Below are 140,810 nucleotides of genomic sequence, written 5' to 3'. Positions count from 1 at the left end.
CTCCTTCTAACATTATTTCATTTTTGCTCATAATTTGCCTTAACACACTTGGAAGCACCTTTAAGTATGCTTCATTGAGCTTTTCGAGTCGTTCCGAGTCGTTGTCTGACAAACATGCAAATGCTCTTTGGTACAGGTTGGTCAACCAAACTAAGAGTGCATTTGCTATCCTTTGGCCAGCCAAGTCGAGGCATCTTCAGGATTCATCTAGTTGGGGTTGTATAGGGTTTAAACGAAAGGGTACGGTGTGTTCTAGCGCAAAAGGTACCCTCAAAACTCTCCAACCGTATTTTTATCCATCATTTACCGGTCCCAAACCATTCATCATAGAAATGCCTCACACCGTTGGTAAGCACGATGGTTTAAGAGCCGGTAATAATTATCCTTTTTTTTTTGCACTCGAACTCGTAAATTACGCTTCCATTTTTTATTCAGGCAAATGTCATTTTATATTTAAGCATGAACCTAATGGATAGTAAAGTATGGATTAAACAGTTTTGGTGCCATTGTTGGCAAAAAGGGAATGGAGTTTGTGGTATCTTCTTTACTATGTGCTATGGGGAAGTTTTTTTGTTTTGTTTTAGTGAATATGAAGGTTGGTGTGAAGGTTTTTTGGTACATAATTAATTTTAAATCCGTTTGTGCTGGGTTCGGTTGATTTAAAGTTGTAAGAGTTATGATAGCACCAGTCTTATATCTTAGCTTGTAACAAGATATATGAAGCAAATATATCATCCGTAAGGACCGTTGGAGATCTGCTGAAGCCAATGAAGAGTTCTATGAGTTGTTGTGGATGATCTCAATACCGTGAAACGTGTTAGCCTCGTCAGGTTCTGCAAGGTCTGGCCATGCGAATAAAATACTACCAGTCCATAATAGTTTTTTAGGTCTTGCACATGTACCGAGGCGGTATAATAGCTCGTATTAGTGCTGACTTGAATGAGTTCTCGAATGAAAATAGAAAATTACATCACATTTTACAAAAATAAATTTTAAATAAGGTGAGTGAAGAAATATGTGTTTTAGTATAAGAGAAGGAAAATTTTGGAAATATTACAACGTGAATAGTACATGTACTGCCCCGAAAGGAAGAAGGCGTACCCGGTTACGAGTTCCATAGTTTTTAGTTTCCTTTTACACTCCATCTACAGCCTATCGTAAAAATGCGCTACTTGCATCCTCACGGGACAAAGTGCCGGGATATGAGCTGCTGGGGCCACCATTCCCTAGTGCGGTCGTTCACGTGCGTCCTATACGTATTTTCCCCCTTAAGGCTAACAGAAACTCTTTGCCTTCTCGTCCTCGCCAATAGTTTCGTGCTGGTTCGCTCTCTCTTTTCCTCTATCAGTTCGCTTTCCGTGCGTGAATGTCTGTTTTACGCCCGATACTATCGCCAACCGTCGACAAACGGAATCCGGATCCCTGTGTGTTCCCTAGCGTGTCCCATCCAGGAATGCTATTGCACCGCAAAAGGGGTGGAAAATGGTCACAAAAAACTCTAGAAAGACCAGCCCCTTTTACTGTGCACGCGCACGGTGCAAAACGGATCCGGCAAACCCTTCCCGGTTTCGGGAACGGTTTTACCCCCTTGCGCGTATATATGGCGGCACCGGGACGTCATTGGACCTGGCAGGCTTTCGCAGGGTGCGTCGGACTTTTTTCTCTCTCCTGAGTGATACATATAAAAAAAAAAGACAAAACAAAACACTAAAACTATAACACACCTCAATCAGGCACAAGTTTGGGTTTGGGCAACGCTCAGCTCGATAGAGGATGCGCCAACATTGCCCACGACGATGCGAAGTATGTGAGTGTAACAAAAACTATTGGCGGGTCCAACGCACCAAAAAAAAAAAAACCCCCAACAAAAAAACACTGCAACCACACGAGCACATACACACACACACACCGTTTCTGTGTGGTGCCGTTCCAATCCAAGCGAGAATTTCCAGTCGGCGTAGCGAAAAAAGCAGCTCCTCCAGCGGTGGCAAATCATTCGCCAGGCCGTTCGCAAAGTGCGTATCGTTAGAGTGAGTGAAATAAAAAGCAAGGCGAGAAATGGAGGCTGCTGAAGGCCCCGGCCTCCGGTTCGAAGCCTTTTTCCCGGGTGCATTTTCTAGTTCGCACGCACGCACTAACACAATAGAACCGCACGCCGAACATAATCCAGCCGGCCGGGCGTGTGCATGCGTATGCGTGTGGCAAATAAAAACAAAACAAAAAATACGCACACACACACACGCACACAGTGGCTCGCAGAATGACTTAGCGGGTTGCATCTGCATCTGCACACTCATGTGCAATTGTAGCCACCCCCGACGAAACCCACCGCGAGGCTTGCGGACGGGGTTTTTGCATCCATCCCCCCCCCCCCCCCCCCCCCCCCCCCCCCCCGGATGCTGGTTTCATGGGGCAACGGTCCACAGAGGCCATATCCCCCTCCTTCCCTCCCATCCCGCAGCACATCCAATCAATGCATCGAAAAAAGATGGCTGATGGAAAAATCGACAGCCTTCCGCAGCAAGACCGTCGGGCGCATCGGGCTTTTCCTTCGGGCATTGCCCACACTCCAGCAGCAGTGCCCATTAACGGTGCGCTCGGGAAAAACATGTCTACATTTTTCCCGTCACGCCGTGTGCGCCAGCGCGCAGTCAACGAGCGACTCTTCCGATGGCATCGGCGTACATTTTTCCTCCTTTTTTTTCCTCCGGCTGCTGCCCTTAGAGCTCCCAAGTGGTTTTCACCAATCATGTGTATGCGGCACCGGGCACGCAGCGATGCATTTGCAGTCCCCCCCCTGTGTGCAGGACGCTATGTTTAGAAACGCATATATGTTGCACTTGCCTTGCCACGGATGCTGCGTACCGCGGTATGGAAAGGGAATTCCCGCGCGCGTTTTGCACCGCGCGCCACCACTTGTCGCGAATATAAAAGAGAAGAAAAATCAATTATTGTGTACAGTTTTGGCTGGGCCCTACAAACGATCGATCGGTTGGTCGGACGGTCAACAGGGAATGCTTCCATTTCATAACTGGTGGTGGTGGTGTGGTGGTTGTTTAGAAATTATGGTACTAACTACTTCATAATAAAGGCTGCCCCAAGCACATACATCAATGGCCCTGGCACACTCGAATGGACAATCGAATCATAAGATTATTGGAACGCTTGTCGAAACGTCGAATATTGCGGCACAACTGATTAAATATGTTTACCACCATATTCAAATGCCACCAATTGAATTCCCAATCGTCCCAGTTTCATTGGTGCATTACATTCTGTTTCGGCCAGCCTAGACGGAATAATTACTTGGGCCTCAAAAACTCCACATGTTTTTGTAAAATATTTAAAATATATGCCACATTCCAAATCCTTTTATTTCATATCAATCTTCTTTATCGGCTCTTACTTTATCCAAACGAAATTAGTTAAAAAGGATTCTAATGATTCTAACCTTAAATTTTAGCTCTTTGATCAAATTTCTATGAAATTGCATGATTATAAAATGTAATATAAATTATGTGTTGTTTCAATTCAAATGTTAATTCCCTTACGTTTAATTGCACATTTGTGCTTAATAAATCTTTTTGAGGTACTGATCCTTGTATATATATTTCGTAAAGAATTCTTCAAATCATAACTCTCCGAATATTCATAAATCTCCGAAAGTATTTAATCGTAGATTATTTAAGTATTATTTATCTTAGGAAAACATGAAAACTCTTTATTGACTGTAAAATACTCACATAGGACCACACAGGACACAGGATATAAATGTTTCCAACAAACACAGAGAATATGCTCTTCGAGCTGATTTTATATTAGACATTATTCATAGCAGTTCAAAATAGTTCAGACAATGACGATAAGAATTGATGTGACATAAGTATTCTCTCCATTCCAGTCTAAGCAAAGTTTAAATATACTATTTCACCATACCTGTATCCTGCTAAAGCACCACCTAACCTAACAGTTTAAGCTGACTTTATCTGCTTTATCTACAGAAAAATTGATTGAGGAAACCAATTTAATTGTAAGTGGTGGCGCTTTATTCTATTTTAAATCCTTCATCGACAAACAACAAAACCACCGATTTTCGTTCGAAAGATTTGGGACGCCACTCCACGATGCGACGCTCACGAACCTATCCCATACTAATGGAAACATTGAGAACGTGGTGATGCAGGTTTAATTCAAACGAATAGAGGAAAAAACTACCTCCCAAACCAGTCCCTTTTCCACTGGCTGCCCGTCTTCTGATTTTTAAATTTTCTCCTCCTCTGTGGATTGCACTCCAACGGCATAGCCACCTATGATTTTGGTAAGGTTGCAGAAACAGATGGATGGTGTCTGATTTTAATTTCACCTTCATCTCATACTTCATGGCTCATTCTCTTAAATGTTGAATAGTGGTTTCAAGCAGACAATGCTAATGTTGCGCCGTAAGGCACACACACACACACATACTAGTGAGAAATTTTGGGTGCTGGTGGACCGGTGCTGGTAGACCGGATTTTCCGGTGTTACGGGATAGCTGTACGAAGGGAGTAAGAAAGCGCTAGCGGTTTACTGTGGAAGAATCGGCAAGAATCGGCTTCTGCCCGGTGCTTGCTGGCAATCACACACCCGATCTGACACTGGGCACCGCTAGGGTTACGAAGGGTTACCGTCTCGTTATTTTAATTTCAACAGAAACTAGTTTCCCTAGCTGCCATTTTCTACACGCGATACCCAGAAACTCTATGCCCAAAACATTCCTCGGATCCGTTGCAGTGTTCCGCACGGACAGCAGATTCCTCGGACCGGACATAAGGGATGTGGAGGACAAAAAACAAACACACACATACACACAGCCGTTGCTGCAAAGGATGGGATCGAAACGGGAGAGTTTTTCACAAACAAAACTAACCCCGCGCCCGCCGAGTTGTTTCGGAAAGTCTTCCTGGCGCAACAATTCCAATACGAAATGTTGTAATGAAAAACTGGTCACGGACAGCCGGACATCGGCAAAGTTGACCGATCGTCCAAAAAACTGGTTTACTGATGGGTTGGGTTTTAGGAAGAAAAAAAACAATACAGTACAAATTCATTATTCGTCCCTTTTGCATTACTTTTTTGAGCGTTCTGTAAACTGGTTGAGTTCCCTGAATTGGTTGGTTGGTCCGATTTTATATGAAATACCATTTTCGAAATGATACTGCGATGATATAAAATTACACTACTGATTTATAAGTCTTGCCGTTTACGATATTCAATCACGATGAAATTGTTTTCCATTATAACGTTTATTATATTGAGGTAAAATGAATGGTAGGAAGATATACCTATTTTACAACAAACTTATTCAAAATGTCCGCAGTGCCTAAACTTTCTTGCACCCTTTTTAACTTTGCGTTTCGCGTAAATTATCCACGCAAAAGGACCACAACTGGTCCGAGATGGAAAGCTTTTCTCTGGCGACCAATTTCTTCGAATTTTAGGAAACTTATAACTTTTCCTCGCATTTCCACTGCGCCACGGTTAAACTAAGCGCAGCGAGGTATAGCAGCGTGCGAAAAATTCATCAAAGTTTTCGACGAGTTTTAATTATGTTTCAGCGCACAGTGAAAGGAGCTCGGCTGCGAAAGCTCTCAGCGGGTTAGGTAGCGAAATAGAGTGCACGGTGCTTCCGAAGCCATCCAACGGTAGAAGAGGTGATCCGTGTGATGTGTCGCTGTCGAGAAGGGAGCCACCAGGTGTAATTAGCTTCTTGGGCATCCTTCGGGCATACGCTTCACTCAAAAACTCTCCCATAATTAACGTTACAGATGATAGTGGAATTGGATAGTGACGTAGTATCTAGTGCAGATATATACTACAGCATATGGCAATACGAGAAAAACTAGTAAGTAATAAGAACGGATTGTTCAAGAATTAGAATATCGCAGACATAAACTTGTCAGTTATTTTCCATTTGAATGTGTATACGCTAAGAAAACACATTTGTTTCTTGGAAAGTGTTTTCGTGTCAAAATATACACGTTCTAAAGTACGTACAATAATTATTCTTTAACAAAAGCTAATAAATTGACGATTTTACAGAACTTGCTTTTGAAAACTGTTAAAGAAAAATATGGGAGTTAGGAAATATCCTCTAGCACTTTGTCATTAAATGAAAATCTTTAATCTCGAATTCGAACCTTCGAATGATTAAAGATTAGAAAGAGAGATTTGACTGAAGTTTTGTTAATATCTTTTATAAAAAAAACCGAAAAAAAACATTCCCTTGTAAAGCTGCGGAAGATAGGGAAACACCAAATTAAAAGTTAAATTATATCAAAAACAGAAGTTTTTAGAAGTTTTCAGAAGTTCTTTGGATCGAAAATTGAACCTCTGCATTTTCGGGGATAAGTTTACTATTTGGGCTGAATCTTCGTTATTTGTTTTGTTTTTGACTTTCTACTTCTGAAACTTTGAAGAAAACAACATATTTACCGGTGACAGTACATCTTCCTGTTTAATTTGATTTCCTATACTATTGTTCCAGCTGCATTACATTATCAGTAACATTTTTGAATGTTCTTTTGTTTCATCCGACTCACTTAATTAGTTCGTTAAGTAAACACCATTTCAATTACCGAATCAGGTGGCGAAAAAATCCCCACTTCCCCCCCCCAGACGCGTTTCAATTAGTGCCGCAAAACGTCATCGAATTAATCGCTCTTCACACTTCATAATCACTTTAGCTCGAAATTTTGTGTGTGCGTTTTTTGTGTGCCATTCCGCGATTCGTTTTCCGGTATCATCAGCGCGGATAAAAAACAAAAAAACGCTGACTTTTCACAGTGCCAGTTCAATGAATGGACAGTGAGAGAGAGGGAGCGAAAAAAAAGCAACACAAATGAGAAAGGAAAACAAATAATAAAAACGTGCAAACAGTTAAATACCATCGCTAAAGCCATCAAACCGCCCCGCGACGGTCGTTTGGGCGAAACCCTTTTCCCCCCCAAAAAAAAAGCGACCTGCTGTATTTCGTTTTTTTAAGTGGCCCAAATTGAGAGGAAATCACCAACAAAAAAAAAAAAACAAACTAAAAACAACCAGAGCACACGGTCAAATGCGAAAAATCCATCCAACCCGGTCCAATCCGATGGTACCGGCACCGGGTTGCCACCAATCGGCAGGATCGCATGGTGGTTGTGATTTCAATGCTAATTGAATATCTGCGCCGTGTGCGGACAGTAGTGTACTTCTTGTGCTTTTTTTCTTTATTTGTCGGTCGGACTTTTTTCAGTTTAGCACCTCGCACGGTCAAATCCGGAAATCGGTCAAATTAAAACACCTCGCAAAGTGGGCATCCCGTGTGTGCTGACCGCGGGGGTTGATCCGAGGGAAAGAGAAAGAGTGTGAGAGAAAGAACCCTCGCCGTGTATTAACAAAAAGACACAAACGCTTTGGCGAGAGCATTGTGTTCTACTTTGGACAAAAACAAACGGCCGTTGTAAAATGGCAGCAAAAGAAAGGGCCACGGTCCCGGTTCATTCGTCACCTCGCGTCCATTAGCTACTGGAATGTATGAAATACCAAACCGAACCAAACCGAAAAAAAAGATCATCAAAAGGACACACAGTGATTGCGCACCGTACACCGGCCATGAAACGCACGGTTCAGTTGTGCATGAAACAGAAAAAAAAGGAAAAGGAATAGAACGGAACCAGCAGAATGTAACAGCATTGCCGGCTGTGTTTTTGCCAATCTCCCCAAAGGGACTCCCCTTCCTCGCGTTGGCCACGTGCCATTTTTGTGGCAAAAAAGAAACAACAACAGGAAAATGGGAACAAAAAATGAAGTCCGCTGAATTGAGCATATTTGATGGTTACGTGTTTTCGTCCAACAACATCGTCCAAACGTCCTTACCGTAGCGGCCGTAGAGATCGCATTCAACAAGTGCGAGCGTTTTGCTTTCCTGAAGTTCGGCTGTTTTTTTTTTTTTTGTTGTTGCCGCCGTCCGAGTCGGTGTTAAACTGCACTGCAATACACACTTTTAGCAGATGCTAATTTTGGCAAGTCCGTTTTCTGGGCCATGGTGTATACGCTTGTTTGGATGGCCCCGCACGCCGCTCGCCTCGAGCCGTGGCCAGTGGTGGTAATGACCAATCAACCTACCCCAAAACAACTGACCAAATTTGGGGAGCGCTCCGGCTTTACAACAGTTTCCCATGATGATGCTGTTGTTGCTGTGGCCAAAGCAAAAAAAAAAGAGGCGAATACGCAAATGCCCAAATAAAAATACATCCCAGCACACCGCAAAAGGGTGGCCACCCCAGTGGAGCGGGATAATTGTTTAACTCTACCGTATTTTTTATTTTTTGTTATCCAACACTGTGAATTGCCGCCGATTTTTTTTTTCGTTAGCCACCAACACGGTGGCAATATAAATCGGTCGCTTTTAAAAACGTGAAACCCGAACGCGAACCGTTCAGGGATGACCGATCCATCGAAATCCGCCAGACTCCATATGGGTGGACGGTGGACCTCCCATGTGTACCCACCACCAGGCGATGATTGCTTTTTTTGGGGGAGAAAAGGTGTTTTTTGTGTTGTTGGGAGATGCTTGCTTTGCTTTTTTATATCGTTTCGTCACCTTTGAAAGTGGGTCCTGGGTGGGCAGGCCGGTGGGACTCGGTTCGGTCAGTCGCCTAGCCGATGCTTCATGACAAACCCCTGCAGGGCGTTAATCCAGCAAGAAGAGGATATATCGCTCGCCCGGTAGATTTTGCTTTACGGTGACTTTCGCTTCCCATCTCCGCCGTTCGTTCATCGTAGTTGCCGTTGGAATCGGTAAGGACAAACAACCGCCACTAAATGCCCGTCACAGTCAACCGTGCAGCAATATAATGGGAAGTTGATTATTCGTTCTTTTTTGTCCGTTCTGCACTCGTTCAGTCCACAAGCGGCCGACGACTGGCCGGAAGCTGACTCAACTTGGCTTGCTTGTTGCCGTTCCCTGTTGATTCGCTTTGCTTCTTTTTTGTGGCTGGCAAACGCGACTGAACAACCTGTTAACGGTCGGTGTGGTGTATGGTGTTGTAATGGAAGAGGACACCAACCAGAAAAAAAAACAAAACAAGGAAACACGTAAAACGTTTTCCATTCATTTTCACACATTGATGTTTCACTTCATTTGACCTCCATCGGTGGAAATTCGATGCCGTGTTCTACTCGCTATTATCTTTTGTGTTTTTTTACTGTTGCACAGGATAAACAGTCACAGGCACATCAAATGGGAAACATGACCAGACACGAGGATCAGCCAGCACTGTCGTTCCGTTTGTGCTGTCCTTCGTTAGTGATTGATTAACTAGCCATAAATGGTGTGTTTGTTTCGTTTGTTGTTGTTCGATTAATTTTAAGATTAACAAAACCATTTAATGCTGATTATAAGGGTTTTGTCACATAACTCACAAAGGGAGAGATGAACTAGGGAAGGATTTGGTGTAGGTAACGGTCAAGGCTTCAAAGGTTAGAGATTTGGTTTTATACGACACGGTCTGTACACCTTTAAATCATCAAATTGTTGTTTATTTATAATTAAATTTCGAATGAATCTCAGACAACTCCTCTCTTTCCATACCGTTTAAGTCTCCGACGGATGCGTCATAAATCTTAATAAATCACCAATTTTCGTAATTTACCAAGAGAGCATTCATAACACTCTAGTACTTTAGCAACTGTTACAATATATCATGAATTATAGCCACGATTATCTTCCAGTGTACCAGCTAGACCTACTACAGTTCGTTGTCCAATAGAAATTCTTTAATCTTTATCTCCATGCGAGCGTAATGTAGATCGAACAACATTGTCCGCTGAGATTTCCAAAAGATTATGCTTCTATTAACAAAAAATTAAGCTGAAGAATTTCGTCATCGTTGCCTAGATGCCTAGACCGTCGTTCAATTGGTTGCCTTTGATAACAATACAGTGCCGATCGTAAATAGTATTAAATCAGCAGCAAGAGCAAGTCACAACAACCAGTGTTTCCACAGTCGAACTCCATATGCGACGGCTCAACTGCATGTGAAAAAACTCCTCTCTCTCTTCTTAACGACGTACCAGGCCCAGGCCTGCCATTTCTGCCGGATAGTCACAGTCCTTGCTAAGGGGAATTGGTCCCGGGTGAGATTTTCCCGGACCGCGCCCATATTTGAAGATTAAACTTCACCCACGTATGTTAAGGCGTCTGGCACGGTCAGCGAAGTTGTGAACTCTTAAACAACTCGAACTGTTTAAAAAAATATTAGCCTCTTTCTATTAATCCATTATGTGACGAATTAATTCTCTAATGAGTTACTTCATTTTTAGTTAATAGCTCCTACTCCTCTGCTACTTTAAAAGCGCTAAACAGCTGAGCTAGCGCAGTGCCTTATATCAGTAATTGTGATTGTTTTACGAGAGTAATAATAGTTTGTTTACCACTCAATTGATCTTGCTCGATATCAAAGTAACCACACTGTGTTTCAGCTTAATTCATTGTCGAAAGGTCGAACTCCACGATCGCTGTTGTTGAGAATTTTCCCTTTCCAAATCGCTTTCACCCGCAAATTGGAAGTTCGTTTGTCACGTTTTGGTACGCCAGACTGTGAACAATGTCAAGTTGGAATCGATTCACAACACATACACTTTTTTCCTTTCCCCCCTTTTAAGCCTCTCCGCGCTGGCGCATGCATGCGAATCAACCGATCGAACGATCTGTCGGCACGATCCGTTACACTTGAATATTTCCACCTTTTCCATCTCAACCGTTTCAAGTCATGCCCAATTGCAATTGACGGCTCTCATCTGCTTTCCTTCTCGTTCCGCCACAGAAACCCACCGACGAGATGCGCTACGACACATTCGGAAGCGATTATGCAAAGCCACAGCTGGTGCCGGCTGTGCCACTTCCGATGCCGATGGTGCAGCAACAAATTCAACAGCAGCAGCAGCAGCAGCAGCAACAAACGGCATCGGTGGCTTCTCAGCAGCAGCAACAACAACCGTGCAAATGTGAATTCTGCGAGTATCTTCAAGCGAACCGGATATCGCTTACCGGTGATCATTCGTTCCAGTGCGAGTTCTGCGGAGAAGGTTTCTCCAGCCAGACCAGCTTCAACCGGCATCGCTGTGGTAGCACGGACATACAGATATACCGGTGCGAAAACTGTCGACAGGAGTACGGTAGCTCTCGAGCCGTATCGAGCATTGGGAACTGTGAACCGAGAGATAAATGCGATATCTGCAATCGAAACATCGTACAGTCGTTGCCGGAGGAACAGGCGGCCTACGGTCCGGCGATGGTGGCAGGCAGTTCACAAACCACACCACCATCCATGTCGGATGTTACGATCGATGGATCGGTTTCCATGCTCGTTACTTCTCCCGAGGTGTCAAACGAAAGCATTAGCGATCTAAGCGGCAACGTCAACGTACGATCCATGGTGAGCAGTCCAATCGAGCAGCACGATTTAAGCAGCATCGATCCGTTCGGATCAGACAGTGAATGTTTGGGTCAGTTCTTCGCAACCGAGGCGTCCTCTACGTCACCCTGTGCGGCTAGTACTACCAGTAACAACATCCCGTGCACACCCATGCCAACGAGTGCCAACATCGGGAGTCTCCTTCCGACCACTGCGCTGAACCACCCAGAATCGGCCAAGACGTACTTTGTGCTGGGAAACGTGGAACAACTGCAACAATTTCACGCAGCAGCAGCCGCCGCAGCAGCAGCCGCAGCAACCACACAACAGCAGCATCTTCCAACGGTCACCAATAGCTTCCATCCGCTTCATCTGCCACCTCCAGGACCGGGACCTCATCAGCAGCAGCAGCAGCAACAGTTACCTCTCTCGCTGCAGAACGCGGTACCAGTTGCGGCTGGGACGCATCTGCCCAGTGAGCACGAGGTCACTAGTCTGCAGCAGTACGATCAGTACGATGATGAGGACTACTCGTCCATGTCCGAAGATGAAGCTATTGTTCCAATAGTAAATATATTGAGCCCGAGTTTGCGACAGTTGCTAATTGGTGTCTTTCAATTACAGGAACCCTATGCCAAATCACCGAACCAGGACCACGCCAAGACGGAGCTGCCGATACAGGAGACAATCGTTGACACTAGCACCGGCATCAGTACGGTGCTCCCGTTACAGCAGTTCGGTTCGGGCGGATTGCCCAGAGATGATGCTTCACTTGGCCGCGCACTGTTGGCCCATGGTGTTGCGCAACATCTGCAGGTTCAGCAGCAACAATCACAACAGCAGCAGCAACATCACCATCACCACTCGTCCAATGTAGCACAGCTCAAGCCACACCTGGACGACGACGAAGAGGGCAAATGTGATTCGTCATCGCCATCGCTCGGAATATTCGTCGGAGGTAGCTCCGGAGCAGCGAATGGTGGCGAAAAAGGCACACCAAAAACACAATCCTCCCTTGCCACCAACAGCACCAACGTAGACCGCCCCTACAAATGTCACATCTGCGAACGGTCGTACCGGAATCAGAAGAATCTCAAGTCGCATCTGAAGGTGCACGAGGGCATTCGGGCGTATCAGTGCGAGATTTGTGGTAAGAACTTCTCCGGCTCCAGCTACCTGGTGATACACCGGCGGCGCCATACCGGCGAGCGGCCGTTCAAATGCGTCACCTGCGGGAAAGCGTTTGTCGACTCGCGCGCCCTGGCCGTGCACGCCCGCTTGCACAGCGGCGAGCGGCTCAAGTGCGAAAAGTGTGAGAAAACTTTCTCCAGCGTGAGCGCACTGACCGTGCACAACCGGCTGCACACCGGCATCCATCCGTACAAATGTGAGCTGTGTGGCAAAACGTTTCCGCAGTACAACAATCTGAAGCACCACATGAAAAAACACGAGCCACCGAATGGTGCGGAGCATCAGGCACAGGCAGCGACGACGACTTCGCCAGCGTGTGGGCCGGCCCTGTCGAACGGCGTGAGCACAACGAGCGGTTCCGGCACCGTCGCGGGACGGTTGCGATCGACGCCGGAAACGACAGTGAACGGCGCCGCCGTACATATGGTCGCCAGCTCGACCACCGGTTCACCGTTCGAGTACAAGTGCCACATTTGCAGCAAGCTGTACAAATCCACCGACGACCTGCAGGAACACCTGACCCAGCACGGCAAAGATCGGCCGAATCAGTGCGAGTTTTGCTCGAAGGTGTTCCCGCGCTCGTCCCATCTCATCATCCACCGGCGCCGGCACACGGGCGAGCGACCCTTCAAATGCAAATACTGCGACAAAGCGTTCGTCGATTCGCGGGCCCTCTCCGTCCACACGCGGCTGCACACGGGCGAGCGGGTAAAGTGCGAGATCTGCGAGAAAACGTTCGCCAGCTCGAGCGGGCTCATAGTGCACCGGCGCATACACACCGGGGTGCACCCGTACAAGTGTGACTACTGCGAGAAGTCTTTCGCCCAATCGACCGCCCTCAAGTACCACCTGAAGAAGCACGATACGGCGCTGCTGCCGACCACGACCACACCGGAAAGTGCCGACTCGCGGCTATCGACGCGACCGCCGCACGGTGGCGCGTCGGATCTGGGCCAGTGCGCACCGTTCGGTGACGAAACGACAACGAATGGGAGCGATCGGTACAAGTGCACCGTGTGCAGCAAGGTGTTCCGATCGTCCGAGTACCTGGTGCGTCATCGACGGACGCACAGCGGCGAACGGCCGTACCAGTGTGAGATTTGTGGCAAAAACTTCTCCACCATGAGCTACCTTGTGATTCACCGGCGCCGCCATACGTCCGAGCGACCGTACAAGTGTACCGCGTGCGAGAAAGCGTTCGTCGATTCGCGCGCCCTCCAAGAACACGCCCGGCTACACACGGGCGATCGGGTGCGGTGCGAGATATGCCAAAAGACGTACTCGAGCGTCAGCAACCTGATCGTGCACCGGCGCATCCACAGCGGCATCCATCCGTTCGAGTGCGACAGCTGTGGGAAATCGTTTGCGCAAAAGAATGCCCTCAAGTATCACCTCAAGAAGCACAGCAAACAGCAGCAGGATCAAACGGAGCCAATGGGTTAGATTCGATGGGCTCCCTTTTTGCAGGGAGACCACCGTTAAGAACCACCCTTTGGCCAGAACACACTTCCTCCTCGGTTGATCCACTTACGTTCCGCGCGTAACGCGATGCTGGACAGCGGGAGAATGTCCATCTTCTAACTTATTTAACAATTATTTCTTTACCACGGCATCAGACATGATGGCCGTTTGCATGTCCACAGAGTGCATGAGTGAATTCGATGTACATCAAACCCATTTACACAGCAAACAAACAAACACACTCAAACAACCACATACACTACTTCTTCCACATTTAAATAATAGTCACTCAATTCCATTCAATCATTTCACTCAGCCGGTTCTGGTGACGTTTCAAGTCGAGTAGTAGGTTAGTATGGACCAGTGTCGCTCATATGAATCCGAAGTGAGGAGTCATTCAGTTCAAAAGATTCATGAATTCTCAGAGCATTGACGGATCAAGCCCCTTGAGGCCTTGATTGATAAATGGCACTTCACGGAGGTCATACATATTAGATGATTCATGAATCTTGAATCATTCAGAATCTTTGAGGAGTCATGAATCTTCGATGATTCTTGGACCTTTGAGGAATCATGAATCTTTGGAATAGGGATTCAAATTCATTCGTACAGCTAAAAGATTCATTCCGAGTCATGAATCTGAACCAGATTCACCCAACTCTTGTTTGGACAGAATTCTGTTTAACCACCGGCATCCAACGATTCGATTACAACGAAAAAGCTCTTATTTAGATTAACGATTAAGGAGTAGACGAAATTTACCATTTCGAAATGTTTGAAGGAAAGGTTCAAATCAACTCGGAATCGAACTCGGAACGGATTCGGAGGCAGACGACATCTAGCACACCTACACACACACTGCTCCCTTTTACAGCGTACACCATAAAACCACAACCACATAACAAAGCATCAATAGCCATAAGCCAACTACAACTTCAACTACAGAATATATAAATATAGAGCAGAATCATTGTAATGTAATAGTACCAGTGTGCAAATAATTCCAGTTTGTAACTTCAAAACCCCCCTCCACAACACAACAGCAGCAAGCCGCATCATCAAGCAGTTCCATCATAACAAACAAACCACATTTGACCGACCATACTATAATAGCTGTACCAATAGGCCGTACCATGCGCGCAGCATAAACCAGAACCTTCCACGCCACCCACTAAAAAAACCCAACAGCATCAGTGAAATAGATTTCAGCTTCCGTAATCGGGAAAGAAAAAAAAGCCAAAAACAACTCAACAAAACAGAAAAATACCCCGGATCGATCACGCCATGCGTCTCTGAGCAACATTGACAGAGCGAATGTTTCGTGGAAATTTTACTTTAAAGACTTTTTATGTTCGAAACGTTTCACCAAATGATTTCAATTCGGCACCAGAAAGTGATAGGAGAAAAGGATCTAGTAGCCAGGCAAAGAGAAAAAAAATCCAAATGTTTTGTACAGAAAGACGCCGCGAAAAAAGAAACGAAAGTCAGATAGAAAAATGGAAATAAAAATGTAGCGAGATAAACACGGAAGGGAACGACAAAAAGAGACAAGAAAAACAAATCATTTTTTAAGGAAACAAAACCAACAAAAATGCTGATGTGCTAAACGGTCGCGGATCAACGATCGATGAGTTTATGTCGAAATTTTCCCACGTGGAAACAGCACGTGCTACGAAGTTTCGGAGAGTTTCTTCAAGATGTGGTGGCATGTGTGCTGCCAAAAGAAAACAAACAAAACAAAACAAAACAAAAAAATGGGAATGTGTAGCAAAACAGGAAAGGTATGGCAATATATAATAAAACCCGAAACAAATGCAAGCAAAATCCCAATTCTCGCGTTGTGCAATAAACGGCCCAACAGTTGGGAAGTTCCATCTGGTGATAAATCAGTGATGACGGGTGATTCGGGTGAGTTTAGTGGAGACTTTGCTATTTTCGTTGTGCAAATGTGTAGGAATCGAAGCATCTGTCCAACACCTGTGGATATCGAGTGAAGGATTGTACGTACCTCAACAGTACGTTCATGGCGAGAGAGTGACCATAAATCAATCAATTACATCCTTGTTTATTTCCACCCTGTCTATATCTCCTTTGCGGCCTTTACAGCGAACTCTCCCTCGCTCGTACCGATTCGATCTTAATCTCCTCCGTTACTGCTTGCTGCATTTGTTTTAACAACACATCGCAACCTGACAGCAGAGAAAAAAAAGCGTACGTATGTTTTAGCCAGCGGCCAAAATCCACGATTGTACTGCGGCAAATAATTGAATGTTGAGGTTCCGGAGTTTTTTCCCTCCCCGATAGATCAGTGCGAGAGCCTTTTATCGCACTTGAATCGGGAATTATTTATACATGGTCTTCTGTTCTCGTTTTTCTTTTTTTTTTTGCAAATTCAATTGCGTTCGTTCAGCTGTTCGGAGTTCTGAATTTATAAAGATTGCAGATAGCGTGTATAAAAGTAGAAGTACTTTTTTTTAACAACTACTCCCTCCCGGAGTCTTTTTTGTTGTTGTTATTTGGCCGGTTTTGCAAGCACTTTTTCCACACAGCACATAATTGCTTCATTTCAACATCTTCAACGCTTTAGGCAACGAGAGTTGGTGGAGTTCCGCAGAGTTCCGCAGTACCAGCGTCTATAAATCATCCGATACACACTGTTACTTCCAGTTGCGATGCATGCATTCGCTGTACGCTCCAAAAATGTACAGCAGTATCAGGGGGGGGGCGAAACACGAAAGAATAATTCTAAAGTACTTGCGATGAGCTCACCCTCTCCGGCTGAAACATGCCCGCGTTGCCAACGGGATCATAATTGGTTTCCGTAACTGTTCTACGGAATTTCTGCCTAGAACTCGCGCTCGATTTGATTGCTACCGAAACTCACACACACGGAGCATCAATTTAGGTCAGTGATAGAAGAACGGATTTGGGCAAATTTAATTTCATACAGCTTCTAAACCGACCATCTTTCTTGGAGTTGCCTGCGCAACGTGAACCTGATAAGGTTTTTTTTTTTGTGTGTTCCCTCAACGTCAACGGTCAGGCGCACCGGAATAATGCGCAACGGTCAGCAAACGGTTCAGCAAGCGTGTGAACTTGTCCAGTTAGTTAGCCACACGGCGCTGGATTCCCCACTGTCCCCGGTATGCTAATTGGACGTCCTTTTGATGGACGCAACAACGAACGAACGAAGAAAAAAAAAACAAGGATTAATTTAGAACTCCGAAAAAATAGGATGACAAAAGTGCCTTTCTATTTTCGGACATCCGACTGACCTTCCCTTCCCGGGACAAGAGTTGCCCAATTGTTTGGACCACCGTTAATCACACACCGGGCGGGAAATTTGTTTTTCCCACGAATCCCCTAACGGTCAATGTTAGTCAAACTGACCAGCGGATCGCCCCGAAGGAAACTAGCCTAGGAGATCCTTTCGCCCGTTCGATGCGTCTTGCGTCCGCGAATGTCCAAAGAATTCCCGCAATGACCACATTCGGACGGTGAAAGGGTTGTGTACACCCTTTTTTCCCCGTGCCAACGAAGATGCAGTAAGGGAACGAAAAGGTACGCAAACCTTAAAGGGGCCGCTTCGTACGAGGAGGGGTTAGTAAGGAACTCAACCAAAAAAACAGGAAGGAAGAATAGCGCTGGAAAAGAAAAAGGTCCTCCGAAAGGATGACGACAGTTGTCATTTGTTTGCGCGGAAGAAATTGATTTACAAACACACGCGCTCCCTGAGGCTTCCTACAGGCCTTGTCCACAGCAGTTCTCAATGTTGGATCTTGTACCTTTCTATTAGATGTAGGCAATGGACAAAAGGGTTCTTTGCATATTGTGTGTCCGTTTGTATTTTTTATTTCGGTGTGTAAACCAAGTGAAGAGAACCAGTTTTGTTTCTTCGACGCTTTGTTTTTTTTGTACGCGTAAGGTTCACAGCAATCCTTCGAAAGGGATACTTTCGGGAAACTGGACAAATGCATATTGATATCCTATTTCCGATGTCCATCTATTGCATGACCTTCCGTGTACCGTGGCATCTGTGGCGTGTGGTGGACCTTTTTTTTCTCGGCTCGAAACATTATATCTACCACGTCCATTGAACTTTATACTTTGTACGGACATTAAATGCTTGCGTGCTTTCTGCGCGACATGTGCGTCTATGAGACACCACGCGTCACGTGGCAATGGGAGGGAATCTATCGAAACTGTTCGTGTGTTTTAAGTTGCCGCTGCAACGAAAGCGAAAAAAAGCCACCTTTTAATGGGCACGTTTTGTTGTCTAAATGGACAGAACCCCGAGACGTTACGGGATGTTTTTTTTGTGTGTGTTTTTGTACACAATCACATACACACAGGCGTGCATTTAATGATCCGTTTAATCGGTTCGGTAAGTTCCATTTCCAAACAGCGATTAAGCAGTGTGCAGTGGAAGAAGTCTTCAACAACAACCGCAACAATCCCCAAAAGATATTTAACGATACCAAACAAAGCGAAATGAAAAACAAAATCCCAACTGGACCGGGAAAAGGTTAACGTTTTTAGCGCTGGACTTGGAGCGCCTGCCTCGTCCCGCCCCCGTCATGGTTGGCAAGAATGAATTATTACCACTTTCTACCGGAATACGCCCCAAAAAGGGAAACGCGAAAAAAAAACACTAAAATAAAACTCCAATTACCACACTGCAACAACCGGTGGCCACCACCACCACCACAACATGCGCTCCCTTTCCCGGCAGGCCGAAAACCCGCGGCAAATCGTTGACGCAACCATACCATGTGTTTCGGCATCCGTCAGCCGTGGCTAACGTGTCCGTCAGCTTCGCTTCGCGGCGGGAAGGCGAAAAGGGAAACGAAGTTTGCGCGGTTTTATTAAGATATTATAGACCGCACGTTTAGGACGCACCGACACAAAAAAACGAGGTTTATTTGGCTGCCCCAAAACTGCGGCCCAACTTTGTGACCCCTTCGGATTGGCCTGCCGAACAGTGGCGGGAAAATTGCGACATTAAAACAGCGACATGCACATCAAAACGGGGAGGGGGGGGGAAACAAAACAACAACAACCGGTGTACCGGTGTGTTGGCCTTCCGTTGCCTTCCGCTCACGGATTGGAGCGAGATTGAATTGAGGCAACTGATCTCATTATTGCATTTGTTTATTCGATACTATTTTCGTCTTGTTTTTGGTTTGGAACAAGGCACGAGGAAAGAGATCGAGGGGTTTTTTTTTAAACATTTGCATGGAAAGCGTCTTCACTGTTGCAGCTGTTTCGCGGGCAAAATGGTTAAAGGTTTTGCGCGCTTGGCCGGGTAAGCCATTCTGTCTCCTTTCGCCATGGAAAATACTTGTCTTTCTGCGCTAGAAAACACCACCGGTGCACTTAATCATTTTTCGTAATAGATGTTTGCTATTGAGCACGCAATAGCTGCCTCTATAATTAGAGCAAACCACATTCAGGCTGATTGGTGAAAATCACTGCCATCAAACAATGCTGTGCAGAGTTTAATGGTATCGTAATAGTAAATATTTGAGACATAAATGTACGAAATTTAATACAGAATACAGAAGAAAAGTTATTTTAATATACACAAAAGAAAACGTTATAACAGATTGCATCAAACGTGTGACAAACACTGAGCTCGAAAGGACTGGTAACTCCAACGCTAGCGCAAGCGAGGAACACCGAAAGAATAATTCAATGGTTACTAATTATATTTACAATTAAAACTCATTATTGACAGAATAACTAGATGACAAAAAAGGCTACTTTTGACGTGTAAAACTAATACCAACCATTTCCACCAAACGTAAACGCAAGAACCGCAACGCAACGAGAGACGACATAGTACTTCGTTCTCGTACGCGCGGTTGCCCTGCTTCCTTTACTTGGCCGTGCTCAATTTAGCCGCTGCGCGTTTTCCCGGCCAGCCCCATCACCACTCAGCAGGGACCGAAACCCGTAAAAATCACGTCACGTACCCCCGGGGCAGGGGGAAGAAGGCGGGCCAGCAATAAGTTCCAAGATGCAACAAAGCGCAAACAGTATACCCCATACCCAAAACACGCCACCCCTGTTCGGCCGAATGGCCAAACTATGGATGGGGTAGATACATGCAGTGCCTTCACTCAATCGGCACTGCTCCATCTTTCTAATGCTCCACCGTTTGGGTGTATCTATTTCTCTCCAATTTTTGCCCATTTCCATTGTTGCCTTTCATTCGTTTTCGCGGGGTCTGCGCGAGCCACGAGGTTTGGTTTGCTTCGGCGACCCGAGTGCCCGCGAAGAGAAGCTTTCATTTCGTTTTCAGATTGCAAAGAATACAGACATTTAGCACCAGGTGCTCCGGCACTGGCTTCAACAAGCTTTCCTTCGTGTCGATCGATTGGTCAAAGTGTTGGTGAATAAGGGGCGATCGTCAGCCGAGAGTTAGTTACTGCGCCAATATCTTGAGTGTCCTTTAAAGGGAAATGCAGAGTGAAAAAAGTGTGAACATTTAAAGAATCGTCTAATATCACTGTGAAAATAAAATGAAACCACCGCAGACGAAGTTCGTGTGTTGTTTCTTTGTGGTTTTGCTGACCCTAGCGTCGTCACAGCATCCGGCACAGCAAGGATGTCCCGAGGTAACGCGTCCCCACACTGTACGTTGCGATCAGTACTTCCGCTGTGCGCTGCTACCATCGAAGCGAGCCGTCTGGATAACGACCCAGTGCAAGAAGGGTTTAGTTTATCGACACAATCTGAGTGGCTGCACGGTGCCAGGTGAGTTTACTGGATGTGAATCAAGTACAGTGTATGTAGTGATCTTCTTCCAAAAAAAGGCACAATAACTTCAAACTTTTCGTTGCAAAAAAAAAACAAAGTGTGCCATTGATCTGAGAACTAAAAATTGGTCAATCAGTAAGACAAACATTCACACGATAACGGTAAACTCGTGGGGGGTGAAGGGAAGAGGGCTCTCGAAACTGTCGAAAAAATCCCCATCGCCTCATTGACCCCCGCCAGTTGGTTATTGGTGAAGTTGTAAAATGATTGATTTTTATGGTTCACCCCGCAGCAGGGGTTCTCTCTCCTCACTCTAAACTGTACAAATAACACGTCGATAGGATAGTCTAGCGTATTCGCACATTTTTATAGCACCAAGACTTCCACAGCCACACGAATCACATTCACGGCTAGAATCGTTCATTCATTAACCATCTTTGCGTTTTCATTCCTCATCCCTTTTTCCCTACGGGTTACGGCACAGATAACGATTGGGAATGCGATTTATCGACGGAATTCGATCGCAACCACAGCGAAGAAAGCATTTATGGCATCGACAATCCTCATCAGCAAGCGTTCCCGCCCAGCCGAACGCCTCCCGGTATGCTGCCCAACTTTCCGCCGAAACCGATCGATGCCAAACGAACACAGTATCAGCTTCCATCGATTGCTGGAGACGATCGACGAGGGATTCTCATACGGGTGCAACAGGAGATAAACAATCGGACGCGGGTAAGGGCCACGGAAGCGGAGCAATCGGATGCCGAAGTAGCGGGTGATGACAGCTTGGAGCGGGTCACGGAAGACATCGGTACGAACGCGTTAACGGACAATGGCACGATCGTTAAGCCATATACGCCACAACCGTTTCAGCAAAGTTTGGAACGAGATTCGTTCGCAAACAATGAACAACCCCCTCCGAAACCCCTCGATGGCCATCATTCGGCCGCATCTGCAACGCTGAACCCATCCGCCATGGCCATGGAGTTCACCAAACAGGATGGTCAAAGCCATAAAACAAAGCTACCATTGCCACCGAACGGGAAAATTCATCCCGAGCATCTCACGCAAATTATTAATCAGCAGAAGCAATTAAATCGAATTGCCACGCAGATGAAGCAACGCATCGATCCGATCGGTGGCCCAGGTGGGTATACGGCATTCACCAATAATATGATCTTTTCGCGGCATCCACCAATGCTGCTGAACGACTACCTGCACAGTGTGGCGTCCCAAAAGCAGCAGCTGATCGGTACGGAGGGAGACAAAACGTTCAAAGGTAAGGAACCGTACGTATCGGAGGACATTATAAAGAGCATACTGCAAATTTCGCAGCAAATGATTGCTAATCAACAAAAAACATCACCTACAACTGTACCGCAAGTTCTTCCGAAACCCGCACACGAACAGGCGATGTTGAAACCGATATATCTGCCACTTTCGGTTGGGGTCGCCTCGAATGATGCAGCTTCCACGGCTGTTCCAACGGAATATGGTACACCGGTGAAGCCGAAAATCACTACCACCACCTTTAGCACGAAACCGATCGGCATTAGCTTTACCAATCCGTACACCTTGAGCCATTCGGCAGTCTACGATAACCTCCGGAATCAGCCGCTAAACGAATCGTCGTATTACAACTCCTACCTACCGACACTGTACGACATTTATGGGAATCGATTTGTTCCGAAGGATCAATACGTTCAAATGATGTCACAGAGCTTTCCACAGTACAATAACTACCTTGGAGCACGTCCATCCCAAACACTCATGAACCTGCAGCCCATTCCAACGTATCCTAGCGTTGTGTCCCCGTACGTTTCACCACCGCAGGGTCCCATGATTCGTGAGCCCTCGTTTATGTACTCCCACCATCATCCCAACCCTCCATCGTTAATTCCGCTACAACACGAAGGGCCGGATGATTACAGCGTTACAAGCAATGCGATTGATCGCTACGAAACCTTAGACTTTGCGGACTCAAATGAAAGTGGCGGCAACGATAGTTCGGATCCCGATCAAACATACGTATCTGGCGAGGCATCAAACGAATTGGATCAGTTGGACGGCGGCGAACAACTGAACGACCCAAATATGGCATTCAGACAGAAACTCTTTGCTCTCGGCGAAACCGGGTTAGATTACAGCCAGTATAAGGACAGTATAATCCCCCTTCTGGACGCGAATCCCAGCGATGTACGAATTTCGGTGTTAACCTGTACGCTCGGAAGTCGGGAACCGAATAAGACCGATTGTTTCAAGTACTTTGTGTGTAATCCACACAATGGAGCGTTCCAATCGTTCACCTGCCCGTCCTTTACGGCATTCAACAAGGATACCCGATTGTGTGACACGGCCTCATACCAGGCATGCAAGGCCCTGCAAACTCCCACCACAACGCCACCCACCGTGATCCGTTACAAAGGTCCTGCCGCACAGTCAAGCGTGCATCTTATGAAAAACGATTTACTGACCGCCCAGAAGTATGTGGAATTGATGCGCCAGGAAGCAAACAAATTACTGACCCGTAACAACATGCCACTGCCACCGGAACAGACCATCGTACTACCCGCACTGGATACCGTGAACACTACCGTCTTCCACACCGTCAAACCGTCCGTGAAAATGCGGCGAAAATCTGCCTCGAAGCAAACGACGAAGATTTCCACGACATCGACCACGACGACGACCACAACGATCGCGCCCAAAACGAAGCGATCGAAAACCACACGCAAAGGTCCTCGCTGCCGTGCCGAAGGCCGTATCGCAAATCCGGCCGACCAGCACAGCTACTACGTCTGTCACCGGAAGAGCCAGAAGAAGTTTGCCAAAATGAAAATGATTTGCCCATCCGGGTTGAAGTATTGCGCTGCATCGCAGTACTGCTCTGCACATTGTTGAGCAGTATGGATTCGAATGTTTTAATATATAAACTATTTATTTACTTTATTTACTACTTTACTTTAAAAAGGCGTTTGAGAAGGCGCTCCGTGTTTTACTTATTATGCGATAAGTGTTGTTGTGTCATGATCGCTTGTTCGATCGCTTAACTCACCGAGTTCTTGAAGCGAACAAGCTCAGGGGAGCAATTGATTATACTACGTGTGTTATTTATTCAGTAAAGACAAGAAGCGCTCTGTATCTGTATATAAGAAATGTTTTCTTTTGTGGTGAACTATCACATCTTGTTTCTCGCCATTGAAATCCCTGCCTGCTCGAGAAAGGACCAGTTTCATAAATTCCAAAACCAGACAATATTCTCAGAATTCGAACACAAAATCGACAACTCTAGAATATATGATAGCGATCCTTATTTTACGCAGAATGACACACAGTTTATTTACATTACCGTCCAACGATACATTTAAAAGTAATTATTGAATTCCACATTTCATCGTCGCTTGGAAAGTTTGAAGCGGTCGAGCTATCGTTATAAACACGATTGACTCCGTACAAACATTGTCAAAATTGTCTTGTTTACCATATGATTGTTGTTTTGGTTTTACTGTTCACCGCATATTGTCGATTTTTTCCGCTATAGTGCGATAATGCCGCTAGTTATTGATAGTTCCAGCAGTAGACGGGACACCTAATCATACACAGCGTTGCGCAAGTGCTCCGATTCTATTCCTGTGACTAATCCAGAACTTTGATGACGTCGGATTTTCAAGATTTTGATAAGTGTTGATGAATAATATGCTGGACGATGTGGAGTATGGATGTGTCATCTTCACATAATACAGTTGTGCATCACACGGTGCGTTCGGTGCATTATGAAGGTGGTTTGTGCCACAAGTACAAGTGTTTGTTTTTGCTTATCATCTTCAGCTATTCGATGCAGTGACAACCGGCACGTAAATCACCCGGTAAACGAAAACTGCGTACATCGTGGATGCTAATAGGAGCAACTAAGCTGAAGGAAGAAGAAAAATGATCATCTGGGACCAATTCTGGGCCGACATATGCCCAACCGGATTGCGGCCTTGGGTGCAGACAAACAATGACCTTGCACCATGCTTCCAGGAGCTCGTACTGCAGTTGCCGATACTCGCGCTATTTGCCGCATTTTCATCCTACTACTTTGGGACCCATTGGCGTACCGTGTCCCGCAATGAAACACAACTACGGGCTATACGGTGCCGGATTTGGGCATCGTTATTTTTGATAGTCGTTCCGGCCGTAAAAGTGTGCTACATTTTGCGCTTTCACAAGGAACTGTATCCAGTGGACATATTGCTCGCATGTGTGCAGCTCTTAGCCTGGTCAATGCATTGCTGCTTTTTACTGTCCTCAGTACGCAAAGGTTCCCTTAGTCATCGAGGTCCGCTAGCGCTGATCGTTTTGTGGACTTCACTATTTGCGCTACATGCCATATGGCTGCATACAAACCTTTACACAGATTATTGGTTGTGGTACGCGGCTCAACTTTTGCTGCATCTCTTTTATGGTGCTACACTTGTTGCGCCAGGAAATGCTCATTACGTGCGCCTACGAAGGACAGAGGATGAAGAACGACAAGCGCTATTATCCCAATCCTATACGCGTTTCTTCGAGGACCTGGAAGAAACGGCACTGGGCCCAATTGAGGACGATGCGAATCTATTTTCCCGAATTGTCTTCTACTGGGTACGACCACTGATCGCTAAAGGAGTCAGTGGGAAACTAAAACGCAGCGACGATCTGTTTGATTTGCCCGAAGCCCTCACACTGCATCGAGTTACGGAAAAACTTCAAATGGCACTGAACACAACGACCTCTTTGCTGAAAGCGCTGCACAAGTGTTTCGGGTGGGAATTTTATCTGATCGGACTGTTGCGGCTGTTGGGCGATCTTTCCGGATTTGCTGGTCCAATTTTACTCGGCGGACTGCTGCGTTCGGAGGATAATGGTAACGCTACTACACCAACCGACCCAACCGATCTCAACGTAGTAACCGACTTTCGGGCATATTACTACGCACTCGCGCTATTCATTTCGGCATTGGTGAGTGCTTTCGCAGCAGTTCATTTTAACTGGCGTATGACGTTCGTTAGCAGCAAAATGCGAATGTCCATCGTGACGGCCATCTACCAAAAATCGCTTACCGCGAAACAGCTGCAAACGGCACGCCCCGAAATACTGAACTTAATGTCTACCGATACGGATCGCATCGTAAACTCGTGTATCAGTTTCCATTCATTCTGGAGCATCCCGTTCCAGCTGTTTACCACGCTCTATCTACTCTACACACAGCTCGGTGTCGCTTTTGTTGCTGGCGTGCTGTTTGCGGTGTTACTGATTCCGATCAATCGCAAGATCGCTCAGAAAATTGGACAACTGTCGCAGGGCCTGATGACAGCGAAGGATGGTCGCGTCACAATCACCACGGAAGCCATCAGTGGAGCCAAAGACATCAAGCTAAATGCCTGGGAAGATGTTTTCATCGGTAAGATCCAAACCGAGCGCGCTGAGGAAATACAGTTCCTAGCCAAAAGGAAATATCTGGACGCTCTGTGTGTGTACTTTTGGGCCACAACTCCCGTGTTAATGTGTCTGTTCACCTTTGGTACCTCGATTCTGCTCGGCAAACCGTTAACCGCAGCCACAACCTACACGAGCGTAGCATTGCTGAACATGCTCATTGGCCCGCTGAATGCGTTCCCCTGGGTACTTAATGGTTTGACCGAGGCGTGGGTATCGCTTAAGCGCGTGCAGGAACTTTTTGATCTACCGGACGTTAATCTGCAGGAATGCTATCGCCCACTGAGCGCTTCGGATGCATCCTTTTCCAACGCCTCCAAGCGCCCCGTTGTGCTAGCAATCAAGGATGGCAACTTTGAGTTTGAAATCAAGCGCAGCCGAAAGGATTTGAAGTTGGTGCAGGAAGATATAATTGATTTCGCTTTCCGCGATCTAACGCTACAGGTGCGCCAAGGGGAGCTGGTTTGCCTGGAAGGCCCTGTTGGTGGTGGCAAATCCTCGCTACTGCAGGTGATAATGGGCTACTTTAAGTGCATCGCCGGGGCGGTAGCAATTTCGACGGATATCAGCGAAGGATTTGGGTATGTCGCACAGACCCCTTGGCTGCAGCAAGGCACCATCCGGGACAATATTCTTTGGGGCGAAATTTACGACGAAGCACGCTATAAGGCGGTCATTCATGCATGCGCATTGCAGTACGATTTGGATGCGTTGCGCGGCGATAGTACTGGCGTTGGTGAGCAAGGACGTACCCTGTCCGGTGGGCAAAAGGCGCGAGTAGCGTTGGCACGCGCAGTTTATCAGAACAAGAGCATCTACCTGCTGGATGATATTCTGTCGGCGTTGGATGCACACGTCGCATCGCACATCATTCGCCACTGTTTGTTTGGGCTGTTGAAAGACAAAACGCGCATCGTTGTTACGCAACACGCAATGGTGTTAAACCGGGCAACGCAAATCCTGCACGTGGAAGCGGGTCAAGTTTCGCAGAGCGACGCACCGAACGTTGGCTCCCTGCTGAGTGATTACGATGATTACGACGAAGACACAAGTACCACGCTATCCATAGCGAATGGCAGTTCGTCCTACGTAGCAGTACGCAACGAGGAGGATCAACGAAGCACCGACAGCGTGCTGATGGAGGAATCGCGCGAGTTCGGTCATCTGGATCGCAGAGTGCTCGGCGCTTACTGGCAGGCGACGGGACGCAGCCTTGGACTTTGGGTCGTGATTGCCGTGCTCACGATGCAAATATCTCGCAATCTCACTGATGCATGGCTAGCGTACTGGGTCGGGACAATCAATCAAACACCCGCGAACAGTACAGCGCTCGTGGATGGTCCTACCGTGCTCGAACAAAAAGCATCGGAAGGAGTGCTTGCAATGGTCGATCATCTTCTTGCATCGACGGTTAACAATGGAACTGCATCTTCCTTCTACTACCTGGGGGTTTACGCAACTTTAGCCATCAGTAACAGTATGCTTACGCTAGTGAGAGCATTCCTGTTTGCGTTTGCTGGTTTAAAAGCTGCCAAATGCATACACAATCGTTTACTGCACAGCGTTCTTTACGTAAGTATGGCCAATGACCAATGCGTATTCTTCAGATATTTAACCATTTGGTCTCCCTTCATTTCCAGACTAAACTACAGTTCTTCGATATAGTTCCGCTCGGAAGAATTCTCAACCGCTTCTCGTCGGACGTCTACACGGTAGACGACACACTTCCCTTTATAATGAACATTCTTTTGGCACAGTGCTTTGGATTGCTGGGAGCACTGTTGATAAGCCTATACGCCATGCCGTGGCTAGGGTTGCTGATCGTGCCTCTCGTGCCGATATATCTGTCACTTCAAAACAAATACCGCTTCGCTTCACGTGACATCAAGCGACTCTCGAGTAACGCACTTTCGCCGCTGTACGCCCACTTTACGGAAACACTGCAGGGACTGACCACAATTCGGGCACTACGCGGGGAGAAAAGGTTCCAGCGAGATTTCCTATACAAGCTTGGTGAAAGCATAAAAGCCCAACTGTCGGCTGCAGCCACACAGCAATGGTTGGGGCTGAGACTGCAGTTATTGGGCGCTTTTCTCGTAGGAGGATCCGGTTTACTGGCGGCAATTACATCTGCCCATATGACATCCCCCGAGCTAGTCGGGCTAGCCATCTCCTATGCGTTGTCCATCACCGGTCTACTATCGGGGTTGTTATATGCAGTTGCCGAAACGGAACAGGAACTAGTCGCAGTCGAACGTATCGATCAATACTGTCAGCTTGAACCGGAAGTAAATGCGGATGGATCGGCCGATCCACCATTTGGTTGGCCCTCGCAGGGAGTGGTTGTTTTCGATAATGTACATATGCGCTACCGAGAACACTTGCCATACTCCATTAGATCGATCAACATTAACGTGAAGCCGTGCGAACGCATCAGCATTGTCGGACGGACCGGATCGGGGAAAACCTCCGTAGTGGCTTCACTGCTACGAGTTGCACCCTTGGACAAAGGCACCATAGCAGTGGATTTTGTCAATATATCTACCTTGCCTTTGGACGTACTGAGAAGCCGTATCGCGCTAATATCGCAAGATCCGTTCCTGTTCAATGGTACGATCCGCGACAATCTTGATCCGCGCGCGGTACACGTTGATTCCGAAATTTGGGAAGCCATCACGTGCTGTTTGGCAAGCCCGCTTGTGCAAGCACTCGGCGGCTTGTATGCACAGCTGGACGTTAGTGGAGCAAACCTTTCGGCGGGACAAAAACAATTGCTCTGTCTCACCCGGGCGCTGCTGAAGAAATCAAAAATCGTACTGATTGACGAAGGCACATCCAACCTGGACTTTGAGTCAGAATCGGCCGTTCAGCTAGTGCTGAAAAATGCCTTCCGTGGTCGCACGGTCATCGTGGTGGCCCATCGTTTGCGAGGAATACTTGACACCGATCAAGTGTTCGTGATGCAGGATGGGACCATCATTGAGCAGGGTGTGCCACGCGATCTTGCCAATCAACCAAACTCCGTGTTATATTCTCTTCTGCAAGAGCAGCAGAACGCTTAGCTGTAACGTGTACCACAGAAGCGCATGATCGCGATAGTATTAGGAATTAGAAAGAAAGGAAAAATAGAATGCAACAATCATTGCAAATGTGTTTGTGCAATCTGTTTAGTTTTTAGTGTATTTTTAGAGACTTGTTAAATTGTAATTTCAGTTTAAATGGAATTTAACCTTTTACTACCTACAACTTATCGGTAATAAAACACCTGTGTTTCAGCGGTCAAGTTCCTTCGATGCGTGTTTTTAGCAGGTGTTTCTATCAGCGTTTTACTCACGACGCAACGCAACTATCTCTTATTCGCTGTCAGCATGACAATAAACCAAGGCGATTTCAATCTCTCACCTTCCGATCGACTTCACTCTTCGCTCATCATTCCGTCATTCCACTCGCGTACGGTGCGTGCGTTCCCGGTGTTTTGTCGCATTATCTTATCGAGCAAGTTCCATCTGCGTGTGCTATTAAGCTGTGCATTTCCACCTGACCACTTTTCGCTTACTGATAGGCACATTTACATACCAATTTTTGCAAACTAGCAGCGTCCGCATTAGTTCAACCAGCGCGTGCAAAAAGTGCAATTAAAAAGGGCGTTTCCTCTCATCAACCATTTGCGATGGAAAGCTTTGCTCAATTCAACCCAAACTTGCCCTTAGTGTTGTTTGTGAATGGAAAGAAGGTTATCGATGCGGCTCCCAATCCTGAGTGTACTCTGCTGATGTATTTGCGTGACAAATTGCGCCTCTGCGGCACGAAACTCGGATGCGCCGAGGGAGGATGCGGTGCCTGCACGGTGATGGTGTCGAAGGTTGATCGCGACACGGGCTCGTTGAAGCATCTCGCGATCAACGCTTGCCTTACGCCTGTGTGTTCCGTGCACGGAATGGCTGTGACAACGGTCGAGGGCATTGGAAGTACGCGGACGCGTCTCCATCCCGTCCAGGAGCGCATCGCCAAGGCTCACGGCTCGCAGTGTGGGTTCTGCACACCGGGAATCGTGATGTCGATGTACTCGTTGCTGCGTAGCTCTCCCGTTCCTTCAATGAAGGAGCTGGAGGTGGCCTTCCAAGGGAACCTGTGTCGCTGCACTGGCTATCGACCGATCCTCGAAGGATACAAAACATTCACCAAGGAGTTCGGCACCAACTGCGCCATGGGAGAGAAGTGTTGTCGGAATGGCAATGGTAACGGCTGTGGACAGAGTGGAGAGATCGACACTGAGCTGTTCCAGCCGAACGAGTTCATGCCCTACGATCCATCCCAAGAGCCCATCTTCCCTCCGGAATTGAAGCTCTCCGACAAACTCGACTCGGAATCGCTCGTTTTCCGTACACCCCGAACTGCATGGTATCGTCCCACGAAACTCGACGATCTGTTGGCTTTGAAAAAGGCCCATCCGGAGACGAAGATCGTTGTCGGTAACACGGAAGTAGGGGTGGAAGTGAAGTTCAAGCACTTTGAGTACCCCGTCCTTGCCAACCCTACCCAAGTAAAGGAATTGACGGCCATCGAGCGCCAAGAGCTGGGCATCAAGGTAGGATCTGCGGCCACGCTGATGGAAATGGAAAATGTGCTCCGGAAGGAGATTGAAACCGGTCCGGAGACCGAGACGCGCTTGTTTCAAGCTATCGTCGACATGCTGCACTGGTTCGCAGGCAAGCAAATCCGCAATGTTGCCTCCGTGGGCGGAAACATAATGACGGGAAGTCCAATTTCGGATCTGAACCCCATCTTCACTGCTGCCGCAATTGAGCTGGAAGTCGCCAGCTTGGACGGTGGCTTCCGCAAAGTGCGCATGGGCGATGGATTCTTCACTGGCTATCGAAGGAACGTGATTAAGCCCGAGGAAGTTCTCGTATCGCTGTTTATCCCCCGTACTACCAAAGACCAATTCTTCATTGCGCACAAGCAGGCAAAACGACGGGATGACGACATTGCCATCGTAAATGGCGCGTTCAATGTTCGCTTTCAGCCGGGCACAGATGTCGTGCAGCAGATCCATCTGGCATTCGGCGGAATGGCGCCTACGACGGTTCTTGCCAAGAAGACGGCCACCGCCCTGGTCGGAGCTCGATGGAATGCACAACTTGTGGAACGTTGCAACGATTTGCTCGTGGAGGAGCTTCCACTCAGTCCATCCGCTCCGGGCGGTATGATCGTTTATCGTCGATCGCTCACTTTGAGCCTCTTCTTCAAGGCTTACCTGGCGATCGCCCAATCGCTGGATAAACAAAACATCCCGAACAGGACACCTGTTGGAGATCGCGAAAAGAGTGGCGCCAATACTTTCCATACACTAACTCCAAAAAGTACGCAGCTCTTCGAGAAGGTTTCAGGCGATCAACCAATTACCGATCCGATCCGACGCCCGCAGGTGCATGCTTCGGCGTATAAGCAGGTCACCGGAGAAGCTATCTATTGTGACGACATCCCCAAGTTTGAAAACGAGTTGTATCTGGCCTTCGTATACAGCACGAAAGCGCACGCCAAAATCGTATCGGTCGATCCATCGGAAGCACTCAACCTGGAGGGCGTTCATCGATTCTTTTGCGCGAATGATCTAACCGACGATCAGAACCGCCTCGGTCCAATAGTGGAAGATGAGCGGGTATTTGCGAAAGATATTGTCACCAGTCAGGGCCAGATAATTGGAGCAATTGCAGCAGAGCAAGAGTCAATAGCCAAAAGAGCCGCCAAAAAGGTTCGAATCGTGTACGAAGACATCTCACCAGTTATCGTATCCTTGGAGGATGCGATCGCTAAAAAGTCTTTCTTTCCGGAAGGGTCTTTACGGTTAGAGTTCGGTGAGGTGGACGCAGCATTCCAATCAGCATACGCCATCGTGGAAGGGGAGTGTCGCACAGGAGCTCAGGAACACTTTTACCTTGAGCCCATCGCATGCATTGCCTTTCCGCGCGATTCGGATGAGCTGGAAATCGTCAGCTGTAGTCAACATCCGGCTGAAGCACAACGCAAGGTAGCCAACACATTGAATCTGCCTTGTCATAAGATAGTTTCCCGGGTGAGGCGTCTAGGTGGTGGGTTTGGCGGTAAAGAAACAAAGGTTGACCTCTTTGTCACACCCGTCGCACTGGCCGCTTATCGCCTGCAGCGCCCGGTTCGGTGTGTCTTGGATCGATGCGATGACATGGCTGCTACCGGAACTAGACATCCATTTTTGGTACAGTATCGCGTGGCTGTGTCGAAAGATGGATTGCTTCTAGCCGGTGAATATAAAGCATATTGCAACGCGGGATATTCCAGGGATCTGTCCTACTCAGTGAGTACAGCCAAAATAAACCATCTCAGATATATTAACTAATTTCGATGTATGATGTTGTCTTTTCAGGTAATGCAGCGAGCACTGTTGCATATTCAAAATGCTTACAAAATACCAAACATTCGCATTGAAGGCTGGGTTTGTAAGACCAATCTACCTTCCTGTACAGCATTCAGAGGGTTCGGGTCTCCACAGGCGATGATCGTAGCGGAAACTGTTGTACGCCATGTAGCACAACAGTTGGCACTCGATCATGTCGGTTTGATCGAGCGAAACTTGTATAATGATAGCGGTGATCGTACCCATTACAACAAGCTTATAGACAGTTGTACTGTGCGAAGGTGTTGGAAAGAGCTTCTCGACTCGTCCGAATTCCGCAATCGGCAAGCTCAGGTGCACAGCTTCAACCAGGCGAACCGATGGCGCAAACGGGGAATTGATGCAGTCCCAACGATGTACGGCATTGCTTTCAACGTACCCGGTCTCGATCAATCCGGAGCGTTGGTGCATGTCTATCAGGATGGAACCGTACTAATAGCACACGGTGGTGTTGAAATGGGACAAGGATTGCATACGAAAATGATTCAGGTTGCAGCCACCGCCCTGCAAATACCCTTCGATAGGATCCACTGCGCCGAAACAAGTACGGACAAGGTTCCGAATACCTCGGCGACGGCCGCAAGCGTTGCCTCCGACTTGAACGGTGCTGCGGTCTTGGAAGCCTGTAACAAACTTCTAACGCGTTTAGAACCGTACCGGAAGAAGGATGCCACAGCCGGTTGGAATGTGTGGATCAAACAAGCGTATCTTGATCGGGTTTCGCTTTCAGCAACCGGACACTACGCTACACCGGATATCAATTACAGCTTTAGCACAAATTCGGGCAATCCCTTTCATTACTACACATTCGGTGCGGCATGTTCGGAGGTGGAAATCGATTGTCTCACCGGAGATCATCAGGTATTGCGCACAGATATCGTGATGGATGTGGGTTCCAGCATAAACCCCGCCATTGACATTGGCCAAATCGAGGGAGGATTCATGCAGGGGTATGGCATGTTCATGCTCGAAGAAATGATCTACTCTCCGATGGGCGAAGTGTACACGCGAGGACCCGGCAGCTACAAACTGCCCGGTTTCGGCAACATTCCGGGAGAGCTGAACGTATCGCTGCTGACCGGAGCTCCAAACCCTCGGGCCGTATATTCATCGAAAGCCATCGGAGAGCCACCGCTGTTTTTAGCGTCGTCCGTATACTTTGCCGTCAAGGATGCAATTGCAGCTGCACGGAAGGAGGCGGGAATTTCAGATCATTTCCACTTGATTGCCCCTGCGAGTGCAGCTCGCATTAGAATGCTTTGTAGCGACAACATTACACGCAAGGTAATCCTCGTTTTCGTTGAATATGGTTCATACTTTAATATGCAATTGTTTCGTTACAGTTTAACGAGGGCAATGCCGGGGAATCGTGGAATGTTATGGCATAAAGCGAGTCGAAACATTTTTCGTAGGCATCATTCCTGAAGGTGACAAACAGCGCAGAACGCTGGAAACAGATATTTGTAGCGAAGCCATACAACATTAGAAATACACTTGGCCGTGCCACATTTAAGCAACAAAATGCTTCATTTCATCTAATACGGTCTGAAAAGAAAACACTATACGTGGGATTAAACTAATTTAAATGATTTAAATGATGACTACGGGGTCTTCTGAAGTGTCCGGAAGACTTTTCGGAAAAGCAACGCGAACCCAAGCTAGATAAACATGGCACTAAGTTTTAAACCTGTAAACAATCACATGCAACAACAATGAGGATTAATCAGCAACGCCTAGCAGAACATTGCATGCCGGTTTCTTATCGTTGAAATTATTATCGCGATAAACACGTGTAAACAGAGTAAACGCGAAATGCTTCCTCCAAACCCTTTGCAGGACTTCTCACTATCTCATATTATGCCAATTGGCATTAACGTCACGCTCTCCCGGGCACCAGGTTTACACACCGAGAGATTGTTGAAATTCTCTCCTAAAAACCCGTGACCTTTTCCCTTAAAAGGGATTTACATCGTTGTGTCTCCCCGCGTGGCGGGAGTCTTTTGCTCGCACTCCATTCGAAGCTCACGGCAGTGGACGTGGAAGACACACTTAAGTCACATCACAATCAGCTCTCCGTGCTCAGTTTTACGCAAACCGTCGCCCGCAGCGATAGTGTGAAATAAAAGACCGTTCCTGCTAGTGCGACACGTTGTCTAGTGGAGTTGGGCCTGTGCGTATAGCAAACGGCGCTAAAATTAAAACAATAAATCACAAACGCGTAACGTGCTTTGTGCAACGTCCAGTGCATTATTACCGAAAGTGTCTCACGCTGTGCGCTTATAAAAGTTTCATCAAATTGCGCACCAGCAACTGTTACCAACAGAGTAAAAGTGGCACAGCACAGCGATAAGCACCAGTGAAGTGCCAACAACCGTAGGCAACAACTGTCCCAAGGTGTTATTTTTTTTCTCTTAACATTGCCAAAAAATCAACAAATGGCCCCTACCCCATCGAGTGTCGGTGGTGAACCGGATGGGCTGTTGCAGCAATTCGATAGAAATCAACCGCTCGCGTTTTTCGTCAATGGAAAAAAGGTAAGTGAATGTTCCAGAGGCTGTCCCAGCCATCCACCGCATATGATGATAGTGAGAGATGAGGATGATAATTTAAATCTCGTCCGTCGGAGTGTGGCGATGTTTCCTGCCAACAACAACAAACCTGGCAACAAACTCGATGGCAACACACTGATAACGGTTATTTGTGACCATCATGTGCGATGTTCACATGTTGCTCTGCCGACTAATGAAAGCGAAATGTGACAAGCCGCTTCCATCGTTGAACCGTAAACATCTCATTTCACCAAGTCCCATCATCGTCAAACCCTCCCATTCGGTCAGTCTTGGTGCCTGTCTATCAGCCTCGTTTGTTTGAGAAATCACTCTCGCGGAGGTCGCCTAATATTCAGCGTCAATCTACACGGCTGCGAAAGACTTTGATTGAACGTTTCCACGCTATCGGATTCTTTTTTTAAAGCATTTGATTAACTCGACCATTGGGTTGGAGTCCGTACTCCTATTCATGTCTCTCTCTCTCTCTCGCTCGCTCGCAGGTTACCGAGGAATGTCCCGATCCCGAGTGTACCCTGCTGATGTATTTGCGTGACAAATTGCGCCTCTGCGGCACGAAACTCGGATGCGCCGAGGGAGGATGCGGTGCCTGCACGGTGATGGTGTCGAAGGTTGATCGCGACACGGGCTCGTTGAAGCATCTCGCGATCAACGCTTGCCTTACGCCCGTGTGCTCCGTGCACGGAATGGCTGTGACAACGGTCGAGGGCATTGGAAGTACGCGGACGCGTCTCCATCCCGTCCAGGAGCGCATCGCCAAGGCTCACGGCTCGCAGTGTGGGTTCTGCACACCGGGAATCGTGATGTCGATGTACTCGTTGCTGCGTAGCTCTCCCGTTCCTTCAATGAAGGAGCTGGAGGTGGCCTTCCAAGGGAACCTGTGTCGCTGCACTGGCTATCGACCGATCCTCGAAGGATACAAAACATTCACCAAGGAGTTCGGCACCAACTGCGCCATGGGAGAGAAGTGTTGTCGGAATGGCAATGGTAACGGCTGTGGACAGAGTGGTGAGATCGACACTGAGCTGTTCCAGCCGAACGAGTTCATGCCCTACGATCCATCCCAAGAGCCCATCTTCCCTCCGGAATTGAAGCTCTCCGACAAACTCGACTCGGAGTCGCTCGTTTTCCGTACACCCCGAACTGCATGGTATCGTCCCACGAAACTCGACGATCTGTTGGCTTTAAAGAAGGCCCATCCGGAGACGAAGATCGTTGTCGGTAACACGGAAGTAGGGGTGGAAGTGAAGTTCAAGCACTTTGAGTACCCCGTCCTTGCCAACCCTACTCAAGTAAAGGAATTGACGGCCATCGAGCGCCAAGAGCTGGGCATCAAGGTAGGATCTGCGGCCACGCTGATGGAAATGGAAAATGTGCTCCGGAAGGAGATTGAAACCGGTCCGGAGACCGAGACGCGCTTGTTTCAAGCTATCGTCGACATGCTGCACTGGTTCGCAGGCAAGCAAATCCGCAATGTTGCCTCCGTGGGCGGAAACATAATGACGGGAAGTCCAATTTCGGATCTGAACCCCATCTTCACTGCTGCCGCAATTGAGCTGGAAGTCGCCAGCTTGGACGGTGGCTTCCGCAAAGTGCGCATGGGCGATGGATTCTTCACTGGCTATCGAAGGAACGTGATTAAGCCCGAGGAAGTTCTCGTATCGCTGTTTATCCCCCGTACTACCAAAGACCAATTCTTCATTGCGCACAAGCAGGCAAAACGACGGGATGACGACATTGCCATCGTAAATGGCGCGTTCAATGTTCGCTTTCAGCCGGGCACAGATGTCGTGCAGCAGATCCATCTGGCATTCGGCGGAATGGCGCCTACGACGGTTCTTGCCAAGAAGACGGCCACCGCCCTGGTCGGAGCTCGATGGAATGCACAACTTGTGGAACGTTGCAACGATTTGCTCGTGGAGGAGCTTCCACTCAGTCCATCCGCTCCGGGCGGTATGATCGTTTACCGTCGATCGCTGACTTTGAGTCTCTTCTTCAAGGCTTACCTAGCGATCGCCCAATCGCTGGATAAACAAAACATCCCGAACAGGACACCTGTTGGGGATCGCGAAAAGAGTGGCGCCAATACTTTCCATACACTAACCCCAAAAAGTACGCAGCTCTTCGAGAAGGTTTCAGGCGATCAACCAATTACCGATCCGATCCGACGCCCGCAGGTGCATGCTTCGGCGTATAAGCAGGTCACCGGAGAAGCTATCTATTGTGACGACATCCCCAAGTTTGAAAACGAGTTGTATCTGGCCTTCGTATACAGCACGAAAGCGCACGCCAAAATCGTATCGGTCGATCCATCGGAAGCACTCAACCTGGAGGGAGTTCATCGATTCTTTTGCGCAGATGATCTAACCGACGAACAGAATAAAGCTGGGCCCGTGTTTCATGATGAATTTGTATTCGTCAAAGATGTTGTAACCACGCAGGGTCAAATCATAGGCGCAATCGTGGCTGATAATCAAACAATCGCACAACGCGCCGCTCGTAAAGTGAAAGTGATGTATGCAGAATTGGAACCGATAATCGTTACGCTGGAGGATGCAATCAGACTAGAGTCATTCTACCCCGGGTATCCCAATATCATCGCTAGAGGAGATGTGAAGGAAGCGATGTCCAAAGCTGATGTGATCGTCGAAGGTGATTGCCGTTTGGGTGGACAGGAGCACTTCTACCTAGAAACGCAGGCATGCCTCGCAGTTCCGAAGGATTCGGACGAGATCGAGGTCATCAGCAGTACCCAACATCCTACCGAGATTCAGCACCACGTGGCTCAGGCGTTGGGAATTCCCGCCGCTAAAGTAGTCTCTCGTGTAAAACGGCTCGGAGGAGGTTTTGGTGGTAAAGAATCACGTGCTGCCATGGTTGCCATACCGGTTGCGCTGGCGGCACACCGCCTGGGCAGGCCTGTACGTTGCATGCTGGACAGAGATGAAGATATGGCAGTGTCCGGCACACGGCATCCGTTCTATTTCCGTTACAAAGTTGGCGTCAGTAAGGAAGGTAAGCTAGTGGCCGGAGATTTTTGTTCGTATAACAACGGTGGCCACTCGATGGATCTGTCGTTCGCCGTGCTGGAGCGTTCAATGTTCCACATCCAGAATGCATATCGTATCCCGCATCTGCGCGTGCGTGGCTGGGTTTGTCGCACTAATCTACCTTCAAACACCGCATTCCGTGGATTCGGCGGTCCTCAAGGTATGATGGCGGCAGAGACGATGATGCGTCACGTTGCACGCACACTCAAGCGAGACTACGTTGAGTTAATAGAATTGAACATGTACAAAGAGGGCGACACAACGCATTACAACCAACAAATCGAGGGATGTAACGTTGGTAAATGCTGGAATGAGGTTTTACAATCTTCTGACTTTGCGAATCGTCGACTAGCGGTCGAAGCGTTCAATCAAGAGCACCGTTGGCGCAAGCGCGGCATACACGCCGTACCTACAATGTTTGGTATCGCGTTCACCGTGCAACATCTCAATCAAAGTGGCGCCTTAATACACATCTACCAGGACGGCACGGTGTTGCTCACCCACGGAGGCACCGAGATGGGACAGGGATTGCACACGAAGATGATTCAAGTTGCTGCGACGGCATTGGAAATTCCTTTCGATCGTATCCACATTTCCGAAACATCTACGGATAAAGTTCCCAACACTTCGGCCACCGCAGCAAGCGCTGGTTCGGATCTAAACGGCACGGCGGTACTGAATGCGTGCCTAACCATCCGCGAACGATTGGAACCGATCCGCAAAGAATTCCCGGACAAGGACTGGAATTTCTGGGTCACGAAAGCCTACTTAAGCCGGGTGTCCCTGTCGGCCACTGGGTTCTACGCAACGCCGGATCTCGGATACAATTTCCTCACCAACACGGGAAAAGCATTCAACTACTACACATACGGTGCGGCTTGTTCCGAGGTGGAAATCGATTGTTTGACTGGCGATCACCAAGTCATTCGGAGCGACATTGTAATGGACTTGGGTTCCAGCATTAATCCGGCGATTGATATCGGACAAATCGAAGGTGGATTCATGCAGGGTTACGGTTTGTTCACACTGGAGGAAATGGTCTACTCGCCGCAAGGGCAGGTATATTCACGCGGCCCCGGAATGTACAAACTGCCCGGTTTTGCCGACATACCGGGGGAGTTCAATGTTTCACTACTAACCGGTGCTCCCAATCCGCGCGCGGTTTACTCATCAAAGGCGGTTGGTGAGCCACCACTATTCCTAGCCTCCTCGGTTTTCTTTGCCATTCGAGATGCTGTAGCTGCTGCTCGGCAGGAGGAAAATCTTGGTGAAGAATTTGCCCTAGTTTCACCGGCAACATCAGCCAGAATTCGTACAGCTTGCCAGGATAAGTTTGTAGAACGCTTTACGAAGCAACAGAGCAATGATCATGAAAATACTCCCTGGAATGTAATGCCCTAAACGATATGAAATTTGACCCGCTACCGTGTTATTGGTTACGACATAGTCTGAAGATTATTTTCCTGCTCAATTTTAAATATATTTCGGCAGATATCTAATTTGGAAGTGAACAAAGGTGGCATAACAGGGAGATCATCTTCTAGCGCTTGCCACGTTTAAACCAGCCACCAATTTTGGCCATTCTGGTCTTTTTCTTTGTCACCAATTCTTGTTCGGAAGTTTTAAACGATGTGTTACCTTAGAAACAAATGATGAGAAAAACCCATAACCAGATAAATTGTTAGTAGTTAAGGTTGAGTAGAGTTAAATAAAGTTTTATAGCCACCACTTACCAGGGTCGTTTCTTGCCTCTGTAACGTCGTCCATTTCGAGAGATTGTATTTCCGAAACGTAGTACATCGAAGTCACTACATTCCTGGGGGGTTCTGGTGCACTATTAGTCCGAACTGGACGATGATCACCATCACCACCGGCTGAAACGACTGGTTGCTCAATCGCTCGCCGACTGCTGATTTCTGTATCGCTTAAAGCTCCAGGTTCACCACTTGTTCCAGCGTGCGGTTCAAAACTTGTCGAACGTGCAGAATTGCTCTTTCTTCTGCGAAAAGTATTGCTCAGGATTTTCTTGGAAACTGCATACGATCGGGAGTAGAACGAAAACTCTCCTTCATGTTTCATTTTCAGGAATATATCATCCGAATTCTGCAATCGCTGCACGGCGTCCGTTAGCGTTTCGCATGTAGATCTGTTACGAATAAAACAAAATACATGCAATTATTAATTTGTTAACATCCGTTTGCCACACATCCAGAACCGTACTTCACATCATCGATCTCTTTTTTAAAGAGCTCAATTATTTCACGAATACGTTGGCTATCCCTTTGTCCGTTCAGTGCGGCAAGAGCAATCTTTTCCCTTATTTCTTCCAACTGCTGTTCCATATCCATTTTCTTCTCCTGCAAACGCTCAGTTCGATAGATTTTGATGTGGTCTTGATGTTTTACTGGTGCTTTTGGAGGAATTGGGGGTTTTTTACGCATTTTTTCTCTCTCGACTGGAACATGCGACACTTTGGGACGTCCCGCTGGCGGACACATCAAAGGAATCATGCTACAACGACGATCATTCGATTGCTTCTCCTTTGCTCCGCAACTGTCATCCTCGGTGGGTTCCGATCCAATGGTGAATTCTGCTAATTTTGTCGGAACTATCGTTGCCATGCTTTCTTGTACTAGAGCCTTGCTATGCACTCGATTGGCAGACAGATTTTCGGCACTGCTCCAACGATTCCACGATTCATTCAGGTTCAGCCGGATACGCTCGCTACTGTCGCCCTTGGAAGCCTCCAGGCCAATAAACGTATTGTTACGCGTTAACTTTCTTGCTTCCCGAATAAAACGTCCCATTTCTGGTGATGTTTTAGGCTCGTATGGCGATTGGGATATGCGGAGCACGTCCCCAACTGAGGCGTTTTTAGTTGGTTGCATTTTACCAGATTCAGTGACGACACGATTGAGCGAACAATAAGACTGTGAACGCGACTTCATTGCCAATGGTTCCTCTGATTTTTTCAAAACCATCGAATATTCAATTATGGTTGCTTGCTTGTGGAATCTAAAAATTACTCTTGATGACGAATAATTTAGGAAAAAAATTATAAAAATTAAGAAACTACTCTGTCATCTCTAATTATGCTATCAATACATCAACTGAGTCAGTGTTTGTAAACTGTACAAATCTGATTTTTTAATTTATATTTATTTTTCCAACTCTTCTCATTCAATCGTTTCCTAGCATTGGATTTTCCGGCATTCGTTCATGGAACTTTCATGCTTCTCGTAGCATTCCAGTGTCACTTTAGCGGGGAGGTGTACCTGCTCCTGATTAATGTTCATACTGAGGACAGAAAGGTTTAAAATAGCATCTCCAAATTTTTGCTAGCCGAGGGCTTGGTTAATGTTCCTACTGGCTTACAGTTATGTTTGCTTTTAACCCCCAGTGGCCATTCTATAGTACTGGTTTGCCTGTAGCTCTATATTTTCCTGCACTTTTCCTCGTTCCGAGTGAATCCTGTGAACCGGAACTGAAACCACCTGTTTGCAGTGTACCAGTCACATTGAATAATGAGTAAATAAATAATAATAAACCCCGCTCGGGAATAGACAGATAAAAACATATTCCGTTGACAGTGTCGAGAAAAGACGATAGTATCAAATCGGTCGTACCGAAAGAGGGTGTGCGTGTGGACGAGTGTCAGGGTTTTGCCAAACCCATTCCATTTATATGCAAAGAGAACAGAAATAGACGTAACAGTAATCAATTATTAGGCGCCACAATTTACATACAATAAAGCAATGCGTGTTTTTTAGCGGCTGATTCTAATAACGTCACATCTAATTATTACTATGTAAGCTTCAAAACGTAAGCAGAGAAATTTTAGTAATGGAAGATGATTAGGGGGACGGTAATAATAGATAAAATTATAGAAATAGGAAACATGTGCCACTATTGGTCAATGCTTGGAATCGGGAGACTGATCGTGAATGATCGTATGTGATGCGCACGCTCATGATGAAAATGGTGTTAGTGTAAATTATACATTTTTATGATCCACCTGATGGGAATACTAGGAAGGAATTCAATTCAGGATATCCACAATCTGTCCGATGAAAATAAATTAAGAGAAAGCATACGCCGCTGCCGATAGGCAATCGGCCAGTCAGCGCATCGCCCAACAATAAGTCAACAGAAATGAAGAAAGCTGGTCTGTTAACTTGCAGCGTTATGCGATTGATTGTAAAATGTATCTATTTTGTTTGATTGCGTCTATCTACTTTCCGCTGTTGATTAGTGCTTGATGATATGATTGGTAGGAGCTTGGTTAGTTTGCTTTTCAATGTTGGTTACTGCCCATTCTGCTTCGATACGTGCGCCAGCAACATTTGCAAACAGCAACTTCAATGTTCATCACTTCGTCTTCTAGCACCGACGAAGATCTGCTACATCAATTCGATATAAATGTTGCAACTGTTGCTGTATCGCGCATCGAGAACAGAAATGCGCTTTGCTTGCTTTCCTGCACACCACATTTACTACCAGCCATCGAACTCGTCGTCCGAATAATGATTATTATTAGTACCTGCGTATTTTTTGTTCCTGGGATCCTGAATAGGAGGTGATGTGCGCATACCCGTTGGCGTATAACCTCGCGAGTATCCTCCACTGCCGCTGCCACGTCCATCACGGTGTGACCGTTCACGATCACTGCCTCGATCCCGATCCCGATCACGATCCCTATCCCGCTCTCGCTCCCGTTCGCGATCGTAGTTTGAGTGCCGGGTATGATGTGGCGGTGAAGGCGGCGGACTGAAGTCATTCTCGGTTTCGTACGTCGACATGACGGAATAGTCGTACCGGCTGTCGGGCGAGTATCGACCACGGTCAGGACTGTATCGATCCCGCGAATCGATCATGTTGTTGGGGGAGTATCGATTGTTCGGTGGTGGTGGTGACATTAACCGTCCCAACGGCGGGGGTCTCATCTCACCGGGACCGTGTGGCGGTGGCATAAAGGGTGGCATAAATGGGGGCGGAGGACCAGGCATGAATGGTGGTAAAAACGGTGGCGGTGGTAGCACTCCCATCAGTTGTGGAGCGTTCGGTGACTCGACGCGAATAGGCGAGGGGGCAGTTAGGCCGAGATCGGTTTGCGTGATGGAAGCATTCGGTAAGTTTGCCATTCCATCTGCAAATAAGAATCAAGATTATCGTCGTTAAAGGAAAATCAATTGATTAATAACTTCACAGGCCATACTATTGGCGTTAACTTACCACTGGAAGCAGAAATATCACCAAGAGCCGTAAGTTTTCGCCTAAGTGCACTAGACTCGCTACGAGCTTCCTCCAGTCGACGTTCAGCCTGTCGAGCTGTAAGCCAAGCATCGTGTGATCGAGTTTCAAGTGTAGTATATTGAGCTTTATGTGCCGTTGCTTGAGCTTCAATTTCCGCCCGAAGCTTATCGTTTTGCGATCTACCAATGTACAATATAGAATTTATTAATATCTGGCTATGTTATGTTACGCTATAGTACTTACTTTAGTTGTTGAATTTCATCTTGCATGTGGCGTATCTTTTCTACCGTTGTAGTCGTTTCACCCTGTTGCTGCATCCACATAGCTTCTTTCACGCTTAGTTCTCTGCAAAAGACAAAGAAAAACATTGTAAACATCCTAAAAACTGTCGGTACAAACCAGATACCGCACAACATACTTTTGCAACTGTGTTTCCTTATCCTTAAAGTACGACGACAACACCTCCAGTCTTGTCTCTGCCTCCAGCTTATCTTTTTCCGCTTTGCCAAACTCGCGTTTGAGTGTAGAAATTTCTTCATTTACCATCTTCATGTGATCTTCCACTAGCTGGCGTGCAATCTACAATAACAAAAAAACATCAATATCCCCGAACGTTCTAGGCTCCACAAGGTACTCACAATTTCACCCTGTAATTTATCCTGCATGTTCGCCTTCTCCTTCGACAACAGTGCTATTTGGGCCTTCAGTTCAATCGAATCGATCATTCCTTTGCCTGCATTTCCTCCGTTTGATTTCACTTCCTTCAAACATTCTTCTAGTGCTTCACATTTAGCTTCCACTGCGGCCAGAGCTTTACGGCTTTCGTCCGCTTTACTTTGCGCGATCTTCAATTCCTTCGTTAAACGATCTATTTCTGCACCCGTTTCCTTGCGCATACTGTCCACTTTTGTCTTCTGTTCAGCCTGCAGGCTGGCCACTTCCTCCTCGAGCTGTGTGCGTCGATCGGTCAGCTCGGTGCGTGCCTTTTCCAGCTCTTCCAAACGCTCGTTAAATTTACCCGTCTGGCCGGCGATCGCAATCTGCAGTTCACTGTTTTCACGACTCTTTTCCGCCAGCGATGCATTCATCGATAAGATCGTTTGCTGTTGTTCGTTTAACTGGCGCTGCAGCTCTTCGACGCTCAGCGCAATCGAATCGCTTCCGTTTTGATTCAATAGCTCCGCTACCATTTTGTTCAACTCCAGCCCTGCTTCGGCCGCATTTTCTAACTCCTTTTCTAGACCCGCTATTTGATCCTGTAGCTCTACTTTCGCCTGCTCAGCAGCTTCCAGTTCCGCCCTCAGTGCGATCACCATATCGTTTGAGCCGAATGAATTGTTTTCAATGCTCGTTAGCTTGTGTTTGGTTTCCTGTAGTTCAGATTTCAACAATGCACTCTCTTTGTACGATGTCATCAGATCACGCTCGACCATGTTCAGCTTGTAGATGAGCGGTTTCTCTCGCCGATTTTTGTTGATCAGATAATGTCCCAGAGAAAACACCAGTAGCGTGAAGGAGGTGATCGCAAGCATAAGGATAAGATCGCTTAACTTGATCGCTTCTTGTACGAACACTTCAATATAATCGCCCGCTAGTTGTGGCTGCCTTTCACCGCCATAAACGTCCGCCAGGTTTTCCGAATGACCATCAGGTACCATATTTTGAGAATGGGTAGTTTCACCTTCGTTAGTGCGCACATCTTGTTCCATTGGTATATAATCTGAACCACCGTTCGAGTGCTTGATCGATGGTGGTACGAATGGTGCTGCTGGCGGAGGACAATCGATTCCTGTTCCGTCGCAATATCCGTTCTCGGCAGAGGACACTAGGTAAGAAAATAAATGAAACTAATTATTTTAAAGCAATACATCGAAATATTACGCTCTATAATAAAGTCACTGCCACGAAGAAAAACAGATGGAACCGTGTGACTGGCATCAAGCCGACTGTTCTAAAAATAATCACCCACAGCTAAGAAACACAGCTCAGCCACTCTTACGAATTGAATAATAACAAAGGTTGGAATCGTTGCTTCTGCTCTTTTGCTCATGTTTCACCATTGACGCATTATTTAAAACGATATAAACACGGGACAGTATATATGATCGATTCCGTTTGCCAAAACACGCTAAAAGCTGTATCGTAGCTTACCTTCATTGCCGTTGCCAGCCATTACTTGCACGGGCGCAACAGTTTCCGAGCTGTGTAAATGATTATTTTCGAAAGGCTCGACATTTTGTCGAACATAACCAGCATCCTCGTCCTGCGGAAGTGTGGTTTGCGGCATGTCAACTTGTGCCGGATAATGTAAATGTGTGTCGCCAACAGTTTGGACATTTATATCGGCAGACTCCGGTGCGCGTTGTTCCATGGGCACCGGCTCACGATGAGCATGATTATGAGGATGATGATGTTCATGGGCATGATGATGATGATGATGATGGTGATGATGGCCATGATGGTGATGGTGACTATGAGCCAATAAATTACCCAAACCACCTGCAAGGATGCGAGTGGGGTGTGTTGGTTGACTATCCGAATTTTTCGAAATCTCAGCTGCACTAGGTGTATCATTGTTTTCGTGTTCGGTGACAGGGGCCGGTTCCGCTGGAACAGATTGTACCACATCCGCAACTACTTTAGGGGGCAACATCGTAACAGGTACGTCAGTTTCAGTCATCTCCACAACGCTAAATGGTGTCGTAACTTCAACCGCCTGCGAGACGGCATCTGCTGTGGGAGAATCTTGGACAGCTTGCGTTACTGCTGACGGTTGGGTAACCACATCGTTTGGTGAATCGCTTTCCGAAGCTGCTGGATTTTCAGTTGTTATATTGGCAGAATTTTCCTCTTCTAATTCCTGCGAATTAGATACATTTGAACCGTTCAAGTTTTCTTCGGTTTCGATCACTTTATCATCGTTGTGAGTTGCTTGTCCTGATACAATGGCGCTATCTTCTTCCACATTTTTATCAACTACATCAGCACCAGTTTGATGTTGGTCTGTGTTTTTGTTATCTTTCACCGGAGGAGTATAGGTTTCGCTTGTGGAAGTAACCGATTTGCCTGCAGTCTCGGAACTCTCGTCCGGTTTCGATTGTTTTTCTTCCCCAAGTACTTCTGTACTCGTGGCATCGCCATTTGTACCAGTAGTAACTTCGGCTTTCGGAGGAGTACTGACTTGGCTAGTGGAAGGAACCGAATCGTTTACTGTCTCCGAACTATCATCCGGTTTCTCTTCGGCACCTATTTTTGCACCCGTGGCATCGACGTTTCCATCATTTGCTAACACCTTTTCAGAAGTAGATTTGGTTTTCGTATCTTCGGCAGCGGTAGCTTCACCACTAATGTTATTCGCCATATTATCCTCTTCTTTCACTGCTCCATCATTTGTATCTGGTACGTCATCTTCGACCTCAAATTCGTCCTCGTCCTCGTCTTCGTACTCTTCCTCCGCCTCCATCTCCCCGTCCTCATCCTCTTCGCTATCATCAGCTTCGCGCAGTTCTTCTGAGCCTTTGTTAGCTTTTTCGACTGCCTCATTTTTCGGAGCATCTGCATCTTCGTTTATGGTGTTTTCAACAATCTGCGTGGTCGGTACCACTTCCAACGTAGGAGTTGATTTCACGCTTGACGGCACATCGATTGCAGCAGATTCAGCCGTTGGACTATCCGAAAGCACATCGTTTGTTAGCACAGTACCCTCAACAACGGTCGTTTTCAAAACATTCTCTTCCAAGGTAACGGGTTGCGTTGGTTTGATATCCAGCGTGTTTGTGTCGTCACTAAATTTTACACGATCAACCGATTTTATTACGATACTATACTCTCGTATGAAATCCTTCGGTGCGAGGCCCGTTATGCCAGAAGCCTTTCGCACCAGAAATTCCCTATCTTTGCCAATGTTTTTAGCTAATATTTCAACGGGTTCATTCTGATCCAGGTTCACTTTCTGTCCACCGCCACCACGAAACCGTAGAACAGCCTTTCCCCTTGCAATCACACCTGCGAAAGAAAGTATACGAAATGTATTCCGAAGGTAAACATACCACAAACAAGAAAGACTTGTTGACAAGTAATACAGGAAATATAAGTAATGTTATCGTGCCCATTAAGCAGCATGCGTACAATCGTTTAACCAATATACCTTTTACTTTCCTTTTAGCGTCAATACTGCAATCTAAAGAACGCAAGAGGAATATCGGTCAACCGTGGTTTGACCCGAAAGAGACTGGCCTGTTTTGCAGGGCACAGACCAAGTGGAGAGAGAGTTGAATAGGACTTTGGAATCGGAACTTTGGAACTTACTTTCGCACTTTGGGTCTCCGCATTCTTTGCCGGATGTTTCGAGAGCTAGGCATACTAAAACTAAACACAACGTATGTACAAAACAATTAACAACGGATCTTTTCATGGTTTTCCTCTAAATCTAAGCCACATCACTTCTTGAACATCGGGAATCTATTTTTTTCCTTTCCCTGCGATTTGCTTTTGTCAAAATCGGCTTTTTGACACTAGGCAGATTTCGATTACGTGGACCAAGCAGTTTATACCGCACGGCTCGTTACTTGTAAAACGATGCATACCTTTGCAGTGCGTCGTCCAGTCCCTGTGATGAAGAACCATCTACACTACGTGCAATATAGATTGTTTGTTGTAATATAGAATTACAACGAACGAAATTAAAATTGAATCACTCAAAAAACTGAGCCCAATTCCAAAGACATAAGCAACTAGACACTACAAAGGCTCCAAATCTGCCTAATTTCAGATACCGAAGATTCAACACAGGATATTAAATTGCAACATGTGTGACTGCAGGGATATCAAATTAAGCCACCAAAAAATCAACGTTTCAAATTACAGTCCGCATGGTGTCTGAACACGTTTTCGATTGAAAAAGGGTTATAAGAAGCATGTAAAACATTAGGATGGATTTAACAAAAATAACAAGAGACAGTGAAAGTTTGGTCAAAGAGAATGAGAAATTTTGTGCGCGCGAGAGAAGAAAATCGACTTTGGACCATTGCTTAGCAATGTGCTGCGATTGCTGAACATAAACCGCGTCTCTCATTCCACTGCAATGAATTGTAACTTCCTCGGAGCCAAATCGCCGCACCGTGGTGCAGCGCGAGGTGCGAAGAACCCGCGAATTCAGTTCGTCGGCAAGTGTTGATCGTAGTGGACACGCGTAGCATAAGCGGTGGTCGTGATTCAAGCGCTGATCTCGCAGTTGCCATCGCAACCCGTCGTCGATAGGCCGCTGATTAGTTCCGTTGCCGTTTTGCCGTGTTTATTAAATGTAAGCCCATTGTGGCCCCATAAGTGGGACAGTTAGTGCATTTTATCTTATCAATCGATATGATACGGTGTTATATCATGCACGTGTTACTCAAACAAAAGATTACTAGTGAAAATTGTAATACATCAGTTTTCGAATAGATGTGCCTTCTTTCTGCTATCTCTTCCACTATATTGCGTGTCTTTTCGTCGCTCAAAATTATGTAAACGAATTAACTTGTGGTGGACGATTTGTTTTTTTTTTCTTGTCTCTCCTTTCTAGTCTTTTTTAATATTGTTTCGGTCGTATTTCGGCACGTTAACCTGCCGACAAGTATTTATTTTTGGCATCGCCGATGTAACTATGATCGTAGAAGGCCAAACCGAAAGTGGTACGACCACCATCATCGATCTATCACAGCTGAACGTGTTTCCGTGGGTAATTATTTCGGTAAACCCTGTGACCCAAAAGCGTCCAAGCGTTTGAATGTCAATGGCAAAATTTTTCCCACTTTTAACGGCAAATTGTTAAAGGGACAACGAACCGGCCGAGCATAATTACAGCATAAAAATGCGAGCTTGTACAAAGTTGGTCAAACGGTGCGGCGATGTTTATCGTTATTGTTTACTTGACGTAATTGGTATGAGGAAATGCAGTGTTTTCACCTGTTTGCTACGAGTTTTCCACGTTGGCCTTCACGTCATACGCAATACGTAAAGATCGCAAGTGTTTTGCGCAAAACCCTAAACACGCCGACTACGTATAGCCTTTTTTTTTGCAAAAATGCCTTCCGTTGGAGAGTAGCCTAGTGGAACATGGCGGTGGAAGGCATAAGATCGTGTGGCAACATGAAACAAAGCAATAGAAACTAAGCGTGGCAACATTTACGAATGGTGAGTGGATGGAGAGTTTATATACCATACTCGGATCGCGTACTCCAATGCATCATCGGTGCGCGAATATATCCGAATGCATCGGAACTCTGGCCTTCTGACCTTCAGATTCAGCCCAGCGGGAATTGCCGCGGCACACGATCAGTCGCGGCAAGTCTTTCGTGATCGCCACGAGGATCGCCAAGGTTTGGATGTAGTGCATTCACGATCTAAACAGATCACTTCACGGTCGCGCAATATATCGTCCAAACGAGGGGTTCTGTGACTTTAGTTTAGGCCAAACGATCCAATCGCATCGAAGTAACAATTACGCTAAACAGTACCGTTGCCACTGGCAATCAAGTGCAAACTATCTTTCGCAAGTGGTTAGGCATTACTTCCGCCAGCGCGCGAGTGTCTCACATATTTACCGTCAAATAGATGTTTCTGAGCGTGAATTGCAGTTTTGTGTGAAACGTGCATAGTTGTGAAACAATGTGATTTGCAATCAGCGTTCCTTTTGTTGCAAATCATTAATTGCTGCATCAAACGATCGTGTATTCTCACAAAGCTTACAAGACGATCCAGATAGCCGTTTTTGGTGGTCGAAACAAGTTCTCGCATTCAGTTTCTTGATCTTACCCAACAAAGTTTTCCGCTAAACCGATTCCATTCCCATTCGGCAAAAATAGAAGTCATCCAGCACTGGTAAGCAACTGTTGGGTTCTAGACCTCCGAAACGAGAGTCGTCCAGAACGAAGTCGTCGATTAATCATACCTGAAATTACCAGAATGGATGTCGAAAATTTGAGCCATGATCTTACTCAACACGTTCTAACGTTAAGCAGTCTGTCGCGGTGCCTCAGATATTGGGGAACCATATCTGGACATTGAGTCGAAGTCTTTTTCTTGAATGTTCCAAGTTTCATGATGTGCTTTTTTTGTATACCCCATCCATTCTAAACCGGTTAAGGTGAAAATACAAAGCTGCCAAAGTTCTTCGTTGCATAAATAAGCGTCTGGAATAAAATGGCGATTAGCCAAACGGGTTTCCAATGCAAATGGGGTCCAGCACTGCCGAATTTTGGGACAGCTCTTTTTGATTTTCTGCTGTCAAGAACTCTAAAATACTGATTGCTTATCGGTGAATTAATGATGATGGAGTTCCTGGCAAAAGATTATTGTCCACGGATTGGAAAATATCAATCTAAGCACCAAGTACACCAAACACACATACTTATTTCTAACTGCCTCTAATACTTTCAGGTTTCGAGACGACTAGCCTCTATCATCAGCAGCACAGCAAAAAACAAAAAAAGAATACGGCATGATCATGCTGCGAACCGTGATCTTGGTGGCACTTGCCCTGTCACCATGCGCGCAGGCCTACAAAGTGCTCGGACTGTTCCCTCATCCCGGCCAGAGTCACTTCCATTTCTTTCAGCCGGTCCTGAAAGGTTTGGCAGAAGCCGGCCATGACGTAACGGTCGTCAGTCACTTCCCCGAGAAAAATCCACCGCCGAACTATCGCGACATGCCGCTCGAAGGTATGACATCGCTATCGGATTCGGTCAGCTTTGAGGTAGGTCATAGCAAGATGGTGTGTTGCGTGGAAGGGGAGGTTACAAATTATTGCCGGAAGTGGTCTCTCGGACAGATGAATTTACATCCCCAAGATGATGAATAGCTACCGCTAGTTTAGTAAACAACGCTCAAATTTCAAATGGTGCGATTGGTTTGTCTGTTGAGATAGGTCGCTGCGTGAACTCGCACGTGTAGCGTCGTTATGTGTGTGAGGTATTTATTTATTTTTTTTTGCCACGGCACGATAATTGTTCTCGCAAGCCGATGATTAGTGTTATGAAAGCTGAGAGCTAATTGAAGTACCCACCGTTAAGTACATCAAAGGAGAATTCTAAAGGCGATCCTTGGACAGATATTAGGTCGGGATGATGTTATACAGGACGTCTATTGCTTGGACCCTCTGTTTATAAACTTTCTTTATGGCATTCCAATGCGCGTTATATTGATGAAGTTTCAACAGGTTAAGCAACGTTCGGAAGGGAACTTTACAACGCTCGCAAAAATCCCCGTATTGCATTAATAAATTAGCTGCACCCATTCTTCTCACGATCGTCACGATGTACGATCGGAGTATTGTTGTCTGCTATTGGAAATAGTAAGGTTAAAATCAATACTTCCTGAAAAGCAATTAACAGCTCACAGAAGTCTACTACATTTGAGGAACTGAACAGATTGTTTCAGTATATTGATCAATAGCAGTGACGCAAGTTGGGCAATAAAGCCTGCAAATATGATATCGCTCAAACGTATAGCAGTAGCAGGGTCTTTCTCGAACAGGATATGATGATGATCGTAGCGACGATCTCGTCTAGAAATAGCTCGATTGGGGTTATTTCGTAAGGTTTTGCACAGTCACGTCCGTTAGTAAAACCCTTTTTATCATTATTACTCGCACGCGATAGCGTACACGATCGCTTACAACAATTCATCCCCTATCTTTCCCAATAGCTGTTCGAGTATCGGCCAGGTTTCGGACATTTCGTCGAGTTTTTCATGCTGTACAACTGGGGAAAGGAAGCGTGCACCAATGCGCTCAACTCGACCGCCATCAAAACGATCCTGGACGCGAAGATCCAGTACGATCTGATACTGGTGGAGCAGTTCAACAGTGATTGCATGCTCGGCGTTGCCCATCAGCTGAACGCACCGTTCATCGGGCTCAGCAGCTGCCCGCTGATGCCCTGGCACTACGATCGGGTCGGAAATCCGACGCTACCCGCGTACGTTCCGGCACTGTTCATGGGGTACACCGAGCGGATGGACTTTTCGCAACGGTTAGCGAATTGGATTACGGTCCAGTCGTTCAAGACGCTCTACAGCTGGTTTAACGATGCCGCCGCTAACAAGTTGCTGCGCGAGCGGTTCGGCGAGGGCGTAATACCGGACGTGCGCGAGTTGCAGCAACGCACCTCGATGATGTTCGTCAATCAGCACTACTCGCTGAGCGGTGTGAAACCGCTCAGTCCGGCCGTGCTGGAGATTGGCGGTATCCACATACGTGACTTTAAACCGTTGGATGCGGACCTGCAGCAACTGCTCGATACGGCCGACCATGGCGTGATCTACATTAGCTGGGGATCGATGATACGGGCCGAAACCTTGCCGGCGGAGAAGCGAGATGCCATCCTGAAGGCATTGGGACGCTTCAAGCAGCGCGTCATCTGGAAGTGGGAAAATGAAACGCTGCCGAATCAACCTCCGAATGTTCACATCCGCAAATGGCTTCCACAACGCGAGATTCTCTGTGAGTATAACACTACATGCAACATCTGTCTGTGGCTCGTGTGTCTGATGTATTATTCAAACATTTTGGGAGTTCATTTTCATTTTGTATATATTTGAATTCATAGCCCAAACTAGCATAGTGCGTCACTATTGCGGAACCGGCACTATAAATTCCATTATGTGTTAGGTGGAGTTTATTTTAGGAGTGAGGAGAAGAAAAAATAACCCTCGCCACGGTAGAAAAACTGAAAAACCAGCACGTATTGTCAGCTGAGCGTGCTGCACATCTTGAAGCTAGGCATGTTGTTTAAGCAATTCTGTTTCTTCCTAAGTTAATGTATGCCTCGTATCAGCTCATTCCATGATAATAGTTATAAAAGTCTACGGAAGATCACTCAAATCAATTTTCTTTGTTCCTAAATCTATTTTTGCAACCATATCAAAAACGCTTGACCGTGAAACGGTGCGTTTCCTTACGTCCCACAGTGTTGGACGGTAGATGTTAAGCATAAGCCACTACGTTAGTTAGAGCGCATGACTCAAATATCTGAGCACGCGTCCGGCACATGGCAACGCGAGCAAATTAAGAGACTTGCTACCTTTGTTTCCCTTTTTTTGCGTTACTAAATAACAACATTAGCTAACCATTTCTAGTGTTCAGCACCCAACACGGAAACTGCCACGCGCCACTGTTGCAAATCGCAAACACTATTTTTTGTTGCTTCATGGACGGAGCTGCAGCCTGCATGATCGTGCAGTAATTTCTTCCCTTCCACCATCAATCATTTCGGCAACAAGCTCCGGCTCCGGCTAATTGATGTGGAATTGGTAGCGGCGTGAAGGAACTCTGTTTTCTTCTTATATTAATTCACTCCAATTCTTCTTCGGTCACTAGTTCGGCCAGCTAAAGTACAGCAACTCGACGACCTTCGTACGATTGAAAGCATTCCCTTGCGGTGTTGTGAATCGTATCAATTGAACGATAGATTTTGTTTGTTTGTCTTAAATGGAACGAAACCTGTTCGAAGTACGGCCAGAAAACCATCCAGCCAAAATTCCCACCTGGACTTGCTGAATATGGTGAGATACGTTGTGGTTTGTTTTGGGTTGTTGTTGTGCGACGATTATTGCTTCCGGTAGTTGGTAAACTGATACCGTGGACAGCATTAGGGCCAAACAAGTCTGTCAAACTCTTGGATAAGAAAATCCTATTATACTTCGATGTGTCTAGTCTCGTTTGGTTTAGATCTGATAAAATGTTTGCAAGGTTCTATACAGGGTTTCAGAGCTATTGTAACAGATATATCTTGGATAGCGTATGTTGGTCGTGAATGTTGTTTGTCGTATAAGTGTAACAGATTGATGAACAATCAAGAAATTCGATACTACATTCAAATGCTGTGACGTCGTCTTTGACTTATTTCGAGACGAAACATAGTGCTAGTACTACTGTCCCGAAATAGGGCTCAAATTAGCTCTGATTCTGGAGGAATCGTTGGCTTGTGTTAGAGAAAGGAACTATTGTGGGTTTGTTCTGTATGATGTTTGTTTTTAAGTACAAAGATTATATTTCTATCGAACTCACCTCAAAGTAACCTATCTTTCCGTTCATTGAAATCTCCGTCAGATTGTACAGAATCCTCAAGCAATCGTTTTACAATGTCAATATTAAGAGAGTTTACACAAAAGGAGGTAATATTAGTTCTCGTTCAGCTCCCCCACCATTAGCATCCCATATCAATTAAGTATAGCGATCACTCGCACGTGTTTGATGATAGTGGACTACTAATAGCCAATAGCAAATGATCTTCTATCGCGATCTTCGATAGCTCGCAAAATCGTAATCGCTGTATGAAATACTATAATCATTTTTGAATATTTTGAGTCTAACGTATAGGGATTTCAACAAGTGAAAAGAAACTATAATGATAATGGCGCTAATAAATAAACTTACTTACCGCTTCGTTGTGTAGCACTGCTGACGAAGTCGTTTGAACCGTTCAAGATCGAGCGTCATCGTCCTTTTCCGGTCCTTCTGGCAAACGCCATTATTTACTCTTGCTTTGAACCTTTCACGCCTTCGTTGTCCAACAGACAGCGAAAGGTTTTACTCCAGTTGGGTCGTCCGGTATCATACTAATGACATGACATCGAAACTTGGCGAGTTCAATACGTTGCATAATAGTGAGTTAATCGTACGACTCGTAGATGTTGTCATTTAGCAGCCACTTCTATTGATCTAATAAGAAATGAATGCATTCAAATTGATATGAACAAAAATAGTTTAAAATGTGTACCTCAACGAGAGCTATCGGCTATTAGTAATTGAACAATTAGTAAATGAAGTAATACCAACTCACCTTCATCTCATTCGAATGTTCACGTTCTTTCTCGTCGATAGGCCATCCCAAGGTTCGCGTATTTATGAGCCACGGTGGACTGCTTGGATCGTCCGAAGCTGCCTACTGTGGTGTGCCGGTGGTTGCAACACCAATGTACGGCGATCAGGTTAGTAGCAATCGCGTACGGAAGCTAATGAATATCGTGTTTAACCGTTCCCTAAAATTTGTAGTATAATAATGCAGCTGCCTTGGCTAATCGTGGCATGGGAGTGGTACTGCCATACGAAGAAATCACCGCCGACACCGTGTATGAAGCGCTCCGTAAGGTGCTGGAACCAGAAGCAATGGAAAGCGCGAAACAAGTTTCGTTCTCCTATCGAAACCGTCCCATGAACCCGCTCGAAGCGGCCGTCTGGTGGTGTGAGCATGTGGCCGCTACAGGTGGTCTTCCACTGGCGCAGTCCTACTCTACCGAATTGCCCTGGTACGCGTACCACCAGTTCGATGTGTACATTGTGACAATCACCTTCCTCGTTATCTATCACTGGTGTTGGATATGGCTGTTTAAGCGAGTCTGCTGTCGTGGTGTGTCGGGTTTCAGTGACGAAAAGCTTAAAACAAACTAAACCCCATGCAAATCGATAACTCATCACCATCATCCATTTCATGTTAGCGTGTAAGATTTTCTTTCCGTTCCTTTCCTCCTAGCTGTTTTTTTTTTTGTTGTTACGATAGCGCACCGTTTACGAAGATGAATGTTGTTTAACAACCACCACAAAATTTTGTTTTTATTATGAAAAAAAGAAGGATAAAACGACCTACATCGTAGGATTACTTGGTCATTTACCGGATAAAATAAAGAAACAAGTATAATATACTAGTTATTGTATTGCTTATCACCCATTTTCCCAGACTTGCACGTTCAAGTTATACCCAACAACCGAACCTTTCGTTCCCTTTACAGCTTGGCTCGCAGCTCTTCAATGCGCGAGTTGGCTCGTTTTTGTAGATCCATCAGCTTCATTGCCAGGCCCATGTTGCCCTGCACCTTCACCTTACCCTGGAAGAAAGCCTTCTGGGGGTTTAGCTTGCCGGAGATCAAATCCACGACATCGATATCGTTCATAATGAACGTGACGTCCGGTTTGTCCGTGCCACGGTATTTCACCGATCCCTTGCCGACCTTCGCGTTGATCACCCAGTACCCTTCGGCACCGTCCGGTCCATTGGTGACCTTGAATCCATAGATCCCACGCACACCCTCGATCAGATTGTCCTTATCGTCCTGCATCGCTTCCTCCAGCACCCTCATGTATGGGGTAACCAGAAAGCCGTCAGCAGTATCCTTCAGCTTTCCGCCAGCCGTAAGGCTGGGATTGACCGGACGCTTTGCATACGGGAAGCCTAGACGATAGAGACCCACCACCACTGCTCCACCGAGCCCGATGTTGTGCTGTAAGGCCAGCCGGGCATCCTTAACCTGTCGTTTGTCGGCCTGTCCGCGCAGCTGCCAACAGAGTTCAGAGCACTGCGCCAAACCGGTTGCACCAAGTGGATGACCCTTGGAAATTAAACCACCGCTAGGATTCACTACGACGCGACCGCCGTACGTATTGTCGCCACGGTCAATAAATTCGCCCGCCTTACCCGGTTCGCACAGGCCGAGTGCTTCGTACGTGATCAGCTCGTTAGCGGAGAAGCAATCGTGCAGCTCCACCACATCCACGTCCAGGGGTTTGTAGTTCGTCTTGGCAAATACCTTCTGAACGGCGTTACGCGTCATGTCGTAACCGACGATCTTCATAGCGCTTCCCTCCTATAACAATTCAAGGACGATTCAAGGTCAATATTTGTTGCTTTTCAAGTTGAATAGATAGCTAATATAACTTACGCTGAACGAACTGGGCACATCGGTGGACATTTCCATGGCAATAATTTCCACTGCCTGAGCCTCAAGACCGTGGCGTTTGACGAAGCTCTCCGAGGCCACAACGCAACAAGCCGCACCGTCGCTCGTTGGGCAGCACTGCAATTTGGTGAGAATTTCGTGCACGACCGGGGACTTTTGAATCTGCTCCAGGCTGTACTCGTCCTGGAACTGGGAATAGCTTCAGGAAGGAAGACAAACCAACAAGAATAAGCCCTTCATTCGTTCATAATCAGCGTGATGGTCAGTTAAAACTTCACTTACGGATTATTGGTGGAATGTTTGTGATTTTTGTACGCGATCTTGGCGAAATGTTCCGGCTTGGTGCCGTACTTCTTCATATGCTCCAGCCCGGCATTACCGAACAGCTGTGCAGATATCGGAGCACCGGTGATTTCATGATTCTCCGCCATTGTCGTCACCAACAGCTCGACCGGATTGGTACGATCCAGATACTTCGACGTCAGTGATCCACGTTCCATCTTCTCGAACCCGAGCGCCAACACACAGTCATTATTGCCCGACTCGACCAGCTGTTTCGCCAGAAACAGTGCAGTCGAACCGGTCGAGCAGTTGTTGTTGACGTTGTAAATCGGTATGCCGGTAAAGCCAATTTCGTACAGGGCACGCTGTCCGCAGGTCGAATCACCGTACACATAGCCGACCGTTGCTTGCTGCACATCCTTGTACTGGATTTTCGCATCATTCAGTGCCTTCGTAACCGCTTCTTTGGCCATTTGCGGATAATCGAAGTCTTCCCGGCGTCCCGGTTTCTCGAACTAGGTGCATGGTGGAGAAAAAATTTATGGAAAAATTTTACAAAACTTAGTTAGGACGCGATCTAAAAAGCAAAGTCCGCTCGATCGAGAGGGAAAGTTGTAACAATAAATGTGCTGTGTCATAAGAATAATCTCGTCTACTACGCACATGCGATAAGACCCCCAAGTTGCCCCGTTGATTGCTGTAAACATGCCAGAAATGGATCGTACGAAGCCACCATACAGGCTGATAAGATAACAATAAGGAGCTGTTTACGAACAAATTCCTTTGCTTAACACTGCAACGGAATTATGGACTAAAACTTGAAGCAGGTAAAACAGAACTGTGATCAAACATTAAGTGATCAAGTAACAGGATCAACTACAATTCAGATGCTTTAAATGTAATTTAAAAAGAATTGAAATAAAAGGTAGACGTGAGACGTGATACTGTTATCAAGCGAAAACAAACTGTAGATATAAGCTTCGGCCATATCGCTTGGAATGATTCGTACTTTTTTATATCAGCGGGCAATTTGCCCCAAAGTACCAAGTCCACGAAGAGCATAAAATAACACGACGAAAACAGCAACCCCCAGCTGACCCCCAATTTCTTCAACCCTTCACTAAGCGAAGAGAAATGGCAAGGTACAACATTGACGCCTAATTGAACGAAAACTCTTCGTCGAAAGGGAAAAAAAGGAACGACGACGAAAGGGAACCAAGCGTATTGTGATCTGTACGCTGGAGCTTAAGATACCCTACCTCAACGCACTCTTATGCCATTACATAATGCTTGCACAGCAGACCGGCGTACAGAGGCCAAACGACTCCAAGAGTTCCCGCATTAATGCTTGTTGAAGTGGAACCTCGCATGAATGTGGTTGCCTTCTTGCGACATCCGTCGGCCGCGTATGGTTCGTCGCTCTCCAACGGTCAACAGGAGAGCGTAAAATGCAAAATAAAACACAACAAAACCCTACTGTGAAGATGAAACCTGTTCATTCGCATTGATCCCAACAAGGTGCGGGGCGTTCGGGTGCGCCTTGCGCTGCCATTTCGGTAGACTTAGATCCGGCGAACCAGTTTGTCTCGTGGATGAGCATTGTGAGGGTGGCATTGCTTCGACCAACCTGAGGGTTCGACTGATTGGTTTCCACTGCTTATAAGGTATGTGCGAAAGACCTTGTGTATAATGTGCCCGGACGCGCAATTTGAAGATCATGAGTCCGAAAATTAATTCTCGATGACGAGGGGAAACACGTCCCGAGGCAGTGATTAAAAGCAGTGTAGAAATGGGAAGATTAAGCTGCAAAGTTGAACAGTGAAATGTGTAATTACAAACGCTGACGTCCCAAATGACTCCCTCCCAGTGCTTGCGTGTTTCCATTTCCACTTCCCAAGGCGTAGAGCTTCCGCAATTGCAACAGTTTGCCAGTGGACTCTGTACCTACTTACCTTTGTCATGCCCACACCGACCACGTACACTTTGGAAAGGCCCATTGTGGATTTTGTGTTTTTGGCTGCTTCACTTTTGAACTGTACGACGAATGCACTTTACTGCAACTGTTTGAGGCTCGTATTCGCAGTCTGTGGCAGCGCTGCACAGCCAACTTAACGAGCGTGACGATCACGGCAGAAAACGATAACGAAATACCCCCGTACTACTGCTGGAAACAAAAACACGCACAGCTACTGTCAATAAACGGGGACGTTGCACAGTGGGCGCCGCTTCGCCGGACTCGCCAACTGACAGCTATGGTGTCGGGATTTTAAATACAAGCGCGCTCTTTGCGTTCTCTCTACGGCACGTGTGATCGTTTTGTTCACTACAAAATCATATGCTGCTACTGATTGAACGTTGCTTCTTCCGTTTATTTGCAAATTAGTATTTTAATGTTTCTATATTTAACCATACCATGTAGTGATTTTTGCTAAAGCTACTCTTTTTACATCTATGCTCTGACCTTTCTGTCCACATTCACTTGTATTGAATGCAATACTGCATTGCTATTCTAGTGCCACTCTTTGCCGCGCGCCACGGGTGTGATACATTTGCTTTGTAAAATCAGCTTGCTTGTGTGCTTAAAGGATAAAAAATGGGCTTCATCCTCAATCCTCTGTGTTCATTTGCTTTTCTTATTGGATAAGTGGTAAATTTCATTTGCTTTTTGATTACACCCCGCGCAGGTGATTTGGGTAATCACCCTTTTCTTTTTGCAGATAAAGTCTAAAACAGCATGACACGTGAAGCGTGAATTTTCATCAAACTCATTCTACTATTGAAGTGTTTGTTTCACTACTATATTGTTTGTTCATACATAATATAAGTGCTTCGCCGTTTCATCAACATAGTGTTCTGGCGCTTACGCAATTAATAACCGAAGTTTGCAAGTTCTGATGATCTAGAAGTATAACTGACCGAGCTATATGCAAACGTATATTCTTTGTTCCTATGCTCTAAACACTTTTTAGCAAGCGGCTTACCATTTTTAATTGCATTTTATCTTTACAGTACAAACTACCAGGTACGATTTATTCAAATTAATATTCTTTTTTCTCACGCTGTCTCCCGTTCATAAATGTGACACAATTAACTGTTTTGTTTCATCTACCTTATTTTCAATTTCCTGATCTTAAGCATTATTTCTGCTTTTGGAAATAGGTTGTTTTTACACACCATCGAACTGTACACTTTCCTGTGATTAATTCGAATAGTACTAGCGTTTTACATTTGCTCCAAAAGCTTTGATTCGGCGACAGATCATCATCATCATCGAAAGTTTAAGTTCTTGGCACTAAAGCAACTAAACAAAAAGACAATAATAAGTCATAAATAATCAGATAGGATGTATATTCAATATTTGCGGGGTGTGTTTGTGTTAACAATACAATCTATTGTACGAGTCTAAAACCAATTCCAACCGTCAGCCAGCCAGGGAGCGCAACATATTCCCCCCTCAGACAGTGCATTCCATAATCATATGCCGAAGTATTCAACAATTTTATATTAAAAAGATCATTCAATAGATCCCCCCAGTTCAATAGCACAATCAATACACATTTTGCTACACAAGTATCAAAATATTCGTACGCAATGTTTTCCACCCACAAGGTTACACAATTCACGACTTAAGATTAAACTGCCGGAAGAAAAAAAAACGAATCTATGCTAGCATTACTGATCGTTAAATATACCGTCAAAGTAATTAAAACGGAGCAGGAGGGTCGAACTTAAGCATGTAAACTAAAAAATATAAATTATATAAATTATAACATTAAACACGGTCTGAAATAATTGGGAGACGTATCGCGATTGATCAATGCTGTCTGCTTCCGTGCGTTTCACGTTACCGCTTTTTCCACTTTGTTATAAAAGAACCCTTCTATTCTTTTAATTGCGCATTCCCAGTAGCAAACTTCTGTAACCCTAACATGGAGATTAGCAGCTGTAAAAGTCACATCTTCATCTCATGTACAGTATATGTTTTGTATGTGCATTGCTCAAAACATCGTTTCCTCCCTGCTAACGACCGTTGCAGACTAAACTAAAGCAGCATAAATCACTAACTACTTGATTAAGCTTCTGTTTTCTGCTTGGCGGAGAATAACATTAACATAAAACTGCTATACACATCATTTTTAAGTTGATATTAAAATAATAGAGCCTAAACAAGTGTGGTTTTTATCTCCATTTGATAAATAATAAAGCCTTATGCTGCGGGTTTAGAGATTTGTTCAACAAACATTAGTGAGTAAATCTCGTAAACCACTGCATTACCGAGCATGTTTCGGTACGCGAAAGGCTGCATATTGATCACATAAAACATATATAGTACATCTTAAAAGAGATCAAAATAGAACCAAACTGAAAATAGGATAGTAGTAGCGTCCTGTAAACGAGCTATTGCACAAACACGAAACAAATTTTAAAAGACCCAAAAGTGGGAATACGAATTGAGTGAACAAAAAACTGTTGCCATCAACCAGAACCATTCTCATTAATTTAGGATAATTTAGAGGAATGACGATCACTTTCCCATACATCATCACATTTCAAGCCTTGCAGATAAGCTAAGGCATACACAAAACGATTTTTATACAATGCTCCCAGACAAAGAGATTGCTTGGAGACGATTAAAAGTTGGTAGCACTTCGGTTCGTCGTTCCTTCCATGCTAGCCATGATCGTGCTCAATAAATCATTGGATTGTTTTTTGCCGTGCGCCGTAGCATCGATATTTCGATCAGTGATACAGGTATTGCCGCTTTTGGTGCTATCACTAGTGGCTTCTCTATTGCTACTGCTGCTACTATTACCACTACTACTACTATTACACCTGGTGCTAGAAGAACTATGGCTACTACTGCTGCTATTGCTCGGATGGCTAGCATCGGTCGGTTGAATACTTTTCCTCGCTTCAACTGTAGAGGAAGGAGAACTTTGCTCCCGTGTTGCCGTTGGCGTATGCAATTCACGGTGCTCTTGTGGGGGCGGTGGCGGCGGGACTAAGGGAGGCGATGAGATCGGCAATGGCGGTTGCACTTGCGGATGCATCGGAGGCTTTGGAGTCGCCGTAGCATTCTCGGGCGCTGCTATCCGCTGTAACACCGAGGCTGCCCGCTGAGTATCTGCAATGTTGTAGTCACCATTCGTTTGCGTTTCCAATTCTAGCTTTCGTTTCTCGGCCTTTGGTGTAACGTTACCATCGTCGGACTGTGGGACCGGGTTGGGCTCCTTTGGCGATACCATTGTTTTCTTTGCCTCGCTTGAAGCTATCACAGTCTCAGCGTTGTTTGGGCAACTATCGTTTCGTGGCGCATGATGATCTTCCAACTTACTCATACCATCATCCTTCTTCACGATCGGTACTTGTTCACACTTTGCTCGACCCTCTCCAGAAGCCCCATTCGTGTGCAGCTCATTAACGGGGGCAAGTTTGGAAAGCGCATCGACAGGACATGGATCGAACGTTACGCTGAGAGAGTTTGCAGTCGCCTCGATCTCTACTTCTGTGGATATCGGTGGCACCATTGATAGTGGACCTACCAGTTGCTCCTTCTCACGAGTCGTACTTGAGGTGGACTCACGCCGACTACTACTTGCACTACTGCTGTGCGATGATGGTGTCGAATGAGACGATGATTTGCTGCCATGGATGTTACCATCGCCAGTGCCTGGCTTTTCGTGGCGAGACTTGTGCGATGACGACGACGTCGATGACTTGCGGCTGGACGATGAGGATGAACTGCAATGATGTTTGTGATGTCTGCGTTCCTTCTCCCGATCTGGCTCTCTGTCGCGATCCCGCTCCCGATCACGGGTTCTGTCACGATCACGATCGCGTTCCTTGTCTCTGCATCGCTGCTCCTTCTTCTCCCGGTCTCGCTTATCCCGATCACGATTGCGATCACGTTCACGGTCTCTGTCTCGATTTCGATCGCTGCTCGAATAATGTTTGCCGCCTTTGCCATCATCGGTTTTGTTCTTGTGTGAGGGCAATGGAGAACTCGAACGACTGTTGCTAGCACTGCTCTTACTGTTGCTCATTTTCTTCTCAGAACCCTTGCCGGAAGTTAACGAACTACTTCCCGATTTGCTTGGTGTTCGAAGCGAATCACTTGACTTATCGTCGCGAATCAGCTTCCTCATGTCGATCTTCGCTTCCTTCAACGCACAGCTGTCCACCGCGTCTTCCATTTTGGATGGCTTTTCCGTACTGTTCTGTACGGTTGCACCGGCCGACAATGGATGCGGGATTGTGGGCAGTGGTTCCTTTTTAAGTTCTACCTTCTTTGGTTTCCCATCGTGCATACGCTTCACGGGCGTATGCTTTTTCTCATCCACGGACACAGGATGAGGTAGAATAGTTTGCTTCTCTTTGTAGTGTGGCGGATCCACCTCATACCCGTTGGCAATCTCTTGCACCACGTCCTGGTCCGGGTAGTACTGTTTCAGGCGCAAATGCCAAGCGATACTCGTGACCGCCGTTACCGTGCGGAACTGATGTATAATGTTGCGGGGTAAAAAGTAGATATCGTTATCGTACAGTGAGATCCGGGAATAGCGGATACCTTCCCGGCGCAGCTGATTCAATTTGGCATCTTCGACCCACTGAACGCACTGTGATATTGGTGGTTCGTGCAGATCGAGTTGTAGCTTTTCCACGAGATGAGGGAAACAGTGCGCATCGAAAGCAACAACGTCCTTTGTTATGCGATTTAAGTCATCTGGTATGCCACATCGGACCGCTTTTAATACACCTGTAGACATAATCGCGTAATGGTGACATTGGAATAGGAATGCGGACGAAATTTGATGAGTTACTTACCAACAGCGGCAGTTGTCATACGATCGTGACCATGCCCGACATGATCGGCATGGGCTTTGGTGCGATCTTCGATCATTGTTTCACGAGCTTCCGACAACCGCGGCAGGTATTGCAAGTTACGCAGCTCGTTTATACGTGTCCTGAGATATTTTTTGTTGAGATAGTTATAAATCTGTTTCAAACGATTGTACATACACGCACGTTTGTCGGTCAAAACAATGCAACAAAACGTAAACTGCAGGACTTCATGAGCGTCATAGACGGTCACTTGATGTCAGTTATGTTATGATTCGATCTCTCGCTAGCTATTACATTTTTCCATTTCCTTCTGGTAAGTGTGAAGTTCATCCGATATTTCTCTACATGTTTTACGAGATGCACTTGTTTTGTCCGACGCTATAGTTTAACTTTTCCGTACTTTAGAAAAAGCTTACCTCTGTCTCTTTAATGGAGTTTTATTAATTTCTGCCGTAGGAACAAGCTGCTCGCCTGGCCGTATCCATAATATTGGTCCATCGTTCGACAAACGTGGATCCATCTGCACGATAGATAGATCACCCCATGGCATTGCCTAAAACGACGATTAAAGTGAATAGCGTATAACGCTAAGGAATAAAAAGTTACAGAACTATTACAACAAACCTTGTTCAGGAATGGATTATCTTCCAGGCGTTTAAGAAGATCAGGAAAATATCCACCGACTTCCTCGTGTACCTTCCCTACCAAACTGATTTGATGCAATGGTCCATAACGTACGGTACCATGGGAGTAATTTTTAACCACCTAGAAAAGCATCAGATACATGATTATGACGAAATATTGCACATCAAACACGCCCTGTAGGCTCCACTCACCTGTTCGTTGTACTGAGTCATTGTGCATGTTTCAATGTCCGAGTTACGCCCCAGCACACCCGACTTAACAGTAAGGTTAGCGTAGTTCTCTGCCATATGTTCCAGCAGATCGGGCAAATAGGCGGCCGCATCATGTACAATTCCCATCACATGGTCTGCGAAGCCGTCGTCATCTTCGGCAAACACGACTTGGAAAAATTCTTGCACCAATTCTTCCATCTCCGTGTCGGAAAGAACGCTTATTTCATCCTGGTACATATGCACCACCGATGCGCCACCGTTGGGATGTACCTCGATACGCATGAACCGACCATACTTCAAACCGTCGAGGTGCTTCGAACGAAGGTGACAGTTTGCATTGCGATTAATTGACCCGATTCTTGCCGTCGATTCATTGCCAAAGCCACCATCTAGCGATTGCGATGCTATCCCGGACGTTGCACCTCGTCGACACTGGATGCCTATGTTGGCGCGCTTAATTTTCGATCGTTTGTAACAACGTGAGCATTCCCGGCTACCGCTGGCACTTTTGTGTGCCGAAGAAGAACTGTTGCCAAGCTTGTGCACACTTCCCGGACCGTCTGGTTTTGTGCTGTCCGATATCGAATGGACGCTTTTTACGGGTGTTTCCGTCGTTGGATTTACACCGACTGGTTCCTCTTTCTTTATAACGACAGAATTTTCCTTCTGCATCACACTATCAGCTATACCGTTTAAAAGTTTGTCTTTCTGCTCCTTCACCGTTCCTCCATTGACTGGTGCGCTATCCGTCAACGAAGAAACGGTTTCCGTCTGATGGATGTGATGATTCATCGGTTCCTTCTTAATGTCTACCTTTTCTTCCACGTTTTTCGGTGACTCAAGCATGATTAATATGTTTGAATTTGACTTATTGCTAGTTGCTATTAAGTTGCTGGATGCAGTTGTACTGTTGTTGCTGAGGTTGGTTGCAATGCTGTTTGCAACGCATATGAGGCTACTCGTGTTATTACTAACGGCATGGCCAGGCGAACCGATGCTACCACCGTTGCCATTGACCGTCGGTATCGATGTGGTCGCTTCTGTCGGTACCGTCACTCCACTTGACACCGGTACGCTGTCCACCGCATCTGGCGCACCTTCGCTGCCAAAGTTTAACGCTCTCGTAACATCGTCGCGTGTTTTTTCCGGCTTTGTTAGCTTGTTCTTCGCGGGCAGGTACACTTTTTTAATGAAAACGTCCTGCTTTTTCACGCTCGCAAGTTCGTTTTTGCTGCGCTCCAAGTTGAGCAGCAAATTGACGGGGGATATCGGGGTGCCTGAAATGGAAGCGGCTGCAGCGGCGGCTGCTGCCGCAACAGGTGACACGATGGCCGCAGCGCTGTGCTCCAGTAGCAGTGCAGTGGCGGACGCCGCATTCGGCACGGCGATCGAGGAAGCCGTCTCGATCGATAGTTCCCGCTTGATCGTTTGGTGTGCGGCCGCAAAGCCAGCCAGCTGCTGTTGATGGTGGTTTTCTTTGTTCTGTATCAACGCTGTTCCGGCAAAGGTAGAGGAAGAAACTGTTGGCTCAGCCGAAGGTTCGATGGTGCTTACAACCGATTCCGAGCGCGAACCTGGCATAGTATTGCTGGTACAGCTGCCATCCTTGATGCCACGCTTACCATTCCCCATGCTGGAAGTGTCATCCTCCGAACGGCGTCGTTTACGATCCTTGCAATAGTATAAAAGCGGATAAGTTATTGCTATTTCGTTAATTAAATCGCCATCGCAATCGCCTATAGCTTACTTTATCACGATCCCGTTCCTTGTCGCGATCTTTAGCACGGTCTCGATCTCTATCTGAATCCTTGTCACGATCCCGATCCCGATCTCGTTCGCGATCTTTTTCTTTACTCTTTTTCTTTTTGTGACTTTTAGTTAAACCTACACCCACGTCGAAGATATTACAAATAAATTAACAAGCATTAATCATCGTATCGAAGCCAAGAGGATATATTATTATGTCTCATCACTTTTTTAAGACACAAATGTTGGATAACTTTGAAGTAAAAAAAAACTTGAATTTAAAAATATCTAGAGGACGATATATCCTTTGTTTTCATGATGTTTGTTTTACTCTTACAACTGTGAGTATTGATTTAACAACCATTTTCTGAAAACGCCAATTGTCTCTTCTGTTTTTCCCGCCAGGGCAGTTTGGTTACAAAAAACAACAGGGTACTGTTTTTGTGTGATAAAACTACTGATTTATTAATATTCAGTAGTCAACTCAAGAATAAGTGTTGAGGTAACACTATCGTGTCGATTTAATCATGCATGCACAGAGAGAAATCATGCATAACAGAAAATTTCGATCAACATATAGATCATTTTATGATATATGCGCTTTATCTATTCTTTTGTACCATATATCGAACACCGTTAATGACCAATTTAACCTTATTGCATCTTCCGCATGTCCAAAGCCAAGAAGCTGCGCTCACAAATCATACACGTAAACAAAACACATAAGCATTCTAATGCGCATCATTAAATTGTGACCCGAGTGGGCAAGACGAACGGCAGCATAGGCGGGCGAGCGCGAGCTGCTGGTAAAATAAGGGTGGGGAGCAGTTTCATTTCTTCTAGCGAGTCTGGCGACACCTACGAACGCACCACTTTGTGTAAAAAACAGGGCGATGGATGGTATGTACGTGCGTAGTTCACACGCCGTCATGGTGGATGTTTCTTGCTTGATCGTGGTTTCTATCCTCTATTCAATACGCTCTGTCTAGAGCCTACTGAGACATAGAATGGATAAACACTGCAGGCGAAAGGCGCACAAATGTGTAGCACCACAAAATAGTCATCGCCTAGATTTGGCCGCTTCTCAAAGTAAACTTCTGCCAGGGTTCGCTACAGGAAAAAAGGGCATTGTTGCTTACTGGCTACGATTATTTACCATTATCGGAACTCCGTACACTGCCCTGTTGGGCGTCCTTAACCGGCGTTGAACTTTTTTCATTATTTTTAGCACTCATTTTCACTGTCGTGTGGTCTACGTGATTTTTGGGAGCCTGCTCATTTTCAACAACCATCTTCCCCGTTCCCGCCGTGGCGGTAGCAGTAGCAACAGCAGCAACAACTGCCACTGCGCTTGTTGATGACGGTGCTAATGATGCTGTTGTGGTGGTAAAATTCACCGTAGCGTTGGTGGAAGAATCCGCGCCCGATTTCACACTCGCCACCGCAGTGGACGAAACGGTCGGATGTGTTTTTGCAGAATGCGCCAGGCAGTCGCTGCCGCTCCTGTTGCTACTATTGTTGTTCGTGTTATTATTATTGCTTGATCCCCCGTCACCACTGCTGGTGGGCACCGCTGCACTTGTTCGCTGATGCTGCTGCTGATGCGTACAATATTTATCATCCGCTTTCTGCACATTCACTGCACTGTCCGCCATCGTCTTACTCTTGTCGCAGCACGGCTTCATGCTGGTCCACACCGAAACGCCGTTTTTGCGCAAGAATATCACTTTATTAGCACATTTTCACTCAAGAAAACGCATTCGCTGGGATGTTTGACTTTTCGCATTCTACAATGTACAAAAATGGCGACCACAGGCACCATAGGCGGTCCATCGGTCATGACGTTAACCATTTCGGTGACATTTTGTGGTTTATTTTTGCACAGCGACAAAATCAGAATCAAATCAAATTAAGCTATTGAAGGACATAAATTGTGGGTTTCAATTGAAGTATTTTAAGCAAAAGATTGAATTAATTTTCGTGGAAGAACTCATCAAATGAATTACAAGAATCATACAATAATTACAAATTTTCTCAAGGTATGTAACACAAAGGTAGTCTGTTCGTTGCGTATAGACAACATGAAAAATAAATTTGACATTTGGTGGAAATCATGATGGAAAAGGACGTTGTTTGGCGCGTAATCGAAAAATAGATCCAAATTTGAAAACAATTGTCTAAATATTACATCATCAATTAATCCATAACATAATGCAAATTAAAAAGAAAACACAGTATTCTTCACTCTACACTGTGAGTGATCTAATCTTACCCAAATCGGTCCCAAATTCAAACGCATTCAGTTTTTGAAACACCTCAGTTTTTGAAACACATTTTCTAACATGCTTCTTTAGAACTTAAAAAACTGAATTTTTAATACCTTAACTACTACCAACAAACCACACAACATCAGGCTAAACGAAGAAAACTTGCGTAGAATTTGTGCACGCTATGTTTACAATCAATACATACAATTCGAGATAAAAGTACGGGTCACAGCAGCAACTGATAAGATTTATTTTGATGCACGATTTGAGCGTAACTTATTAAATGCACCAGTGTTGATTTGTACACTGCTCACAGCATTATTTGTTTCATTTCACAGAATGATCAAAAGTTGGACATTATTTCCGTTACTTACCCTGCTGGAAATGGTTGCCTGGAGTAATGGCTATCGGATTTTAGGTCTGTTTCCCCATCCAGGTCTAAGCCATTTCAAGGTGTTTCATCCAATAATGCGAGGCCTGGCGAATAATGGACATCATGTTACAGTGGTCAGCTATTTCCCAGATGCCAATCCCGTACCAAATTATCACGATCTTCGTTTCGAAGGGCAAGACATTTTGACCAACGCATTTAGCTTACAGGTAGGACACTAGTGATAACGATCAGTAAACAATTATTTATGGATTAAATAACTTTGCTTCTTTCCACTTTATAGGATTTCACGGGCAGAACCTTCTTCGACAATTTTAAGGAATTCTATGAATTAGTTGTCTGGGGGATGGAAAGTTGCAAGGCGGCTCTCAATTCTCCAGCAATTGATACGATACTCGAAGCCCACCGTAAAGATCCGTTCGATTTGGTCATAATGGAATTCTTTGCTACCGATTGTATGGCAGGAATAACCTGGCTGATGCAAGTGCCTTTAGTGGGTTTGAGCAGCTGTGCGCTGATGCCATGGCATTACGATCGTGTTGGATTGCCCGACACGCCCTCATACATTCCGTCGGAATTTAGCACATTTTCGGAGGAAATGTATTTCTGGGAAAGAGTGGAAAACTGGTTAGTTACCAGATTGGTGAAGAATTTATACCGCATCGTACAGATTAGTGACAATAGGTTATTGAAAGCAAAGTTTACGCACGTATCCATACCAGACGTGCGTGAGATCGTGAGCAATACCTCGTTAATATTGGTCAATCAGCATTACTCACTTAGCGGTGCTCGGCCATTGCTACCCTCGGTTGTGGAAATTGGCGGAGTACACATCCAAAACACTAATCCTTTGCCAACAGAACTGCAGCAGATTCTGGACGAAGCAAGAGACGGCGTGATAGTGGTGTCATTTGGATCCGTTCTTAAAGCCGCTACACTCCCGGAAAGAAAACGTGCTGCAATGATAGAATCATTTCAACAATTCAATGAACGGGTGCTGTGGAAATGGGAGGAACAAATGGAAAATCAGCCAATGAATGTGTTCACACAAAAATGGCTTCCCCAGAAGGACGTGTTGTGCCATAAGAATGTGCGACTTTTCGTATCTCACGGAGGACTGCTGGGTGTATCTGAAGCTGTTCACTGTGGCGTGCCGGTAGTGGCCATGCCAATCTATGGCGATCAATTTCTTAATGCTGCGGCATTGGTTAACCGTGGCGTTGGTGTCCGTATGGCTTACGAAAAAGTGGACAATGTAACTTACGTTGTCGATTGCATTCAGGAAGGGTTAAATCACGAGTAAGTACAAAAAGTGGTAAGAATTTTATGTGTAGATTAATTTCTACGTTCATTGCAGGAGAAAGCAAAATGCTCAAGTGCTAGCTAAAGCTTTCAACAATCGTGCCCAGCAACCGCTTGATTTGGCTCTTTGGTCGATCATCAATGTAATCGAAAACGGTTCTAAGGGATATACTCGTTCGTATGGAGCAAAGTTACCCTGGCATATCTACTACTCGTTAGATGCTATTATAATGCACATGTTCGTAGCCGCTGCATTGTTGTTCCCTGTTTTATTTTGCTGTTACAAAATGTGTTTTGGAAAGCATAGAAAATCAACAGATCTTGTCGCCAGGAGAAAAATCAGTAAACAAAAAAGATTTTAGGGGTAATTACGTTTAAAGCTGGCTGACTTCAATTATACATGACAAGTTTTTATTCCTATTCTCTAATAGAACACTTCATAACGTATAGTACCAATAGAAACAAAACGCGTTTTATGTCTCATCACCATCTTTTCGTGAATTAAATCAAAATAAAACAGTTTACGTTCTTACTGATCAGTAGCATTATTCTTTCGAAACTTTTTCGGTAGCCCTGTTCTTCGGAATTCACTTCGTTCCACCAGATAGATTTCGGTGCATTCTTTCTTAAACTGTTCGTTCCGGTACCACTCCAGGCTGCAGGCTTTGAGGGCATCGTTCTGTTCTTGGCATTTGGCTACCATGAACAAACCGGAACCCTTGCAGCAATCTTCGAATGCCTTCACCTCCGTCAAACACTTCTCTGTTTTAGCACGTTCCCGCATTATTTTGGGAATCAGCACCTCCAGCTCCACTTTCCGCAGTCGACGGTCTTCCGGATCGCCTGGGAATGGAAAAGCATTATGTAAGCAGACCAAGTAAACAAAGCAACACAGCACACGTACCGAGCCCATGGGGTCCGCCTTTATTTGCGCCTAGCGGAATAGTAGAATCCGTTTGTTCATTTGCAAACGAATGAGCCATTTATCACAGGTTTCTTCTAGCGAACGGAACGGGAATTAACAACACCGGGGCGAATGGAGAGTGTTTTGTTTTGATTGTTTGGAAGGGTGACAGAATTGTGGTGAGCAAAGGATGACATTTCTCCGACGTTAAGCCTCCACTACACGAGAACGGAAGGAGGCTGCTGAATGTTTGCTAAAATGCACTTAAAAGTGAAACACAACGGACATGGATATAAAGGTAAACCTTTTTGCATGAACTATTTTACATAACTATTTATAAAGAGTGAATAAATTAATTTCGTACGTGTTGAATTTCCCCATTGGATTTCATGCAATCTACTAGGCTTGCATGCAATCTAGCAGAAACGTCAAACAAAGGCCCTCTTCGCCGCCGGTTTCGGCGCAGTAGTTGATGTTTACTTCCCTCGTTATCCTGACCAGTTCCGCCGCGTTAATTTGAGTGAGTGTATAAAGTGAACTAATCAGTTTTTCGAAAGTGCCCGCCACCCGTATGGAATCTCCACCAGTAGCATCTTTCTCATCTAAAAGTTAATCAACACGAGGCAAGTGATATTCAAAACATCGTTTCAAATACGTACAATTTTTACTAATAATGTTACAGAGAAGGATAAATTCACTAGGGCCTTTGGTAACGAAACGATACTAATCAACTACCTGTACAGCGATTGCTCAGAGGATTGAAGACACCTAAGACATTTGTCGAATGCTGTTGAGCGTTTTCTCAATATTCCTATAGGTCCGCGGAGGTATCACTTCTAATAATACTTTGCTGTAGTTTGAATGGTCGGATAGTTGTTTGAACATGCTCTTCGTGTAGTTGCGCGTTTCCAGTGATCCTTCCAGCAGCAGATGTGCTCCGGTTAGTATAAGCTTATCACGCGTTTCCTTCGGCAGTGCAAAAACCTTCTCACTTCCGAGCTGAAGCACGATTTTGTTCAGCAGTTTGGAGGCCGTCGTTCGTACAACTGCGTTCTGATGTGTGGCCCCCTTGAAGGAAATTATATGGACCACCTTCGGAATCGATACGTTGTCGCACATGGATTCGAGCGCCTGAGTAGCGTCGGCCCGCAGGAACTTGTTCGTGTCCGCCGTACGATGCAGCAGATGGGTAGCAATGTCTTCCGCCTCACCCTCGAGACACCGGCGATGGGTGGAGAAAAACTCAGCCGAAGCTTGACAAGCGGCCCGTGCCACCTGTGACCGCAGATTGCGCACCTGTTTGGCCAATGCTACCGAAAGCAGATGTATCTGCGTATCGATCACCTCCGGATGGTGGCGAATAAGGCGCACGAAGAACTGCAAACCACTGATGTTTTGCTCCCAGTTCGGGCTCTCCAGATGCGTGAGGCAGTTGTTGAGCGCATCTTTCGGTTTCTCGAACCGGCGCAACGTCTTCTGAAAGATCACTTCGTTGTGCTTCGTTTTACCCTTAACTCCGGACGCTGGCTCCCTTACGGGTGCAACCTTGCTGCTGCGTCGCACAAGGAAAGGTTTTTTAAGGATTTTTTTCGGCGAAACCGATACTCTAGCATCGTCTGCAATTTCGTTCCGATCGAGCTGCTGCAAATTGCCCAAACTGGCGGACTGTACGCGACTACGTGGTCGCGCTATTTGCATTTCCTGGTCGTCATCGTTCATGTCGTGTTCGTCCTCCTGCCGCCTGTCCATGTTGTGATTGGAAAGCTCCTCCGTAGAGTATGAGCCTTGCAATGGATGTGGGCTTGGGGTAGGATATCGTTTCGGTGTGGCGGATGGCTTCAAACTTCGCTCGTAGTTTTCATCATTTTCATCATCGTCCTCATCATAGTCCGACTCGTACTGCACCTGGTTCGAGCTAATGCCATCCATTTCGCTATGAATTGGAGTCGCAGCTCGCTCCCCATACCACTCTCGATCGGTCCGCTCCTCTTCGGGCGCAGCGCCTGCGTACGTGCGGTGCGTTTTAAGCGAAACATTGTCTCCCAAGGCATTCTTAACCGACGCATTGCCGTACGAAGCGTTGCTGGTGCGCGATAGTCGCCCATCGGGATGTTTGAGCACCCCCGAACCGATCGACTTGTGCGAACTCACGGACTGTGGCCGCGAAACGGACGGTATCGAAGCGGGACGACTTCCACCCGGTGCGGCACCAGGATACGCATCGTCGCCCACAATCGTCACACGATCCCGATCGCGATCGCGGAAGTTTAGAATACTGTTGGAGATGATGCGCGTGGACGTGGAATCGTTGCTCGATCGTTCGTCCTGCTCGCTGTCGTACTGTTCATCCCGATGAATGATGTAACTTTCCTGATTGATCACCGGGATGGATGGACGCCGCTCGCCAAGAAATCGCGTCCGATGTGGTGTGCTTGGTGCGGTTCCGCCACCAGTGCCCACGGTAGCCGCATCGCCGTAATAGTTGTGGAGTTCCCCGTGGCTTGCACTGTTACTCCGATTCGTTATCCCACCGTTGTTGGCTGTGTTGTGGTTGTTATAGCTTTTGCTCGGTGATAAATTAGGACGCTGGTCTACATCCGGCTTCTGCACATGCGTAGTCATGGGCTGTTTGTTATGGCTGTACGGCAAGCCAGAGAAAACAACGATGGGAAGAGATAGAAAAGAGAAAGAAGTGTTTAAAAATTCCGATTCAAATTTCGAACGCTCCGCGCCGGACACTGGTGGTGTGCTTTTTCTTTTAATAAATGAAGAAGTCATGCGAATTCAAACGAAAAAATGATCCAACGCAGAAGCCATGTCGCGTGCAAAGGGAAAGCCTCACACATTTTCCCTCCCCTGGGTGTTTGATAGGGGTGGCCCGCGCTTATCGTTTCTGTCCGATCGATCGATACGGTGCGATATGAATAGCATGATGGAGGAGCCTCTTGGAGAAGGCGTAACCAAAGCCAAGGATAATAACACAGCACCCATGTATATTCAAATGAACCCCCGCCAACAAACGAAAAAACAAAAACAACAAAGCGTAGCACATCCAAAGTGTCCTTGCCACCCTGGACATTTACACCGCTCATTCGCGAGGCCGCGGAATTCTAGGTGATATTGAAGCAAGGTGATGGAAAAGGAATTACGTTTCTTCGTTGAAATCGACCACTATTAACACGTCGCTCGAGGTCGTAGTGGACGGTCGACAGACACCGTTCGACAGGACGGGAGGAAACATTACTACCAGCCCACCGTCGATTTGCTCCCGTTCCTCACAGGTGCGTGGTATGAAAAACTTCTGTGGCGTCTCAAAAACGGTCTCGTTCGTGAAGGGTACTACGCTGGTAATTTCCGTCAAATTGATACAGCCCCCACCGGCGGTGGGTTTGTCCTCCGCCTGACCATCACGCTGGTGGACTTCCGCACGGGCAGCTGGCATGGCGTCTTTCCGCCGCTTGAAGAAACACCATTGATACAGCCGCACCAGCTCCGGGTGCGTTTGCACAATTCTTCGGTAGATGTTACTGTTACTATCGCGCGCAATGGCCATGCTGCTGGGGCGCGGATTGTCAACGTGCTCGCCGTTCGGGAGCGTTCTTCTGGTGCTGCTTTTGTTTTCGACACCAACAGCACCACTGTTATTGTTATCACTGCACTGTGCGCCACTGGCCGGTGGACCCGGGTGCTCCTCCTCTTCCTCGGAAGCGCAAGGGTTCAGCTGATGAAAGCAACCCAAACAACTTCCGCACAGTCGATGGTACGCAGGTACGAGCTTCAAAAACATACTACAACACATCAACGGTCTGAGCCTAACCACGGTGACGAACGCGTACCAAGTGGCAGCACCGGAGCTGCTGTCCGTTCAATTTGAAGTTCGCTGACGATATCTCGCACGCAGTGGGCCCATCGGCGGGTGACCATCGTAGTCCACATGCCCTGGGTTAACTCTCGCCCAAGCACCTTTCTGCGCGCAAAAGTTCAAGAAGCTTCACCACACTGGTCACTCTGTTCGGCCATCATCCGTTCAGCACAACACTGGAATGGCAGCCTTGTCACCATTAGCTACACGGTGGCCTACTTTTGAACTCGCAACTCGGACTGGCTCGTTTTGCGGTTTTGGTCGCGTAAAGTCCGAACGAAGTAACCCACCCCGGGACCGGGCGCAAGGTGCGCAATATAAAGCTACACACATAACACATCGATTAGAAGGCACTACCACCGCCAACTGGCCGCCCGCCTACGTTTCGCTGTGTATGTATCAGCGGCACACAATCGACCGAGGTCCGGACTGTTGGAGGTCCTTTTCGGTCTTTCCCAACGTCGGCGGTCACACAACCAGCGGTTTGATACCGACGGTCTGTGCGATGTCCAGTGTGATATAAGGCGCCCCACAGCAGCAAGCGCTGTTAATGTGCGACGGCGGCCACCCTTAAAGGCACTGAAGGTAACCGCGGGAACCAGCTATGTATAATAGCGGCAAGCGTACTAACACCGGTTTGCGCGAAGGGTTTTCACTGTATAAGTTCCGCGCGGCGGGGATGGGCATTTGTGCTTTGTTCCGTCCTGGCCCTTGGACCCCAGTTTTCCCCCGGGTTGTTCTGCCTGGTACGGGGGTTTTTGTTTATATCAACGCCACACAACGATGAGTGAGCGCGCGCGTCATACGCGTTTCGTTTATTGGTATGCTTTTCCCATTTTCATTCATTCGGCACGGTTGATGGTATTCCTGGCCATAGGCAGAGCGGTGTGAACGAGACCGAAAATGAACCCTGCTGCTGTTGTTGATGTTGAAGGTAGTAACCATATCATCAAACAACTAGCAGACAAGGGTGGGATTCAGGGTGGTGAAGCTAAAGGGGGAAAATAAAATCCCTCCGAATGAGTTATTATGTACCAGAAGGTGTACAGCGAGTCTGTGTGTGTGTGTGTGTGTGTGTTATCAGCACATACAGCCTGGTCATCTTAGACGAACGTGAAAGGATACAGTTATTCAGCAGTTTTTTCACCATTGAAATGCAAAGAAGTTTAATCCTTAAGAGACCCCTCTTACTACGGAACACCGAAGTAGTTTCAGAACCGTCTGTCAGCTTCGAGCTGTCTTGTCTAATGACTGGCAATCCGTTACTGGAATTTCCCAAATATTGGGTCCCTTTGCGTGTATGGCATGGTCCTCCAGCAGTGTACCGGTAAGAAGGTTGGTGGGACCATCTTTCAATGGCGATCCATAAATGCTGAAATTGGTTTTAACTCAAGGTCGTTCGATTCGTTGACCTCCTTTTTTTCGACCAAGTATGCATGAAACGTAATGGAAAACCCATTAGAAAATCCATTTTGTACGAAAACGGGAACGTTGGCGATGGGATCGTCGCGTGCTGGGAAACTTTAAGACACGGGTAGATAATAATACCAGCGCTTGGGCTGTGGGGTCAGTTCACCAAATGGAAAGCCCTTGTTATTGATATGATGGATTAGATCCTTCACATCCACCACACTAACGGTGCGCTATGTGTTTGTTGGTTGGGATACACGTAGCACAAGAAAATGCGAGATTTAAAGATAACGTTGCACTTTATATACATAGCTTCCCGTGAAGCAGGTGGTTCTTTAGCAATGGAAAGTACCTAATCGTTTGTGAAGTTGAGACGAGCAGAAAAAAGGAGAACTTATCGAAATATACGCCTCTGAGACATGACAACTTTAATGCTCTCTTAGTCGCATTCGAGATGGAAGATGCTCAGAAGGATTTTTGGCCCCGGTATGTGTAGAATGGAGGAGCACTGTCACCTGACATTGACGAGCTCTACGAGCTGTACGAAGACCTCATTGTCATACAAGGGATTAGAGGCGCCAGACTTCGATGGGCTGGTCACCTGTCGTGAGAATGACACCGGATAACCTAGCCTGGTCGGAAGTCCTTTTAGGTCGTTCACATGGACAGAGGAGCGATTTAGAGGACTCGTGCAACAGTCCAAGACCGTTAAGTGGTTGTAGCGTCTGATACATAAGTAAGTACTTCTACGCATTAATGCTGCAGCTGTTCAGTTATGCAGATTTGGAGCTTCAATCTGTTTTATTCTCTCCAATTTAAAGTTTGCAGTTTAACTACTGATCTAATCTGTTCTGTTTGCAGTTTGATCTCTTCTCTCCGGATTCTGATCTTATGTATCTTATTCAGATCTTGTTAGAATTATTTAGAAAGCTTAGATTATTAAGATTTACAGATTTAATTCAGAAATCCTCCTCACCTCTGGATTACGTCACAAACTTCAAATGTTGCTCGAGCCAGAACGACTTGCATGGGAATTTTGTCTGAGTTTTGAGAACTAGTCCTTGGATTCGTTGAGTATCGACGTCATGCAGAACCAAACCCAAAGAACAAGAGCAACCAAGTAAAGGATACGGTGAGCTGGTAGTCCACAAAGTTGTGTCCAAAAAGTCGGTTAAATCTTTCAGAAACCGGTAGTACTTATCTCCCTAAAGGTTTCGAAGGCTGGAGACAAAAACCTACACAAAAAGGAAGTGTAAAATGCATTTCAGATGCTTGGGATAACTGTACTGGATTCAGGAATATTGGAGACTGCATCTGGTCACGTTGCACATCATCATGTAGCTGCTGCAGCATAAACAGTATTCCGAACGAGGAAAATCTATACTCGACTTGTGCTGATCCCTCAGAAAGAACAACTATTGATTGAATGTCAACACTATGCACATTTTAAAGTGCATATTTGTAGTCGCAACTGACAACAAAAAGGAACAGAATATGAACATGGCGCAAAATTAAGTGAAGGTGCAAATGCGTAACTGTCACGGTGTATATGTTTCAGATGTCACTTATCAGTGAAACGAACATGGAACATAAAAATAAACACCTAAACAAAAAACAACCATCGCTGCTTACCTTCCCATCTGATTAGGATTGTAGAACCGCATGCCAAATCTCGATTGTCTAAAACCTTCACTTTCCACCACCGGGTCGGTCGCTGGTCGGATGTCGTTGCTAACCTGCTTGTTGGCACTAGCTGCAGTGCGCGAGAAAGGACAGAGGAAATGGACCATTTGCCGGCCATCAGATAACGCTATTCAAAGTGTGACAAATGCCGTTGCCTGCGGCTTACCGATTGTGTCACTCATAAACCCATCACTGTTGCGGGAATACAGTTTGCCCCGCATTCGCGGTGCCCTCATTTCGTAAGGGTTATTGTTCTTCGCCAGCATGATTTTACCGCTCGTCTTGGGATCCATTTCGGGAAATCTAAATCAGATAAAAGGGAAAGAAATGCATTCACTTCCCGAACCGGTGCATCCGCGCGGTAATGGATATCGTGATGATTGGTGTACCTTAACGAAGTGATTGAATTGCGTGAAATTTTGCCATTCGCAATTTGCGGTATGCCGGACATTGTTCCCTCCAGCTTGCGGTTGTGGATTGGGACGGGTTTGGTTGTGGCAAACGGTGCCGCCAGCTTGCTGTCGGGTAACTCCGGGTACGACCTGGATGATTGTCCATTCCCGTACAGCGGTCGAGTGGCTGTGGCAATGGAGGATAATAATAATTTCCATAAGTTACATACTTTCCGGGTCCTTCCGGACGGTATCTCAGGGTTTTGCAGTAAAGGTCCGGAAAATTGTGTCAAGACCACTGCAAGCACGTAATTGGCCCGTAGTAACTTACCGTTCGGTCCCAGCGGCTGGTTCATATTGTCCTGCAGTGAAGAGTAGAAGTGTAGATGTACGTTAGAACAAATGTGGAAATGGAGTGTCAGAAGGCAATATCTTACCGAATATGATACAGGTATTTTGGAAGTCCAGCCGGAGTTGGTTGAAATTTTTGATGTTTCTATAGGTTGCTTGATTTCATCAAAAACTGTGAAGCTGGGTTTCCTGAAACAAGCATCTCATCAGTTACTGCAGAACTCGTGGAGAAATTCAAACGCGCAATACGTACTGTCTAATCTCTTCAAACGAACTGTTTTCCACCTGAAAGCTGGGATATTTGTGCCGTCCGGGTCGATTGAAGGTGGGCGAGGCGGACCCACTGCCAGCCTCGATCCAGTCAACGTCGGCCCCGAACATGATAACATTGCTGGATCGGTTGGAAGGCACCTTAATCGCGTACTCCACACTACCGTCCGGACCGATGAAGGGAAGCTGCTTCCGCGCCAGCCGTGCCTTAACGGCCGTGATCAGATGGTTGCCTTCCGGGCGCGTTCCGACAGCGGCACAAACAACGTCTAGAACCAATTTAGGAGAACTAATTTGTCCCAGCACCGCAAGAACGTCAAGTGCCGCCTGTATGCCAAACAACGAAGACAGCGTGTGAGTTACCAGGTGCCAAACCCCGGTGTAGCATTATACGCTCAAGGACACACTTACATGACGGACACGTTTTTTGCGATCCATTGCCGCCTCGGTCGCTCGGGAAATGAGAGTTTTGATGTCGAAGTAGGTACTCGGGAATGTCATTAAAGCAAACAGCACCGTTTGCAATGCATTCTCGCGGAACTGCAAAGAAAATGGAGTTGCCCCCCACACACACACACAATGAAACCCCAACCCATTAGACTCAACACGTTAAATACGGTTCGCAGAACACGGGTGTGCTAACCTTGGAACTTTTGGCATGCAGGAAGTCATCCGATAGGAGCCGTTGGACGATGGCCGCCGTTGGTAATCGTTGCATCAGCGCCTTGGCCACATTGTTGCTTCCCGGACCGCCCTGTCGGCACAGCCCGGTCATGATTTGGCCGACACGGTCTTCCAGGTTTTCCAGCGGTAGCCGCGACACCAGGTTGACTAACATTCGGACCTTATCGTCAATGACATCGAGATTCCGCTCCGAGGACAGCAGTGTGCGCAGCAGCGATTCTAGGTACGGTTGAACTTTCGCTAGATTATCGGATGATTTAAGAGCTTCCTCGATGCTACAGAACCCTTGGGAACGCAACCGCCAATCCTGGAAGAACAAGGAATCGGAACGTACATCACGGAACACATCAGGGCAGTATGCTTTGAAGTCACTGCACTGTATAAATATTGTCAAAAATGTTCAACATAGTTTACATTTCTCATTGTAGCTTTTGAGTTTTGCTGCTTCACACACGTTCGCACCAATGAAGATACTCCTTCTGTGACACTGCACAAGCCTTGGATGTTTATCCAAACGGTGGATGGGCACTGTGTTTGATTGCTTTGCCGAACTAATCACTAACACAACCGGCAACCTTATCCGGCCGGTTCAAGGAGAACTACTGAACCTCTGATTGGCAAGGGTTTCGGCTAAAGTTGGGCTGTGGGTTGCGTATGTCGCCTTCGCCTGCTCTAACCTAGAAACTTCCTTCGGAGTACGAAGACCTGCCGATTTCTTTTCTAGAACACCGCTCCAGCCGGCACACCACTTGGGGGCTGTGGGAAACGCACCCGAAGAAGTATCGTGCCGAGCGAGAGCAGCAGCAACAAACAATCGTAATCGGTAACAGGCTAAAACGTCACACGGGGTGGGAAAAACCCCCGACAACCCGCAGGCAAGGCACACAATTACTGACACGAAAGTATGTGATTAGGATGGGAGAAAAAAACCGAAAGTTTCGGCCATTCGCTGCTGCTGCTGCTGCTGCTCTCCATTTGCCAAGTTTGTTGCGGTGTGGAATTGATTTAGTGCGTTGACACCGTTCTATTTTCCTTCCAGCGACTACCAGCAACCGGGTGCCGATGACGGATAGAATGGCTGGCCGGTGGCCCGTACGTATGTTCTCATTAGATTGAGGGAGGGACATCTAAGCCGCGCAGGCTCTCAAAAAAAAGGAGGCGAGAAAAATATAGGTGAAAGTAGACCGTCAGAGGTGGTAATAAGTAAACCGGACGTTGATAAGACATTATAAGAAATCGTCGTTGTTGTCGATGTCGCCCATGGGACGCTGTGTGTATGTGTGTTTTTTTCCTCTTCTTCTTGTACGGCGCATGGCTAAGAAATGTAGGAAAATTACATGTATGTAGGTGATTCTCGGTCGTGGGCTGCAGAAGGTTCATGGCACAGAAAGGATAGCCCCTTCACGAGCGTGGTGACGAGAAACACGCAATGTGTTAGCTGTATCCGTTTTGAGCACACACGACGTTCAAAAGTGTGGGCTTTTAACCTGCTTTTGACCCTGTTTTGTAGGTCGCACACTACAGGTTGACAGATTAAGGGGGATCGATTTTGTTTTCCTTTCTTTCGGCCTGGCGGCTTTTGGGTTTTTGTAAAATATTTAGAACAACACTTGTAATGATTTTGTTCCGGCGATTCATGCAGGGTGTTATGCGTACTAATTGCAAATTAAAAAATATAACCAAATGCGGAACTTCAAATCATCTGCAAGCAATGGTGATGTCTATTAAGGATAAGCCGATTTTTTGTTGCGATTGGGAGATGTGCAGTCAACATGATAGAAGAAATATCTTTTGAGATATACTAAAGCTCCAAGTTTCATTAGTATACGATAAAATTTTATAATCAATATACTGACAGATTACAAGCAATAGACGCTATAGCATAAACTCGGTTCAACGAATACTCGAGTCGCTGATAACTGATCGAATTTCATTAACTTTCATCAAGTGTACTTTGCACTAGTACTACTAGTCTTAGTACATTAGTAATTTACTAGTACTTGATGAGGATTTTTTATTGACGAATTGATCTCTTTTTGATTAACAAATTTGAGGTTTCTAATCATTTGAGCGACCGTCACTTCCTCAATTGGTACGTTAAAGTACCTTCTTTCAAGGTATTTTAAATCTTTTAGTTCCTGAGTTCCGTTATTACGAAATGTGGGTGATTATAGCAAGTTAATTTCTTCTTCAACTTCAACTCAAACAAAGAAAATATCGGTTGAAATTTTCCCAGCCTTAAAAGGTAAAGAATCAAGTGCCCGATACTGAACAGTAAACAGAATACCCTTATCTAACGGGAGCACAATTCAAGCCCTGTTTTAGGTTACATTGATTGCGTGTTGCACTTGATTTTCACATTCCTTTCTGCACGCTGCATGTGCATGCATGTGGGTTTTCCTCCTGCACTGTTAGATAAAGGAATAAAAAAATCGTTAAGGAAAATGCACACAGTTCTACTCGATAAGAGTCGCCCACAGGTGGCATCAAGCTCACCGAACCGCTAGGTCCTTTTTGTACTGCCACCATAACAGGTGCTCACCGGTGTTGATTTTCAATCGGTCACACTCGCTGAATGTAACGTTCGCAAGCCAAGCCAAAGTAACGCTACTGCTGGTCTGGCCGGCAGACTTGGTGTAATTTGCGCAAAAAAGAGGTCACCCAAGGACCTAGAAGGAGCCGAGAAAATTGGTCATTCTAATGAGCGGGCCCGTGTGTCGGTTAGGTTTTATGTAGCACCGGGCGTGATCTAGATTTCTCTTCCTATTTCGTTAATGTCAGACGCCGTCAACGCCGCCGCAACGGCGTTTCACTGTTCTTTTCACTTGTGTGCCACTAATGAAAATGAGAGTACGGCACGGGGCGGTAGTAGGTTATGTCGTTCGGAAAAATGCCCATAACGTGTACGTTGGGGTTTGTTTTGCTGTAAACTTACCGGACTTTTGAGTTGGAGAAGAGTGATCCGGTTCACAATGCCGAGATCTTCCCATGAGCTGACTATTTGCTGATTATGGGGCATCTTTGGGGAGTCCGGGCGGGAGAAACTTGGAGAGTGTCCCCGGTCTCGAACTTTTGCATCTGCCGAACTCGTAGCGTTCGCACTGATTTCGTTGCCATTCACATCGATCTGTGCCAGTGCCAGTCGCGAAGGGGTGCGTGTAAATGGCACAAATGGCACTTCCATCGTTTCGTCGGCGGACGTTTGAGTGGCGATGGTTTTCCCGAACACGTCAAATATGTCCTCCTCGTTGACGCTGATGCACTTGTCTGTCCGCCCGTCGACACTTTCGCCGACACTGGAGATGAGCTGATGGTTATTGTTCTTGTCGCTTGATGCCAGCGTATCGAGCGATTTGTCGCTCATGGTGGAACTTTTCCGTCGATTCCGGTGTGGCGATGGAGAGGGGCTCCGTAGCAGGTTGTGCATGATCTCGATCCCACTGTGCGGCATGGGGCTGAGAGATGAGGGACTGATGTAAACGCTACGCTTCAGTGACGCAGACGTTGCCGATCGGCTGCGCAATAATGTTCTGCCACGGACATTGGCAGGTTGTGGAGTGAGCTGACCTTTACCGTCACCCCCAGCCGCAGCTGGGGACTTTTGTGCAGTGCCGCTCGATTCGTGCACCTTCCGCATCGTCTTTGGTGAAGGCATTGTATTTAAGCGTGGAATACCCGATCGTACAATTTTAGACACTGGTTTGGTGGATGGTGCAGTATTATCCGCAGATTTATTTACGGGCTTCGGCGATGGTGGAGGCGCATTTTGCAGCTTTTCCTCCTTCGGTATTTCGATGTTGAGTTCCTTGGTGTAATCTTTGTTGTTCTGCTCGGCCTGCGAGGGATCCTGCTCGAGATTGTCCGCATTTTCGTTGCTGTTGGTTTTCATCAGCACTTCCAGCGAAAGGTTCGACTCCAGCTTTTTCGGAGTCGGATGTGGAGTGGTGTGGTTCTGCACTACATCCACCGAATCCGCCTTCTGCAGCACAACGTTGTTGATCTTGCTTTCGATACCCTGTATCGCTTGTTTCACCTCCTCAATCTTGTCTGCCAGAATAGCACTAGCATCCGAACTAGTGAGCATCGATACCGGCCTCGGTTCCGGTCGACTGTGCGTGTCGGGCGTTTCTGGTAGTTCCGGTGGCGCACTGATGTTGTCCACTTTAGCAGATGCGGGATGTTGCGATTCCACCGGTTCGGATGTATGATGTTCGGATGTTTTCGCCGACTTTGGACGAGCGAGAGATGATTTGGGTCGCGAGGGTGTACATTCTTCTTCATCTGCAACCTTGCTCGTTATCATTGACGGAGACTCGTTATCTTCCGGGTCTGAACCGGAGTTCAATTCGCTAATGACCGAAGTTTCCATGGTGGATTTCGCCGAAGAGGGTCTGGGCTTTGCCGTGCTGCTGCTGCTAAACTCGGAAGACATTGCCATGGTGCTTGGCGGTGACGATCGTTCCGTGTCTGCCGATTGGGAGTACTGCCTTCGCATCATGCCGTGCGATGTGGAGCTGCTTCGTTCGGAGGATGAGGAAGCCGATTTCAGGGAAGATCGCTGTGGTGGCGGTGCCGTCGAAGATGTCCGATCGGATATCGTCGACGAGGACAGCAGTTGTGCGGATAGGTTTGAAGATTGTGACAGCGACAGTGCGTCTTGATCGCTCTGATCGAACGTATCACTATCGGGGGTGCGCATTTTAACGATCTCCCCGCCAAATCGCACACGGCGTGGCGTTCGCCGTACGTACTCTGTATCGGAGGAGTAGAGTAAGTCTTGCTGCATCGTAGCTGCTTGACTTCCACCGATCGATTTCACCGTGACACTATCCTCCAGCTCACTGTCCGTCAGCACACGCACCACCCCGAACCGCTTGTTGGCGTTATCTTCGTCACTTTCCTCACTGATTGAGTTCGAGTTGGAGGTTTCCGCCTCCAGGATGCGCATCGTAACCGACTCCTTGTTGATTTTGATCTCGGTTTCCATGATCACTTTCGAATCGTCGATCTTCTCTAAACTGACGCGCCGCAACAGCGGTCCTCCGCCGGGCCCTTTGCTCAGGATGTAGTCGTGCTGGGGAAGCCGTTCGTCAGAGCCAATGCGATTTCGCAACCGGGCCGCATCGTTGACCTCGGCCGCACGCGAAATGTCACCGTGGCTGCCCGATTTCCAGCGCTGCGCTTTTGGTGAAAGGGGCTGCAGTGGCATCGATGCACTAGGGATGACGGTCGGTTTCCACGATTTTCGCATATCCACATTCCCGAGCGGTATCTCACCGGGAGGCACGACTGGATCGCGTCGTGGACTTTTGGGCGGGTTCGGCAACCCGTACACATTGCACAGCAGATCAAAATCGCGCCTGTAAGCCACCGAAATGCACTCGTAAAATTCGCGCGAACCGATCGTGTTTTTAATCTTGAGCAAAATCTTCAATGCAATCTCCTGGTACGTTATCTGCACCATCTTTCCACCGAGCGCGTTAATTACTGCCCGCAGTATAAACGTTCGCTTCGCGGTTAAAATGGCCGGCTGAATGAGCGAGGGCAAAGCGAGCATTACACCGACGATGTACCGGCTGCTGAGCGGATCTTTGGGATTGCGGTCCATCCCGTAGTTCATGATTTCCAGCATCACCGTTTCCGGCAGTTTGGTTTGTGCGATGTACACTTTCAGCACGTCCAATGCACCCTTCCGCACCGCCGGTGACGGGTGGCCAAGATTGTCAATGATCGGTGGCAGCAGTGAGGCAAAGTAAATGTCCGTTTCGTCCCGCAGCACTATGATCACATCGATTAAAACACGCAGCGCGTGCTGACGCACTTGGAACTCTGGGTCGTGCAATCGTTCCAAAAACTCGCGGAACAGTTCGTTCATATTCAGCCCGACCGGCAGCTCATTGTTGCGTATTATATATTCCCACAGTGGTGTCAACTGCAGCACTGACAACACCCGATGGTTGTCCTCAACATTAAGCGCACGCCGGTAACGTGCCGGAGATTCGGTAGGCACACCACCGGAGGACATGGCGAGATTGTGTACAGCGTGCATGCCTGCGTTGCCAGCGGACGAGGTGACACTGTTTCCACTGCTGGAGGAACTTGTGGCGTTCTTGGCAAACACACGGCGGAAAAACATACTTCCTAAGGATGGAGGAAACTGAAACGCTGTCCCTAACTCCCTAACGTTCACCTCCCTTTTTTACGATCGACAATTATAAATACACTTTGGAGTGGTTTAGTGTGGGTCAACCACCACTCAAACCATCTTGCTTTGTAACGGCGAACCAAACGGTATTAAATGTAAACCCTTACTGAATATACGATTCGCGGTTCGGTTCGAACGACCCCCGGTAGTCGGTAGAAATAGAACTGACACATACCAAAGCTTCATACCGATGGCCGATGGATCGTTTGGACTACTGCCCATGAGCATGCGTTTAAACAACCACGCGGACACTATGGTACAATACTAATCGAAGATTTTTTTTCTACTTTTAGGTACGGTAATCTTATGGCTTTTCAATGCTGCGGTGAACGAGACATTCAAGTTTGGCACGGGATTCCCACAGGACTCCACGCGGATTTTTTGTGATATCGTGTGATATATATCGACGGAAGGATTATGTCGCACCTTCCCATAGTCCACGAATTTCAAGACCTTTGTTGTGGTCCACCCGTGCTGCCATAGAAACAACGACGACCTACATAGGGAACGGTATCAACAACACATAGCTTGTAAAGAGCAAGAATTAGCGTCTGCCTCAGTGCAGCTGCAGCAATCACGCACATGAGTGCAATTTGTTACCACCAACACAGGAACGGAATTGGCATTGATGCTACCTTTTCGGGTGTGGTAAACATGCAATTATCGGTTGACACAACAAATTAGCTTGCCACGAAATATTCGCAGAGAGCGTAGAAGCCTAATTTTCGGATATAATTGGTATGGTGTGCTGCAACACAGGGTCTAATACTTTCTTCTACATTTTTACGGTTGTGCGAAGTTTATTTTTCCGTAGTTTATACATTCCGATGAAACCGTTTTGGTGACCGGGCGGGTTTTATTTTGCGCGCTGAGTGTGGAAGAAAAATGGAAATTTGAAAAATGGAATGGATTTGATAGTGATTTTAAAAATGTCATTGATTTTTACTGCTCACAGCACGTAGCGCAAAATGGCTGCTGCTGCTATGTACTTAAACGCGCCAATGTCAAGGTTCATTTAAAAAAAAAAACCGGACACTCCAAACGAAAATAAAACTGCGCAAACGTTACACAAATAAAAGAAGAAAAAAAAACCTGCTAAAAAGGGCAATAATTTCTATTAATAATACAGGACGAACTACCTACGCTGGGTTTAAAAAAGTTAAAAATAAAACAGTCTCATAACGTATTAAAATCATAGGCGCTCATGCAGATCCCTACACTGCAGCTGCTGCATGAGTTTTGTTTCTTATATCTTTATAAGCATATGGCAAGAGAAGCTTACATGCTACGTGGAACCAGTGTACGATTCTGCTCATTAAACGCCATGCTCTATATTTACATCCACTTAGTTTGTTAGCTTCATGGCGCATAGCACGGCTGCATTTGATAAAATCTTTTGCCTCTAATTTTTAAGTTTAAAAACCAGTTCTTGTCGATAGATAAATTGTCCTATAGCCAATATTTGCCAACGGTTTGCATAAATGCGTTAGAGAGATGTCGTGCTGGACACAATCGTAACCCCCCTGTACATGCTACATACAGCTTTAGGACCTTGATACAAGGTACCACCATTTTAAAAGTGTTCCTCCGTTGAACTATGTCGCTCGGTTACTGATGGAGTAATTGGTACACCGTCACTCGGCTGGCGGTGTAGTAGGCTTAACTAATGTCTAATCTCAGCAGAAGGTTCTGCAACTCGAGGCATGGTAGTTTTATGTACACGAGGATTTGCTTAGTTGGCATTATTATGCTTGTCCCTAGCCTAATGGTTGTAAGTAGTGAGAGAGAGAGGTTGCATTTAGCATGAATTGCTTTACGTTTATACAGAAATGTTACAGTTACAGTGGTGAACCTTGCTTCCGGTTGTCGTTCGTTCGCTCAAACGTACTCCTCGGAGGGTTTTGACTGCACGCTGGTTGGAATACGCAGCGAGTTTGGCACGCGGCCATTGACCGTTACGTCACTGGGCAGCTCGGCAATGTCCTTAAACACACCCATGAGACTCTCGAAGTTTGGGCCCCAATTCAGCAGATAGTCCCAGCCGGTTGCCGATGGTGAGGCGGCCCCTCCATTCGGTTGCCGGTAGATACCGACCATGTGGCTGGACAGATCATCGTCCGATGCAACCAGTGTGCTGAGCGATCCCCGGAACGACGAGTCGAAACCATCGTAGGATGAGGCCGGTGGAAGATGCGGTGCTCCTTTGCCACCACCGCCACTCCCGTTACCTACGCCGGCACTAACTCCACCCGGACCGCCGCCACCGCCACCACCTACATCGTTACGCCTTCCCGGATCGTCACGGCCCTTGCCGTACTTGCCGCCAACGACCACGTTGTTGGGTGGACCGGAGTCCCCGTTCAGGCTGTTGTTATCGTACTCGATCTCCGAGCAGGTGAAGCTATCATTGCCGCTCTCATCGGTGGAGGTTGAACTGTGCGCATCGATGTCTGCCGGTGAGTGGTGCATGTGCGAGAGGTGCGGTGCCGGTACACGGGCCGGTGCCTCGCTGCTACTGGACACCGCGTCCAGCGTCGAGACGAGACTGGACGTACGGGGACGCGCATTCAATCGTTCGATCTCCTCCGCCGTGAGACCCATGCCGCCGTGCCCTACCGGCACCACGACCGAACTGACCGACACCACGTTCGGAGGCTGTGAAGGCACTCCGTTCGGGTTCTTACTGCGACTGCGCGCGCTCGAACTCTGGCCGGAAAGCTGACTCATCACGGGACTGTTGAGACTTCGCTCACTGTTACTGTGCAGCGCGTCCTTGCCCACGCCACCCGAGCTCGATGTCGTGGCCAGCAGCGCACTCTGCAGCGGCTTGCCGGAGATGTCGTGCAGCGTGAGGATGCGCGGCTGCTGCGAGCTGAGCTCCGAGCTGGGCGAGAGTCTCGCCAGCGGCGTTGACTGGTGTTGGCGTGCGTGTCCTGCTCCGTTCGATGGCGGTGGTTGACTAGCTTGTGGCGGTGGCAACACCCGGGGCGCATAAGGCCCACCGGCTGCTGCGTGGTGCGGAGAATGGCGATGCTGTTGCTGGGTCGCCGCTGCCGACGTCTGATGCTTGTGGTGCGTATAGGCCGTGGCTACCGGTGGTGGAGTGGCCTTATACTTCCGCACACCACCCGCCTCCCGATAGCCCTTGTAGTGATACACAATGTCTATATCGGACGGCGCAATGGAGCTGGCGTTCTCGAGATCGTAGTGCTCGGGATACTCGGAGCCCAGATCCATCGAGGATGGGTTGTTGGTGTGATCGTGAGGCGCGGACGGATGGTGCGATTGACTCGGTGGCGGTAACGGTGGACTCTTGCTCACTACTTCCCGCTCAATGATATCCGGCCGCTGGGGTCTCTGCGGTTCAGATGTGCCGAGGTCGCGCTCCTTATACTTCTTGGAGATGAGCTCCGGACCAACGAGATGATGACCGCTGACGCCGCGCAGCATATCGCTGCCTTCCGAGTGGTACCCGACTACGGACAGATCGTTGGCGTGCAAACCGCGCCCACTACCGTCGCTATGCAATCCACCGGACGAGACCAGCCCCGATCCGGCGAGTAGCGTCGAACCGCCGGTTCCATTCTGCTTGGAATGTAACGCCGTGGAGGAGTGCCCCAGTGCGCCACTCTTCTCTTTGTGCTGACGGCGGCAGCGCACCACCAGAAACGAGATGAAAATGCCCACCAAAAGCATTACGAAAAACACGATCACCAGCGTGATGCCGATGTTGAGCGGATTCGTAACCTGGGCCGTGCCGAGCACGCTCCAGACACAGCCTTGCGCTACGTTGCCCCGATGTACGACACTCCGGAAGATGCTGCCGGATCCGTTGAACGGTTGTACTTCGCCGTTGATGGTGAAGTTGGCCAGACAGCCCTGGAAGTAGGCGGGCATTGGTTCGGTATCGCCCGCACTGAGGTACTCGCGCCGTACGTTTCCTATCGCTAGCACGGTGAGGTATGGGTCGAGGAAGTCGTGCACACCAGTCGCGTCCAGCTCCGGCACCACAATGCGCCCATCGACCAACACCTGCAGTACGCGGTTGTGCGAATGCAACGTCACGTTGTGCCAATTGCCATCAGCTAGCGAACCACCCTCCTGTCCACCGCTGGCAGATGCGGACACGTTCACGAAGGACGTCTGGTGTGAGGTGTAGGAGAGTCGCCCATGTCGCAGCTCGATGGCGGTGTAGTGTTTGCTACTTGTCGCGGCATATATCAACACCCCGCTCGGTTTGTTCGTTTTGAACATGATGCTCATATACTTGGGCGGATCTTCGGCGATCGTCAGGGTGGGCGTGACGTGGCCATCGTGGCGCTTGCTGCGCGTCACATCGTAGCTCCAGATCCAGCTCTTGCCGCTGTAGATGCTCTCCAGCAGCTGCATGCGTTTGTGTTTTTCCGTTATCTCGAACTCGATGAACGCCCCGTCCTGGAGGGAGTATGCGTCCAGCGAGCTGTAGCAGTCGGGTGACAGAATGGCTCCACCGCAGCGACACATGGCTGTGTGCCACCGGTCCATGCACTGGCCGTACGGGCCACAGAGTGGCTGGCCCGGATCGTCGGGTAAACCGAGACCGCACGGACCGTTGCTGCCGGTGCTGCGCTGGCACGTCGCTTCAATGCCGAACGATTTAATCGGATTGCTTAAATTCAACGCCCGTCCGTTGATGGCGACACTGTGCACACATCCCACCAAGTCGTCCGAATGCACCTGCCCGGGACGTTCCAGTACCGGATCGGCCGCCATGAGGCCTCCTACCAGCAGATAGTGCTTGTTGAAATTCAGCGTTCTGTAACGATGAAGAATACAATTAAGAGGATAGCTCACGGATAACTTGTTGGAAGATGAAGAGAAATAGTTTAAGATGGCACTTACCCTGTAGGACCCGTATCGTCAGCGTAACAGCTGGAATCACCCGGACGGCAATCGTCGCAATAGTCGCCGTTGTCTGTGCACTTCGAGACACTCAACGACATAACGCGACCGTTACGCGTGGCCGTGATTTTGTGCCACTCCCCATTCGAAATGGAACCATTCCGTCCGTTTGCGGTCAATGTGCTCTGACCGACGACCAGCGAGGTAATGGCAGTCCGCGCACCGCCGTACGAAAATACCGCCCGTCCGTTTACAATTTCCATCGCAACAAAGTCAGATCTGCCACCGCTCTGGATGCCGTAGTTGTAGATCAGCAATGCGTCCGGTTTGGTGGTGGCGAACACGACCGAAATGTCGTTCGTAGCCGAATCCAGTGCCGGGAACGCCATGTACGACAGCTCGCGGAACCCGAACGTCGTTTTCTCGCAGTGCCGACCGTACCGACCTTCGACGCAGCTGCACTTATAGCCCGGCTTAAGGCTAACGCACAGCCCACCGTGCAGACACGGGTTGGGGCGACATGAGTCCGCCACTGTTTCGCACTGATTGCCCCGATACCCTGGCCGACACAGACAGAAGAAGGACGAACCGTCCGAACTCTCGCGACAGGAACCACCATTTTTGCACGGACCACTCGAGCAGATGTCGCCGCGCTCCAGCTGGCAGAACTTGCCTTCCCGGTTTGCCGGACAGGTGCACTGGAAGTCGTACCCCTGCCGACGACACTGGCCCCCGGCCTGGCAAGGGTTCGGTGAGCACGGGTCCTGCCGTTTGTCGCAGCGGGCTCCCGTGTATCCATCGGGGCAAGCACAGGCAAAATCGTGCCGCACCGGCGGTGAAGCGAACACCAGCGACTGACTGTCGGTGATGCGGTTGTCCTCCTCCGGGTAAACCTTGATGCGTGCGCTGCATACGCCACCGTTTGCGCAGGTATCTTTCGACCGGCAAGGATCATAACCCACCGTGGTGAGGACGTTCGGGAGCAGCTGTCCGATTGCTTCAAGCTTGCGCGAGATCCGATCGATCACGTGCTGCTTCGACCGGTATCCTTTCAGCGGTGTGTTCCGTACCGCCAGCGTGACATGGAGTGCCTTTCCAGAATTTAGCAGACTGTACAGAATCAGGTCGTCTGCGGGTTCGAGCGATGCTTTCACAACGTCGACAAAGTTCCGGTAGTAGTTGGCAAGGAAGTTAGCGCTGCTGATGTTCTCCAGCCGAACCGTGATCGACTGATCGATCGTTGCGTTGTCGAAGTGCAGGAACTCTACCGAAACGGTGGACGTGACGTCCGGGTGCTTACCGTCATTACCGGAAACCAGGAACGTATGTCCGCTCGTAGGAATGCGGCTAGGATTGGTAGGCCGCAGCTGGCAACCGTTCGCAATCGTGAATGCCGTCACGGGTTGTTTGTTGACGTCGGTGAGCAGCTTGCAGCGATAGTCCCCAGTCACATCCGGATCGTTCGGGTGCACACTGGCAACGTCGCCATGCAGTGGACCACCGCCAAACACGTACACCAGCACGTGTGCAGTACGCGGCGTCGAAGGGCTATCGTTTTGGTCCAGCACGTTCACCGTGATCGTGTGCTGGGTGCGTTTGCGTGGTTTTCCGTTGTCTTCCACCTCAACCAGCAGCTCCAGCTGCGGTGTTTGCTCACGATCGAGACTGCGCACCGTCTTCAGTACACCGGAGTGGCGCTCGAGCGTGAACAGCGACTTGTGCCGTCCACCGACAAGCTGATACGAGAAGGGAGCACCGTTCGGCGGGAGGTCGGGATCGCTTGCGGCCAGCGTCATGACGACGGTGTTGGGCGGTTCGTTTTCCAGCACCGCTCCGATCGTGTCTTTCGGATCGAACGTGGGCCCATTATCGTTAATGTCGGTGACGGTGATGCGCACCACGGTGGTGCCCGTCTGCGGAGGCGTCCCGGTATCGATCGCACCTAGCAACAGCTTGTGCAGTGGCACCGTCTCACGGTCGAGCTTGCGCGCCGTCTCAATCTGTCCCGTTTGCGGATCGATCTTGAACGAGTGATCATTGTTGCCACCGATGATTGAGAAGCTGAACTGATTGTTTTGCGGCCGGACGTCCTTGTCGACAGCCTTCACCGCGATCACTTTCGTCCCGATCGGATCACCCTCGGACACGCTGGCCTCGTACAGTTCACGCTGAAACTCCGGTGGATCGTTACCGTCCTGGATGGAGATTATGATCTGTGCTTCGTCCGTATCGTTCCCACGGATGCCACCGTAGTTCTTCGCCAGCACGGTGAGAACCACGCGAGATTGTGTCTCGCGGTCAAGATTGCGCGACACCACCAGCACACCGGTGCTCGAATGAATGCTGAAACCCTTGTCGTTGCTGGAACCTACCAGCAGGTAGTACACTTTGCCATCCTCGCCCGCATCCTTATCGGTGGCCTCTATGATACCCACGCTGGAACCAACCTCAGCCGATTCCGATACGTCGAAATGGAACACCGGTTGGATGAACTTGGGAAAGTACTCGTTCACGCCGGTCACGTGCACGATCACCTTGGTTTCGTTGCGCATCGGTGAGTCGGGATTGTAGGCCGAGATGGAGAGCGTGTATTGGTCCTGTTCCTCGTAATCGAATGTCGCTCGCGACGTAATAATACCGGTGGCAGTCTCGATCGCAAACAGCTCCCGTCCCGAGCCGCCCACGATGGCGTAGTTGATGATGGCATTTTTAGGCGAATCTCGATCGTGCGCCAGCGCCCGATAGACGACCGTGGCCGCAGGCGAATTCTCCGCAACATAGGCATCGTACAGCGATTGGTTGAAATATGGCGCATTGTCGTTAATGTCCGTGAGCGTGATCGTGATCATCGCGATGGAACGCTTCGGTTTGTAGCCAAGATCCTCGGCAGTGATGTTCAGCTGGTACACCTGTATGAGGTCGAAGTCGAGCGACTGCCGGATGCTAACGGCCCCGGTCACGCTGTGTACCATAAAGTCGTTCCGTTCGTTGCCGGCCAGTATTGCGTAACGCACCATACCGTTTGGGCCGTCATCGTTGTCCGGCGCGCTGACGGTAAGGATCGTCGACCCGACCGGCTCGTTTTCCGGCACGATCACCTGATAGGAGGGACTTTGAAAGACCGGCGCAAATTTGTTCGTACCAGTTACGACGACCGTCACGCTAACCTCGTCCTGCTGGGGCGGTACACCCCGATCAACGGCACGCACCTGTAGCATGTACACCGTGCCCGGGTTTGCCGACACCTCGCTCAGCTTGCGCCCAACGACGATCCAACCGTCGAGCTTATTGATGGCAAACTGTTCCGAACCGTTGCCGCCCACAATGTGGTATTCGATTTCAGCATTCACACCAAAATCGAGCTCATCTCGGGCGGTCAGCTGCAGTATGCGCTGTCCGATATCGGCCCCCTCCGGTACGGGCGCCATGTATTCGCTCTGTCCAAAGACGGGCGGATTGTTGTTTGCGTCGACCACGTTGATGTTGACGACACACTCGGTATACATCGGCGGCTTGCCGTTGTCGGTGGCGAGAATTGTTAGTGTGAAGCTATTTTCCGGCGATGCCTCCAGCTGGGTGTGCTTGTAGTGGATGCGACGCTTGCTGAAGATCTCACCCGTCGCCGGGTCGATGGTGAACAAATCGGACGGTTGCTGGAGCGAGTACGAAATCACCGAGTTGGGGCCCTGCTTGTCCCGATCCGTGGCAATCACCTGACCCACGAATGTGATCGACTTTTGCAGCTCGCGGAAGTTGAAACTGTAGTAGCTGTGTTCAAACTCTGGCGCATTGTCGTTCTGATCCTGGATCGTGATAGTGAGCGGTGTCTCCGTCCGCCAGGCCCCGTCAACGGCCGCCACCTTGAGGATGTACTCATCCTGCTGCTCGCGATCCAGATGTCCGGCCACCGTTACGTTACCGGTCGTCGAATCGATCGAGAACTTGTTGCCCAGGTTTTCCGTGAAGATGTACGTAGCGTTCGCGTTCACACCGACGTCCGAATCGGATGAGGTGATTTTAATGACAAACTGTCCAATTTCCGCATTTTCCGTCACGTTCACCGAGAAGAGCCGCGTGAACTTGGGTGGATTATCGTTTTTGTCGAGTACGTTCACCAGTACGGTCGCACTACCGGTCAGCTGGGGCACACCCTGATCGACTGCCTCCACGATCAGCGTGTACTGTGCGATGTCTTCCCGATCCAGCCGCGTCGTTGTGTAAATCTCGCCCGTGTCGGTATTAATTTCGAAACTTTCAAAGTCATCGCGCAAACGGTAGGTGATCTGACCGTTCTCCTCCGAATCGGCATCACTGGCGGACACCTTCGTCACCAGCTGCGAGGGTGATTCTTCCTCCAGCACCTCCGCCATGTATACCGGCCGGTCCATCACGGGTGTGTTGTCATTTGCGTCCGTCACATTAACGATCAGCTGCAGGACGCTGCGCAAGCTAGGACGGTCCGAGTCAGCGGCCTCGATCCAAACTTCGTACTGCTGATGTCGTTCGTAGTCCAGCCCGTTACGATTTACCGCCACTTCGCCCGTGCTCGAGTCGATGCGCAGCGCGTCATCAATGTTGCCCCCGGCAATGGCGTACCGTATGGTGCCGACCGTGCCCTTCTTCGGTGAGGTCGCCGCCAGCTTCGTCACCATCTTACCGTCCGCGATATCCTCCGGCAGCACGAACTGCGTTTCGGATGTGTACGAGAAGACGGGAAATAGATGAGCGGATCGCAACGAAATCGCAAGCTCGCAGGTAGCCGTGCGTGGCTCATAACCTTGATCCTTTGCCACGATCGTCAAGCGGAAGACCCGATCGAGGTTGGTGCCGGACAGCGGCATCGACAGCTCGGTCGTCGCCTCGATCACCCCCGTGTGCTCGTTGATGTGAAACTTGGACGCGTCCGTGCCCACGATCGAGTACAGCAGGCGCGCATTGACACCTTCGTCCCGATCGATCGCTTTCGCACCGAACACGAACTGGCCCGGTTTGATGCGGTCCGGCACATTGACGTGGAAGGTGGGCGCACTGAACGCCGGACTATTATCGTTCACGTCCTGCACGCTAACGGTGAGATTGACGAGCGTCGCCCGCGGCTCGGTTGTGGAGCTGTCCTGGGCCATCAGCGTAAAGTGATAGATGGGCATATCCTCGCGATCGAGTACGGCGGCGGTGGTGATTTCACCGCTGCCGGCATCCAGTCGGAACCGACCCAAATGCTCACCGAGCAGCGTGTAGCGAATCTTGGCGTTCAGACCCGCATCACGATCGGTGGCCTTTGGCCATAGTACCCGCGTCCCTATCGGTAGGTTTTCCGCTATCGTCGCCTGGTACGATTGTCGCTCGAACTGGGGGTTGTGATCGTTGATGTCCTGCACCAAGACACGCACCGTGCCGGTTCCCGTTAATGGTGGTGAACCTGGAAGAAAACGAAATGGGCGAATATTAATTACTGCTGCTTACTTATCGACCGTCGATAAAGGGTGGCCCACATCAAATTGCAATTGCGGTTGAAATGTGGTGGAAAATCAAATAATAGAACGATCCGTTTCCAACTTTCAGACAATACAATGTAACACTTTACAAAGCTTTACACTTAATTCCACTCATTGGAATCTGTACAACATCATCTGGCTGGAGTATCTTCTGTATTTAAACTCTTACTTTTTCTTCGCGTCTGCTTAAGATTTGACCTTTTTGGAGATGCTGCGTAGTGTCTGCGTTATTCGATGCCTAGGTTTTATTTGGTGGACCCTCAATAAGGTACGTTTGGAGGGTTTATGTGCTTGGGTACAAGATTGGCAATCGAAGCAATCCAGGAAAAGATGGAATTGTGGCTTTGAACTAGATCTGGTATATTAGATACCAGAATATCTTAGAGACCTCGTGTTGTTTCTACAAATGAAACATATCTATAAACATTCCTAGAGATAGACATTCGCAGTCTCAGTAGTAATGCCTTCGTACATCAAATTTGTTCTTGGTGGTGAAGAACAGTATCTCCGGATCCATGACGAGACAATGAGACGTCATCAACACTTAGTACCTGAGGCGATTTTCCACGTGTTTGACGCCATTTTCGAAAAATTGGCATCCATTGAAAAACAATGTAAACAGTACTACTTCTGCTCAAAATATCAAGAGCAAATACTCAATAGGTATTTTAATTAATAGACAATTTCATGTGGGACACCCTGTAAGTAACATAAAAACTGTCACTGGGATGCGTAGCGAGATTCAAATTGGAATCTGAAATATGAAATGCATCCTGAGGATCGAATACTATCAAATAGACGATCGATATGCTGGTTTTGCTCGTCTCTCGCACAACGGCAATAGCTGAAGCTAAATTGGATCCACACGAATGTAGAACGTGGACAGTGGTCGATTTTTCCCCCCTCCTAGCAGCGATAAGCGAAATCGTAGCATTTCACACATTGCTTGCATTGGCTCAGCACTAGTTAGCTATGCCATCATCCATCGCACCCTTGAAGGGGGTGGCATATTTTGCCAATTTTGCCAGGACTTTTGCTGCACGCTCCAAACAAGGCACGCAAACATACGAATGTGGCATGTGGCAAAAAGGGAAATGATAAAACGGTTCTGGAGATCTGGCCAACTTTTGTGCGAAAGCCGTACGGTCCGTGTTCCACCACCGTACCCGCGTGAAGCGCATTCTATTGCGCACCGGGTGCAAGAAAACCGATGAAAATTCCAAACTCGCCACGATTTTGCCAAGCTAATCGGTGCTGCTTTGGAGCGCGGAGCGAGGATGGATAGGTGTGTGTCTGGTGTTTGTGGTGGAATTTTATTATTTTTGTTCCACGCAGAACGGGCCAGATGGCGGTGGAGGGATTCAGATCAGATTTATTTATTGATCTGCAGAGCGCATCCTCCAAGCACATGTGTTTGTGTGTGAGCCTTCTGCAATGTTTCGCATTTATGGCACAATAATTGCGCCATTGCGACTGTCACCGGGCGCTCGTTAGGCCCAACGATGTAAGGGCTAAGAATTGTTCCGGTTACTGTGTGTGTGTGCTTCTATTCCTACTCCTACCCCTGTTCTATTCCGCATCCATTGCGCCCCATTGTTGGCGCAACGTCAGGCGAACGCAACGCACCTTTTGCGGGATGTAATTGTTTCGCCTGCGTGACCAACACGGAATGGGTGGGGGTAAACCTGTGAAAATAGCAAAACGATCCTGTAAACGAACGACACACACTCCAAATGTGATAACCAAGATCGAACAAAGTGTGTGATGCTGCTGGCTGTGCGCCCTGTATGATTCAAGCGCAGAATGCAGACCTTCCTTGTCCTGCATGAATGGATAGACGCAACGGTTGCGATGCTTTTTTTTTCAAATTGCCATCGTTTTTATGGCTTTGTTTAACATAAAATTAATGAAACATATTTAAACTAAATCAAAACAATACGAAACGCTAGGATGATGATGGAGCCATGTAAAGGGGCAATGTCTTCCAGCAGTCGCACTGCGATGAGCTTAGCCGCGTTGAAGATTATCTTCAGCCTCTCTTTTTCATTCGCACCCCGTACAAATTGAGGGTCCGAGCTAGAGTTCAGAGCTTGGTCCAGAGAGTGCTACTTAGTGTCGTGCTTCGCGCACACAAAGTCCGCGGTTAGAGGAACACACATTTCTTTGCCCGTTGCTCCACCGCGCGAGCCGGGGGAAAAGATGGCGTCTAGTCGCGAGACCGGGAGAGCGATTTAAATAACAAAAGGAGTGCAAAACAGAGCGAGACAACAAAAAACGCACCCCGGGGAAGAAATCCAAGAGCCTTTCGAATGAGCGGCACCATCGGCAGCTCCGGGGCAGCAGCGTGTTGGTTGCTGGTGCTGTGTGGTATTACGATACCACTGCTGCGCGGCGAAGAGGCAGCAACCCGAGAAGAATGAATAGCTGATATCATTTTTTACAAATTTTAAGCCTTATGCAGATGAAGTATTTATAGCCCGGGGTAATAAAATGTTTCCAGTTATATACATATAACCGTGCGCCGTCTGTGACATAGCTGAAGAGTTTCTCGCCTGTGTCGGCGTTGAAATTCCCGGCACACTGGGTGCGTGTGTTCGTGCCACCGTGTCCAAAAAAAACGAAAAAAACCCTCTGCGGACGAGCACGGCACGGGGAGAGTAAGCAAAACAAGTGCTTGCGCAGACCCACATTTTCCCACTTCCACCCTTTCATCCCCCTCTCACCCCACTGGCCCTTCCAGAACCGTGGGGACACTCACACAAACATGCATATACGCAGGCCTCCAAATTAGCCAATGGGGATGCGTTCGTGCTGAAATGGTCTCCCCATCACGATCGCTGGCTGGCTGGCTGGCTTATTTTTTGCGTACAGTACATGCCGTGGAGCAATGAATGCGCGGTAGACACCCTTTTGTACACACACAGATCCTTACCCTGCGGTTTTGCTTTTTTGTTTTTGGTTCCTTCCTCCCCGGTGTGTTCCACTCGTTAGTTTTAAGCGTTCCACTCGAAACTGTCAAAATGCCGTCGCAAACCGACAGCATGGTTCATCGATGGTGGTTACCGCGTAGAGTAGCACCCGAGTGCCGCTGGGTCGGGTCGGGGCGGGGGAGGGGGAGGGGAAAAATTAAATCGTATGTTTGGAATTATGCTGCCAGCCGGCGCACGATTGTTTCAATTGCTGCAGATCAATGCAGCAACGGAGCGATCATCGATATTATTGCACATCCGAGTTTGCATGGGAAACTGCAAAACCGAAACCTCCGCGCTGCAGCAGCACACAGTTGGCCGCCGCTAGCCATCGCTCTCCATCGGGTTTGGGTTCTTAATGCATTGAGGAGGGGGATGGCGAGGATGGGAACGAATTATAGGAAATTGAGTGAATATTTATTGAGGTAGTTTATCAGCCGCGGGGTGTCTCTTGACGTCACGATCTCACGAAGAATCAATACAGTTCGCGCTGCTGCGCCCCTGCTTAGTTCATTTGGGGTTTTGTTTGCCGTAATCTGTACCTTTCGGTAAGGAAAGTTCGTGAAGTAGCTTCGCGCTGCCATGAGTCCTGTTACGACCTGTATCTGTGCTACTTATCTTATGGAATTTGTAATATTTTGCGCTCTCGGAAATTCCTGCCAGTGGTTGTGAATTGCCGCGCACTAGCACTTTGGGTGGAGTTGCAATCACTCGGAATCGTCTATTCATTCACCCAATATTGAACTTGAGCTCCACGTATAGCCTTGGACCATTGTTTCTCTTGTCCAGTATTGTAAAACTGTGGGACCAAGCAGAATAAGCTCTGGACATCAGAAGAGCGTGGATATTAGTGTAGGAGATCGCATTTTTAATGAACATCATTATCGCCGAAACGATCCTCAGAACGATCTCTTTTTGGAACTCTCTGACATCTTCACCATCTTCACCAGCAAGTGAAGATCTCTTTAGAACCTTCTTTGAGGAGTTAAAATGGAAGTCTTTGTAATATAATTTCCATTAAAAAAATTAATTAAATGGTAGTATATGTTGTGTATAACAGTACGTAGCAAATACACTTACAATCTGTTATAATCTAAAGCTTTTGAAAACTCCCGTACCATTCTGCACCGTTCTTCTTCCACCAACTCTTTTACCGAATGCGATGGCATAGCGTTTTGAACGGCCATGTTTTGCCATGAGGTCACGAGTTTGGGTTATTGCTGCCGTAATGTCGAATAATGGATTCGTTTATTGAAAATCTATTATTTGCGATCATTCTGGTGATAGTCGCGCGGTTTACAGACTACAGGCATTGCCGGTGCGGTTCGCGTCGAGTCTCGCGTCGAGTCTCGTAACGAGAAGATAAATCGGTGGTTCCGTTGCCGTTACGGCGTGAGGAAAATCGCAGGTTGCCTGCTGTTTTGTGAAGGATTTTTCTTTGTTTCGTAGTTCAGATTTCAACTATGACCCCCGGCGATGGGGTCCGCACATCCAGGCATACCACCACCGCACCGACGAAGGGGTGCGCAATCGCGCTTATTTTGAGACGAAGTTTTCCAGTATCCGGCATTGTAAATCAAATATTCGAATCTTACCCGAGTCTCATGCGGCGTTCGAGAGCCGTGTCGGGGTATGACTGTGGCAGCGAAAGGCGGGATGGGATACATTTTTGAGATCCCATCCCATCCCAGCAGAGAGAAAAATACTTAGTTGCGGAGTTGCGGTCGTTTCTCGTTTGAATCGCTTACGAAACACAAAACATTAATGCCAATGTTGTTTCTGCTTACGACATGTTCAGCTTTCAAACGCCCCCCCTATTGCAAGACACACTCTGTGACGGGAAGAAGTCAGAGAACCGTACGAGGGTCAAAAAGACATTTCGCATGTTGCGGGATGATTGTAATTCTGAACGCCTGCCTAGCATTCCTCGCGCTGTTTGATTGTTTTAGAAAGCAAAACAAAACTTATAATTTATGCCTACAACTTACCCGTATCCATGGCGACGAGGGTCAGAATGTACTCTTCCTGCATTTCACGATCCAGCGCCCGAAGTAATGATATTTCACCGGTCGATGCGTTGATCTTGAAGAAGTCGGTATCGCCTTCCTTGAGGAAGTAGCGTACCTGGGAGTTAAATGGCGGCGTGTCCGCATCGTACGCCCGCACAGTGATAACGTAGCCATTGTTCGGCGGGATGACATTCTCCATGACGTAGGCGAGGTACGGTGAGTCGAGAAAGGTCGGCGGATTGTCGTTGATGTCTGTGATCGTGATCGATAAGCGGGCGGTATCGAAACGCACCTCGCTGTTTTCCGAGTCGCCGGCACAGTCCTCGGCCCGCACCGTAATGGCGTAGAGCGATTTGCGCTCGAAGTTGAGATTTTTCGCCACCCGTACCACACCGCTGTCCTCGCTAATGGTAAAGTCCCGGTTGTCATCACCGGCCGCTATCGAGAAGCGCACGCGTCCATTAGCGCCTTCGTCGATATCGGTTGCGGATACCTGCACATGGTAAGATGTTTGCAGATCGAAAGAAAGAGAGAGAGAGAGAGAAGAAGGGAAAGGGAGAGAGAGAGAAAAAAAGAAATGAAAATCAAGTAAAAGCGTTCCTCTCATGCAGCGGCGAGATCGAACCGCCGTTCTAGTGTATCCGTATTAAGGACGTTCATTAGTGGAGTTGTTCTTTTGAACACGGGGTATGCCGGCTGTGGCCAAGTTTGCAAAAATCAAAGGCACTTTAAACATTATAATTCATTTATAATTTATTCATAGAAGATACACGCGAAAAATGGGTTAAAAGTGGGACGATTCGAATAGTGACATCGTACGTGTAAGTAGTCGGGCTGACTACAGGGACTTCAGCAGAGATCTTGACAGATCATTGGCAAGAAAGGAAATTTGTTTGTGTAACTTTAAGAACTGTTATTTTTTATTGAGAATTGTCGACTTTTACTCCTAAGAATAGCAACTTTAACTGCATATTCGGTTCTATAGAATCTTGGCAAATTCTTGAGAGTTTTGAAGAATTCTTGAGGATTCTTGAGACTTCACCTGATTAACAGAATTCTTCAACATTTTTAAAAATTCTAGACCACTCTTGAGATTTCTTCATAATTCTGTAGAATTCTTCGGAATTCTTCAAACAAAATAGTATTCCTTCCTTAAAAAATTGCTTACGTAACCACCATGTGCCTTTACAAAATAGTCGATGTCCAAATATTGAGCCCAATTTTTTTTTTAGCGAAAGTCTCACAGCAAAGTGGCGGTAAGATTATTAATTCGTTGCAATTTGTGATAATTTACTTTCGCATAGATATTTGCCTTCCGGCCTCAATGCGCCCAACCAGCGCGCTGTGTTGAATGCATCTCGATCGTAAAGGTTTGTGTTGATATTTTCCTGTGCTTGCATATTACGTGTATGTGTGGTGCCGCTCAGTGTGAATAAAGGTGCAGCAAAAAAGGGTGCAAGGGGAACCAGCGCGATCGCGCCAGGCATGCCGGGATCGTCTTTAACATATGCGACCGCGGAGTCACGGTCGCGATGCACTAAATGGAAAGACTTGAACGGCCGTACAGCGACGACGACGACGACGACGTTCAGGATAAGATTTGCCGGCGCGGCGGTGTACGAAAGAAAAATGATGTTATTAATAAAGCATTTCGTGACGCTTTCAAATAAACAGCAAAAACGTTTAAAGCTCAGGCAACAGTTTTGATGCAAACCCGGCAAAGAGCATTTGTGGGAGTAAGCGGGCAGCGCGGAGCAAAAAGGAACGTTTGCCGCGGCAGCAAAGTGCAGCTACCTTGCATCATCTGGCAGCGGAGCCATTCGTTCGTGCGCAGAGTGGGTAAATATTTAAATGTAGCGAGTAATGATTTGGGATCATTTTTTTTTTTTTGTGCTCAGCTTCCGATGCTGTAGCTTGAAGCTTTTGGTTGGTAAGAGACAGGGGACCCCTTTTTGGGAAAATTCCCATTCGAAATTAAGCTTCTTGTGTCTAGAAGGATCTTGTGTTTCACCGTTCACACTGGTAGAATTGGCTTACCTGTAGCACGCTAGCTCCAATGCTGGCATTTTCCGCAATCGCCGCACTGTACTGCTTTGGATCAAAGATGGGACTGTTATCGTTCTCGTCCAGCACGTTGATGAGAATTCGCGACTGTGTCGTTTTCGGCGGTTCGCCACGATCTTTGGCAATGACGTTCAGCTCGTAACTGGACTTGGTCTCGCGGTCTAGCTGTGCGGACACGCGCAGCAAACCGTCCGCCTGCCCAATCGTGAACGGGCTGATTGTCGAACCCTGGTTCTCCAGCTGGTACTCCACGTAACCGTTGCGTCCTTCGTCCCGATCGATCGCCTTAATCGCCATGATCACCGTGTTGAGCGGGATGTTCTCGGCCACGCTCGTTTCGTTCGGTGTGACAAACTCCGGCGCTAGATCATTGATGTCCTTCAGCACGATCGTTACCTGTAAAGACGTTACGTGGTGATAACTTCGGTTCGAGTGACCCGTGAGATTAGGTTGACCAAACACCCCCTACCTGGACGGTGGAGGAAAGACGTTTCTCCGGTTCCATGGCGCAATCCCTAGCCGTCACCACCAGGCTGTAGGAGCTTTTCGACTCCCGATCGAGTGATCGACGCGTGCGGATGGTGCCGTTGCCCATGATTTGAAAATCCTCATTATCATCGCCGGCCGTTATCGAGTATTCAATACGCCCGTTGGATCCTGGAAAGACAATGTTGTTTACGCAGAGAAGCAAAAAAACGCAAAATAAGCCATAAACGCTAAAGAATGTTTATTAGTGTTAAGGCAACGAACTGCTGCCATTTTCCAGTTCAACACTGCTCAGTGTCGCTCTGATCGTCGTAAACAAACAGCAACGGGTTCGTAAGCAGTATCGCGTTTAATGGCGTTCGAGGGGGGCGCGATTGTGTGAATAATGGTCCTGTCGTGTGCACAACCATTGAGCCATTACAGACGGCATCAATGTTCAATAAACACATGCAACAAATGTACGCTCAGGTTCTGGAACCGATAGAGGAAACGTTTCATTACGAATGCAGCGGCAAACCTATATTTACGCGAAAGCGGGGGGGTTCGTCGCTTATTACCGCTGCATAGAAGTCTTTTGTTTTACCGTGGTTGTCCTTGGCATACCGGGCTCCCGTAATCGCTAGCTGCCAAATTAAATATGATCTCAGTACGGAAGGATTATTTCTGTGTCTCACGCTCTCTCGGGCAGGGGATAAGATGACGCTATAGCTGGGGGAGCGCGTGGAGAGGCGGATCAACCGCAACTCTCCGATTCATAATCAAAAAAACATCGTCTGGCCAATCCCGCGCAAAAACCTTTGGGTATGCTGCAGTTGCAGCAGCAGCCCAGCCACAAAGCGCAAGCGAAAAACAGGGTGAGTTTAATGTGGCAACAACAACACGAACAACAGCAACAAAAATCCGGTGTTTATTAATTTGCATAAGGCAGCAAACGAGCGAACCCGCGCCCGCTCGCGCAGTAGCAGTTGAGACGCGCGGACGTGTCTTCATTGATTGTGTGATCCGTGTAAACCGCGCTGTCGCTGTCGGAAGAATTCGGCACCAGGGGGCATACGGTGTCAATGAACCTGTGTGGCGCTGCGCCCATTTGAATTGTGGTGCAAAAACCCCGGAGGAAAACCGAACCCCGAAACGTTCGGTTAGAACGCGATTCGGATGGATTATTCAGCAGTAAAGTTCCCCACGCGATCTTTGTTTCCGTAACCCCAACACCCCCAATTCGTTGGGTTTGGGATCGTTCAATTAACATTATTATAAAATAGCATCACAAAAGGATGTTTCTGTCGCGCCGCATGTGTGTGCCTGCCTCACATTGGCCCGGGTTGTTTTGGCACGAATGCATTTAGTTTAGTTTTGCGCGGTGTGACTTTAGCGGGGCAAAGAATGGGGCGAGACAAATAAAAAAGCATCCCAAACGGTGGATCGAGCTGATTTGATCATTCATTCTTGCGCTCGATTCTTCGGGGTGGGTAAGCGAGCAGGATCGCGTCACCACGGTTGTTGTGTGGCTGCGCGCCCATCGGATTGGAGTGACAAGATACAATTGTTTCGATCGATGTTCGACAAAATTATTTGCTGCTTTGCGATGGCGTATCGTCCCGGCCGCTCCTTGAGGGGGGGTACGAGCAACTGGACAGGAAAGACCGGATCCCGCTTTCTTGTCAGTTGACGGTGGACCATCGCGCACTTCCTACACCACCTACACGAAACTCTTTCCCATGCGCCGTTGCTTTCCGCCGTCGTTAAACGTGCGTCTGTTTTTTTTGTTGTTGCTGCTACAGTGAATGTGTGTCAAAAATCTTCAAAAATGTTACCAGATGTTATCGCCCACCAGTGCTTAATCCCCCTCCGGAATGGGGGGTGGGGAACAAAAAGGAAAACTTCAAGAAGACTGTTTCACTACATCGCAGTGCGGGCAGCGCGGTTTGATTAATAACTTTTTCCATCGCGTTGTTCCGTGTTGGAGCCCCCTAAACGCGGCCCTATTCTTCTCGTGGTGGGTCGTCACACCGCCATACTACAGAGCAGAGCTCTCCGACTCATTGGACATTTGGCGTTGTGTTAAGCAAACAATGTGTGCGTGTGTGTGTGCCCGTGGAGCTGAAGGAATTTCGCGTAAATAGTGCCCAAGAAGTGTGGGGCGAAATGTCCAAAATAAAGTCATCTTACGCAACGCTTCGCAACGATACATTCAAATGGTTCTCAGGTTCCGAGTTGGAGAAGAACAAGAATGTGACAATCGGAATAGGAGGACCCCGAAGGGGGTGAGGTATTGTCGTTCTGTGTGTGCTGTCGTTGATGCGTCGTGGCGGAATGGGTATAAAAATGTATACTGTGTATCGATATCTATAAATTTTGAAGTCAATAAAATATAAACCTGAATCGACCTGTGACTGCCTACACACATAATCGTTTCGGTGGGGAGATGGGTTTTTTTTCACAGTACGTCTGTCTGGTCTGTTTCGGTGCGTTAGATCGGTTGCGTTCGCATTCGCATTTATGCTGCGGCGGACCGTTGTTGCCTTTTCTTGCTCTCACGCTCGCCGGCGTTCGGGGCCCGAGGACCCGATTCTTCTCCACTTGCTCCCCCACAGCGGCACACTCTCACACCAGTGTCGAGGTGGCTGTTTTTGAATTAAAATAAAGGAAGGAAAAACGGTGTAAGAATATACACAAAATCCGATCCGGGAAGCGCCTGCGAGAGAGGCTCAAGCTGATGGAAGAAATTTGTTTGCCACGGGATTAAAAGACACTTTAATGGAGTCTCCACCGTCCACTGCTGGGTGGCTGCCGTGTACCGTGTACACCCCGATGAGGCAACCGCCCCACGGAGACATTCTCGGCCGAAGATTATAAACAATTTTATAACTTATCGCACTCGCGCGCACACTCCACTGCAAAGCGGAGCGGATCCCATCGTTGGACCGTTGGCCATCATAATGCGCGCCTTGGCCACGGGTGCCACAAATACACGATGTTTTCCGTTCGCGTGTGTATATGTGTGTGTGTGTCGGTGATCCCCCAAAAACGGAAGAAAAGGTACGGCATTCTCGTTTGAGATTGCGTCCCTTCCGAAATGCTTGCGAACCAAAGCAGGCACAGGTTAAGGAAATAGTTAAGGAGGCTGTGGAGGAGCAGCATAACAAACGGTATGGTGAAAACGAAACGGGAACTGGGATGGGACGGGGAAGAACTGGGAACACCGGGAACCGGTGCGTGTGTGTGTGTGTGTATGTGGCGGCAGAGAAAGTAGAGAAGACATGTGTAAGAAATGTGAATGTGGAAATTTGTTGTGGTGAAACGTTAGACGAACGAAATTCAGCGTCAAAATGGGAGAATCGATGCCGAACGAATCAGATAATAAAAAAAAAGCACACACAAGAGTTGTACACGTATAACGAAGGAACGACCTAATGAAAATTACCACAACCGTAGCACACACGGACACATGCATGCGTGTGTGTTCGCTTACGAACCGACACGCATCGGTATTGGGTTGTTTAATATTAAAATCGATTATTTAAATCGCGGTTTACAGTTAATTTTTTGGTTTATTGTACTGACAAATGAAACCGACGGGGTGAACAACAGGGAAAGGAATCAAGAAGACACGCCTGGATGTTGTTGGTTGAGGGGAGTTGTGGTTAGCGTTATATGTTGTTCGTGTTTAAGACTGATTCTGTCATAGCAATCTCCATTTCTACGTTTAGTTGAGATGATGGGAAGAGATTTGCTCTCGAAGCGGAATCATTGTTCTAATGTATGGGAGCATTTTCGTTTATACCTCATAGTTAGAAAAATTTTGTGAAATGACTTTTAAACGACATTTTCACAAGAATTGTATCAAATTAATTAGATCCAATTGAACAAGAAACGTCAAATCGTATGGAAAATTTGTTCGCTGAACATTGTTGCTCAATAAAAAACAAACCAGTTTGTTAATGTTCGAACTGCTCGTTGAACATTTTGAAGATGATTTTGAACTGTCAAAATATTGTTCAGCAAGCAAGGATATACAGTAGTCGACTCCAATGATTAAATTATCATGAGTTTATGACTATTTTTACGTAAAGGTTCATTGATACATACTTAAAATATCAAATGTTTTTAAATTTAGCTTGATTGCTACACAAATTACGTTAGTTTGACAGCTGGCCCTTGCCATAAAGCTGTTCAATGAGCGCGTAGAGCAAATCCAGTTTTGTTCATAGAACATTTGTTAAATGTTCAGTACCTGTTGCGTGTTGCTGTTACATTTTTCTGAAACAGTTTATAATCAATTCATAAAGTTAGTAAATGCATCTTACCAGAATCGATATCAGTGGCGCTAACGGTCACAACATCCGAATTGATCGGGGCATTTTCGAAGATTTCATTGGAGTAGCTCATCGGATCGAAGATTGGAGCATTGTCATTCAGATCGACCACATTGCAGTAGACGGTCAGCGTGCTAGACAGACTCGGATATCCATTGTCCTGGGCTTGAACCACCAAAATGTAGTGCTGTACCTGTTGGAGAGCAAAAAAACAAGAGGTATTAAGAACAATTTGTTTAGGGTGTTTTTTTCTCACATCAGTGCCATAATTGCCTCGTTGATCTTACCTCTTCGTAGTCGAGCCGTGCCGTTAGTGTAAAGATTCCGGTCTGCGGGTTCAGCGAGAACACGTCGTTTGCCCAGTCGGAGATGACGGTATAAGTGACGGCCGCATTAGTGCCAACATCGGGATCGGTAGCCGCGATAACTCCGACCTGGAAACCGCGCATCGCGTTCTCCGGAATGTCGAACGAATAGGCCGGCTCCGCGAACACCGGCGGATTGTCGTTCGTGTCGGTAACCTAAGGGGCGAACAGAAGGGAAGCAAAGAAATGAAATTAACTTACGCGAGGGGGGTACACACGGGATCGTGGTGCGCATTCATATCGCACACTGTACACACTGTGGTGCCAGCAGAAGATTACACAATGATGTGAAAGTGAAAAAATGGCACCGATTCAGAGGTGTTGGCATCCTCAAGGTGTCCGTCTTTCTCCTTCGTTACCGGGCCATAGCGGTAACAATTATAGGTGCAGAGAAAATCAAATTGCTGTATGATCTGCGCGATACGGTGCAGGATGGGGAGTGTAATCGATACCGCGCGAGAGGAGAACTTTTTTTCCGCACTGTGCACGGTGAAAGGAGCAGCTATCGAATAATTAAATTATATGATGCTCGCTAATTGCAAATGACAGAGGTTAATACATCAGCCCGATCAGATAGCTAGCGTCTGATAGAGTTAAGCATTACTTAAACTACATTAACAAACATTTATCCAGTTGAGTAAAAAGTAAATCAATGAGAAGAAATGTTTGATATTTCACATTTCTTCTGCTAGCGAATAGCTATTGCGCCCTTTGAAAAGGGGAACCATACTTTCATCTTTGATGTGCGTACACCCTAAAAAGACTGATAGATGATTCGATTCCTTTCATCTTTGTGAAATATTCCGATGGGGTCCGACTTTCGATTTAACGAACCCACACACCAAATTGCCCTTACCAGCTGACCCTGTGCCTGGGATGACAATATAAAGGGTTTCGTTGCGCCTTAATTCGATTTGTTTCATGCGGAAGGTTCGCCGCTTGCGGTATCGTGCGAGTCTAACGTTTCGCTGGTTCGGCTTTCACATTGCGCCCCCCCCAACCTCCCGTATTGCCATTCTGGCGTTTGCTTAAAAACACACTTCATAACATACGGGGCACACGCACACGGTGAACCAGCAAGGCAGCGTGTGGAGCGCGTTCGAGTGGCTGTGCTGTGTCCCCCTATCTAGCCTGTCAAATCGATGCTTTCTTTTGGAATTGGGATGCTAAGGGTATGTCATTCCTAAAAGAGAAGTGGATCTTGAGTCGATGGTTGCGCGACGGCTATGCGGACGATGACGGACGTGTTCTCTCGGGATTCATTCGCTTCCCGGGCATGAGATCGCGTCGATTCCACCGACATGGGTTCTGCTGCGGTTCTGGCTCTCTATGCGGGTCTTTACAACGTTATCCCTGCGTTTCGAACGTACAGAAACGACATTTTTCTATGGTGCGCACACACGCGCACGAGCTCTTAAGACGCGAACGAAATCCCCATCTCTATTCTCTAACCGAGCGGGATGACACCATTGACTTTGCCACAGAACCGGATCATGGGAGTGGAACCCGGGATATAGGATTCGTTGTCCCGTGGTGCACACACACACACACCCAGCTCGACCGATCCCGTCCGAAAGGGTCGACAGCACGAAAACGGGGCGCGCAACAAAGCAAAGAAAAAACACTTTTGATCTCCATCTGCTTATTTATGATTATGATTATTTTTATTAAATCATTCCCAGTCGTGATTAAATATAAGTATGTCATTGTTGAGAGTATGGGGAACCGCAATAAGAAGAAGAAGAAGAAGAAGAAGAATAAGGGGGAAAAGAATAACACACGTAGCAATGGGGAATGAGAAAAGTGGAGAAAAGAAAAGATATCGTAACCGACGTCCAAATGCCGAACGGACCCGTGAAGGATAAATGATTCATTTAAGATTTCTTTGTTTAAATTAGACAGAATCGTAGATGAGCTCAGAAAGTCAGAAATATACAGATCGACAGAGAGAGGGAGATGGACAAACGAGCAAGATCGAGCAAGAGATGGTTGCTTTGTGCAGTTGACGATTTGGACCCTAGGTGTGGTAATCGACCTACTCGAAGCTGAACCTAAATTCGATTGATAGACTTCAAGCGTTGACGTTTCGGGTTGTGTGTATCCTCCATCAAGCGGAGAGTTTCTCAGAGCAGACAATTTCTCTTTTATCGATTCCGCAGACGAGACGCTCTAGCGATCGCCCGCGATCAACCTTTTGGGGGTTTGAACAATTTTTATTTAAATATTCGTTTCATCTGCCAGAGACCGAGGCACACGACTTGTTGGGTCATGGTTGTTTTCTGTGCTTCTCCCTCCACGAATTATGTATTCCCACCCCCCCCCCCCCCCCCCCCCACCCCTCAAATGGCAATACGGCAGAGGGGAGAATGTCAAAAAAGCAACGGAAAAATAAACGGGGATTCGAAGATTGGCCCCAGAGTCGGCTGAGCGATAGGTGTACAGCAGGCCCCCCCGGATCAGGAATCTGATGGCAGAAACAAAATGTATAACGCCGAAATAGATACCGCTGGGCAAGAGTGATAGGAACGAAATAAAAAAAAAACAAAACAGCACACAACAGTTTCCCTTAAATAGACAAATATACTCGCTCGTACGAAAGTACGAAACAACACCCGCCACCTTCTTGAGGGCAAGTATCGACGAGCTACAGTTGAAAGAAAGGAAAACAACTGAGCAGGAATAACACACCTCGTTTCCCAAACCTACTGCTTCAATGCCTTCAATGCCAAAAAAAAAGAAACGCTGCGCCAAGTTGTGTGTGCTTCGTTTCGCCGCACTACCGTGTCGGGAACATGGCTACGACTTATATTGATATGTTTTACCAGATTTCCATTTTGTCTATTCTCATGGTAGGCACGTTTGTCAAACCATGGGAGGCCCGTTTTGTGAGCCTGTCCATTAATTTGCCCGTACACGATGGTTTCTGTCCCTTTTTCTATTCTTTCGTGATGGCTACGAAGTACGCTGGAATGTTTCCAGCTCCACAAGCGTTCAGTCTCGAATAAACGCTATGCGTAGATGCGGTTTTGTGTGAGGTGTTTAGGTTTTTTTTATAACAAGCATACTAAAGTAAAGTCTGCGAAATAAAGAGCTATGAAAGTCATTGGTCTAAAAACTCTTATTATCTTCACCGATTTGTGAAGTGTCAATTAATGTTCGTTATCAAATCCGTGCCAGTCTCTTTCACACTTTTCCCTTTGCCAGCGCCGACCCGTAACAATGATCGGAACTATTCGCCACAGCTTTAATCTTGATCATATTGTACAAAACGTATTTGCCACGATTAAATCTCTCTAAAAAATCGCTGCGTCTGTATTGGTCATGGTAAGGAAATGAGTCACACTCCTGTGAGGCTGTACACGGAGACAGCGCAATCGGTGCTGGTTGTTTGACAAAAGGCAGTACCAAACTTCGTTTGTAGCCTTTTGATTATTGCCTCGGAAGCCATGAAGAATCAGTGGAAGCAGCATTCGAAAGGCGTCCAGAACGGAGCAAGAAGAACGTGGATGATTAAGCAGAGGTCTGAATGTGATCGGTAGATGGAATCGATGAGAAAAAAAAAAAACGAGCGGACCACAAAGGTGCGTACGGATCTACAAAATGAACATTTCATATTCACCGGACAACGGAACGGCTGCTTCGTGATGTCAATCATACTTTAATAATAAAGGATAACATATGTGCAAGCACATAATATGTGGCGAGGGGTAATGGTGAGGCGAGATGGAGCGGTAAACCAAAAGGGAAACAATCAACGAGTGAGAAGCCAAGCCGGAGGATGAGGTGGAATTCGAGTGTCTGTAGTTGATCGGAAAGATAAAGTTCTCGAAAAGATGGGGAGGGGGGGTTTTCGTCGATTTATGTGCACAATTTTCGGGTAGTTTGAAAACACCTTCAAACACACTTGAAGCGTGTTCTAACGCTGTGTGCGTAAATTCTTTGCTTTGTTGTGTGTTACAAACAGGCACTTACGATGGCGTCGTGGTGGCTGGGAGAGGAGTTGTCGTCCCATGTTTATGTGATGTAAATGTACCACAGTAGATGTATATCAACTTCAGTTGTCTCTAATTGTTCCCGTGTTTAATGTCAGTAAATTTCACTGTAGGTCAGTCAGAGAGAGTTTAATAATATTCATCGTATATCAACTTATTTACCACGTAGCCGAACGGTTAGTCATTACTATCGGGGATTGGTCCAGATGGGATTTTGGTCCGGTCCGTTCGTGTGAAGATCGGCGCCGCAACCATCATGCCACTGGACTGTCCCGCGTTATGTGGATTTGGATGTCTATAATTTCCAACTCTCATTCCAATTTCCATCGGGGCGGGCCCAGTGGTGTATTGGTAGCAAAGCCGGACTTCCCCCGCAGCAAGGACTGAATATCCGGCTACGTGGTAAACATAAGTATATTAAGCCAGATATGACAGGCAGGAGCTTATAACAGCTCATTACGCCAAGAAATGAGAGAGAGAATACTAATTTCTCAATCGCCAATGAAATTTATGATGAAACGATCATACTTCTTAAGAATTCAAGAAATTATCAAACACCTAGGCAATTGCTACGGAGATTCTGAATCAAGAAGGAGTTCCTCTTGACAGCTACAGGAACTTCAACGTTGACCATCACTACTCTATTTCTGATCCACTCAGAACTTTTGGTTTAGTTTTTAGACAAAGTGATCGCGATCGTACGATCTGAGCGATATAGCATTGTAAAATCAACAGAAAACGTAGACAGATCCACTGGGACTGGGCAGAATAGAATGACACAAAGTGGGAAAGAGAAAGTACCATGCGGCCAAAACGGCTCAAGCTCGTTTGTTCATCACTGGAATGCTGTGGGCCATAACCTTTGACCGCACCCCAGAACTATCTCTCCTTGCCACGGCCGGATGCCATGTGGAAATAGACTGCTGAAAGGGACAAGTTGCTTATTGCCGCAACCATTAACTCTCACAATCTGTGTGTGTGATCTGAGACGATCGTGCGCGCGCGCGCGTGTATGCAGTTCTGCGTGCTGCAGCAAGCATTTCCTACGCTGCCTGGAGGCACGATCGTATGAATATGCACGGCCAAATGGTATGCGTCTTGGTTAACGTTGGGCATCGCAGAAAAGATTACTTTTGCGATTAAGTTACATCTTCGCATCAAGTGCATCGCCGCTGGCCAGGTTGCGACGGAGGGGAGTAGCGAGAAACGCAAGCGGAACGAGGCCAGGAATCTTTTTAATGTGTTTCGAATAAATACGAACATACGAGGGAGGGGGGGAAGGGACGACCATCCCAAAGACCAGCCCGGCCGGAAAAGCTTTTATGATTTTTCAGTAATCAATCAAACGCAAGCGCGTGAGTCAGGATGGTTTGGACTGGTCTTGGACACATTGCCAAAAATTGCTGCAGGATGATGGCAGGTTGGAAATAAAGCATTGATTTCGCTGCCATAGAATAAGGACGCGATGCGCATTAGCCGGCATGGGTATGGGGGGGCGGAGGGATGGTGATGGTGAGGAGAAGAGAATTTTGATGCTGGTGCTGAAAAACGAAAATAAAAAACGCTCCACGGCACAACCTACCTGAATAGTGATCGTAGTTTCGGTGCTCTGAATACCGTCCGTCACACTGACTTTCAACCGGTACGACTCCTCCGTCTCGCGGTCGAGCGTATCACGCAGCTTTAGCAAACCGGTTTCCCGCTCGAGCGCAAACTTGGGTGCGTCGCCTTCCAGCAGTGTGTACTCCAGTTTTCCCAGCGTATCGGGGTCCGTTGCGGTGATGCGCGCCACCGTCTGGCCGACGGCCAAATCTTCCGACACGCTGAACACCAACGGGAGGTTCTGGAACCGCGGCGGGCTATCGTTCTTGTCCAGCACGTTGACGCGTATCTGTTGGCGGAAGAGAATAGACGGGCGATTGGTAAATTTAATCACTATTAAAGTGCATGCGTACATGCGAAAAGGTGTACATTAAGGTAAGCAGATATAGAAATTCACATCCCCATTCCGATTTAAATTCGTTCAGATCGTTGAAATGTAATTCAATTCATGCGGATTGCGAAATAGCTGGAACTGTCCCAAACGTCACCGATTAAAACCGTTTGACGATCCTTTCACCCATCCATTCAGCCCATCAATTATTTACAATCTATTACATTTCGCGTCGTGCCCCTCGTGTACGGAAAAGGCTTAAGCGGTTTCCCGCATCGGTGCAATAACTTTGTAATGCGCTACCATTTCGACTGGCCCGGACCAAGCAGCAGCGACACGTTATTTTGGCACTCGCATCTGCAGCGCTTAATTTAGCTGTTGGTTAGCACAAATAAAATGGCAATATAAATCTGTTTGCAATCGGAAACGTAAACAAAAATTCGGACTAATGCCAATGGGAAGCAATGAAATCGAAGGTAAAGAACCAATGCTGGGGGTTTTTTGTGTGCATACACAAATCCTTGCAATGGTCAAAAGGTGTCCAAAACACAGCTACATAAACCGAAATGCTGCACCGGGTCCGACACTTACAACAATGTCTTCGAAGGCCAGTAGGCTCTACAATACAGGGTGGCAATAACAGTGGCACTGGCGACATTGCGCGACTGTGTCTTTGCACGCTGAAACCATCGCACTCGGGGGGACATCGTCCGGAGCGAACCCTCAGCGCTTGTGAAGCATGCATGGGCTCTGCAGTGGTGCCACGTTACTACGGGGCCTGACGCTTATTTTACGACCGGCAGAAGAGACCTTTGCGTAAATATGTCTGGTAAAATTATTCGCTCACTTTGCTGCGGCTTGAAGCGTTTAAGTGTTTTCTGGGGGTGCGTTATAAAAGAGTGCAGCAATAAAAAAGATTCTTCCACTCAAACTGTTCTACTAAAATTGAACATTGACGATTTAAAGATGATGCAATGACTATCGTTCCCAATAAGTGCGTTTGAGCGAACATTTCTATAAGTAAGATATAAGTGTAAACTACGCTTCAGTGTGATCATACAATAATTTAGCAATAATACACAATTTGGCAAATATTCGTACTTAGTAACTCGTTAGTAATTCTGCACGATGCATGCAAATGTCGTAGAGAGCGAGAGAGCGGGAGGGAATAAGAAATGCAAAACTTTATGATTTGCAAATGAAACTGGGCGGCAAAGCGATACGATTTGCAGTTTGTCTCGTCAAGCATCGTGTACGAGGCACAATGATAAATCAGCAAATGATCTGCGCCACAGCTAGTGGATGTGATGGATGGATGTGCGGAGAACGTGTTACAGCAAGCGTGCACTGACAGCGAGCTCTCGGGCGTGGAACAGGGAGGCATATAATATGTTAAAGTGCCACAGGACCAAACGCTGCAGCGCAACAATAACTGCAGCAACAAAAATAAAAAAAGTAAAAAAAGACAATTTCAGCAGGAAGAAATGGTTGGTACGGCGTGATGACGCCCGAATGGCACAAAGCGAGCGCGGCGAGTAGGAAGTCCCCTTCAGGGTTCAGAAAACGGACGAAGGATAAATGCACCAGTGACGAATGAGGCTGAAATTTAATGTTTGCGTACCGTCATCTTACGCGATTTTATGTTTACCGGCCCGGGCCCCAGAGGTACCCGATGGCCGACCGGCTTTACTACTCAACCCAGGTCCGGTTACAACACTTCATCTGCATAGAGCCGCAGTGATCCGGACAGTAGGAAGGGGGTGGGGGGGGGGGGGGGGACGAACGGTGCACACAGTTGATCGAGCACATAGCAGAATGGAAGTAATGAGCCGGAGAACCGAAAAAAAAAACGCAATCGGAGAAGAAGAAATAAGCCTCGAGAAATTTTTGCTTTAATGTTTTGTTTCTAAAGCTGCTAAAATATCGCAACAATTACACATTTTTAAGGACAATTAACTCAGTCTCTCTCTCTCTCTCTCTCTCCCTCACACGCACACACACACACATTCTTGTAGGTTCTTCCTTTTCCTGTTTCAATGCATGTCTCATTGTATGCACATGCAGAAAGGTTTGAAATTTCCTTGATTTTAGATACCCGACAAGATAATTCATTGCTTGCGGAATAGTTGAAGATCGTAATATTCTCTATAATTTGGACAACATGTTAACATTAATATGAAGCTTATTAAAGTAGGTAAAGGTATTACAAATATTGTTGCGTTCGTTTCATTACTTTCGTTGAAATCTCCGACTGGTAAATGCATTAAAGGAAGAATTAGATTCGAAGTACCATCCGGGACAATCCTCCGTAGCAAGGACTGACTATTCGGTTAAATTTTAATTGTTAATAAAACCGAAATGATTTTTTTTTTTTCATCTATTACTCATATTAGATTGCATATATTTTGGAAGACGGTTAGGGACCTCATTAGGTATCCACCGCTTGGGGTCCCGAAAAGGGGAAATCCGCCTCTGCTTGTCTCCGCTTGCTAGTCTTTTTATTAGTCGTCGAAGTATATTGAAAGCCATCGATGGAGATTTAAACGAGATTTCTGCTGATACAGAACTCGTCAGCTACCTTGAGTCCTTGGGGTCCTTGAGGTTTAGGAGCATTCAAAAGAGTACTAATTCCACAAAGAGAGTAAATCCTCACAGCTTGGCTGATAGCAGGAAATATTGTTTAAAAAAAAACACAGATTGCAAGTCCTTTCTTTAAAATGCGTTATTCTTCTCAGATCCTTTTCGGAAACCTTTTTTCTGCATTACAAGCAAGCGTTAAATGGACAAAGAGCTCAGAGAACAACGGAGAAGCGTCGACGAACGACGGTTAACAATTAAATATGGCAAGTCCCTCGTCATGGTGTCGCCGTAACACGCTCGTAATGAAACAGCAAACATCCTGCAACCGAATTGTTGAAGGATCTAAGCCTTACGACAGCGAACCTTGCCGAACAACTATTGTCTTATGAAGGAGAACCATTTTTTCACACGAAAGGCTGTAGAATTAGCAATGACAGGACGGAATACAGCGCAGATACGAATCTGTGAGAATATGCTGTGTGTAGTACGATGGAATGTGTATTCGAGAACATTTTGTTCTAGGAAGATTTTGAGCAATACTGCAATAGTGGCGTAACCGGGCACATGTTTTATGCGTTCGAGAAACTGTGAAAAAAGGGCTTTGAGTCCGCCATTTTCCCATTGCCGATTAGATTCGCTAATTGTATAAGTTTAACGAATTGTCCACACACCATGACGATCGGTTGACCAACGATTAAATGGTATACCGTTTCCGTTTCCCCCCTTTGGGCGTAAAATGGCTCACATTCACTCAAAGTCACATCAAAAGTCTCTCCAGTCGCACAATCTGGTATCGCACCATGCCGCCACGCGGGCCCGGAAGGGGGGTTATTACCAAGATGTGGAGTGCAAATTTAAGTGCACACAAGAACCAACCACCGAAAACACTCGGCACACGTGTGCGAATGATCGTGTCGTCCCCTGTCCCGGATGGTTAATTATTCCGAGAATTAAAGCGATGAGCGATGATGGTAGCGAATGCGTTTGACCACCATCAACGCATCGTACCGACGCGCAGCACCGCAGTACGCCAGGCCCAGGGAACGTGACGTTCGAGTGGGGTGGAAAACCATGGTGAGGTGGGGTGGTAGCCATGTCGAATGGGGCGACACGCCATCACTCATCGTCGTTAATACTGTCGCGGTTAGGAGAATGCGTCGAGTTGTTGTCGGGAATTTCGAAAGATACCGGACCGGAGATAGAGAAGAGAAAACGTAAAAGCATAAAATGGACCACAGCTTGCGAATTGAAATTCCTTGGGACTGTGCAAAACAAAAAAAAAAGAAAAAGAACGGGAGAGACGGAGTTACGATGTGGACGGTTTGAAGGAGTTCGAAATACAAAAAAAACCCTCAACCACACGACGGACTTGTCGGAGCGCCAATTCTCGTCATGCATTAGGCACGGGGGTGGGGGGCCCTTATGTGCGGCCACGATGGTGTGGATGGGATTTCGGTTTTATTTCTTTCCCTTACGTAAGTAAAACGAACGAAACCGTGCGGGTAACAGCGACAGACGACATTAAAGGAGAGAGCGAATTAGGAGTTACACTTAGTAACGATACACACCAACATGGACACCGTGGTAGTAACACCAAACGCTCTAAAAGTGTCTCGGCTGACCCGTTAAGATTCTGCACGGGGTTTGCCATTTTTGTTTCTGCGTGCTTTTCTTCTTAGTTAGTTCAGGCAAGCCAAAATGGTCCCAGGGCACAACAGAGAGGCAAAAGGGTCAGTAACAGTAACGATTCCTGTGAGGCCACTGGGCACAGCAAATTACCACACAGTAATGGTAAGTCGATGGTTGCTCTGTTAAAAGTTTTCCATGTAAATTATACAATTACGTACGGTTAACTTTAAACAGTCGTATCCGGAGTTCCTCAGAAGTTAGGAATTGATTTGATCCAGTGTTAAGAGTTTAATTTCGCTAAAGTAAAAGGTACTGGAAACGGGTTTCCTATAAAGTCCCCAGATACTCAGCCCAAACTCATCGCATGCCGGCTTGTCGGTTACCGGGAAATATGACATTACACACCCGGATGCTGGAATGGCTCATAAAAAAATGAAACATAACGTCTACGAATAAAAGGGCGGCCGTGCAAAGCATCAATTCCGCAAAGGAAGATAGAGCGCACTTTTCCAGCAAAAGGTTTGAGAAATCGTATCACTAAACCCGTCAATCGCTAGACGCTACTATACAATCCACCGGGCCGGGCGAGTGGATGTCTACCACCGGCACGATAGCCCCGTGCATCCCGGCAACTTTCACTCACCGCGCGCTGAAAAATACATACATTTCAATTAAAGGTACATACTTTCAGTTTTAAGCGCGTTACGTGCACAACTCGTGGAAATCGTGCCTGTAAAACCCGAAAGCCAAGAAGCCATTTGTTTTCCTTGTTTTTTTTTTTTGCTGCCTCTTTTTGTTTCTGTGTCTCGGTCTCGGCCTAACGTCGCGCACACCGAGAAGCCGCCGTGTTTTTTTGTACGTTCTGCGCTTTGCGCTGCACTTGCGCTTGGTGTGGAGTCTGTGAATGAGTTGCGAATGCGTCCCATTGCCAGTTACGTCTTTTCTTTTCTGTTGTTGCTTTTCCCGTCCCCTCGTTTCCATTTATGCTAATTTGAGTTATTGATACTCGCATCCCACGATTTGTCGACTCGATGTCGCAAAAAAGCCATCGTCGTTTTTCCGGACCGGCGTCCGTCGAGTGTGTGTGTGTGTGTGTGTGTGTGTAAAAGCTAGAGGTTGAGCTTTTCCATGGATGGGGTTTTTAATTAAATCACGAATCAAACAACGCTTTTTCCCGCCATAACCCCAACCCACGGCCTACATTGATTGTAGTGTGCGAGGGTAAGTTCAGACCACTTAGGATTATGGACGATCGTGTCTAAAGCCCAACATTGAGCAAATGCTTTCACTGCAGTGGTCCCAAAGCTATGCGAAGTTTTCACTTGGCGATAGAATGAAAATTGAATCACCTTAAATTACGGGTTGGTCAAGTTCCGTCCGGAGCGTGTGAGAGCAATCTTATAGAACATTATTCTTCGCTCGGTTTCACTTGTTGGTGGATGGCAAGATGGCGTCGTTGGGGTTGATGTGAGAAACACGTTTACAAAAAGGATCTCGTTCACTCGTAGCCTCGAGCAAACTGAGCGTCTGTGGTGTGGATGGATGGAATGAAGGAACACACTGCTTGCACTGGAGTACCATCTACTGTAACTATCATATCGTGGCATGCATCTCTTGGTCACAGCCATCTTTGCATTAAAGACAGCCGACAGAACAAAAACGTATCTTCAATTTAGCATTTAGATCACATAAGAAATTTTGAGTTGTAAAAAATAAAAGGGATGTTTTTATGTTGGCCTACTAGATTCTTGTCATGTCGAATATTTTCTGATTGTTGCCCAAGTTCTGTGTAGGATAGAGGTCGAGTAATATAGAGCAATTTGACAAGTAGCCAAAAGTTCGTTACACGTGATTTGACGTTTGCACGCTCTTTTCCATTCAAATGTTTTGTGTGTGGTTGTGTTAATTAATCGGGATATAGTAAACAAGTAGGTTAGACGCAAGGAATCTTACACGGGCGACCAAACGTCAAATGAAATCCAAAATGGCGAACCTCTATCTTGGCTATTACTCGACCTCTATCCTACAAAGAACTTGTTGTTACCTCTCAAAACCGTGTCTAGTTTTGCAATCAATCTCTACCAATTTAAAAAAAAAAACATCCATTGATTACCGATGACATTTGCATTGAAAACTTTGAAACGTAATTTACAACCATAAATCGCGACTTTCTATCAGTGATTTTAAAATTTGAAGGCGAAGGCACACATTAAGGGAGGAAACAGGGTTTCCGCGGGCAGCGTGAAGACATAAACCACCAGCCACGGTGGAATCGGGCCCTTCACCGGCATTCAATCAATGTCTAAAAGATGCTCCGTCGAAATTGGAAGGTACAGGAAGAAAGTAGCAGCAGTAAAATGATTAAACCGTCTTCATCGTGCGGTGTTCGATCGTTGGAGCAATTTTAAGGTATGGATTTATCGATGATTAGGCAGTCGTTAGCGGGCTGAGCTTTGGTTCCGATGCACGACTCGAGAATGGTTTGCTTGTGTATGATTTTTAGTGAGAGGGTGAAGCAAGGAAAGGGGCCGAACGTCTGAAGTCGTTTGGTGATGTAACTGGAGATTTGCGAAAGTAACTATAAATACCACCTTTTTGATGGCTTGCGCAACAGGATCAGGAAGGAGAGTCTGATCAGGTTTGGGAGTTTTCAAAGTGCTACAATGATTTCTATGGAACTATCGCTAAAAGATGTTGGGAATGGCCATATGTCAGGTAAATCTGGGCATGCCCGCAAACGGAGCCGGAACTGTTAGAAATGGAAAAACAAAGCATGATCAGCAAACCATCTGCCACATTCTGGGGCCGGTGGATTGAAATGCTGATTGTTTGTCCATTTTGCAATTTCCAGCCGCTCTCGGTGCTTGTGTGCTTGTGTGAGTCTATTTCCAACACAACCAGGGTGAAAAGTTTTGCTTAAATTATTCAAATTGAGCACCGTTTACCAAAAAACAAACGATAATTACTGCAGATCGAGACACGAGTTCCTGGCCCGGGCGCGGCTGTTTGCTGTGCGGTTTCATCATCCCCCTTTCTGCGCGCCAACAGATTTCGGATCACAGACGAATCGAATGCTTATTAATGTTGTGGGCTCTGTTGGCGTTTTTGCCACGGACCCAAGTGCGCGACCGGGGGCACGCCCGTGAACGCTAATGCTTCGCCCGATGAATCTTCCGCCATTCAACACCGCTGTTGGGGCGCGCGCAGCGTTGGACGGTTCATTCCGGTAAAATTTCATAAAATTGAGCACACATCATCATCACATCGTGGTGTGGTTGGTGTTAGGCTTCGTTTTTTTTTTTTTGGGGTAAAGCTGGAACGTTGTTTTTTTCTTCTTGCTTTTCCTATTTGGTTTGGCTGGAGTGATCGAAATTAGTTCAGGAATAATGATCGAGTGCTTCGTGGCCGATCGTGTACTGCGTTGCCGCTGAAGGAGCGTCTGCCTGGGTAACGGTGTTTGAAGTTAAAGTTTTGTGGTTATGGAGTTTTGTTGTGTGGAAAAAAAGCTTAGAATGATTAAGAGCAGTGAGTTTGATATATTTCGTACAATTTGTGCTATTCAGTAAAACTAATGAGAAGATTCATATGAATCTTTAGCAAAGAGTTACTCAAATCACGAATCGCCTCTCAAATGATTCACGGATCTTGTCCCATTGATGCATAACCGGAAAGGATCGGGGTGGTTGGGGACTGATGACGATCAATAATTCTTGGAATATTCACGAAGAAAAAGAAAATTCATTGAAATCAAGATTCAGATTCATTTAGACTCAGAAATCTGAATCAGATTTACCCAACGCTAGTACGAATGTATGGCTTGCGGTATGGTTCTACGTATGTTCTATATGTGAAAAGAAGGAATTACGTTAGGTAGTTAGCAAATTCATGCTTGCGGACAATTTTTATTCATATATACGTCCTCTCCTCAAGAACAGCAAGAACATCACAACACGTTGCGTAAAAGAACGTCAAAATGCATTCCCACCGGCCATTCCTTGTGACGAGTGGCAACCTTTTGTCCTGATGCTAGAACAAAACACAACGCACAAGAAGAGTGAAAGGGAGCACGGGACCATCAGATCGTGTGATCGCACTTGTGTGTGTGTAGCATTATGGTAAAAAAGTGCATAGTTAAAGAGGAACACAACGCGATATTGAAATTACATCCCTACGGGGCAGAGAACGAGAGAACCGAACTTAAAACGGCGTACAGTTTCTTTAATATTCGCTCGGTAAAACAAAACAACAAAAAAAAAACACCTATAATCTGGCATCATAATACTTGCCTAGAAGCAATCGTAAATGTATTGCTTGCAAGCTAGTCATTTTGGTGTTCCGATATACAATATGGGGGGATGTTACGGCTTTTCGACTTGCCAACCAGGTTCGTCGCTTGTGCACGAATCGAATTCTTTCGATCGAATCTCTGACATTCGGGTTCGGGGTCCACATTCTTGCAGGTGTAATAGAGAGGTTATGTTTCTTGTGGTAACTGTTAGCGATGCTTTCAGAAAGAAAACTGCAGAAAATGAAGTTAGAACCAACTGAAAATTCATCCACATTTATCTCTAGCTGTATGATGGAACTGTTTATTCATGAAGCTAGTTTATTCCCTGCAAAAGTGACGACTGCCGGACTTTGCTCTATAACGCAACCTTGTTTATTAAACCTCAAAAGCCCTCGAATGCCAACGATGGTACCTCGCCACATTATCTCCTGAAAACGAGCTCAGGGTTTTTGGAAGGTGTCTTTCGCTTATCGAGCTTACACCATCAAGAAATATTTGGCGAAGAAGTCACACACACACACCGAGCGTTGTGGGAGTCAGCACCGAAGGGTGCTGGGAACAAAAAAAAGGCCGAAAGGCGAGAGGACCCCCATCGTAAATAGCGATTCGCCTACTGCCCAAAAAAGCTATCAAATGTACGAATAAATGTGAAGGTTCGTAAAGTTCGCCCGCGAAGATCGGAGAGCCCTGATAAGCCGCGAAACATTAGCATTGGGGGATGAGCTTTTTAAACCTTACGTTTACGAGCGTACGAGCGTTGCTTTGCTTGTCAAATAGTGATTTGGGTGGAAGGTTGATTTAATTAGAGCGTAATTTCTCTATCACACCTAGCGCTCGCCGGACACCCGCACACACACACCCCATTAAGATACTCCGTTCACACTTTTGGCGTGGGTTGAGCAGGGCGGAAGATTATCTTATCCCAAGCCGTTCTCACACACAACACACCGCCTATCAACAATGGCTACTTACCCGGGTGCTGGTTGTACGCGGCACGGCACCAACGGCAACCGCGTACACCTCCACGTCGTAGTGCTCGATGCCGGCCTCACGGTCCAGCTCGGCCGCGGTCGACAGAATGCCGAGCTTGGTGTCGATGTCGAACAGCCGATTGACCTGGCGCCCGTTCACGCCGGACGTTACGTTCGTCACGTAGTATTCGATGTCCGAGACGGAGTTGAGATAGGCCGACACCGTCAGAATGCTGGTGCCAATCGGTTCGTTCTCCGACACGCTGCCGGAGAGGTCCTTTTTGGCGAACACTGGGCCACCACCGGCACCACCGCCGGTACCGCCGGTAGTGAGCACGGTAATGTAAGCATCACTGCTTTTGCGCTCCGCCTGCACCGCTTCATCCGTAGCCCGCACGGACAGCTGATAGCGGGTGTCCGGTTTGGAGATGGGTTTGCGCAGCGTTATCACGCCCGTTGCACGGTGCAGCTGGAACAGTTCCATATTGCCGCCGATCATCTCATACGTCACAAGCCCGTTCGAGCTCGAGTCCGCATCCTGCGCGTGTATGCGCATTATCTCCGCCACGGCACTGTCTCGCAACGGCAAAATGGCGGCATTCATCGACACAAACACAGGCGCATTATCGTTCACATCCTCCACGATAACAGTGACGAGCTTTTCCGCCGATAGTCTCTGTGCTTGCGGTGCCGCTTGGTCGGTGGCCAGCACCGTCAACCGGTACGTGTCGATGGCTTCGCGGTCGATCAAATGCAGCGTGTGGATGACACCCGTCGTCGGGTTGATGCCAAAGTGTCGCTCACCGTCCCCATCCTGCGGGTCCTGGTGGGCGATTTCGTACCGCACCTTCCCATTCAGCCCCGAGTCGGGATCTTCCGCCGTGATGGTAACGATCGGCGTGTTGAGCGGGATGCCTTCGCGTATCTGGCGCACGATCGCCGTGTTCGGAAAGGCGGGCGGATTGTCGTTCGCGTCGATCACGTTCACCGCGAACAGGATGGTGGTGGAAAGCCGCGGGTTGCCACCGTCGGCGGCGGAGATGTTCAGCGCGTAGCTTTGCGTGTCCTCGTAATCGAGGCTCCGGTGCAGATAGAGCGCCCCGGACACCGCATCGATGTGGAACGTGTCGCGCCGGTTGCCGGCCGCAATCGAGAAGGCGATCTGCGCGTTCGCTCCCAGATCGAGATCGGTTGCGCGGAAACGCATCAGCTCCGTGCCGATCGGTGTCGTCTCCACGATCGCTATTTGGCTGAGCGTTTGCGTGAACTCGGGCGCATCGTCATTTTCGTCCAGCACCTCGATCGTCACCGTGGTGGAAGCGCTCAAACGGTGCTGCTTCGAGGCGTCGTGTGCGACGACCGTCAGCTGGTAGGACGCGGTCGTTTCCCGATCGAGTGCCCGGGCGAGCGTAATCTGGCCGGTGGAATCGTCGATCGTGAAGCGTTCCGCCCGGTTCCCTTCGGCGATGTAGTAAAACACGTCCCCGTTTAACCCTTCGTCCGCGTCGTGCGTGTATACGCGCACGAGCTGCGTGCCAACGGTGGCACCCTCGGAAATCTGCACGCGGTAGGGGGCGCGCACAAATACCGGCGCATTGTCGTTGACGTCCGTGATGAAAACTTTGATCTTGACGCGATCCCGCAGCCGTACCGCACCGTTGTCCGACACGGTGGCCTCCAGCGCGAGGAACGTTTGACCGCCGAGCGCTTCGCGATCGAACGAGCGGCGCGTCCGGATGAACCCGTTGCGGGAATCGATGCTGAAATCTTCCTCGTGATCCTTGCTGGCGGCCGATGCGAGCGATGCGGACGACGGTGCCGATGAAAGCGTGTAGATAAGCTCCGCGTTGCGCCCAATATCGCGATCGATCGCCGTCAGCTTGCCGACGAACGTGTCCGGTGGTTCGTTTTCGGCGACGCTAAAAACGAACGTCCCGTTCGTGAACTGCGGCGCGTTGTCATTCTCGTCGATCACGTGCACTATGACCGGCACGGAGGAACTGCGCGGGATGGGCGAACCTTCGTCCGCGCAGGCCACGGTCAGTGCGTAATAATCACGCTCCTCGCGATCGAGCGCACTCCGCACGAACAGAAACCCGTCGGGAAAGATGCCAAACTTCCCATCCACGTTGCCCTCCACGATGGTGTACGCGATGCGACCGTTCGGCCCAACATCCGCATCGGACGCGGCCAGGGCGAAAAAGCGCGAATTCACCGGCATCGATTCGAGCAGCGACGTTTCGTACGAGGTGTGATCGAACACGGGCGTGTGATCGTTGACGTCCTCCACCGTGACGTGCACGGTGGTGCGGGTGGTAAGCGGCGGACTGCCCCCATCGGTGGCGCTAATCTCGAGGGACAGCACCGTGCCCGGCTCGACACCGATCGAGCGGTTCAGGTAGATCACACCGCTCGATTCCGCCACGCGGAACAAATTTTCCGGATTGTTGCTCAACCCGAACCGCACCTGACTGTTCGGGCCGGTGTCCGCATCCTTCGCCTTCGCCACGTACACCTCCTGCCCGACGGCCGCATTTTCCGGCAACCGGATCTCGTCGTGCTCGTACAGAAAAGCGGGCGCATTATCATTCACGTCCACCACGGTGATGTTTACGGTCGTTTCGCCGTACGCCAACCCATTGCGGGCTGCGACCGTCAGCCGGTAGAAAGCGTACTGCTCGCGATCGATGTGCTGCGTCGTGCTGATGAGACCCGTGCGCTCGTGAATCCGGAAGCTGCCGGACGAATCACCGCGCACTATCGCAAACACAACATTGGACGCACCGCCGGCGGAAGCCCACCGCGCCCGAACTTGGCCAACCTCACGCTCCGGCACCGTTTTCTGTCTGCGATCGCGCCCATTGTCTTCCGGCAGTCGAAAGTCGTACCCGGTGGCGACCGGTGCCTCGAATCCGATCTCCTCCACGAGCGATTCCTTGACCACCTCCACCACGGCGTCCTGTGCGGCACGGCGCCCTCCACTGTCCTTGCAGCTGACGACCACGCGGTGCACCGGCTTGGATGACTTGGCGAGCGAGGAACGCAGCGTCAGGGCGCCCGTCGTCCCGTTGATGGCAAACAGGGCCGCATCTGTCGTTGGACCGCTGACCAGCTCATACTGCACGATCGCGTTCTCACCCTCGTCGCGATCGTTTGCCGTCAGCTGCGCGACCAGCGTGCCCTCCGGTGCGCCCTCACTCACCGGCACGAAGAACGCCCGCGGATACAGCTCCGGATCGTTGTCGTTCGCGTCCGTGATCGTGATGCGCACGGTGGCGCTGGAAGACTGGGGCGGCGACCCATGATCACGGGCGATCACAACCAGCGCGTACGCGGCGATCTGTTCGCGGTCGAGTGACCGGCGCGTCGAAATCTGGCCCGACAGTGCGTCCAGCTCGAACGCGCCCGGATAGTTGCGCTCCACACTCGGATGGAACGTGTACGTAACGCTCCCGTTCGTGCCCTGATCGTGATCGACCGCCGCCAGCGAGACAACGACGGTGCGCGGCGGTGATGTTTCGCTCAGCGTAACGTTCAGCAGCGGCTGCGCGAAGGTGGGCGCCTCATCGTTTTCGTCCAGAATGGTCACCTTCAGCTGGGTGTGGGCCCATTTCGGGTTGGGTCCACCGTCCCGCGCCGAGATGCTCAACTCCACATGCCCAAGCACCTCCCGATCGAGCGGGGCGCGCGTCGTTATCAGCCCCGAGGATGGATCGATCCGGAACCACTGATCCCGATTGCCAGCGACAAAGTCGTAGAAGATCTGCGCATTCACGCCGGTATCCTCATCCGTGGCGGTAATGCTGGCCACGTACGTACCGGGCGGTGCCAGCTCGCTGAGCACCGCCGAGTACTCGGACTTCTCAAACACCGGCTCGTGATCGTTGACGTCGTTCACGTGTATGATGAGATGGGCGGTCGCGGTGCGCGGCGGAACACCCCGATCGATGGCCACCACCGTGAGATTGTACTTTCCGATCTCCTCCCTGTCCAGCACACCGTTCACGCGCACAATGTAAAAGCTGGGCGATTTCTCCAGCCGGAAGTGTTGCAGATCGTTGCCGGCCACGATGCGCAGACTGGTGTCCCCGTTGAGGCCTTCGTCGGCGTCCACCACCGAGACGGCGGCCACCACCGAACCGTTCGCGGCATTCTCGTCCACCGTCGCGAACCTTCCGGTCGGCGGGAAGTACTGGAAGCGTATCACCGGATCATGATCGTTCGTGTCCACCAGGTTCACCGTCACGTACGTGCGGCCATCCTGGCGCGGTGTTCCGTGATCCCGCGCAAACACGGTAAACACGCAGCTCTTCGGGCAGCTACGACCACCCTCGTGGCAATTCTGATGCGGACAGGTGAGTTGCTCCGTCGTGGCAATAACGCCCGTTTCCGGATCGACGGTAAACTGCGTTTCGGCATCGGCCAAGTAGTACGTTATTTTGCTATTATCACCCAGATCGCTGTCCGAGGCCATCACCTGCAGGACGGGCGTCCCCGGCAGCACGCTCTCGTTCAGCGACACGATGTAGTCGCTGTGGTCGAAGATGGGCGGATTGTCATTAACGTCCAGAATCGTCACGTTCACGCGCAGATACCCGTACCGGGCCGGTTCGCCGCCGTCCCGAGCCGAAATGTTGAGTGCGTAGAAACCGCGACTTTCGCGGTCCAGCTTGCCGGTGGTCTCGAGATGCAGATAGTACACGTCCCCGTTCGGGCTGGTGGTAACGGCAAGCCGGAACTTTTCGTCGTGATTCCCATCGACGATGCGGTAATCGTCCGTAACGCCGTTCTCGCCCGCGTCACTGTCGGTGGCCGCATCCAGCAGCAGCCGGGTGCCCGTGATGGCACTCTCGGAGAAGGAGACGGCGATCGTCGGTTCCGGGAACTCCGGCGCATTATCGTTCACGTCCAGCACCGTGATGCGCACCTCGATCGGGTACGTCGGCTGGCTGGAGAGTATCACCAGGTCGTAACGGTCCGCCCGTAACGCTTCCCGGTCGAGGATGGCATTCGTCTTTATCTCGCCGGTACTCGCATCCAGCACGAACTCTCGCGGTGGCTCATTGAAGCGATAGGTAAAGCCGGGCTTGGTGGGGATGTAGCCCACCACCGTGCCCTTCGGTTCGTTCTCAAAAACATTGAACTGGACGCGCGTCTCCACCGCCCGGGACTGCATCGCACCATCGCTGGAGGAACGCCGCCTGGGCATGATGACCACGCCCGGTCCCGGTCCGGGCCCGGGGCCGGGACTGTGTGCACCCACCTGCTCGATGGCCGCCACGGCCAGCAGGCCCAGCGTCACCACCAGCAGCCAACCAGACATTCTATTCACACTACTGGCACAATACATTTTGCTCACTTCTGGCTCCTTTTTTTTGCTAAACTTTTCCTACTCCTGGGGCCCCTCGCCCCACACTCCAAACTTTCCTCGATCTCTCTCTCTCTCTCTATCACTCTCACACACTCGCTCGTGATGGTTGTGGCGTTTCACTCACTGCAGACACTGCCACTGGGGGGGTGTCTCTATGGGATGACACGTCGGGAATAGGCACCTCTAGGCACCTTTAATCGTTTGCTAGTCTGCTGCGTCATAATATTGCCAACATGCCGTTGAACCGATGAAATTTGTCACATTGGCTGAGCGTACTGTGCGTCATACTGCCTGCCATAGGAGGGGGGGGGCTGGAAATTCTATTCGCCCGGGAATGCGACTCCACTACTGCAGATACCCACCACACGGTGAGGGTTCTGTCATTTCAGCCAACAGCTTAACTATTGCACACGCGCGACGAAAGACGCGGAAAGTAAAGCACATCTGAGCCACATTTATGTTTGGCTTCTGCTGATTGAGCACTCTGTTGGCTATTGGCAAACGTCGTAGGAGTAGAACTTGTTTACTAGCAGGACATCCGGAAAGAATCTGGAAAGAAACCAAGAAGAAACGCGTTGTAGACCTGGTTGTGATGGTGGTAAATTAAAATAAATCAGTTTAAAGTGTTTTGTGTATCCATCACCAAACATCCCCAGATACATGACGCAATTATAAGAGATTGTTGTAAAATGATTCTTAAACAGTGGTCGAAATCCTGAAGTTCGATCTAGATATTAGGCACAACTTGAATTATAACACCATAGAATTGTAGCAGGAGACGTCTACATTAGAAGATAGGGAGAGATCCTGTATTCCATCGATTGGACGCAATAAAATTAAGATTTCAAGTTGGTGAATCAGACCTCAAGGACAATTTTTATTAATGCCACACAGACAGACCTCAAAACGTATCATCGTATAGGTTCAGTATATTATACAAAATGATTCGTTAGCCGGTCCAAAATCCCATCCAGACCTATCTCCATACATAAAGTCAAAGAAAGCCACAAAAGGGAAGGTTTCTGTACCTCTTGAGGTTGTAGTTTCGTTAAAGAACGAGAAGATTTTCGATTCTATAGTCGATATTCTAGATATGCTTAAGTCCTAAATTAATATTTTCAAGTGTAACTTCATTTGAACCTCAGTTCTCATTTTCAAAGTGCAACTTCAATGAGAGTTAGGGGTTTGTCGAATAGTTTACAAACTAAAATTTGGTTGACTATTGTAGTCCCCATCTTGGAACAGCTCTATCGAGAGATGATCATGATGATGATCTATCAGGATACAGAGCGTATATTATTCAGACATGATCCCTGAGCAATTTGAGGGATTTCTTAACGAAGAGACGATTTCCATTCCAAAACATTGACTATAAATAATCCACAGAAAAACTGCACTCTCAAGAGTATCCACCAACATACTCAAGCTACATCGCCATCGTTACTTTTTGTGGAATTTGAAGCCGGTGTGATCGAACTTATTGATCAGTGGTGAATTTCACGCTATAGTGCAGAATGCAGCATACAATTATAATTATAGTAAACAAGACCACCATCTCATGCTTCGGCTTGTGGTTGTCGTCTTGCAGCTACAAACATGGCTCCGTTCACGCACACACACACACATCGGCGATTTGTTTCTTAGTTTTTTTCTATGTGTCTAATTTTTCCGATCTCCCTTCGCCTGAACATTCATTCTACGCGATCGCTTGCCGTCGTAGCCCCTCAGGGTGGTATGTCAAGATTCGCTTAGTCAGCTTCCTCTCTGTACGCGCCACCCATCCCCATTGCAACTCAGCCCGCATACACTCGCCTATCCGATCGAGCGTGTTTGCAGCGTTTGCACGAGGAAGTTTGCCCTTTCTCTCTGCGCGTCGTAAACTACGAACTCCTGTGGGTTGCGTTTGATTTCTGTAAACACCGCACTGTTGCGCCTTTGCGGAGATAGGTAATGAGCAAACCTTTATTTCCGACAACTCCCTTTCGGGGGTTTGCTTTTTTTTGCTTTTGTTTTGTTGCTTATATTAATTACATTTCAATTACAATCAAGATAATCGTATATTAATTATTATGACTGCAAAAATCGTAAGCGCCAACAATGTTTTAAAGTTGTGCACAACGACACACTTGCAATGTACAACTGCTCGTCCTCGCGCGGACGCAAATTATCGGCACATGCAGCAAATATGTAAAAGAAAAAATCATGCGAACCGAAACCGAAAGAACCATTTTTCGGGCGAGCAGCAGAAACATTGCTTCCAGAAGCCGGGCCAGGTCAGAGCGAGATATGCAACTAGGAAGACGGACGGCCGAAGGGGGGACGCATAATAATTTCGAAATAGCTGGAAACTTGTTTCGCTCGCGGCTAGACAACCATACCAAAGCAAGGCAAAACCAAAAGGCTTCGCAAAGGCATCGGCCCCGGTGTGTGATGCTGCGCCAATGCTGCAGGCCTCCCTTCCCCCTCTCCTCATTCGTTCCAGGGTACCGAACGGAGGAGATTTTTTCTCGCTTCCCTCGCATTCCTTCGCAGATGGTTGGCGTTGTGAGAGCGTGCTGCGCGGTGGTTGTGTCCAACACACTGGCAAAATGGGCCCCGTAACAACACACGGCACATGGAACACAGATTGGCCCTCCCCACAACCCCGGGCCGGGCAATAGTCCCTTTCCTCGCCCAGGGGTGGTTCCATCCCCACTTACCACCCTACTAGCAAGCAGGGCTGCTTCTTCTTAAATCTGATCTCTCCCTTTCCCCCAGTGAGTTCTGGGACCCGTTTGTTGGTTGAACTTTGCCTGCTGTAAGCGCTCCAAAATGGGAGTCCGAGAGAAAGAGAGAGAGCCATTCGTTACCAACACACAGACGGACTTTGGGTCCGATCTTCCGCACACAGCCTCAAACGCACACTTGAGCAAAACTTTAAATAAAAAAAAAACACGATCGCATGGCAATGTTTAAGCCCGCGCAATCTTTGCTGGTGTGTCCGTAAACTCGTTCTTGCCTTTTACGTCGTCCTGTTGCTGGACCGGGAGAGCGATTCATTCGCTCCATCCATCGGAATGGTTTGGCAGCGACCGACCGCGACACGACGCACGGTTGACCAGCATTTCTATATTAAGCGATACAGGTATTCACTTCATCATCATATTTTTAATATATAAATACTTTTTAACGCCGCTACCTTCACCCGACTGAGTGCGCGACAGAGAGGGAGCGATCGGGAAATGGTGTAGCAAGGGAAGAGATAGCAGAGACAAGAGACAGAGACGCAACAAGTGTACGATCGAGCGAAACAAGCTGCTCGAACGAAACTCGATTTTATGATGCATATTATCTTCGCTTCCTCTTTTATGCTTGCTCTGTTGGTTCATCTCGCTTGTGGCATTCTTTCTTACTGTTTTGTGACCGTGTGGTACGTACGCAACACACCCGATGCATTGCGGGGGAAAAGAAAGAAAGATAGCGAAAAGAACGACCTAAACGACCGTACGGGGGAAAACCAGGGGACGTGGGGGGAAGGGGAGGGAGGGGAAGCGTTAGGTGAAGGTAGTGGACAGAAAACTTTAAAAAGAATGGCCACATAACCTACACATTCTTGGGGCCGTGCGCGGGTCAGGCGAGATTTTCTCCCTTCGATACGAAGGAATTGTTTTCCCACTTTGTTGTTGCTGTTGTTGTTATTGTTTGTGTGTGCCTTATTTCTCTCTCTCTCTCTCTCTCTCTCTCTCTCTCTCTCTCTCTCTTTCTTGACTTATCTCGCGTTCGGTTTGTCTTCTGGGGAATTGTTTTTTTTTCTCCATTCTGCCACCAAGGGGATGAAACACGCGTGTCCGTGATACACTCCCAATTCGAAGTGTTGGATCGGTGTTAGTGATGGGAACGTTACGCACACGCATATTACGCACACAGTGGTGCGACGGTTCCCTGTTGCTGCTTGGATGGTGCTTGCGTTGAGTGGAGTTTTCCACCTTATGCTTAATTATTCATACCCCTTGCATGCCCGAGAAATCACCTGGTCTCTTCCCGGCGGTAACCTGTATCTGTGTTTAGTGGTACACAACTACACACAGACACACAGCATATCCTCCAGAGAAACCCTTCGCACACTGGACACTGGGTGGTTTTGGGTCGGTCTCTCTTTCGCGCGCCCGTAAATGTCTAAGCTTTTGCCGGGCTTACAGTCGGATCTCTGTTGCGCCACCATAAAAAACGTGATTCAGCATAGTGTCGCTGATGCTGTACACCGGAGTGGTGTGTGCCTTTCGAGTTCTCCCGATGGCATAGGCATGCCATGAGAAACCGCCGCCCCGTCTTCTCATACATTCCAGTGCGCCCGTTTGCTTTATCGATCTCTTCAAATTTGCCTCTCTTTCATGCCCACACAGCCCCGCGCGGTTCCTTGTTCTGTAGGGTTCGGCGTAAGAAGGAAGGAAAAAAAAATAATGAACGAGGCTCGTTGTCTTCTTTACTAGCGGGCCAAACACGGACGGCTTTACTATAAACGAGCACGTAATACAAACATTAGAAAAACACAGTTTTTCTCTCCTTTCGCTCGCGTTCGCTCGATCCTGGGTGATCATCGCGGGGGTGATCATCGGGTGGTGTGGTTCCGTTTGGGATGTTGTGTTTTTTTCTTGCTTTTCCCTTGGCAGGGCAGGTAGTTTGGCCATGCTCTCGAAAACCTTGCGTTTCCTTCGCAGCTTCACACCACGCACGCACACACACACACACACACCACCACCACCAGAGACGCATACCAGTGCCGATACCATATTCCCATCTCGATCGCTCACCGATGCCCAATTGGTCGGTCATTCTTTCTCGAGGGTTTTGCGTTCCCCTGTGCGGGCAGGCGATTTGGGCCGCCGACACTCGGTGTGTGTACGCTAGGGGCTTCGATATTTCTTACTCCGTGTGTGTGTGTGTGTAATAGTGCGCGCGCGCCTGCTCGCGCACATTTCTCACTTTTGCTCGACTGCTCTGATAGTTCTGGGCCCTCCTTGAACCTGGCGAAGCTCTGACACTAATCTCTAGCCCCCATGCAGTGTGGTATGTAATATGGCCCGGGCACACAATGCTTTCCCTTCGCGTTCACCGCGCTACGTTACGATTCCCTTCGTTCCCTGTTACTCCGCATTGGGACAGGGTAGTGCCCTGCGTCTGCCACACTATGCATAGGTAATAGGTTGTCATCTTACACGGTTTCCCATTCGTGGGTTCACGGCGAGCGAAAAAAAAAAATGCCGCAACCACCGCGCTCATTTATGCGTCAGAACGTGCTGTAGTCATAAATACTACGTTCAAATTGGTTTATTTTACAAATACACAACTAGTTTCTTCACTCTGCAGCGACGTGCAAAACTACGCTAGGGTTCGTCGCTTGTTCTACAGTCACCCATCGTTGAAGTCTTTTGTAGCGCTTGAAGAAAACCGTGCTAAGAGCAGAAAAAAGTGCCTAGCAATAGATAATTACTATTTTTCTTACTTTATTCATATGAAAATATGTAACTAAAATATGTTTTCGCCATAACAAAGGCTGTAAGTTGTCATCTAACACAGTCCCTTATGGTTGATTCATGGCCAGCAAAAAGGCCACGACCACAATGCTCATTGGGGTGTTAGAACATTGTTTGGTGATAGATATTAAGTTGAAAATGGTTTATTTCTCAAATAAACATCTATTTCGTTCATTATGCTTCAATGTGTACAGATAAACGAAGGGTTCGTCGCTTTTCGAACAGTCACCCATCGTTGAAGTCTTTTGTAGCGCATGAAGAAATACATACCAGGAGAGCTCTAGATCAAGCGTCTAGCAATAGGACAATAATTTCCTTGGCTTTATTTCTTACGCTTCATCTGTACATACATACTGTGCTGCCAAAATATTCATAGTCCACCACAGAGGCTATAAGTTGCCATTTTATTATGGCTCACGTTGAGCAAAAAGACCGCAACCAATTCGCTTATTATCACGATAGAACATTTAGTAGTAATAAATAATAAGTTACAATGGATTTAATTTACAAATAAACAACTTTTTCCTTCATGTTCTCCTCGATGTGCAAAATTAAGCCGCGGGTTCGTCGCTTTTCAAATAGTCACCCATCGTTGAAGTCTTTTGTAGCGCTTCAAGAACAATGCCGCAGCGAGAGAGAAAGAAAACAGCGACTCGCAATAGATTATTATTTACTCTTTTTACCTTCCCACTGTACTGTGGACGGAAGAAGCAAATACTATCATCATCGTCGTCGTCGGTTTGGCCGCGAGGGAAAAAGTGATCTCTGTGTGCGCCCGCGGAAATGTCGGACAGACGATGTCATCCATAAAAGCGCATCCCGGCCACATCCGATTGGCTGTGTGCATCGCTCCCACCCCTCTTCCTCCTCCTCCTCTGCCTCCATTCGGTAACAAAGTGGAATTTCTAGTATTACCATATTTGTCGATTCAATTACGTAAAGTTTCTCTCATTTCCTCCTATTATTATCCATACGCCCAAGAACGGATTTTACCAGTGAGGCACAACACAGTGCAATGCATGAGCTTTATCTATTGTTTACCCCTTGGCTTCGGTATTTGCTTTAGCTCATATTTGTTCTTGCTTTGCCTCAATTATTTCGATCCGACTAGCTGTCATGCTAGTTAGGAAACTTGTACGAGTCTCTTCCGTTTGTTTGCTCAAATCTGGCCTGGAGCGTGAGCGTATCCTAAGTATCCTTTTTTTCCTTACCGGGTATATGTTGTATGAAAGATGCCACAACACATCTAAAAGAAATTAATTAAAACAATCATTTTTAATAACCACATGATCATCTTCTGCTTGTTAGTCATGTGTATAAGACGTGTTGTTATGATAGTGGTCCCGAAAACTTACGTTACAAAACCTCACCCAGTTTCAGTGCAGTGAATGTTTAGCTACCGTTGCCAACGATGTCTTTCATAGTGTCGTCATTGGCCATACTTGCTTTGCGCAGGAATCACAAATTAACTGTTCATAAACGGCTGTACCAGTGGAACAAATGTTCATTAGTGCGCCAGCGTGGCATGACTCAGGCCCTTTTGGCACATCCACAGAGACAGACACAGACATCCTAGGAAAGCACCACAAAAAGCACGAGAGAGAATAATGGAGGTTTATCGTGAAATTACGATTTTAGAATAATTCAATGAATTGAACCAATCGATTGAAATTAGTTTTTTTTGTTTTGCTGTTGTTGTGGTGCTTCCCAGCAATACTTGGGCTTCTGTTTTCCTCGGTGCAATCCAGCGTTTTCGCGGACAGCTCTGGTAAACACATCGTCATCCATGCCTGGTTCCCATGTTGTTTAGCATCTGTCCGCGGGGTCTCTTTTATACGCTGACCAATTTCAGTCATTCGGTTCGTCCCTGTGCTTCGATGTTCGTTCGGGAATGTTTAGGAAATGTCGGTGTCGACGCTACCAGTTGCCAAGTGTACCGTAGCAAACAATGATTGTCACGGCCCGGTGCTAGAATTGACTTGGATGTGGAAAACCCGTGACGTTTCGAAATCGAAGAATTTGGGAAACCCAAATTCCGGGACCGAATGCGGAAGTGCCACCGTGTCTGATTCACAGCTCCAACTACGATCCTTCCTGCTTCATTCGTTCCCTTTAGATCCCCCCCCCCCCTCCCCACCCCCTCCTGCCGCTTCCACTTGCACGGGCCTGGTTATAATGAGGTAAAAAACAAATTCCTCAAGTTGATCGAAGCAACCGCACTTTTCTGTTGCTATACCACAACCGTTGGACTTCTTTTTTTTTGTGGCATCCAACCATAATTCTGTTTTGATCATCGCTCCCGATGTGGGCAGAGTGTTTCCAACCGTGCTTTGGTCCCGGACACCGCAAACCCGAGACACAAAGCAAAATTTCTCATATTAGCTATTATGAAACGCTCCCGTACACGTTTCTGCTTCTATTTCTCATGGCTTCCTTAGCGTCGATGGAAAGAAATCGAAAACTAGCCACTGTTCACTGGTAACGAAAAAAAAACGCATGTACGCGAGAAGATTCTCGAGCCGGGCGAGCAGAAGCTGGGATGGAAGGAAACGGGAAATTCGGTGGCAACCGAAAATTGCTGAATCAAAGCCCGAAAAGTACAAGCCGAGAGAACAAACCCCGCACCACAACACACGGGAGGGAATCCTTCGTGCGAGTATATCTCAAGTGGAGACAAAAACACATCCACCAGGAGCAGTAATAATAGCAACAGCATCACACACACACAAAAAAACCCCCCTGTAAACCTTTATGGCCTGTGCATATAAGCGGGGAATGCTTCTTTCGGCCAGCGCTGTCCAACTTTTGCGCCCAGAATTCGATTATACAATTATATATAATTTCCCATAAATAAGTACTTGGTCTGCCTGTTCAAAGATGTTAATTGGGATTAGGTTTCAAATCTTCATCATCATCATCATCATCATCATCATACTGACTATGAATAGAACAAGCTGAAAAGCACCTTGGAGGTTGTATGGTGGCACATCTCGCATACCGAAAAGGAAGCAAGCCACATTGATGCGCCTTGAAGGTAATTCATTTGTGAGCTTACGGTGTTGACGCGTGAGCAATATTCTGGTCAATTGATTGATTTATTAGAATTGGCCGTCTTACTGATTAGAAACTCGTGTTTAACAAGAATCAATTAGTGACTTCTGGCGATGATTATCCAACGATCATCACTGAAGCCGATCGCATCAGAACAAAGGTCTTCTTCATGAGTCAGGATCGGAAACCAATCATTTTGGTTGGGAATTTGTTCCGATTCAACAAAGCGTATCAAAGGACTTCAGGATGCGAAGCTTGATCGCGAAAGAGGAAAACTGCCAAAATATTCCCAAAATTATACTCTTAGACGACACTTCTACTACCCAGCTAACGTAAAGTATCAGCGGACTTTAGTACACGCAACTCAAAAGAGGAAATCGATCATCCGCTTCAGATATCGATACGTCTTACATCTTTTTCGGTCTGGATTGCAAGATTCCATATCGCTAAGGTCCGGACCTTTGCATCGAAGGGCTCAATGGGCAGGAAGATATGTGTGTGTGTCTACCTGCAGCGCTAAATAAAGGACGTGATTCTCGATCCTCATCGCCCTGCGCCACCGTGGACGCGTAGTCGTCGCCGTCGTCTGGGAGCGTGAATCGGTGAGAGAACAAGGTAATTCAGCGAAAATAAACAGCCACCGAAAACAAAAACAGAGGCAAAGCAAAACAACAACAACAAAAAACAAGACGAAACACTTTCCAACCATCCGTGGTACACGGTCGTGGGCAAGTGCTGCTGCGGTCGCCTTACGAATTTTAATTGAAAGCAACAATTAAGCGAAAAACAAAATCCTCAACATACAAGCAACAAACAAGGGAAGCATTTGCGCCGTTCCGACCGTTTGCTACCGGTTATCGGTATTTAGTCGGTGTGCCGTGTCCACCTTCGTTGCGCCCTTTTTTGAGGCTATAATTGTTGTGTGTGCCAGCAAAAGGACTTACCACGCAGGGCTTACGGAAGGCCTACCTTCCCGCAGTTGTCAGAGTATGGTGGCGAAGGAAATGGCTATTGGCAAGAAACTGGTTCGAATGGTTGAGAGAGAGGGTGGAAGACTGGGTGAGGTTCGGGGAGGGGGAAGGGTACCAAAAACGGGTAGAGTTTGTCATAGTCTTCTCTTTTCAAAGTTTGTGCCGAACGAACGGATGAGCGTACGAACGAGCGGTCAAACGTTATATATAAATATAAAAAAAAAGTCCCCAGAACTCCACACCTTCCCGCTCTACGCCCTTTGGATAATTTTTGAAAATGTTTCTTCCTTACAGTTCACACACACACACACACACAGACACGACTCGGATGTACGCGACGACGTTACCCATCCGGGAATATTGACCACGTTCCACGGGTCCCGGGAAAAAGGGAAAAATTGGACAACCACACGGCGGTAAAGAGATGTTGAGCGGCGGGATAGGGCTGCAGAGAGCATGATCATCACGTTTTACATCTTTCTTCTCGATCATCCGTCTCATCCCCGTTGCACAACACCACGGTGCTGGCCGGGTATCCGGGATGCCGGGACCGCTGCAGCTATCGTAGGGATGTCCATGTTGCGTGTTGCAAACAACGGGCCGTACACACAAAAAGGATGCGCGATCGCCACATTCCTTGGCAAAACTACCCTTTGCGGTTGCCTTCTATGGCGCACAACTCCCCATCCCTTCGGGAGGGGGGTGGGGAGGATGCTGAATATTTATCGCAACCCTCTTCTCGTCACCGCTTCTTCTTCACATGCGCGCGCGCCGTTTCGAAATTTTGTTGATTTTGATTTTTACTTCATTCATTTGTTTCATCGGCGGCTGCCTTCTAAATTTATTGTGCCATTTTCTAAACGATTATCGATTATCGGGCCCTAAACATCAACCGCGTTTCTTTGTGTGTGGTGCTCGTGGAAGGGAAACACCGCTTATTAAATGCCAGACGTTAGCGTCGAACATGTTTTTGCGCGAGAATTTCGGAAACTGCCTAATAAAACATTTGTTTCATGGTTGCATTTTTACCTGCAGTTTTGTGTCGCTGGAGGAATTTTTATCTAACCCAAAGAGCCCTATTCGACTTTTGGATGCACGTGCACGTGGCACTACTACACGTTCGGGTGCGCTTTTTTCTATGGCATTCGCATC

At 47.6% G+C, this 140,810-nt stretch overlaps 12 protein-coding genes across 13 annotated transcripts; 5 read left to right on the top strand and 7 right to left on the bottom strand.

The window, feature by feature from the left end:
* The first annotated feature begins 24,766 nt into the window (after positions 1 to 24,766).
* On the top strand, positions 24,767 to 29,440 carry LOC128302556 (ATP-binding cassette sub-family C member 10). 2 transcript variants are annotated; one of them, XM_053039407.1, is made up of 3 exons: positions 24,767 to 27,630; positions 27,685 to 27,881; positions 27,950 to 29,440. In XM_053039407.1, exons 1-3 carry the CDS (start codon positions 24,780 to 24,782, stop codon positions 29,369 to 29,371), a joined length of 4,470 nt encoding a protein of 1,489 aa, XP_052895367.1. In that variant the 5' UTR covers positions 24,767 to 24,779; the 3' UTR covers positions 29,372 to 29,440. The 2 variants fall into 2 exon arrangements, with proteins under 2 accessions (XP_052895367.1, XP_052895366.1); XM_053039406.1 differs by having other exon boundaries at positions 24,767 to 27,881.
* Positions 29,441 to 29,979: 539 nt separating this feature from the next.
* On the top strand, positions 29,980 to 34,216 carry LOC128302558 (xanthine dehydrogenase-like). The gene is made up of 3 exons (XM_053039409.1): positions 29,980 to 32,643; positions 32,713 to 34,026; positions 34,086 to 34,216. Exons 1-3 carry the CDS (start codon positions 29,980 to 29,982, stop codon positions 34,128 to 34,130), a joined length of 4,023 nt encoding a protein of 1,340 aa, XP_052895369.1. The 3' UTR covers positions 34,131 to 34,216.
* Positions 34,217 to 35,173: 957 nt separating this feature from the next.
* On the top strand, positions 35,174 to 40,079 carry LOC128302557 (xanthine dehydrogenase). Its single transcript, XM_053039408.1, has 2 exons — positions 35,174 to 35,276; positions 35,792 to 40,079. Exons 1-2 carry the CDS (start codon positions 35,178 to 35,180, stop codon positions 39,758 to 39,760), a joined length of 4,068 nt encoding a protein of 1,355 aa, XP_052895368.1. The 5' UTR covers positions 35,174 to 35,177; the 3' UTR covers positions 39,761 to 40,079.
* On the bottom strand, positions 39,854 to 41,247 carry LOC128302562 (uncharacterized). Its single transcript, XM_053039412.1, has 3 exons — positions 40,580 to 41,247; positions 40,093 to 40,505; positions 39,854 to 39,997 (listed from the first exon to the last, which is right to left on the bottom strand). The coding sequence occupies exons 1-3, from the start codon at positions 41,245 to 41,247 to the stop codon at positions 39,900 to 39,902; spliced, it is 1,179 nt and encodes a 392-aa protein (XP_052895372.1). The 3' UTR covers positions 39,854 to 39,899.
* Positions 41,248 to 41,496: 249 nt separating this feature from the next.
* LOC128303571 (transport and Golgi organization protein 1) lies at positions 41,497 to 48,084 on the bottom strand. Its single transcript, XM_053040560.1, has 9 exons — positions 47,921 to 48,084; positions 46,778 to 47,617; positions 45,764 to 46,639; positions 44,251 to 45,437; positions 44,031 to 44,191; positions 43,856 to 43,957; positions 43,592 to 43,791; positions 42,900 to 43,505; positions 41,497 to 41,853 (listed from the first exon to the last, which is right to left on the bottom strand). The coding sequence occupies exons 1-9, from the start codon at positions 48,024 to 48,026 to the stop codon at positions 41,768 to 41,770; spliced, it is 4,164 nt and encodes a 1,387-aa protein (XP_052896520.1). The 5' UTR covers positions 48,027 to 48,084; the 3' UTR covers positions 41,497 to 41,767.
* A 694-nt stretch (positions 48,085 to 48,778) lies between these two features.
* Positions 48,779 to 56,296, top strand: LOC128304758 (UDP-glycosyltransferase UGT5-like). Its single transcript, XM_053041988.1, has 5 exons — positions 48,779 to 48,914; positions 51,032 to 51,347; positions 52,298 to 53,093; positions 55,476 to 55,582; positions 55,647 to 56,296. The coding sequence occupies exons 2-5, from the start codon at positions 51,093 to 51,095 to the stop codon at positions 56,040 to 56,042; spliced, it is 1,554 nt and encodes a 517-aa protein (XP_052897948.1). The 5' UTR covers positions 48,779 to 48,914; positions 51,032 to 51,092; the 3' UTR covers positions 56,043 to 56,296.
* LOC128304757 (sterol carrier protein 2) lies at positions 56,173 to 59,752 on the bottom strand. Its single transcript, XM_053041987.1, has 4 exons — positions 59,560 to 59,752; positions 57,608 to 58,122; positions 57,308 to 57,524; positions 56,173 to 57,232 (listed from the first exon to the last, which is right to left on the bottom strand). Exons 1-4 carry the CDS (start codon positions 59,602 to 59,604, stop codon positions 56,375 to 56,377), a joined length of 1,635 nt encoding a protein of 544 aa, XP_052897947.1. The 5' UTR covers positions 59,605 to 59,752; the 3' UTR covers positions 56,173 to 56,374.
* A 473-nt stretch (positions 59,753 to 60,225) lies between these two features.
* LOC128304754 (uncharacterized) lies at positions 60,226 to 68,803 on the bottom strand. Its single transcript, XM_053041983.1, has 7 exons — positions 68,210 to 68,803; positions 67,055 to 67,191; positions 65,287 to 66,978; positions 65,075 to 65,215; positions 64,867 to 65,003; positions 64,433 to 64,572; positions 60,226 to 64,364 (listed from the first exon to the last, which is right to left on the bottom strand). Exons 1-7 carry the CDS (start codon positions 68,736 to 68,738, stop codon positions 62,239 to 62,241), a joined length of 4,902 nt encoding a protein of 1,633 aa, XP_052897943.1. The 5' UTR covers positions 68,739 to 68,803; the 3' UTR covers positions 60,226 to 62,238.
* An 856-nt stretch (positions 68,804 to 69,659) lies between these two features.
* Positions 69,660 to 71,375, top strand: LOC128300388 (UDP-glucosyltransferase 2-like). Its single transcript, XM_053036423.1, has 3 exons — positions 69,660 to 69,920; positions 69,995 to 71,010; positions 71,069 to 71,375. Exons 1-3 carry the CDS (start codon positions 69,660 to 69,662, stop codon positions 71,373 to 71,375), a joined length of 1,584 nt encoding a protein of 527 aa, XP_052892383.1.
* On the bottom strand, positions 71,070 to 72,065 carry LOC128304759 (COX assembly mitochondrial protein homolog). The gene is made up of 2 exons (XM_053041989.1): positions 71,918 to 72,065; positions 71,070 to 71,856 (listed from the first exon to the last, which is right to left on the bottom strand). Exons 1-2 carry the CDS (start codon positions 71,994 to 71,996, stop codon positions 71,543 to 71,545), a joined length of 393 nt encoding a protein of 130 aa, XP_052897949.1. The 5' UTR covers positions 71,997 to 72,065; the 3' UTR covers positions 71,070 to 71,542.
* Positions 72,066 to 72,685: 620 nt separating this feature from the next.
* LOC128304752 (uncharacterized) lies at positions 72,686 to 86,705 on the bottom strand. The gene is made up of 10 exons (XM_053041980.1): positions 83,505 to 86,705; positions 80,529 to 80,876; positions 80,297 to 80,425; positions 79,869 to 80,212; positions 79,702 to 79,804; positions 79,596 to 79,626; positions 79,262 to 79,451; positions 79,039 to 79,175; positions 78,822 to 78,942; positions 72,686 to 74,555 (listed from the first exon to the last, which is right to left on the bottom strand). The coding sequence occupies exons 1-10, from the start codon at positions 86,703 to 86,705 to the stop codon at positions 72,686 to 72,688; spliced, it is 6,474 nt and encodes a 2,157-aa protein (XP_052897940.1).
* Positions 86,706 to 88,630: 1,925 nt separating this feature from the next.
* LOC128304750 (cadherin-related tumor suppressor) lies at positions 88,631 to 130,102 on the bottom strand. Its single transcript, XM_053041979.1, has 9 exons — positions 124,754 to 130,102; positions 114,934 to 115,242; positions 109,282 to 109,515; positions 108,986 to 109,187; positions 104,662 to 104,849; positions 104,166 to 104,588; positions 102,108 to 102,621; positions 91,656 to 97,074; positions 88,631 to 91,569 (listed from the first exon to the last, which is right to left on the bottom strand). The coding sequence occupies exons 1-9, from the start codon at positions 130,100 to 130,102 to the stop codon at positions 88,653 to 88,655; spliced, it is 15,555 nt and encodes a 5,184-aa protein (XP_052897939.1). The 3' UTR covers positions 88,631 to 88,652.
* Between the last annotated feature and the right edge of the window lie 10,708 nt (positions 130,103 to 140,810).

The sequence above is a fragment of the Anopheles moucheti genome, chromosome 3 (genome assembly GCF_943734755.1).
Source record: "Anopheles moucheti chromosome 3, idAnoMoucSN_F20_07, whole genome shotgun sequence".
Classification (NCBI taxonomy): domain Eukaryota; kingdom Metazoa; phylum Arthropoda; class Insecta; order Diptera; family Culicidae; genus Anopheles; species Anopheles moucheti.
Note: the sequence above shows the minus strand (reverse complement) of the source record. Positions and strands in the feature narration are given on the sequence as shown.

Excerpts from the sequence above, each read along its gene's own strand:
- LOC128304758 (XM_053041988.1), top strand. The coding sequence starts at position 51,093 with ATGATCATGCTGCGAACCGTGATCTTGGTGGCACTTGCCCTGTCACCA. Across the intron at positions 51,348-52,297 it reads CGGATTCGGTCAGCTTTGAG|CTGTTCGAGTATCGGCCAGG; the intron begins GTAGGTCATAGC and ends CTTTCCCAATAG. Across the intron at positions 55,583-55,646 it reads CACCAATGTACGGCGATCAG|TATAATAATGCAGCTGCCTT; the intron begins GTTAGTAGCAAT and ends TAAAATTTGTAG.
- LOC128302562 (XM_053039412.1), bottom strand. The coding sequence starts at position 41,247 with ATGCAACCAACTAAAAACGCCTCAGTTGGGGACGTGCTCCGCATATCC. Across the intron at positions 40,506-40,579 it reads AAAGAGATCGATGATGTGAA|ATCTACATGCGAAACGCTAA; the intron begins GTACGGTTCTGG and ends TATTCGTAACAG. Across the intron at positions 39,998-40,092 it reads AGAGGCAAGAAACGACCCTG|GTAACACATCGTTTAAAACT; the intron begins GTAAGTGGTGGC and ends TTTGTTTCTAAG.
- LOC128302556 (XM_053039406.1), top strand. The coding sequence starts at position 24,780 with ATGATCATCTGGGACCAATTCTGGGCCGACATATGCCCAACCGGATTG. Across the intron at positions 27,882-27,949 it reads TACTGCACAGCGTTCTTTAC|ACTAAACTACAGTTCTTCGA; the intron begins GTAAGTATGGCC and ends CTTCATTTCCAG.
- LOC128304750 (XM_053041979.1), bottom strand. The coding sequence starts at position 130,102 with ATGTATTGTGCCAGTAGTGTGAATAGAATGTCTGGTTGGCTGCTGGTG. Across the intron at positions 109,516-114,933 it reads AAACTACGATCACTATTCAG|GTTACCGACACGAACGACAA; the intron begins GTAGGTTGTGCC and ends TTCGCCCCTTAG. Across the intron at positions 104,850-108,985 it reads CGCCACTGATATCGATTCTG|GATCCAACGGGCGTATTGAA; the intron begins GTAAGATGCATT and ends TTGTCTTTCCAG.
- LOC128304759 (XM_053041989.1), bottom strand. The coding sequence starts at position 71,996 with ATGGCTCATTCGTTTGCAAATGAACAAACGGATTCTACTATTCCGCTA. Across the intron at positions 71,857-71,917 it reads AGGCGGACCCCATGGGCTCG|GCGATCCGGAAGACCGTCGA; the intron begins GTACGTGTGCTG and ends TTCCATTCCCAG.
- LOC128303571 (XM_053040560.1), bottom strand. The coding sequence starts at position 48,026 with ATGAAAAGATCCGTTGTTAATTGTTTTGTACATACGTTGTGTTTAGTT. Across the intron at positions 45,438-45,763 it reads GGCTGGCAACGGCAATGAAG|TGTCCTCTGCCGAGAACGGA; the intron begins GTAAGCTACGAT and ends TTTCTTACCTAG. Across the intron at positions 43,506-43,591 it reads TGATATTTCTGCTTCCAGTG|ATGGAATGGCAAACTTACCG; the intron begins GTAAGTTAACGC and ends TCTTATTTGCAG.
- LOC128302557 (XM_053039408.1), top strand. The coding sequence starts at position 35,178 with ATGGCCCCTACCCCATCGAGTGTCGGTGGTGAACCGGATGGGCTGTTG. Across the intron at positions 35,277-35,791 it reads TTTTCGTCAATGGAAAAAAG|GTTACCGAGGAATGTCCCGA; the intron begins GTAAGTGAATGT and ends GCTCGCTCGCAG.
- LOC128304752 (XM_053041980.1), bottom strand. The coding sequence starts at position 86,705 with ATGTTTTTCCGCCGTGTGTTTGCCAAGAACGCCACAAGTTCCTCCAGC. Across the intron at positions 79,805-79,868 it reads TCGTTTGAAGAGATTAGACA|GAAACCCAGCTTCACAGTTT; the intron begins GTACGTATTGCG and ends TGCTTGTTTCAG. Across the intron at positions 79,452-79,595 it reads CCAGCCGCTGGGACCGAACG|CCACTCGACCGCTGTACGGG; the intron begins GTAAGTTACTAC and ends CCATTGCCACAG.
- LOC128304757 (XM_053041987.1), bottom strand. The coding sequence starts at position 59,604 with ATGGGCCTTTCCAAAGTGTACGTGGTCGGTGTGGGCATGACAAAG. Across the intron at positions 58,123-59,559 it reads TCGGTGTGGGCATGACAAAG|TTCGAGAAACCGGGACGCCG; the intron begins GTAAGTAGGTAC and ends CCATGCACCTAG. Across the intron at positions 57,233-57,307 it reads ATGTGCCCAGTTCGTTCAGC|GAGGGAAGCGCTATGAAGAT; the intron begins GTAAGTTATATT and ends GAATTGTTATAG.
- LOC128304754 (XM_053041983.1), bottom strand. The coding sequence starts at position 68,738 with ATGAAGCCGTGCTGCGACAAGAGTAAGACGATGGCGGACAGTGCAGTG. Across the intron at positions 67,192-68,209 it reads TGTACGGAGTTCCGATAATG|GTTTAACTAAAAGTCACAAA; the intron begins GTAAATAATCGT and ends ACGTGGGTGTAG. Across the intron at positions 64,365-64,432 it reads TATGACAACTGCCGCTGTTG|GTGTATTAAAAGCGGTCCGA; the intron begins GTAAGTAACTCA and ends TTATGTCTACAG.
- LOC128302558 (XM_053039409.1), top strand. The coding sequence starts at position 29,980 with ATGGAAAGCTTTGCTCAATTCAACCCAAACTTGCCCTTAGTGTTGTTT. Across the intron at positions 32,644-32,712 it reads CCAGGGATCTGTCCTACTCA|GTAATGCAGCGAGCACTGTT; the intron begins GTGAGTACAGCC and ends TTGTCTTTTCAG. Across the intron at positions 34,027-34,085 it reads GCGACAACATTACACGCAAG|TTTAACGAGGGCAATGCCGG; the intron begins GTAATCCTCGTT and ends GTTTCGTTACAG.
- LOC128300388 (XM_053036423.1), top strand. The coding sequence starts at position 69,660 with ATGATCAAAAGTTGGACATTATTTCCGTTACTTACCCTGCTGGAAATG. Across the intron at positions 69,921-69,994 it reads CCAACGCATTTAGCTTACAG|GATTTCACGGGCAGAACCTT; the intron begins GTAGGACACTAG and ends TCCACTTTATAG. Across the intron at positions 71,011-71,068 it reads CAGGAAGGGTTAAATCACGA|GAGAAAGCAAAATGCTCAAG; the intron begins GTAAGTACAAAA and ends CGTTCATTGCAG.